The following is a 110,249-nucleotide window of genomic DNA, read 5'->3' as shown; positions in this document are numbered from 1 at the left end:
GATCATGGTATATATTTTGTAAAAGAAAAACGCAATAACGCCTTGTAAAAGAAAAATGCCATAACGCTTTGTAAAAGAAGAACGCAACTTTCATTAAGAACGCAATAAAGGTTACTATTTATACAAGTTGTCCATTAATTATGCACCGGATAAGAAACATTAAATGAAACTTAATTTTACGAAGTATGAAGAAATTATTTATATTAATATAATCTTTACTTAATACCTTGTTTTAAGAGATATTTTGGAAAAGGTATTCTTCATTTTGAAACGTGTAAGATGACGTCATCCAACACCTTCATCTCCAAACTCCCTTAGCACAACAGAGGAAAGATATTTGACCAATATGGATTGGCCGTACATTGAGCCTGTGAAATTTGGTGGAATCTTGTTACAAAACCAGAAACTGATGTGGAGACTGTGATACCAGGACACCAAGATAAAACGTTTGGAATGATCAAAATTTGATTAACAAAATATCTTTTAAATTCAGATACATGATTTCATGCTTGAGTTAAAACAAAATTGTAAAAGATTATTGATAATTTACTTTGCATCGTTCCAAATACAGAATAAAACGAAAAATACCAGTTTTGCCGGTTCTTTAGTTTACCATCTCATTTACTCTGAAATGGTTTTAACAAAATGTAATAAAAGATAACACCTGAATAATGGATATCACATTTGATTAATTAGACGGGGAAAATTATTATATAAAAGAAAATTTCTCCAAAAATATAGCCTGATCTAGCATTGTGCAAAAATTTGACCTTGAAAAGCAATTTTGGAAATTAGCACCAAAAAATTTATACGACTTATTTTCAAAAGAATTACAATTTCTCCATAAGTTAAGTGACCATTGATTTAGCATTTTCGAATCAATTCGCTAACGTCAATATTATTAAAGACTTATTTTATAATTCAGAGACAACATGCTGTTTTGTGTCATTTCATATGTATTCTACCTTTTATTATTTCAGTTAGTACAGAGTATGATGAAACAAGAATAATTTTTTATGAACAGAATTTTTGAAGTTTGAGAATCTGAATGGATATTAAAATCTCTGAAAAAATTAATTAATGCATAAATATTCATTCTAAATTTGAATATTTGCTACAAACACTTTGAAAAAATAATTTACGGTCTAATAAATATCGAAAGTTAATCATATATTTTAAATCTTTATAAATTAGGCAAATTCACACAACCCAATGTTTATTCTTCTTGCCCAAAAGTCGTCAGAATTTTCAGAAGACAAAAAAAGAACAATTAGAACTATAAAAATTTCTCGTAACAATTTAAAAATTATTCGAGGACTATAAAATTATTTTAAATCATGAGAAAAAATTAAAATATTATAATTACTGCAGATGATGGTATTCATTATATGTTTATAAAAACATGAAAAACTTCTTAAAAACTGAAAAATGTGCAATGTAATTTTAATATAATTTTTTTCACATTTCTTTATACCAGAAATAAAAATAATCTGTTTAGTTTAATTAATATCCAGTTTTTGAGACTATTCAGAAGCTATTAAGCTATCTAAGGACCATTTCAGAACATATTTTGTAGTTTTAAGCTATAGAAAGATGGCGAGGACGATACTTCAGCCTCGAAACTTCCTCGCCACACAGCGCATGAACGACAGTTTTAAGAGCATTACACAATGACAGTTCATTTTTTATTAAATATAAAACAAATGCAACATCCTACATTTATAAAAAATACTTTATCCTAGGAATTAAAGTAAATTTTTCATGTTATTATACCGACTTCAATTTTTAAAAGAAATTAATAAAACTTTCTACGTAGATAAATTGAATTAAAGATTACACATTAATTTATATTCTGTTAAACCAAGCAAGTTCTTTTACATCGTTCAGTAATTTATTGTTTTGTAGTACTTTCACTTTAAATTTCTACTATAATTTGTTATTTTACATTGTTTTGTTACTTTAAAAAGCCTTATTTAAATAAGTTGGTATTTTCAAATTGTCAAAAATTGTATATTTAAATATTCATTATTACATCTGAAGGAATAAATTAATTGGCATAAAGCATTTATTTTCAGGGATATTTAGTCTTTAAACAAAGTTAAAATAATTTAACTGTATTTCCTATTCCTTTCTACGAACTCTAATTTATTGCGCGGCATTCTTGCTGAAACAGGCTGCTCAATTAACCTCTTCTAATCTCATCTAATCTAATTATTCGCTCCTAAGCAACCATAATAATAAATAAACCATCATTGGAAAGACTTCATTCGCTTCTACATCAAGCTTTCATTTCGTCAGTCTCTTGGTAATTCGCTAATGCAATGCATTCGTTTATTTGTTAAGGCATATAAATCCCGGAAGCTATTTGTAACAGAAATTGAGTAGAACTCAAAGTGTGTTTCATATAAAGGAGATGTGTTCCGTTGAAAGCAAATTACAGATGACTGCAGCCAGATTGAACTTTGTTAATCAAATGGAAGTATATAATTCAATGTGATCATTTGAAAATCTGAATTTAATTAGATTGTATAAAGCTCTGTGGAATCAAAATTTTTGGTTCTATTTTCAACACTTTGAATTCAGACAAATAAATTGACACACAGTTTTGAATACTTATTTCAAAATTTGATCTTCAAAAAAGTTTAATTATTTATCCTCATTGGCTCTGCCTATTCTAAAGGGTATAAGATGTATGATGGTCGATATGGATGATAATTATCAGAAAAAGACAGCAGTCTCACGTTTATCAGAATATAGTTGGATTCGTTTAAACTCTACCTATCTCTAACGTTAGGGACTGGAATTCTGAAAGAACAAGTATAGAGATTAATGAACTGAATTTTGATTAATGCCATTTACGTTTTATTTTCAGAAATAAATTGAAATATAATTTCTATTTAAAGTTTATATTGTTTTGATAAATGCATTATCTTTTTCTAATTTCTTTGAAATCGAATTATGTGTTTAAAAAATAATTCATTTGCCTGCATTCAAATGCAATCCTTTAATTTTTTTTTCTTTTAAAAAACGCATAATAAAGAACATTTTTTCTACTTAGAGATATATTAGTTAAAATTAAGTATTACGGCCACATTTATGTAACTGTATTTTTTCTTTAAAAAAACTGCATAATTATTAATTTTTAACTGCAGAAAAGTTTTAAAAGCGTGATAAATTTTCAGGGGTTTTTTTTCTCGTAGTTTTTTTACGGTTGAGTTGAAGTTAATGCAGTTTAATGCGCATTTTAGTTTTATTATTACTACTAAATGTGGCTATAAAAGTTATTACTGTCAGTAGTGTAATTTAGGCTAATGTCATGCAATTTGAATCTTCTTTCTATGGAAAAATGTTGTAGGAAACGAGCATATTCTGATTTCCCCCCTTTTGTACAGCCTACTTAATCTTACAAAGCAGCGCTTTAAAATCTTTACAACGGCTAGCTTACTTGGTTTATTTTTCATTCCTTCACCACCCGGATGCATCCAAGCAATGTTTTTTTTTTTTTTATAATAACATTTCTTTTATGTAAATGTATTATATCTTCAACTTCAAGAAATAAAATTTTTTAAATGTTCCGAAATAATTATAATTGCCTATTTGATCCATGTTCATTTAGATACGAATAAAACATGACTCCACATTCCATTTCTGTTCAAATATAAATTATGTTTTTTCATTTGGCTTTAAAATTTCGAAAAATTTAAAAATACTAGACATTTCAACTTCCAAATGCCGTTTGATACCTACATAATCAATTATTTAGTTATTTGTTTTACATATAACGAAATACGGTTGTTTTAATGGGTTTTTTTGGAGGAGACTTTCAATCAAAAACATGAACTCTACTTAAATATACGAAATTAATCTTTATTTACTAATAATGAAATAAAAGATTTTGCAATTCTATGAATATTAAGTTCTATCAAGAAGAATAAAACGGGATTAAATTCACCTGAAAATAAAACATCAACAATTACTGAAATTATGATGTTTAGTCAATTTCTGTTGAAATAAAGTTTGAGAGTGATGAGCAATATACTGTTACGAAATTTCCGGGGTTCGTATATGGTGTGAAGAACGCTCAATCACCAAGCGGCAGTAGAAAATAAAACAGCGACGCTTATTTAAACGAAGACACACAGGACAGCACAAAGACGAAAACTATATACAGCACAAAAGACGATTATCTTCAGCCGAGACGTGCAGAATACAACAGACTCTACTGCAGACAGTAGCACACACCTTAGTTCAGCACTAGCTTCACTCCGTCGCTGCTCCGCTTATTTCTGGAAGGCCAGTTCTTTAACGTCGATTCCGACTACAACGACTCCACTGGTCCACGACTACTGTCTCCGATCTGGTTCACGGCCACTCAATTCACCCCCACTCCCCGGCAGCTGCATCTCCTTTTATAGGTCTTAGGAGGCGGGGCTAGAAGCCTTTCAACCAATCAGGAACGTTCGAGGCGTATCTCCGTTCCTACTGGACGGATCGGGAAAATTCTCGATGTTTCGGGTATAATCCATTTTGGCGCCAAAGTCGCCAAATTCATCGCCAAGTCGCCAAATGGTCGCCAAGTTTGGCGCCAAGCTCTGGGACCTCCTATGGAACCAACTATGCTAGGAAGCAGCATCACAGGCTCGTAACAATACATTCATTCTAAAGCCGTTTCACCAAAGTGCTAGATTCTTGACTGTATAGAGCAAATCGAAGCTCATTTTTATTTTCACTCGTAGAAGTCTCAAGCCATCAAACTGGGGATAAATAATTTTTTAATAATGAGAATCGAACACGAAATCAACAGGAAGTCGGCATTCATAAACACTTTGGAAATTTGTCATATTTTGCATTAAGCTTCCTTACAAAGTGAAAAGAATTGACTCAGTATTTTGGGCATCTTCCTGTGGCTATAATATGATATATTTCTACAATTTTGATATCAAGAACATATATTAATTTTCATTTATCTAAGTATGAGTTACAAATAAGTATAGATTATCACGAATAAACAACCTAGCAGAGAGTCAAATCTTGGAGAATTCTGTCTACGAGTTGAAACAGATGAACAATTTAGGCGATTAAACTATAAGCCAACATTCATCCACTTAACTGTTTGAGCTATCACGCTCTCTCTCTCTCAAAGACGGACCGACAGGTTCCCCGTGAACAGATATCGTCTGAAATTTGGGAGATCCAAAGTGTTAATGTAAAGATTATCACATACCAAATTTAATTTATCTAGGTTCCATTTTTCAGTTATTGTGTCAGAGACAGCCAGACTACAGTTTTTACAAAAGGAATTTTCGAACTTAGGGAAATCTAAAATATGGAAAAACGTCGAGCTCACGAAGTTGATTCTTTTGGTGATTATTACAATATATATATATTTTTTTTCGTATTCACTGTATACAAGAAGTGAAAATTTCCTTCACACTCAAGACTATTATATGACTCAGTTAGATTTTAAAGATGCTCAATTTTTAATTTATCCTTGTTTTGTATGATCGCAAGTATGTTCTTTAGGTATGCCATCATTTGCTAAGAATGCGCTTTTATTTTGTATTTATTTATATTCCTGAGAACAGTTTCTCTGGTGGCTTTATTAAATTCACTCTTCTCGCCGTCGTACTATATATCTTTTGACTAGTTTATATGTATCTCATACAATTTGAATGGCGTGTAGACGATTTAAATGATTCCTTATCAAACTGCCTACTTGAATGATTAATATCTCAAGATATCATGAATCAAACCACCGATAATTGTAACGAGCGAACTCGTGATTAACTCATTTCCCTTTCACATTTATTTCAATTGCACCCAGATATGATTAATACATGTATATTTCAGCAAATTAATGGCAGCGCACTCAACTGGTGAACTCTAATGAACTTAAAGACATTGGCAGCAATGTGATTCTGAAAAGGAAACTGAAAGCTGATTAAGTTGTTTATTGTGATGCTTTATGACATTTATCAAGATGAAATCATACTTCCATCATATTTAAAATCTGCGTCAATGGTAATACATCGTTGCAGTTACAGTATTAACGAATATTTATCAAAAAACAAGTGTATGCCAGTTCTGCATCATGCAGTAATATTTAAAAAGAAAATACTATTTTAATCTCGCTACTCATTTTCATCTGCGTAAGCCACAAAATAAAAAAACGACTGAAATCTGAATTTCTTTTTTGGTTCGTAGAGGAATTTTTTAAAATTTATGCTATGTCAGACTGATTAAAAATAATTGAAACGAATTTGGCAGAATAAATATAAGTTTTTCGTTAAAAATCGTATTAAATTTTTTTAGCTGAAAACATGTGTAGTAGTGTATAACGTTCTTGTGACCCCCCAAAATGCAAATGAAATCGCAGAATGAAGGAATAAAAATCTCTTCACGTTTTCATTTATAATACTTTTTCTTAATTTAAAGACATATCAAAATTAAAAAGGTGGCTGAAATTAGAGATAATCTTCAACTGAGCAATCTTATTTTTTAAATTCACTTTTAAGTCTGCTGGTTTTTTTTTTTTTTTTTACCTCTAATGTAAATTTCACTACTCTATTGCCTTTAATATAATGTGAAAATAAGACATAATAATAATTATAAAAATGTACTTTATTTATAGAAAAACTGTTATGAAGTAGAAAAATCTGCAAGCTCATTTTTCCTTTCTTTTACGGAATCAGTATAATTTTAGTGGATCTATATGCTGCTCTATTCCGTCCGTTAGATTAATTTCTTTCTGTAAGTATTTAACTAAATGGATGGAAGTTGAAATTTAATAAAATTCTATATTAGCTTACAAGCATAGCATTTGAAGGTTTTCCATAAAATCCTCAAGCCATTTGTGAAAATGTCTTTAACGAAGTTTTTTTTTATTGTATTTCAAAATCTTAATAATTAACCGTTTGACCCAAAGGCATAAAAATTAGACACGAATTCCAGATCGATCTCTGATTTTATTAGGCGAGTTCCGGCCCTTACAGGTCTGCAGATCAGGCAAATCCACGAACTCAATCCGGGTTTAATGATCAGATTTTTAATATGAACCTACATCTACCCTAAATTCATATTCGATTATTATGAGCAAAATAGAAGACTTAAAACATCTTCGACATAAAACAGCCTCTTATTAACCTCGTTTTGTTAGTGATACTGTGGTGAAAGCTTATAAGCCAGCTAACAGCTACGTTACACGAGCGATTGCTTTTGTATTGTGGTCATGTTACTGGGCTGAGAACCATAAGGCCCCAGGCTCTATCCGCGCTCATCCCATACCGCCACAATGGTGACCCGGACATGATGTGAACACGCAACCTTCTGATCCCAGGTTCTATCCTCGCTCATCCCAAACCGCCACAATACTTTCCAGTGTAGATTCTAATTATGAAACAGAATATTTATGACCTCCCAAACTTCATTACCAACCAAACAGACGGTCAAACTTTGGTATGGAATTCGTTTTCATCATTCATCAGAACAGCTGTTTGCTTTATTGAATAAATTATAAATGGTATCACGACATGCTTCTATTAAGTACGTATCCTTCCCATAGCTAACAGCTTATCGAATGTTTTCGATTCATTTATTAGACAAAATGCAATGGTTATTAATATTTCGTTTTCCTACATTTATTTATTTCTGATCCAAATAACCATGTTTTAATGATATGATTAATAGTGCATCAGAAGTTACATTACATTAGCACTGGTATTAAAAACCGTACAATGAGTTTATACTTTTCTAAATGTTAGTGATAAAGTTTTGTCTTTAAGTTATTAAGGTTAGAATCAATAAAAAAGTCTGTTTTACTTATAAATCTATCCTTTCCTTCTGTTTTAATCTATGAAAAATCGAAACTATCCAAGGCTGTAAATGTATTTCATAAAATAAAAGATCACAACTCTTGTACAGAGATTAATTTGCTAAATTGATTTTCAATAAGTACTTCAAATTGTGTGAAATTCTTGCCAGAAAATAAGGCACTCATATTCAGAGGAAAATAAAAAATGACTTTTAGAGATCTGTGGAATCAATCTATTACACTGAAAAAATGTTTAACTTAAAATATCTTATAGAGAGTCTAACATTGTGCTGAGTGAATTATTATCCAATAGATAACTGGCAGGGATAATTCTTTAAATTCATTCAAAACAGATATATAAACTTGAAACTGAAAACCACAGGCAATTTTGGACAAGATTTATGTGTTAATATTAGTTTGGTAAACAGGAAAAAATTATTGAAATGGTACTATTTGTAACTTTAGCCATTTTCCGTGCACTTAGGCCATCTACGCTTATGCTTTCATGCTTCCGTTTTAATTTTAATAAATTTACGCAATTCTCCCGAATAAACGTGCCTTGCAAAGCTAAATAAAAAACTTTTTTTTTGTAGAACACCATTAATGCTTTAAACGTAAGCAGTTGTAGAAGGTAACAAAACCCTGTGCGTGACTGGACCGTTGCACTATTACTGCTAATAGTAGTAGTTTCTCTTTGCGCTTCGTATATGCTTCATTTGCATTTTTTGAACACAATACTCTGTTGTGCGGTTGAGAACAATTTCTGCAATAACTCCCCCTTCCCTAACATTTTGAGATAGAATGGGTTTTATAGCTTTTCAAGCAATTAGCCTTCCTTTTGATAAAATCCCATTTTGCGTTTATAGGGAATTCTAAAAACCCATCGCATTTGAATAATCCAAAATAAGCATTACCTTTCCAATGCACGCAGGCACTTGGAACGATTTGTGATGAAAAAACTAATTTATTTGGTTTTTGATTTCGTATTGGAACAGATTCGCTTTTCTCTTTTTGCTGATGTACCCAAACACAAACGTGCTACAGCTCTGTTCTTTCAGATTGTTTTAATTTCTTCGAAAGAAATCATCTTTTTGTTTTTGTTTTTGCTTCAAAGTCTAGACGAAAAGTGTTTTAGGGTCCAATTATTTTTTTCAAGATTTATGATGGTATCTTAATATCTTAATGCTGTGCTAGACATATCAGAATTCTCAATGTATCAAAGCATGTCTTTTAGAATTTGTGTGTATGAATTTGCGCTATCTTGAGGCATACTCAAACCTTTGAACAAAACGGGAGATTAATATATGTAATGATGCATTTATGATTTTCTATCAATTTTCAAAACGTTTATTGAGTATAGTTCATGCTCTTTTGCAAATCTCGTCTCAAATTTGAATTGATTGTAATAATGTAACTATTTCACTTTAATGAATAGTTTAAGATAATTTTTGACAAGTACTTCAGTAATTATTACCCACATTCGATAGAAATAACTAACGAAATGAAATCTAATCAAGATAATTAAATGTAAATACCATAACTCTATTCCAGAGAGCTGTAAGCTGCTATACTTTGAGAAGCATTACTAATACTACAGTAATTTTTAATGCATTTCTTTAATTCATTTTTCAAAATAATTTTTAATGCTCCTCATTTAGAAAACCGTTTATACAATTCATTTTCATACTTGCAAATATTATCCTCCGGAAAGGTAGTTCAAATTTCTTTATTTAAATTACTTACTTTTCAGCTTAACGAATTAGATTTTCTTTCATATACTTTAATAATAAATATTGAACTTTCTGATACACTTTGTTGTTTTAGATTATTCATTTGAGCGATTTATATAATTTGCCTATCTTTTACAATCTGTTTTTGTTTTAGGAGGGATTCCATGTTTTGATTCGTGACCTTCCAAAGTAACAAGTACGATGTATTATTCTGTTTGGTGATAGGGGCACTGAGTTTGATGATTTTTTCTTACTGTTCCAAAAAATTATCGTTAACTACTATAGCTAATCCTTTGGTATCTCAGAGGATAAAGATGCAGCATGAACGGGAAAAATAGGAAGCATTAAGACATTCCAGTCAAACCAATAATTTATTAAATTGATGCTACCTCACTTAAAACCAGTACTTAAAACAAAACAGGAATGTTATACATGAGCTCCTACTTACGGAGAGAGCACAAAAATTGAATTGACATCTGAACTGAAATCTTCACAAAAATATCTGATAGGAACACTGAATCGAGCTTTATAACTAATGAAAATAAGTACCTATCATATATAGTAGTTTTAAGTTTTATTTTGATTCCATAAACAATTATCTGGCACAATTCAATCAATTATTAAATAACAAGCAACAAAGAAAATCATTGTATTTAAAATTTTCCCTGCATAATTTAACGAGTGAACTATCATAGATTAAATAAAGCTGTTTTTATTTTTAAATAATTTAGCATTCACTAAATGAATTCAATATTAAATATTTTATTTTAATCTCCAGGTTAGCAATATTTATAGAACATAAGAAAAAAATGTTTATCAAACTTTGCTTTATAGTTTTGAAGTGAATCATCAGAAATACCCCCGAGATTATCTGAGAAGTATATTTCAGAAATTTAAAAGAACATATTGGCATAAAATAATTTCTAAGACAATTCGATTGACTTTTTTTTGTTATTTTTTTAATATTTTTCTCCAAAAATTTCCGTTATTTGACAGCTTCAAAGATTTGTTGTGAAGAAAAGGTTAAATCAATTTGTCAAATCAGTTTCTAAAGGAAAAAAAAATCTGAATAAAACCAATTATTTTTGTCCTCATGGCATGTGCGCAGAAAAAAATAGCTTAAATTTTTTTTAAATATGATCTTTCATTCTTTTATTAAATTTACTAACCTTCAGAATCTCAGCTGTTTTAGTCTCTTTAAAAGATCCGAGAATAATATGACTGCCAGTTTTTATTCTTATTTCTTCAAATAATTAGAAATTATAAAAGAAAAAAGAAAACATTTAACACTTTACGAATAAGTGCAATTCTAATTAAATGCATTACAAATTTATCGGAAGTTGATATACACATGAAATAAAACAATTTTTAAGAGCTCTGCTAAAAATATAATCTTTCCTCAAGAACCAAATATATTGTCTTTTAAGTTATTATTTTTGTTCCAATTATTCACTTAATTTCAGTTTAAAGGCCATGTAACCGAAACACTTAAAAAACTCACAGAAAAATAAGTGACTCTCAATTTGTGGATTTCATTCTATTCGTAATCCAGAACCTAATTTTTAAACAGCTAAGCATAAAAACTTCTATTAGGGAAATGAATCTGAAATTAAGTTAAGAATTTTTTGTTTATGTTATTTCTGTCAATTAATGCAATGGTAAAAATTTATGAAATCTAAAACTTTATGTAATACACTAATCTTGTTAGTCACATTTTCTAAAATAATGTTGATACAATAATATTTTTTATATTTTTAAAATATTCAACTCTTTCGTAGTCAAAATTAACCGAGTTATGAGGGTTTTAATTTCATCATTTCAGGCTAACAACAACCTGTAGGAAACGGCCGGAATCCGTTGATCCTCTAGACGAACGTTGAAATCATGTTTATTAAATATGACTAATAAAACCTGTAACTATATAAAAATTCAGATTTCGTAATTTTTCATTTCTTATCCACTCTTTCATCTTTATTGACTCAAACAACTACAAAAATCATTCTTTACTTCTTTAGAGCAAATCTAAATCAAAATAGACATATTTTTCCAGTTCCTATTTTTTATTTTCAGAGTACGTTCTCCAAATAATAAAAATCAAGACCCTTAAAAATGAATTATTTGCAATCGGAAACAATATCATTTATTTCAGAAGTCAATTAGTTTAATTCCACACTTACATAAACCACCAAAGTACACCACAATAGCATTGCATCCCAATTTGTGTGTTTGTGCATAGATATAAGGGCTGAGTCAATAGAAATGAAAACTTTGGTAAGTGGCCATAATTATATAAGAATTCGAAAAACATTTTCTCACCAAATGATTGGCATGATATAATCAAAACTTTTGAACATATATAATGCTGTTCAAATGAATCATCGTGATTTTTTCTCAACAAATATTTTATAAAAATCTGTCATTAACACAAAAGTAACAGTTACAGAGGTAGCAAATAAACTGGATGAAAATATCCTAGATAAAATTAGGAGGGTCGAAACCCTACAGCATACAGTTCAAATATGATTTTAAAACAGTTTCATAATTTCATGTCATTAATATTAGAAAATCTGCAATAGGTAAACCACTGGTCTGAAAAATGTATCATTATATCAAGAGCAAAATCGAAAGATATGATAGATCTGTTGAAATACATTCCTTCTATTAAACGAGATTATTATTAAAATTTAAGATTAAATCAGTATGATGGGACTTCAAAATATGATGAAAAACATGTTTGATGAATAATAAATTTAAGCAAACTAATTATAATAATCATTTTGAAATTTTTAATAAAAAAACACACGATAATTAAAATTTTTCATCAATAAAAATATCATTTTAAGATTGAATTTATGTTATTACTTTCATCATGTATGTTAATTATATGTCATGCATTTTATAAGCAGTTAAATAAAAACTATATCTGAAATAATACATTAAACAATGTTTATTTTAATTTATATTTTAAATGGAATTCTTAAAAAAAGTTATATCATGTTATATCTTTTTTCTCACTTTCATGGAGTTAGTCTATTAGTCTGTCTTCGACGCATAATTTTTTTTTTTTTTTGCTTAAACATTATATAAAGATGTGCATAAAATATTATATTTCATCTAGTACTATTAATCATGTTGTCTTTCTGGCAGCCAGTTTTCTTCCAATCTCTTCAGATAATTAGTATAATTACAAAGGCAAGCAAAAACACTTTGTAATTATGCATATTTATAACAGATGCTTCGCAAATGCGTAGAAATCTAACTTGAAAGCAAGTATACAATACGCGAGGTTTTAGTGTATTTCATAACAATGCTCTTACGTATTTCGTCCTAATTAATTGTTTAAGATAACGGAAAGAATCTTTTCTACTTTTGCTCAGCTTCATGTTATATTTAAGTAAAACAGAAGAGCTCCGAGAATTCTCCCTGAAATAGTAAAAGCATTATAAGGGTAAGTACTCGGAACGAAGTAAAACAAAATGTAGAAAGAAAAAAGCGAATCAAGAGAAAAGAAACTTTTGTAAGGAGAACCCGAAGATAATAAAAGCTTTTTGCAAATTACTTCTAACATTCTTCGTCTCATAATGCCTTTATACCCCTTCTGAAAAACACTCTTTCCTAATTAGTTTTCCTTCTGTTGTTTTATTTTAGACTAAAAACGTTTCGTAGTACAAATTCTTATCACCCAGCAGATTAGCATTTCAATGAAGACTAAGTACTGAATAAAAACTTTTCCAGCACTTTTAAGATCGCAAATACAATTTTCTTAGCTTCAATGGAGAGATAATTTTTCGTATCTTCCTGTCTCATTTGGTTCTGTTTTCGGATGGCTGGAGTACATTTAGAAAAACATTGAATTTCCTTTTTCCGAGTAAAATGCACTTTCTTTCATTGTTGCAAAAATCATAACTTTATCACTTTAATTCTTATGGTAAAGTTGCCTAAAAGAGCGTTTGATGTTCGTTTTTAAAGGCGTCTAGAATAAGGATATTTCCAAATTCATTAAATGTACTTTATGGGTAACGGTGAATAATTTTTCAACATCAAATTCGTGATCTTTAAAGTGTACTTTATTTCATTTGGCATGCTCTTTCAAAAAACAAAAAAAAGGATAAACTACATGTGATGATCATGCTTACAGCAAGTTGCATTTTATTCAGCCATCAATATCAGGTTTTAAACAATCACATTTTAAAAGAAAAACTGAAATAAAATTAACAATACTTAGGATTGGCTACACGTAATTCACACGTAACTTCTGAAAACTGTCAATTTATTACAAGCAAACAGAAGGTCAGTTTAGGATTTCTTAGTAACCTACAGAAGATTAAAAATCATGTCATAACATTTTAAACATTTTTTTTCTTCAAAATTTGGCATCAAAAGAAATAGAAAATAACGATTCATCTTATAATCATGGCCTCTGCCTAAATCATTTAAATTTTTCTTTAAAAAAAGACATATTCTTTAAATCAATACTAATCCACGTAGTACTATTTGTAAAAAAAAAAAAAAGTATTCAACAAATTCGTTTCTCCTTCACCAATATGTATTCTATTTTTACTGGTTGCGTATGTCCCCGGGCAACTATATTTAAAGATCTAAGAAATCCTAGACTGACCTTATAAAATCCAGACTAGGGAATTTCTTTGTTCATATGCTTCCCTTCGGCGTTGTCTGTCAGTAGCATATTAAGCACTTCCCAGCTGGAATTTCTTTTCTTTACCCTAAAGGAAAATCTGAGCTGAGGCCCATCTAAAGGAATAACCGCTTTAGAAAATATTCCTCATAATGTTCTCACGTTCTTTTTTTCCCCTTCTGGCCAAATACAAGGAGAAGAAGTTTATATAGAAGAGTATGCGAGCTACTCATGTTACTAAAAACCACTCACGCATGGTAAACTTCTTGGAAAGAAATTTGTTCAGTAGAAGAGCCATCTTTGCACTGTTCCTTTGCCTGTTTACTCTGAAGCTGGACGGAATGCTAAATCCCACAATAAAGTACTCTGGGAATGTCTTTGTTTACTCCTTTTTTCTCTCTTGCCGCCTTAACTAGAACAAGTCATTTGCCATTTATTTGACAAATGTAAGACTTTCTCCCTATTCCATTATTTAAAGAAGCTATAAAAATGACAACCTGAAATTTTTATTAGCGTTTTATAAATTTAAACATTTTTGTCACTGGTATTTTTAATCCTGTATCAATAATTTCCCCCCTGCTTTGTGTATAGACTAGTAACAGTAAGTTAGTAGGATTTTTTTTCCTCCTTTTCAATTCTTTTTCCCTGGGAAATTTTAATTACATTAATTTTATTTTCTATTTTATTGTGTGACAGCGAGATTAATTACTTACGAGAACAAACAAGAATAAGTAACTGCAAGGAAGTTCGAAAGAACTTATAGATTTTATTTCAAAAAGGGAAAGCACTTTTCTATCTCTCCCGTAAAAATCTTTAAATTACTATGGTGCCCTTCAGACTAAGTGGTACATTAAGGCTTAAAAGCCCAGATATTGATATTATTATATCCCTCCAAATGTTATGGACACATTTAATGTTAAGGAGGGAAAGCAAGAATAAGTTACCTAATGAGTAATAGACAGATTTACCGATTTCTGGAGAGAAAAATACGTATAGGCGATCTCGTGAGGAGTCTAAAGATCTATCAAATGCTTGAGAGGAGAAAAAAGAATCGTTGCCTCATGAGTCACGTAAATACTACTTTTGTTGACTACAAAAGTACATTTCAAAATTCCAAAAAAGTACAAATCGAATTCCTAAAATTCTTGCCTAAAGAGAATATTTGAAACACTATTTCTTCATAACCTAGAGATTAATAAAATTCGGCCACAATGCCTTATTGTTTGATTTTATTAGAAAACAATAACAAAAAAATAACAAAATATTTTTCATGAAATATTTACTGTTTGGCTATTTCAAATGATGGGAAATAATTCCTTTTAGCTCAAAAGGTTTGAGGTTCAAAGCTCACATTTGCTAGGATTTATTCTTGAATTCGTGTCTCTGTCAATCAAACTCTTCCGGTTGCCGTTGAGAGCAGAAATTGATTTGAAATAATTAAAAATTAATTATTTTGCTATTAACGAAAGAAATTATTACCAATAATATTTATAAATGACTACCAATAATATTTGTATCACCTTGATCACAACTTATACATTTCATGTTTTGTTTTTGTATTTAATTTAGTAATTTAATTGTAACTAATTATATTTCTTATCGATTTATAAGACCAGAAATCGAATTTTATAATAATATTCACAAATAAAAGCAGTAGTTTGTCCTGTCTTTGCAGCTGCTATTTAAGAGCTGCGGCGGATTGGTCGAGTCTCTGTAATAAACGATATGAATTTCACACTTAATTCAATGAAAATATTCTATATATAAAGAATTATAGATAATTTTTAGAGATTAATAAATATTTTCTTTATAGATTAATGTATAATCGCCATAAAACTAATTATAGGTCTAATCTGAAAAATGGATAGCATTTTTCCATCTCTCTCCCCAAAATCCTTAAGCTACGGTGGTCTTTACACATTTCGGGACGACAGGGGTTTTGGTTCCAAATCTTGATCTTATCACTCCAAATGTTACTTGTATATTTAATAGATGTCAGTCAATTTTTCAAGATATTCAAGATTTTTCAAGGTGTGGAAATTTGGCGAGAAAAATATTGGATCATGTATCGTCTGACTACACTTCAAAATTATAAGATCCGCCTCAAAAGAACTTCTGTGCAGCTTCAAAAATTGACAAGATATTTGTTGCCAAAGATTTGTTTATTTCAAAATATTTCAAATTGTTCAAGAATAATTTAAAAAACTATTAATAAGTTTTGTAAGACTAATAAGTTTTATTACTATGTTATATTAATAAGTAATATTAATAAGTTTTGCATTGTCCCTTTTCGTAGCAACAGACAACCTACTAATTAATATGGAATGTAAAAATTTAATAATCCTGTATGGGCATACTGTTAAACAGTTTTTTTACAAATGTCTATACGAAAATATACAGAGAACAGAAATATAAAAAATTAAATTCTCAAACAAATAATATTTCTAAAGAAAACATCTTCCACATTGCAAAAATCTTAAATTAAAATTAAAAATGTCTGAATCGAGAAAAATTTAATAAAGTGCAATTTTACGCACTTTTCTTTAATTTTATTTGCTATACATTTCTAAATATGGAATTTTGTTCGACTTTTCATTTGCTTTCTGATGTGCTAGAGTTCTTAAATTTGCTAGAATTGTGTGTTCATTATGGCAATGCACAGTTGTAAAATTTTCAGAATTTAATTATCAGTAAGTCAATTGATTTATTTACAAATTAATTCCCTGACAGATGGTGAAACTAGGTTGTAAATTTAAGAAAATAAATTATGTCAAGCTTTTTCTATTTTTTTTTTTTTTTTTTATAATCTATACTTATAATAAAGCTCAATGTGTGTGTGTGTGTGTGTGTGTGTGTTGGCGCTCTACAGGCCAGGTCATTTGACATACAGCTATCAAATTTGGTACATGTATACCTTAGAGGTCGGGAATGTGCATCTAGGGTCCCTTTTTTTGAAATTTTAATTATTAATTAAAAACTAACTTTCCCGCCAAAAAAATCTTCCATTTTCCCCACCACCAACTTTTTCGCCAAAAAAATCTTTCATTTTTACCACCGCCAAATGAGTAAGGCTTCAGTTGTTTTTTTCTCCCAACAGTAATGAGGCTAGGGTTAATATTTTTCGGCGGATTATTTCAAACGATTCTGTTTATTTTCTTAATGTTTGATGCATTTAAAATTAAACATTGTTAATTAATCCATGTTTCAGATTCATTCTGAAGTACTTTTGAATTAAAATAACACAGAATAAAGGAAATTAAAAATGTATAATCTGCATAGCGTTACCCCAACTGGCGTAGAAAAATTCACGCATTTACGTTAACGTAACTGGCGAAGAAAATTCACGCATGCGCATTATGTTCTGACTGTTGGCATGACAACCAACGAATGATTTAAATTATTTTTAGGTTAGTTGCATGCTTTTGTAAGTAAATTGCATTTATGTTAGTTATATATTTTTTGTATATGCTTATAGTTTTAAGTACATCGTTTTTTAAGTACTTTTTTTAAACCTGTGTTCGACCGATTATTTTAAACGATTCGTTTTATTTTCTTAGTGTTTGACGTATTTAAAATGAAACATTGTTAATGAATCGATCTGTTCATGATGAATTTCAGAAAATTTTGTTGACAAAGTCTTGAGATATTACATAAATTAAAAAAGATATTCTTTAGTGCCCATAAAGTTTAAACGCTCAGTGACTCTGTTATCAGTAATCATATTATTAAAAAAAAATGTTTTGTTTCAGTAAAAAAATATTATTATATTAATTGCAGATTAATTCTTTCCACTTTAATTTAAAGCATAAATTCTACGGGAGCTAACAGAAAATTAGAGAGATAATATTACGTTATGACTGAAGGCATTTATAATATTATGAGTGAATTATATGGCTATCAAAATTAGAAGTTTTTAAATATTTTGATGAAGAATCTATTAAAGTAGCGTAAAATATTTAATTATTAAAATTTAAACGAACATTAAGATTGGCGAACCGGCTGGTCGCCAAAGGCGGCTAGTAAAACATAAATTGGAAATAAAACGATAATAAAAAATAATTAAAATTGAAAAAAAATCTAATTAATGAATGTATTTTTCAGTACATTAAAACATTTTGTTCAAAAAAAGTTTTTTTAACTAAGTTTGCTTGCCTCACTGCTCGAACAGAAATTAAATTAAATTACATACATAATAGATGTTAGAAAAGTTTAAATTTAATTAAAACTATCGTGTTTTTGCTATAAAGAATAATAAAAAATTATTAAATTCTAATGCACAGTAATTTATTATTCCATGTAAATTAGTATTTTCGGTCAACCAATACATATTTAGGCCTTTAGTGGCATCAGAAGTAGATCTACGTCATATTACGTGCAAGGTTGTGCGGCACACTAAAGCGCCGAGCTCTACGCTTTAAAAAAAAAAACTCCAAACAGAAAAAAAATTCCCTCCAGAAAATCAAATTTAACATTTCATTATATCGATGGCGATGATGAAATTTTATGCTCATTAAAACCAGCAGCCCGTCTCATTGCTTGTTTAAACAAGAAAATTTGTGTTTGCTCGGATATTTATATACGAAAGCACGAGATGCTGATGCGCACATGGGAGTAAACGCGGTTGACAAATTCCTTATTCCTCGTTTTGTATTTTCTGTTGTCTATTGCAAAAGTAAAAATTTGTATAGTGTTTGTCCTTTTATGATATTTTATTGTTGTTTGAAGGGTTGTTGTTAATGATATCCCTATATATAAAATACAAAATCCTTAATTGTTGAACTTTATACACTTCCACCCCGCCTGCCTTTTGGCCTAGGGGTAGCGCCCCTTCCCCGTGGTCTGATCGTCCTGGTTCAGGCATCGTTGCTGTCTCCCCTGTGTGCTTATCTGTGAGGTGTACGTAGGAGCCCTTCTATAAAAAGGGTTTGTGCAAGGGGGGTTCTGTGTGAGTGTCATCTTCATATGAACTAAAGTCAGACTTTTGTCCTCGGGCACTCAGGGGTCTTTACCCTCAGAAGCCACTGAACTCCTCTTTTCCCGATCTCTTGGACTTGGTTTAATTGGAGCTTATATTGCTGCTTATCCGCGGGGGATAAGCAGCAATAATTCCTCACCACTTGGCAAATTCAAACAAAATTCAGTACTCGTCTTTCTTAGCACTGTAACATTTTGCAACGGTATTAAAAAGTTTCTACGACCCTCTAATGAGGGTGAAATGAAGACAGACAGATTTTACGTTTTTCCACCATAAATTCTGCCCATATAATTACATAAGAATTCATTCTACACCATCTTAAAATTTAACTTTTCAATGACATAAATTATATATCTTAATGGTAATTTCTTTAATTTTAATCAATTTTTTAAAAAATTAATTTAGACAAATAAGAATGTCTTTTTTTCCGTTGAAATATTAAACATTTTTCCCTTGTTGAAGATGTCTTCTTTGGACATTTTTATTTTTGTTTTTGTTAAGCAGCTTGTTCAGTTGAGTATGAATGAATTTTTTACATAGTAGCTTTTGATACGTCTTTTAAAAAACCGTCTGTAAAAGTTGCAATTTTTTTAACTGTGTGATTTAAAAGTTTCATATTATAGTAATTTTAAAATTTTACCACCAGCTAGCACACTAAAAGTTTTTTATCTTAGCTTTTATTGAATGAATAGAATTCTATTTAAAAATAAATAAATTAGAAATATTTTCAAAATATATGTATATTTATATGTGCTCTGCCACTTCCAACATTCACGTTGCATTTCATTTCATGATAATTATTTACTTATGAATCATCAAAATTTTTTAAATGTCTAGATTCCATATATATATATATATATATATATATATATATATATATATATACTATTGCTGATTATTACCAATTCTATGCAGCCAGATTCTACAGGTAAATTTATATTTATATATACGCCAAACGCTGACTCTAAATGTGTATTTTATCCGAATTCTTTAGAGTAGGAATGAATTATGTTAAAGCCTTCTATGGGTTGAATACAAAAGATCTATTTTATGAATTGAATGCAAAAGACTACGAATCAGAAGAATATATATTTCGGTTATTCTTACGAAGAGGAACTGTTGATACAGTGGCTAGTCCTTCATAAAAGAAATAAAGCAAATAAATTTACATATTATTTTAAACTTGGGCTAGTTTTTTAGTTCAGAAAAGTAATAAACTGAGCATAATTACTCTAAAAATATTTTTTTTCCTTTCTTAACATTAACTATTCGTTTATTGAAATAAAAATGACCGATGAAGAATGTATTCAAGATATAAACATATTTTCTATTATGTAATCTATATTTCTAAAATCACTTTTAATTCGGCAGACAAGGATCTCAATTTTAAATTTTAAAGAGGAATTTCTTGTACATTATTGTAAGTCAAATTAAGAGCCTAACCAATACACCATTGTCATGTCTTAACAGACATGAATATTTGATTAATTATTATTTCTTAAATCAGAGTGGTATGCACATTGGTAGACCCAATTTTTTTTTTTTTTTTTTTTTTTTTTTAGAAAAGACTGACATATTACGGAGTACTAGTGCACTTAAAATATTTTTGGTATTTGAAGTAAAATTTGTAAGATATCTTAAAATTAAAAATTTGTGTTTTCCGACTATTGGCTGTACGTAAACCAAAAAAAAAAAAAGTTTGGTTGATTCATTATATCTAAAATATAACCTTTAAATTTTATTTATTCATTTTACTAAAAAAGAAGAGTGATAATCACGTCCTTTTTTAAATATTTGGTGTAGGTCAAATAGCACACATTTTTTCTCAGTAGTGGTTTGAAATATACTAAATGTTTCAGAAATAAGGTAAAATATTTCAAACAGTGACTTTCATATAGTTTTTAAGAAAAAAGTATTTCATGCAATAGTTCTTATAATAGTTATTTTATTTTTATCAGCACTTTTTCTGTTTTCAGTTTTTCAGATGTCAAAAGAAAAATAGAGAAGAAAAAAAACTACGACTATCAGAATTTACTAGAAAAAAGCGAGATGAAGACTTAATAAACCATAACTTTAAAATGACTCTGTTTTTTCCAAAACCCCAGAATACCTAAGTTAACGCTGCCGGTACTAATTGCCCATCAATGCCTCAATTACCATTGGAATTACCAAAGGCACCTAGCAATCAGAAAGATTTAGAAACTATTTTGATCTGGGAATTACCTCCAACTTCAATCGAACGGGCGAAATATTAGCAGAAATGATGGTAAAAATCTACAATTGCTGCAGCAGGTGCGTATTTGCTAGTTTATGGCCAAGTCCATTATTATCATCCCAAGTACAAAGCTTAAAAAGAAAATGGTTCCGGATATTATCAAAACCTGTTCCCCAATTTTAAATTACCCAAAAGGCACAAATGGACGTAAATTTTCTAATATATACTTCCGTCGGATTATGTTAAACAAATAAACAGATTGGTTGCTATATTCTGTAGAAAAAATTCAATTTACTATTTTTGCTGCAAATTTTTTTTTACGATTTAATAAACTTAATACGAATAATTCTGCGTTTAATGATAGGAGCCACTTAAATGAGTACCTAAAACTTTGATCTGATGTTATCAAAAGAATATTATCGACTAAAGCACTACGAAAAAAGCAAAAGGCTTTTACGAAATCTTTGGTCCAATTTCTTAGAACGATTACGAAAGAGTAAATCTGTGGTTTAGGAATTTCAAGCTTTATTAATAACAGAAATTAAGTATCGTAATTTAGAAAATACAGAAATGAGTACTGAAGAAAGATTTTTAATATTTTGCCGTGCCAAACATGCTCTTGAAAAGTTAATAACAATCTTAGTAAGGAATTTGAAGGAAAATTACATTAGTGATTTGTGTGGATACCACAATTGTTCTTATAAGAGAGATAAACATAGCGGCATGCGAAAAAGAATTATGGATATCAATCCTAGAGCATTTTTTCTGACAGTTATAATCATAATTTGAACTTTGTCGTAAATGAATTTGCAGGCAATAATTATACGATACAAAAAAAAAAAAAAAAAATCCGACTGTTCAAGACTATTATTACTTTTCTTCCGCTGCAACTAATCGCTTATTAGTTTAGAAAAAGCATATTTCAAATTTAAATTTAAAACTTTTTTCAGAGATGAGATAATAGAACCTGATAGATGCAATAATCCCCTTATAATTTCAGTCAAGAGAGGTTTTTGATGCCCCCAATGAAATAAACGAAAAAAATTGATAACTAATAACACCTCAAATGATCAAACCATGTTTTTAGGGGAATTTTTTTTTTTAATTTAATGCTTTATGTGGTAGTTTTATGGTATAAGATACCAAATAAAGCTAATATTGTTAGAAATATTCTTTAGGCTATAAATTTTAATATTTCTCAGGATTCTGAAAATTCAAATAAATTAAACTACTTTCTGAAGGAATGTAGATCCGATAAAGGTTTCAATGTTGCACTCACAAACTGTAAAGAATTAGCATCTTAATATTTTGCAAATACAAATACATACAAAAGAGAATACCAGCTTATAAAGACGAAGTAATGAATTTTAAATCTAGGGGGTGGGGTGGGGGAGGGTAATGTTAGATGTTGCTGTATCATCTTTATGTGAAAAATTTGATCTCCTTTCTTATCGGAAATTTTGAATTTTTCTTCGGTATTTCTGATTTCAATAAAAATCCTGAACAAGATTAGTTTAATTTACATAAAAACTATAAGAAACATTAACTGATAAAAATTAAAGAGGCGTACATTGTACAGAACAAGTGCATAAATTGAAATATTTGCAAAATTTTTAGAAAAAATGTAACATTGCCAGTTGATTCTCAAAGTTGTATCGTTGTCAACAATTTAATTCAAATCTTTCCTAACATTTATACTACTTTGCACATTTTATTAACAATTCCAGTCTTGGTAGCTAAAGTATACAGATTATTTTCAAAACTGGAAATAATTAAATATTATCTGAGATCTACTATGGGCCGAGAGAGATTCGCAAATTTTACAATTATTTTTATGGAAAGTGATTTTTTACAAAAATCATATACATATATATTTGTATATCAATTTGCTAAAAACAAAGGCCAAAAAGTTCAATTTCTATTCTTAACTTCTACTAAATGTTGAAATTATTTCGTTTATAATTGTTTCAATCTATCTGTTCATTATAAGTATATTATATATGCTTTGTTAACATGATTGAATAGAGTTTATGTGAAAACAGATTTAATGCGTTAATAAAATTTAATGTTAATAAATAATTAAAATAAAACTTAGCTGCAATTCTTTACATATTTCTTCAGCTATATATTTTTCAAATATTTAACATGTTATATTTGTAAGTCAATTTGCTTATAATAATAATATGATGGTGTTAAGCAATATATTTAGTATCAGATATGTATTTGATTATTTCGCTTCGCTTGCAATGTAGGTTTTAACAAAGCATAACCTTTCTACACATTTAAAATAATTGCAGTTAAAATGTATTTTTTTTTTATTTTCCATATTTTTATATTAATAAAAGTTTATTTCAAATAATAATCATAAACCTCATTCGCCAATATTGCCACACCATAACAGTGCTCATTAGTCAATTAATTGTACTACAGTGCCGTTTAGGCTTGACAAGCAGTATACATTATGAGACCTCTGTTAATAACTGATTAATATATCACGAAAAATAGAATTCATCTGGTAATATCATGGCCATAACAATTAACTAATATTTTCTTTACAAACAAAAGTGTTTAATTAATATGATAAATTATAATGAAATATTAAACCAAAGAAACATCCAAAATTATTATCTTATTGATCAAGTGGATTAAAATCTAAACAGTTAAATGAATAATATAATATATTATGAATATGTAAATATTAATATTTAATTGATTGACTATAGATTACAATTATTCAACTTAAACACACGCTGTAGTACTGATATTTTAAAATTCGATGATTTCGTATATATTAAAATTATTTATATCGCATCAAAGCTAATATTTTTAATCGACCTTCCCTACGGCTCTCTGAGCCCAGTGGCTCTAGGTAACTGTTTAGTTTGCTTAGAGGGAAATACGCCATTGCGAAAATATAAGGAAAATCTTTAAACAAATCAATGACATTTAATTTTTTATCAAGATAGTTTTTATAAATTTTATTGATATTTTTCATGTGATTTTTTGCCTATTTTATTTTTTTAATCTGATAAATTACTCTATAGTTATTTCTTGGTTTACTTTAACTCAATGTTTTGAGAGCATTTCTAAGATGCGAATTTCAAAACCCACCATCCTTCAGGTCTGTGTTTATTTTGAACTCGAACATTTGAATAAGTAATAAAGTAACTGATGGCAACTCCATATTCGAATTATCTATTTTAATGGCAAAATTCGCCTCCTATAATCCAAATGTTATTTTTAAATGACAGTTTAAAAAGGATTAATTAAGAAACTCACCTCTTTCAAACTCTCATCATCGATTTCGGGTTCAAGATCAACATAATGTATTGTTGCGACCTTATTAAAAAGCTCAACAAATGGAGTCAACAATTTCGAGGAGTCTTCAAGGAATATGCAAAACAAAAAACTTTCAATGTACTTTATGAGGTTTCTACAATTATCTATCGGCACAATCATATTCAAAAAGCAGATGATTTTCCTTCAGATCTGGCGAGAATTGACTAACAGCTTAAAGTTTTGACTTAACATCTGCTCTTTAGATTTCGAAATTAAAGCGATGAATAAATAAATAAAACAGATCGTTAGATGCATGTATAATCAACGTGTAATCCGAAACCGATTTCATAATGTATTTTGTTTCCCCTTCTTTGACGAGGTGAAAAAGCATACTCTATCATTCATATACATCCCAATCTAGATACACATTTTTTTTTCTAGTTTTGTTGTTATTCTTTCTAAGCCGAATAGTATCGAACTATTAGCAAAGATTTTAATAAAGAAATTGGTATTTTTTAAGTTTGGATTGATGCTCGATTTTGCTATACTGCTTGACCCTGATACTCAATTGTGACTGTAATTTTTGTATCTGATACAATCATCAATCTGTTTATTCCTTCCCCTTCCGAATCTGTTTAATAATATCTATTAATGGATATTACCTTTAAAAACTTTTATCTCTGTCCAAATTATTCGTTACTTTCAGTTTTGATTGTAATTTAAGTTTTGTTCTTTGTATTTTAAAGCAGTATTAAAAAGAGAGGAACTCTATAACCCTTAAAAGACTCACGGCAATAGTTTAAATTTTATATTCTTTTCCAACATATATTTATTGCTATATTTTAAAATATTACTGTTTTCCGTTTAAGCATAATTTTTTAATCAATCTGTTCCGAAAATTCTATTTAGATTCAAAGTTTTATTTTTTTTCTCGGTATGTTCAGTTTGTTTTACTAATAATAATAGTATTTCTGAGTTTCCAATTTGTTTCTAATGAAACATATTTAAATCAAAATACATTTATTTATTCGTAGTAAATTCCATCAATTTTTTAAAAATAATTATTTAATTAATATTGCTTAGAAAAGTAAAAAAATGGTTATAAATATTTTTATTCCGGGTAATAGTAAGAAATTATGTATACAGGTTAGCAAGAGATAAGTTTCCCATTTTAGAAGGTCTAGAATGCATTTTATTAGTTATAAAGAGATAAAATTTGAACTAAAGATAATGCAAATGATGCGCTTGATATTTAATAAATGAAAACTTTCAGTATAAAAATTCACCAATAGATAGCTCAATAATACAAATGATATTTATTTTCATGTATTGAAAATGAAAACCATCGTTAGCGTTACACGGTATGTCTATTAGGATTATTCTTTGGATAAAAAGAAGGCGGATTCTGCATGCCCATTAACTACTTCTCTGCACATCATGCCTATGTCGCAAGAAAACGCTCTACTGGTAAAATTGTTCTACCAGAACCAGCAAAATTGCTGCTGTGAAAGAATTCAGTCGTATGAAAAGGATACGAAGAGCACCGATGTCCTCATGTACCCTACGCAAGATGATGCGAATTTGAAACAACTGGACTGCTTGATATTCTTCCAGGAAGAGGACGAAAGTGTATGAAGTGGATACGCTGAGATTTGATGTCTCCATGTATCCTACACAAAATCATATAGAAATTTGAAATAACTAGACTACTTGGCACTCTTCCAGGTAGAGGACGAAAACAAATCATGTAAATTAGAGTCAAAAATATGGCTACTGCTGTCGTTGAAGTCAGTCGTTGCACGGTAGTTTGAACATACCAGCTGTTTTCAGTATATTGGGAATGCCGTATATTGGGATAACTGGTATTTGGGATAACTGGTTCAGTATATTGGGATAACTGGATGAAACGTAAACCTATTCCGTCATTAGACAATGATACAGAGTATGTTGAAGGATTTTGTAATTCCATAGCATGGATGCCTTCAGAATATCATTTTCATGCAACATAGCATACTTTCTCTTATTAATAGTCGTATAAAGCAATTGCTTAGCTAGCATTTCACATATGTACAGGTGATCAATTGTCATGTTCCTATGGCATGATCTCCTCATTAGCCGGTCGCATATGCCGATTATCACTACTCTCTAGCGACTTTTGGTTGTGGGGTTTCCTGAAGGACAATATTTACTATCAAAGGCCAACATACGTGTCAGATCTGAAGGACAACATTCGGCGCCATGTTTTTAATAATCAGGAAGACATACTCCGGTCAGCTGTGGGAAATATGAATCTGCGATTAGAGCACATTATTGAACATAAAGGGGGACATAGTGAACAATTTTAATCCTACTTTTTATATTAATTAAAATTTATAAATCATATTAAATGCTTTTATGATTATTACAACACCGCTTATTGAAGGAAATTTGTACTAAAATGTTTTATTTAATAAATGTCAAGCGCATCATTTAAATTATCTGTAATTTGTAATTTATATATATATATATATATATATATATATATATATATATATATATTGGCTGTGCTGTTGAAAATACATAAAAACATATTACATTGTAATATTGTCTACCAAGCGGAAACGGCAAACTAGGGTTGAATGATATTATATCGACCTGGATATGGTTTCACCCGATTGAAAACGGACGCAGTCGAGGAGAATACTTAATGGTATCAATCGAATCCGAGAACTGATAAAGAGAACTTGATACTTTTGTCTGTATTAGTTTTTGTGCACCTGATATTTTTGCGTAACCCGATACAAAATATCGTACTGATATAGTATCATACAACTCTGGTATTTTGGAAAATAACGATCTAAACGAGTGATGTTTGTAGTATTTTTTCCATCAGAATATTGAAACTTCCTGCGTTGACGGAGGATTATTATAGAAGGCTTATTTAATTCGGATTACTAACATCTAAAAAAAGTTAACAAAATTATGAAGAAGCCATGAGAATTATATAGTTCTGGTGGTCCAACAGATACTCCCCGTTTTTGATTATTTTTGTCTTGTTTTTGTAATTAAATAATTACAAAAGTTTAAATAAGTATTCATTGTAACAAAAAATTAGATTAATTTTGATAGGTTTTCTTTCTCAATTTTTACTATACAGAGAATATCATTACCTTAATTTACAAAATATTTCCCAATTCATATCATAATTCTTTTTAATTAGCTAACATAGCATGCGTGAATTCACAACATCATTGTTTCAAATGAATTGTAAGGAGAATATCGGTTTCTTCTTGTTCCTCCAGTTTTAAATTCTTTCTCAGAATCTCATTTATCCCTGGTTGAAGTTCAAATAAATCTGTTCACTTTTTATTAGAAGAAAATTTTAAAAGAATAGGATACATTTCTGAGGAAGCAGACTCCGAAAATCATATTAAAATGTATATAATAACTGTTATGTGTAAAAAGATTACAACTGTAATTATCAAAAATGTTTCGCTACAAACTCCTTTCTTCATGTACAGATTTTAACTGCATTCTTCGATCTTGAAATATATTTTATAAATGGCGCAGCTTTATGTTACAGAAACTGGGTTATTTTTATTATATTACACTAGATAAAATCGCTAGCGTAATCACTTTGATAACGCTTGAGGGTTATTTTAAGACGGAGCATATAATTTTGAACCATGATCAGATGTCTAAACAATCTTTTTCCAAATGACACGCTACAACTAAGTGCGTTTGACCTTTTAAAGATTGTGCATGAGGCCAGAAGTGGATTTGAGCATCTGGAGGTGCCGTACAATGTACTTTATGAAGCAATTCTTTTAGCAACTGTGAATTTCGTTTCACATTTCTACACACTTTTAATTTAATTAGCATTTTATTATTTATTTTATTTTTTTATTTTAGTAATTTTGTGAAAATTTATAAGTTTTTATTTATTTGTCCTTTTAGTGGGTATATCATAAAAAATTACTAAGGTAATAAAATATTTTTAAAATTAAGTATATTTTTTGTTCACATTTACTTGCAAATGTAAGTATTTAATTTTTATTAAAGCTCATACAAAATAACAAACTTCAAATAAATATAATATTAAAAATTATTATTTTACAAGACCTGCCATGTGGAATATAATATAACTAATTAATATATCATTAATATCCAATGTAATATAAAAATTGTAATTACTTATAATTTATTTAGTGATTTTAGAAATTTAATTGAGTCTCACACTTTCTGAATTCAAAATTTCATATAATTTTGTAGAAAAATTAAAATTATTTCATTAAATTAAAAAATTAAATAATATGAAATAATAAAAAATGTAATTATTTAATGTGTTCGCATTTAGATTTTATAAGTTTTAAAAGTCTGTATTACTCATGAATTTTATTTATTTAACTACTAGGCTAAAAGCTATTTTACTAGATCATCCTGCATCCCCCCCCCTTCTTTAGTCTAGCAGCCTATTCACCTCTGAGGTCAGCAAAAGTATGATATTGCTAATGGGTTGAAGTTGTTATTTGTTTCAGAAAACTTAATAATGAAACCTTTTTAGGATCCTTCTGGAATATTCGGTTATTTTTTTAACTGATATGATTGAAATGATATGCTTATATCATCCTCTTTGCTTTTCCTACGAACGAGCTAAATTAATTTAATTCCTTTTCACGAGTATAGGTGAAACAATGAAAATTACGTTTGAAAAATAAATTTATCTCTAAAAATGATACAAATAAATTATAAGAAGAACTAGATATCTTATAGCAATTGATTTCATTCTTATTTGTCTGATGCCTTGCTATAGATGTAATATTTAAACTATATTTTTACTTATTATTCTTGAAGTTTTTATCATTATCTGAGAGGAGTAAATACTTTAAAAGATTGAACTAAACTATATTTCTTGAAATATTCGAAAAGAAATCAGCAAGAAATTTATTTCCTGCTGATTTATTATAAAAAAAATCGAGTGTGTTACATCATTTAGAGAAAAATTTTGTTGTGATATTGAATATTGACCATTGTGCTATTAAAGAAAGCAATCCCAAAATAGCTGGTGGGGAAACAGAAAAGTGCTTTTATCCCTTTTCAGTCCTGTGAAGGCAACATCTGTGGGATTATCCATTCTCATCTTCCCCTATAAGGAAATTCAACTATCGCACTTGGAGTGATAGAATCGGACAGATAAACAAATTCGTCGATAAGTTTAATTAGAAAATAGACAAATTTTTTTCTCGAGGAGGAGTTAAATCCTGTTAATTTAGAGGAGCTTCATACATATTTTACATCTTTCATGCAAAAGGGGAAAAAACGCAGGTGCAGCATTCGCATCATCCATTAAGGAAAAAATACGCATTTATGTGGAAAATGAATAAAATTGTGCGCTCCCAAAATTGGCAAAAGGAAATGAATGATGAAATGTTCTATTATTGTTTATTTGTGGAATGGATACAACTTCATTTTATCATCAGTATTTGAAAATACACTGCCGACTCTAAATCACCGCTTTCATGCTTCACAACGCCATCAATAAAAGAGCAGTTGATTCCCCCTCATTGCATTTTATCTCGTTTATATGTGCGAACTTGATTTCCTTTCTCCGACTTCGGGTAATATTGTGCAAATCACCATTGGCTACAGATAAAATTTCTAAAAAGAATAGGTTTACCTTTTCTTGCGACATTGATTTTGTATTTGTGATTCTGGAACTGCGTGATAAGATGCGAGTTCATATGTATTTCAAATGTAAGAAATGGATGAATGATTTTCTGCGAAACTTCCATTATTTTAAATCTACAAATAAAATACCATTTATTTATTTCTGCTGACGAAGCATAAAGAAGAGATGAACGAGAATGTTTTTGTTTTTCGAAAAGTTTTATATCCTTATTTATATTATATCCTTATCGTTTTATATGCTTATTTTTTTTATTTTTTAAAAGCAATGTAAATCTATATATATGAGTATAAGATATGCAAGTTAAATAATTAAAAAGCTTAATTTTGATTAATTAACTTCAATTGAATTTTATTAATTAAAATTTTAATTATTTAATTGAAATTTCTTTTCTATAAATTATTTTTCTTAAAATCAGAAATGTAGTAAGTAAATAATTCTACCGATTAATATTTAAATTATTCCTAATTAACTGAAAAATTATCGAAATGTTTAGTGACATAGATTTGGATCATTGGCATAGGAACGTTTAAAATGCTGGAGAAAAATTACTTCAAAATTATGCTGGAGAAAATTACTTCAAAACTATGTATTTCTTCATTTTTTTCGAAAAATATAACATTGATTATATTTTTCACTTGCACCAACATAGAGAAAAACTTAAAATGCTGGAAAAAAACAATCTTTTAAATTACTTCAAAACTATTTCTTAATTTTTTAAACTTTTTTTAGGAATTTATGCCTAATTTAAAATTGGCTACATTCATAAACTATAGAAATAATTTATAGTTACCATGTTTTTTTTATCCTATATTTACGGATCATTAGTTTCATTATAAATTTAAATCACTTTTAAAATACTTTTTCTCACATAACAATACTAAATAATATTAAATAGACGGTAATTTTTACTGTAAAGATAATAAAATTTTATTTTTTATCTTCTCCATTCTTCCAGATAATCAAATTATCTAATTGAATGATAAGGATTCACAATATTTTCAAAGTTTTATATAAATTGTATCGCTGGTTACCAAATATAACAAAAAGACACAACTTTTGATAATTTTTCAAAATAATATTTACACTTATCTTACAGATTTTACAGATTTTATTACTAAAATATACAATTCACATCTACAAATAAACATTCAAACCTCTTTAAAAGTTAAATAAAATTTATTATTGCGGAACTATTGCGTTCCTGATGGATTCATCTTATAGCAACTTGCCTTTAAGCACCACGTCCAAACTGTAGAAGACTGAAATACTTTATAATATTTTAAGGAAAGGAATTTCTAGGCAACGGAAATATGCGTGAAAAATAGTTTCCTTCCCCAATCCTTTCTACATTTTCTCGTTTCTGCAGAGTAGATCTTTCTAAGGGATTGCCCATTACGAGGAAAGCAGCCTTTCTTCGCCGTCAAAACTCAGGATTGGTTGATGACTCCAGCCGGTGACCGGTGCTGGGTCAATAATCTGGTTCTGTTGCTGAGAGATATATGATCCGGGGGAATAAGGAGGTGGTTGAGAATCCTCACGTAGGAGTGATGAATCAGTCCTGGAAGTCTAGAATAAATTTATACAGATTTAATAGAATATTAACTATTCAAACCATTAGCCTCTATATATGGGAAGATATTAAGCATCAAAAATATATTGTTTAACTGTTATCTGAGTAGAATTAATACATCGATCAGTTGATTGTATTTGGGAATCTTAATTCTATTACAGGGCTTTTTGAGCTGTGGGCTTTTGCCCTATTTACTATCAAATAAATGACTTTTGCAAAGTGCAAAGGCTGTGAAAGAGTGTGTTTCTGTTTGATTCCAGAACACTTGTGTGCCAGCATGTAACAGTACAGAAGAAAACTTTCAGAAGAATGGTAATATCAAAGGGGAAATTAAAAGGAATCACATATTGATGTAAGAATTCAAGAGGCACAATTAAATCTAAAAGATCAATAAGAATCATAAAAAAGGCGATAGGAGCAAATCATAATAAATACAAAAACTGAAGCATTCGTACAATATACAACGTGAAGAAATATGAGCAAAATATAAAATTTTATAAATCAAATACTTAAAATCGCCCCAAATTTTGTACAATAAACAAAGCAAAAGGGTAAAATACAAATATATAAAATATAAATTAGGATGAAATATTTATAAAAAAAGATAGATAAAAATCAAAAATATAAAGACAAATTTATATAGAATTAATTATCTAAAAATTACAGCAATAAGAAAATACTTACAATAAATGCATCAAAATGCACTAATGTTGATTTAAATTGAAGGAAGGTAAAGAAAATGTGAGTGTATTATTTGTAATTATTAAAGAGAAAATTTCCTACTCAAGATGAATTTGGTACGCGACAATACCAAATGCTTGACATCTTAAACCTCTCCTCTAGGGCAGTAACACAGATCAATAAGCAGTGTATTAAAGAATCTCGGACAGACATTAGGCCCTCAATGGTCTGGTGCTAAGGTCTTGCTTTAGGAACTACAGAATTTCATCTCGATTCCACTGTGTATTTGGGCCCTTTAAATCTGTCAAACATCCTCTCGATAATTTGGCTTTCGAGTTTCGGAAGAAAGTGCAACCTCAGGTTGCGTTTGCGTTCTTGTCATTTGCGTTCTTGTCAATATTACGGGATCATGGCTAAATAGCCCTTGTTTTGCTTCAAAATGGGAAGTTTATAAAACTAATCAAATAGACTTAGAGAGCAAATATAATTAAGAAAGATATCTTTATTTTAAATATTAAATTGAAATTTATGAAATAACTACACTAATTAATTTTTGAATTTATTGAAATATTTTTATACATGAATGGAATTCCTAAACTTTTTAAGAGTCCAAAATAGTTGAAATCAGAAAAAGTTCTTAATAAAAAAAAAACTCTGACTTAGAAAGTTGTTAAAAGGTACGATGAAAGCCATTTACCATACAGTGTACGGGTTTTTGTTTTGAAATGGTATTCGCACAAATGTTGTTAAATAAATGTAAGAATGATCGGAAAGTAATAAAAGTAAGACAGAAAAGTGCAAAAGACGAAGAAAAACAACATTTCTTACAAACCAGAGAAAAAAAGTTTAAAAGTGGCAGAAATTTTTTGAAATATTTAAAATGCGTATCCTTAAAGAAAATAAATTCAAGTGTTATGATATTTTTTAAAAATGAGTTTACACAAACTGAACTACTTCTAAAAGATATGTAATTTTTTCAGTTCTCTTATGTTAAATTCAAGAATATGTATCTTTTTTCCTCACACATTAATTATCAAAATTTCAAAATTATAAGATATCAGAGGAAAGGGTAATTACATATAACAATGATTGTATTATTAAAGGAACTAAAAAATCGAAAATAAAATGTTTGAATCTTACTGTCAGTCGAGAACTCGTTATGTCACGATATCTTTTGCAAACCATAATGAAAAGACAAATCTGAAAATGTAGGTAAATATCAATAAATACTGGAAAGGCTAAAATGGTACATACATCATAGTTAAAATTCGGAAAATGTCTTTATTCAGAGCACTGTAGAGAGGAAAAATCTCTTAATCATAATAAGACCTAACCTCTGTGGTATGCGTTTCAGATCATTGAAAAGACGAATGATGTAAAAAAAGGGAGAAAAGTAACAGCTTGCAAAATGATAGTATTTTATCTTAACACTTTCTTCACATTTTGTTTTAATTAAATTTGTATTTGGATGTTTTATTAATATCTTATAATTTTTAGTGTCATACAGCACTCACGATAAATGATTAATATGTATATGAATTTATACATATTAAATATTTAAAGAAAGGGAAAATAATTTATTATTGAATATACATATACTAGGTTAGGAATGGAATATATATATATATATATATATATATATAAGGTTGTGTTCCCAATCGAAAGAAGACTACACATTTGCCTTTTCTATATTTTAATAGACGAACACAGGACACAGGATTACACGAACATTAAGCAAAAGAACAAAAGTATAGGGTTGGTTGCAGTTTAGGCGGACATAAAATGGCTGTTATCCTTCAACTTCAGCGCTCACACTCTCCCGCTCCAAGCGTCTCCTTTCTCCCTTTTTCCTCTCTTTTCTGCTTCTTCGTCTAGGTGGAACCCTACTGCCATCTACAGGCGGCAAGGGACAGAGAGTACCATAGGTGCTCATACTACACACACACACACACACACACACACACACACACACACACACACATATATATATATATATATATATATATATATATATATATATATATATATATATATGTGTGTGTGTGTGTGTGGGAAGCGCTGACAGATCCCGTATCCTGTATGGCGCCATGCTGGCCATGTTGCGTCACGTCATTAATCACGTGATGAAATATAAGCATATATAAGCATATTCTGGCGATCATCGATTCCTTTACGAAGTTTGTGTGGCTTTACCCGACCAAGTCCACCGACACCGCTGAAGTTCTCAATAAGCTCGAATGCCAAAGATCAGTTTTCGGTAATCCTTCAAGGATTATTACGGACAGAGGTACCGCTTTCACATCTACGTCATTCAAAGAATATTGTGAACATCATCATATCACCCACATTGCTATTACAGCTGGACTTCCTAGATCAAACGGTCAGGTAGAAAGACTTAATTCTACTATCATATCTGTACTCTCCAAGCTATCCATAGAAAACCCTGAGAAATGGTATAGCCATGTTGCTTCCGTTCAGCAAATTATTAATTCTACATTTCAACGAAGTATCAATTCTACTCCATTCGAAATTCTGTTTGGAACTAAAATGAAATCTGAGCATGATATAAAAATCCTCGAAATCGTCAACGAAGAGATCCAGTTTGCATTTCTCCAACAGCGTGATGAGCTCCGTAAAGATGCAAAACAACAAATCCTCAAAATCCAAGAAGAAAATCGCCGTACCTACAATCTGCGTAGGAAACATGCTCAAAAATTTCAATTGAATGATCTCGTCGCAATCAAGCGCACTCAATTTGGCCCTGGTCTGAAATTGAAACAAAAATTTCTCGGACCATATAAAGTGATCAAAATTAAAGCAAACGACACATACGATGTTGAAAAGTATGATTTCTTCGATGGACCATCAAAAACTTCAACTTGTGCAAAATATATGAAACCATGGTCCAGCAATATAGAATATATCACTTGAATTGTGTTAAAAGTAAACACTGAACACTACTTAAAGAGAAGGAGAACTACTTTCCTTCTTTTTGTGTGTGTATATTTGGACGATATAGACTTTGATTTTTTTTCTCTGTTTATTTTGTGTTATTATATTTTTATATGTTCAACACTAATATTATTTTTATTTTTAGTTAGTTATTCGATATTTCCAGTGCACGCTATTGTATTGCTATATACTTATGCTGTCACGGATGGTATGACTATTTTATTTGTTTTTTCTTGTGAATATTTCAATTTTACATATTATTATTTTCCTGTATTTGCTGTTTGTTTTATATATTTACTTCAATGTACTGTATACCATAAGGCGAGGTCGCCTATCCTGTCATGATGGCCGATGTGGGAAGCGCTGACAGATCCCGTATCCTGTATGGCGCCATGCTGGCCATGTTGCGTCACGTCATTAATCACGTGATGCTTTCCCGCCATTATTGGCAGACGAGAGTTAGGCAGTGTGACTGCAAGACGTGTAGCTCACGCTCATGTATCTTTTATGTTCTATGTAGTAATGTTTTGTCCTTTGTACTTTAATCTTAATAAATATATTTCAAATATTAATGCTGGTCGTTGCCTTTTCCCACATTTGGGGGCTCGGCCTTTCTCGTGAATACCCCTAGCAAATCCCGCCAAATTGTTGAAAAGCTGTGGACGTTAGTACAATTTAAGACGTTAAATTGATGCTAAGAATTTTGATAAGAGTGGATTTTTGCCGTGGATATTTTAATGGACGTTAGTGCACATTTTGGATGGATATGATTCAAGTGAAAACGTTAAGGTTCAATTACTTCGTGTTCTTGTGCAACTGTGCTGACATATACTGGCTGCTTTAAAAAAAAGGAACTTTTAAGAGTGAATAATTCGACTGCTCCCAACCATGTAGGCGCAATTTTTTCCCAAGTTTGTAATTTATAGTATAGTACGTTACTTTATTCCATTCTCCCTTTAAATTTTAATCCCGAGTGAATGTGCATTAGTTCTGTTTTAATTCATTACAATGTCTTTAAAACTAGGCGATATTGAATTAATCGCTAACTCCCTTAAATATGCAAAAACTAATTCCGTAAAATTGCTTAACTCTGTGTTAGGTTACAGTAATTTTGACCATTCTTCTCGAAAAAGAATGAGAAATTTTGAAAGATTTGAAAATTTAGATGTAGAAAAACATAAACAAGAATTGCTGAAGATTTTTTCTTTATCTGATTTTATCTCCGTTTCTAATTTATTACACTTAGAAGTAACTGAGACCGACAAAGATGCTATGTGTGAAAATATTTTTAAAGCCCTAACAAATTTAAATGAATTTCAGAACTCGCTAGATATTAGTTTTTTATCGGAAACAGAAGAAAAACCTTTGTCTCCTCAAAAGGTTTCTCAAACCGAAACTTCATCTATTAATAACAGCTCTATGAGTAATACGGGTAATAATTCTTCCTTCCCCATCCCCGTAACTTCAGACGAAACATTAATAAATAACAGTCAGGCATTAATTACTGGCGCCAAAAGGGAATCACTCGAAAATGATCCCTCGAATAAACAAACGATGAATGAAATAAACCTTCTGTTTTGTTTTTTATTACGCGATCTCTGTGGTAGTAGTAGAAACTTCACAGGAAATGATTCCTATTCGATTAAATGTTTTTTTTTTTGTGATGTTGAAGAGAATTTTTCGCTTTTTCCTTCTTTAAGCGAACAACAAAAATTAATCTTTGCAAAGAGGTTAGTTTCCGGTACTGCTAAATCTTTTTTATTTTCCCAAAGAAATCTAAATTCCTATCAAGCTTTTAAAAGTGCATTAATTAATGAATTTTCCGATAAAGTAACTTCTATTGAAATACATAAACAACTAGAAAGACGTAAAATGCGCTCGAATGAAACTTTTATGCAATATTTTATTGCCATGCGTGAAATTGCGAATCAGTCTGAAACCCTTATTGATGAATATTCTGTTATTCAATACACAATAAATGGGATACAGGGTTCTCCTTCTGATAAAATTATTCTTTATGGTGCAAAATGTTATTCTGAGTTTAAAGAAAAATTACGAATTTTCGAAACTATCGTAAGTGCAATGAACGCAAATAATTCAAAGATGTCATATTCTAGATATGCTAATGACGGCCAAAGACGTGATACAATACATAAAATCCCTGTCCAACAAAGAGAATCAAAATTGAATCTTAGTAATCCGACTAACAGTAAGACGCGTTGTTTTAACTGTAACGATTTTGGACATATCGCAAAGTCTTGCCCTAATCGTAATCGTGATCCTAAATGTCTTTCTTGTAATTTTTTCGGACATAAATCTTCCGATTGTCATCGTACTACTCGGAATGACAGTTCTACCCCACGTGATAATGTCAACACTTTACATTTATTGCATTCTCCGTCGAATATGCATAAAGAGGTTGTTATTCTTAATAATACACTTTTCGGATTAGTCGATACTGGTAGTTTTTCGACACTTCTCAAACATTCTGCATGGATTAAACTGGGATCGCCGCCGTTGACGAATAACAAGATGACACTAACTGGATTCAGTTTTTCCCAAACTAAAACAATAGGTTCCTTTGAATCTGAAATTATTATTGACAAACAAAGTTTTCCTGTTTTTATTTCTGTGGTACCTAATAATTGTACTACTTATGACCTAATAATAGGTTGCGACGTAATAAATCAGGCAAATTTGACAATTAAACCTGACGGTGTTGTATTTTCCAAAATTTCTAAATCTGATGATCCTGTTGAAACTGACAGTTTTATAATGGCTATTTCTGCCGAAACTCCCACGTTTGATATAGGTACGAATATTTCTAAACAAACTCGCAATGAGGTTGAACAGATTTTGTTAGCCTATAAACCTAACAAAACTAAAACCACGAACATCGCACTTGATATAACGCTTACTGACGATGAGCCAATTTTCCACACTCCTCGACGTTTACCCTTTGCCGAACGTGATATAGTAAATGCGCAGATAGACGAGTGGTTAAAAAATGGAATTATAGAACCATGTTCTTCACCCTATGCTAGTCAAGTTGTCGTAGTTCGTAAGAAAGATGGAAAACATAGAGTCTGTATAGATTATAGAAAATTAAATCGTAAATTAGTTAAAGACCATTATCCACTACCATTAATTGATGACATTTTAGATCGTCTTCAAAATGCTAAAATTTTCAGTACTCTCGATTTGCTTAACGGATTTTTTCATGTGCCGGTAAAAGAAAAAAGTCGTTGTTACACCAGTTTCGTCACAAATACAGGTCAATTTCAATTCCGTTATATGCCATTCGGTTTAAGTTCATGTCCTCCTGTCTTTATGCGATACATAAATGCCGTTTTTCGTGATCTTATTGCAAAAGGCATTGTCCTCCCGTATATGGATGACATCGTCATTCCCGCAAATAATGAATCTGAGGCTCTCGAACGCCTTAACACTGTTTTAAAAGTAGCTCGCGATTATGGACTAGATATAAACTTTAAAAAATGTCAATTTTTGTATAGTCAGATTGAATTTTTGGGTCACGTAGTAGAACACGGCAAATTGCTCCCTTCACCCTCCAAAACTAAAGCCGTTCTTAATTATCCTGAGTTAAAAAATGCAAAAGACGTACAACGTTTTCTAGGTCTTACGGGATACTTTAGAAAATTTATTCCCTCATACTCTACTATAGCAAAACCACTTAGTGATCTTCTTCGTAAGGACAGCCCCTTTCTATTTCAAGCTCAGCAAAAAACTGCGTTTTTACGCTTAAAACAGTTACTTTCTGATAAACCCGTTTTAACTATTTTTAATCAAGGCAGTCCCATTGAAATTCATACAGACGTGTCAATTGATGGCTTGGGGGCAGTCCTACTACAAAAATCCAAAGATGATAACAAATTCCATCCAGTGTATTATATGTCCAAGAAAACGTCTGACAGCGAAAGAAAATACACCAGCTATGAACTGGAGGTACTCGCCATTGTAGAAGCTCTTAAAAAATTCCGAATTTACATCCTCGGATCACACTTTAAAATTATCACTGACTGTAATGCATTCGTCAAAACGTTAAATAAAAAAGAAATGAATTCCCGCATTTCGCGATGGGCATTATACCTTCAGGATTTTGACTACGAAATAGAGCATCGAACCGGTTCAAAGATGACTCATGTCGACGCTCTTAGCCGAAGCCCATGCTGCATGATCATTCAAGACTGTGTCAATCTTCAAATTTTCAAAGCTCAACAGACAGATGAGCATATTACAGCTATAAAAGCATTACTTCAAAATGCACCTTACGAGAACTACATAGTCAAAAACAACATTTTATATAAGAACTTAGACGGAATCGATTTATTTGTCGTACCTGATGATATGCAGGCCAACATTATTAAATCCTGTCATGAACGAGGCCATTTTGCAGTAAAACGCACGCAGGAAAAGTTAAACAAAGAATTCTTTATTCCGAACTTGAAAGAGAAAATTGAACGATGCATACGCAACTGTGTAACATGCATTCTAAATAACAGAAAACGTGGCAAATTAGATGGCACTTTGCATCCACTTGACAAAGACGATACTCCCTTTCATATATATCATATTGATCATTTGGGTCCTCTTCCCAGCACTTCTAAGAAATATAAGCATATTCTGGCGATCATCGATTCCTTTACGAAGTTTGTGTGGCTTTACCCGACCAAGTCCACCGACACCGCTGAAGTTCTCAATAAGCTCGAATGCCAAAGATCAGTTTTCGGTAATCCTTCAAGGATTATTACGGACAGAGGTACCGCTTTCACATCTACGTCATTCAAAGAATATTGTGAACATCATCATATCACCCACATTGCTATTACAGCTGGACTTCCTAGATCAAACGGTCAGGTAGAAAGACTTAATTCTACTATCATATCTGTACTCTCCAAGCTATCCATAGAAAACCCTGAGAAATGGTATAGCCATGTTGCTTCCGTTCAGCAAATTATTAATTCTACATTTCAACGAAGTATCAATTCTACTCCATTCGAAATTCTGTTTGGAACTAAAATGAAATCTGAGCATGATATAAAAATCCTCGAAATCGTCAACGAAGAGATCCAGTTTGCATTTCTCCAACAGCGTGATGAGCTCCGTAAAGATGCAAAACAACAAATCCTCAAAATCCAAGAAGAAAATCGCCGTACCTACAATCTGCGTAGGAAACATGCTCAAAAATTTCAATTGAATGATCTCGTCGCAATCAAGCGCACTCAATTTGGCCCTGGTCTGAAATTGAAACAAAAATTTCTCGGACCATATAAAGTGATCAAAATTAAAGCAAACGACACATACGATGTTGAAAAGTATGATTTCTTCGATGGACCATCAAAAACTTCAACTTGTGCAAAATATATGAAACCATGGTCCAGCAATATAGAATATATCACTTGAATTGTGTTAAAAGTAAACACTGAACACTACTTAAAGAGAAAGAGAACTACTTTCCTTCTTTTTGTGTGTGTATATTTGGACGATATAGACTTTGATTTTTTTTCTCTGTTTATTTTGTGTTATTATATTTTTATATGTTCAACACTAATATTATTTTTATTTTTAGTTAGTTATTCGATATTTCCAGTGCACGCTATTGTATTGCTATATACTTATGCTGTCACGGATGGTATGACTATTTTATTTGTTTTTTCTTGTGAATATTTCAATTTTACATATTATTATTTTCCTGTATTTGCTGTTTGTTTTATATATTTACTTCAATGTACTGTATACCATAAGGCGAGGTCGCCTATCCTGTCATGATGGCCGATGTGGGAAGCGCTGACAGATCCCGTATCCTGTATGGCGCCATGCTGGCCATGTTGCGTCACGTCATTAATCACGTGATGCTTTCCCGCCATTATTGGCAGACGAGAGTTAGGCAGTGTGACTGCAAGACGTGTAGCTCACGCTCATGTATCTTTTATGTTCTATGTAGTAATGTTTTGTCCTTTGTACTTTAATCTTAATAAATATATTTCAAATATTAATGCTGGTCGTTGCCTTTTCCCATATATATATATATATATATATATATATATATATATATATATATATATATATATATATATATATATATATATATATATATATATATATCTTTGCATAGTATATTTCGATGTTTTCGATGTTCAGGTATATGTCGAACTGTTTTATTTATACTCATACCATCTGCATAAAATAAAAAATATATTTTTATAATTTTAGCATTAATTTCATTAGTACTGTTTGAGATAAAAATGTAACAAGCAAAATTAAATACAATAAGCTTTGAAGTTCTCATAAATAATGATAGTTAGGGATTTATTCAGTGAATGGAAAAATCATTGCACCTATGTGATAATCTAATCAACCATTGCCGGGCGTGTTATTTGGCATCACTGGATTAACCAGAATTTAATAAAATTTACCCTTTTAATTAGAGTCAAAAACATTAATAGCATTAAATAGAATCAAAAACAAATATTAAATAAATTGAATACAGGAATCCTTTTAAATCATCACTTACATTGACTGTAGGCCAAAAGAAAAAAATTCCAGATAATAAAATTCCTAATCGGAAATTTGCAATCTTTTTTTCAGGATCATGCTGCCAAAAAAAAAAAATAGGAATGAAATTACAGGACTGTACAGAATTTATTTTCAATACTGTTACTTGATATGAACAATTCTGTTCTTTTCAAACCAGGCATTAATAATGTTGCATGAGAAGCGATAACAATAGCAAAAAATAATCATAAAATGCTTTAAAAAACATAAAAATCCAACATATTATATACTTTATGTATAAGTCCATTACATAATTTATTATAGTTTAGATAATTCCACACTCTTTTCACGAATTTAAAAAATCGGATCACTTTTTTTTGAAAAGATAGTATGGTCAAATCTTAATACTCTACACTTTTGAATTAAATATATATATATACATATATATATATATTTAAACAATATTTGCACAGTTTAGCAACAGTAATTTAAAATTAAATAATGTTATGCTTGAAATTTTCTTAATTATTTGCTTCGTCTAAAAACTGCAAGGCTTTATATCAAATATAATATTGACGTTTGAAAGAGCAATATAATGACGAGATTTTCGATGGCAATCCATGAAAGCATCAGATAGTATAAAAAGTTATTATAGTTTCCTTTAAATATCATCGCCATCATTGCATACCCTCGGCATAGGATGTCATCAAAATACTATCATAAATTATTCTCTATAATGCCATAATATTATTATATACAATATCATCAAAATAAAAAAAAATGTTGGGAATGTAATGTTTCCCCTTAATGTTCCCTATTTTTATTTCACAAATTTTAGTAAACTCATAAATTATAAGTTATCAGTTGCTAAAAATTTTAAATAAATTTCTTGAGATGCCAAAATACTAAAAACATCGGGGACTGCTTTTAAGAATATGAATTTTTTTCATTGTTTTTAGTATCAATATTACAGTTACAATTTTTGCTACTTCTTGGAAAGTGTATAAATATAACATCGTACACTTACGAATAATATCTATACGCAGGTATTATATATAAGCCGAAACGTACAGATGTGAATTACAATTAAAATGAGTAATGGAACCTATTTATGCGACATTCCAGTCTCATGACAAAGGTAACAGTGTAAATCATCTAAAATCCAGCCACATGTTGTGACGTCATATCCTTTTCCTCCTGTCCACGGATTCAAATGACTGACGACTTATATGTAGAATAATGCAACAACACTGTCGATTTCTAATAGAAAAAACTTACATGATTTAGTGAGAAATAAAATATCCTTCAATTGATCATTCAAGAAGAAACACTTACTGCGTATTCCCAAATGAAATAGATTCCTAAAATGATATTAAGAAATGATTTTATCAGAACTAATGTACACCATGTCACAATCCAATCCGTCTTCAAAGTCTAAAACAAAGATTAAAAAAATGTATTTTATCACTGAAAATTGAATAAATCACGTGAAAATATTTAAAAGAATCAAGTAAATAAGTTGAAACTGAATATTAAAGTACTTACATGATTTGCTTTTATTAATAAGCAAGAAAATATGAGGAGTTGTAGATTTGCTATCGCTAAAAGGATCGTGACTCCATAGATCGCTAAAAAAACAAAAGCAAGAGGAATGATTTTTGGTTTATCGAAGAATTTAAGTAATAATCATACAAACCCACCTGTATTGTAACCGTAAAATTATAAAAAAAAAATTAAAAATTAAGTATTGCATTAACTTAAAAATTGCTTCTGTACAAGATGTCCCAAAAATGGATATAACTTTTGAATGATAATTATATAAATAATAAATAATGTAAATAAAAAAAAATTCATGCCTCATAAGAATTCATACAAATATAGAATCTTGTAGTGTCTTGGAAGATCAACAAGTCGCCAAAAATATTCGAATTTCTTTTTATTCCGTATGAACACGTAAGGACAAGACTTATAAATACAAGTACAAAAAACATAGACAAGAATGATATAACTATAAAGTAAACATCGAAAAATAATACGAGCGAAATATGCTGTGGAAAACCATTATGGCGGATGTCACCGCCACGAAAAATGTTGGCCACGTTCTTTTCTCATTCCCCCAATTCATATTGCCACTCTATCACAGCAATCTAGTTTTTTAACGTCATATTTCGTAGTTGTTACAATTTTATCAGTTGTCGAAAATTATTGTCCTAGCACTGATGCTTATACGAAATTTTGTAACTATAAACTTCGCTAAGCATATCTTTTAGTAGCAAGGAGGAGTTTCTTAAATAACTGCTCTGAAATGAATCGATTGTAATTGGTCTTAATTTAGAAAATACTATCTGCCTTTGGCGACCAGCTTCTTCACCCAGATTTTTGTCTCTTTAAGCCATTTAATGATTCATATAGAATGCATATATATTCTTTAAAAAATATTCACCTTAATTTTTGGTAAAACAAAATAAACATGAATTCAAAGAAATCATTTTACTGTAAATTAAAAAGGGTATATATTACGAAATAAAAGGGAAGTGAAACGCCTATTGCGATGTTAGTAATTAGCAAAACCACGTAATTGAATCTTTGGATGGGTGAGTTTTTATTCCATCTTAACAATTAAAATCCTTGTACCAAGTCAATTGTGTATCAAACTGAATCTAAAAGATATATTAGTGAAGAAAAAATTGTACGGAAATGAAATTGAAGTCATTCAAAAGGTAAGATAACACCATTTTTGAAAATAATTTTTGGAAGATATGAACTTTAATTTCCATAGATAAGTCATAAAGATTATCCATCTGGCAATGGTTAAGCCTATTTTTGCGCTCTATTAAACTTTCTATTTGATACTTACTTCTTGATTTCTCTTATATCCTCTTCCCTTTAACTGAATGGGCATTTTACTGACAAGGAAAATAATCTTCAGAACATTTCTAGTAATATTTTCCACTTCCATTAATTACCTAAGTGAAGGATTGAATGCAGATGTAGAAACGTTCAACGAAGCAGTCTACAATTCGTAAGATGGTTTGTTTACTTTAGACTGCTACCATCCATCAATCTATACTTATAATAAAGCTGAATGTGCGTGTGTATGTGTGTGTGTTGGCACTCTACACGCCTTTGCTTTTTCAAATTTATGTTACATTATAAAAATGACTTACTTGCGTATTCTTGGTTTATTCTTTAAAACTGTTCCATGATTTTATAGTCACCTTCTAAAAAGATACCCATTGAGAGTTCCAGAGTTGGAGATGAAAAGTATCCAGTATGGTGGTTGGTTTTCGCTACTCGGATTGGCATAGTAACGGTATTGAGCCAAATGACCTCTCACTGATGACGGGAAATACCTCTTAAAGGAATGGTTTTATTAAGACCAGTGATGGTCCTTAGAATCAACCTTTTTTCATTTCACTGCTGTCGTGTCTGTAGATTATTCGACGAATCCATATACCTTCAAGCGGAACGGGTGTAATTCCAATGAGGTACATATGAGAAGATCTGAAGATTAAACTTAATTCTCTTTCATGTGATGAAGTAGAAATCTCGCCTTCAGTTATTCTCTTCAATTTGGGGAGCAACGAAATTAAATCACGGAATAACTAGCAGTTCGCTTCATTGCAAAAATATTTGTATAACATATATAGATAGAGAGAAAAAGAGAGTTTTTATATATATTACTTTAATCTTATTCTAACTATTAGCTATTATCTTATAGCTAATTCTAGTGGTTTAAAAATAGATATTGGATCACGGTTAAAATGGACCATTAAATGTGTAAAGAAGCTATTAGTAGCGCAATGTCCTGAAAAATACTTTGTATTTATTTGTTTCATGTTATAACCATCCTGAATAATTAATTCTCTGTTTGAAATTTGTGTTCTAGTCAACTGATACGTTTTTTGAAACGAAATGTTGTTTGTAAATCAATTGTAAGCAAAACACTTGTAAAAGCAATTTTTTTTTTTATTTTGGGTTTTTGTAAGCAGCAAAAATTTTAATTAATCCAGCCTGCTATCAACTGGTCAATTCCACATCGTTTCGTCTTTAAATTTTGGTTTTATTTTGTGATAACATTTCACGTAAATCACGGCATAAAATTAGCTACTGTTTGCATTTAAGTTTAAACTGATTACTTCAAAATTATTCTATCAATGAGAAATAAGTACGCCATTAATGAATTAGAGTCTCCAACTAGGGACATGAAGCAATTCTAACTCTTACAAGCAAATAAAGCGGCATAGTTTTGTAACTTATTCCTCTTAATTGTATAATTTCATTAAGTTTTTTCCATCGAAATTCCTTAATTAAATCAAGATAAATTTTCGCCTCAGTTTCAATTAAATAAAACAGAATTTAATGCGAGGAATCTGCGAAAGTATTTCTTTTCCACAATCCATTATTCTCCTTTCATTCAACATTTAACCATTCTTTATTGAATGGATAATCGATACCAAATCCTTACAAAATTGATTGATAGAAAAATCGATAAACTTTCTTTCTCAAAAAAAAAGAGCCTACTTTTTTACGTGAAAAATTTACAGTTGAGAAATATTTCGTCTATACAATATATTTCAATCGATGGGTTTGAGTTATATACCCATTTCCTTTTGAGGTGATATACACCCATATTTCATGGGAGCGTTTTTTTTTTTTATTTCCCTTCTCTAAAATTGAAAAATCGATTTGCTAGTGCTTGCGTAAATATTTCGTTCCAGGTTATTTATTTCAGTTCGGTAAATTTACTGCTTTTTTTACCCAAAATATCTCACGAAACTTTTGTTGCATTAAATTTTCCTGATTTTCTTAAAAATAAACTTTAAAATTTTTAAGGGTATGCTGGAATCAAAATCTAATGAATCAAAATCACGGATGAATAGATAAAACTCCCTAATATCTAGGGGGATTCACTACCGCATGCATAAACTTCCGGGAGGGGAAGATTATTCGAAGATAAACTGGAATTGGATAATAATGCAGAGGATTAGAAGATCGCTTTTTCAGTTTCAGTTTCTAATGTACATGTTTGTAATGTACAAGATCGCTTTTTCAGTTTCTAATGTACATGGCAGTGCAATGCATAAATAAGTCATATCACTGACTCTCCTACCGCATCGAAAGCACACGGATAAAAAAACTGAATGACCGGACTGCCGCTACAGCAACACTGGCGGGAAGTCTGGTTGAGTTCTAAGGGACATCACCGGCCACGGTACAACCCTTCCCTAAAGAAGTACCATCGATAGGAGGAGCCAGACATCCACCTTTTCGTGTACCCACCAGGGTGTCGAGAACCAACCTCCATACCGGGTGCTTCTCATTCTCAGATACGAGGTGCTAGCCCCGTGGGACGAGTTAGTCTTAAGAAGAACGAGGGCTCTATCACCGTGCTTATTTAATGCATTAAGGAACTTCGTGCAAATCTCCTAAATAAAATCGCATGTTTAATTACTAAATATTTTCTTCTTATCCTCGTTTCAAGGTGTCTCCCTTTGTGATGCAATCCATAAGTAAGAAAAATGATTTTATTTGTCAAAATATAGCGTTTGCATTTTTCTGAGAAGCCACAGAAGATAATTTATCTTAAACGCCACCAACTGCAATACAAAACGTAAGTTAGCTCCACATGGAATGACGGAAGTTTTTGAAATATACTGAGAAATTTTCGATCGGAGGCAGCATCTCTATAGGTGAATGCAGCAACATACTAGCTGTCCTCGTGTATTGTACACTAGATTTTTAATGCGACCCTTAAAAAAATTTAGGTGGAACTGATATTATTGTTTGACCCTTTAACACAGAAATATCAACAAACCTTTGTAGTAAACCAAGGAATAGTATGTAGTAAACCAACAAACCTTTGTAGTAAACCAAGGAATAGTATGTAGTAAACCAACAAACCTTTGTAGTAAACCAAGGAATAGTACGTAGTAAACCAACAAACCTTTGTAGTAAACCAACAGCATTCAAACCATTTGAATGCTGTTTATTCTACTCCTTAGGTATACTCATTACATAAAGTGATTTTTTTAAAGCATTTTTGTATTGCAATTTTATGGATCTAAATAATTTATTTCGTCATTCGGAATAATATTCGCTGTTTCAAGCAGCAGTTTTCAAATTAATGGGAAAAACTTTAATTTTAAACATGACGTCATTATTTTTTCACGTGCATCTATTCTTACAATCCCCTTTTATTTCAGAAAAAAGGTAACTGTATTTATCAAAGGGGTTCTAAGAATAATAAAATAATTAAGCTCTGGGCAATTTCACCACTTACAGCACCACCTAGTGGTCAACATCGGTGTTAGCATTCGTACCTCGAAAACAGTACAAAATGTAGGGGAAAAGTCAATGCAAAGCTGTTGAGCTTTAAATAGTTAGAACAAGAAGACATCTTACGCGCTTTAATGCTAATAGCAAAATCTCCAAAATGTAAATTTGTTTTCTCGCGATTTCTGAAATTGACATAAAACTATCAAAAAGACAAATAGTTATCACAAGCCATCTTTATTTTCGATGTTCAATTCGTCTTCTACAATGCTGATTTGGACCTCTGTACTGATTTCGCCTCTCACATTTTTTACCCTATCAAATGGTGCGCAAGTACAATTAACCGTAATACATTATAGAAACTGCTGCGATGTTGGTGGAAACTTAACGTTTAAGTTATTCCCATAATAAAGTCGCTTTTTGTCTGAAAAATAGCGTTTTGTCTGAAAATAACATTTTACTTTTCGTTAATGTCTTCGGAAAATGCAAAGAAACAGATGTACTTCTTAAACATTTTGTTCTTAATATTAATGCGCACCAAGTATCTTACTATATTAAATCGATAGAACTCTACATCTTTGTAATGCACATTTTTTTATCTCTTATACCGTTTTTGAGATAGTAACACTAACACTGGAATTCGCCAGTATGTCGCAGTGTTAATAGTCAAATGACGTAGAGCACATCTATTTTACTATACCTGAATATAGTTGCCATCGTTTTGAGGTTAAGGGGAGGGGAAAAGGTAAGATTTAAGTGGGTCCCCTATTGATAAAGAAATATTCAAAATGAATGCCTTGATTTCACCGCTTTAAAGTTCAACAGAAGTTTGCGGTATTTATTTGAAAAAATCCATATTTCAAATAGAAATATATTCAAATTTTGAATACAAGTATTATAGATGGTCTATATAGCATATATTGGGAAGCAATTGTGACAGGATTTAAGTACCTCGTTGAAATCCTTTTATGAATTCTTCCCCAGCTATAACAATAAAACATCCACATTATATAATACATGACTGTAAACAAGTTTGTGTTTACAGTCAAGCATTATAAAAGACTGTAAACATCCGCATTTTGCATTCAAAACAGTTGAAATGCCTCAATAACATGCTACCATATCAATAAATTAGTCTTTTGGTTGTCAATGATAAAGACCTTTAACTAGGGCCACCACAATATATAATTTCTCTTTCGCTGCAGGTGAATGCCTCTGCTAGTCCGAGAAATATCGTTGATTTGAAAGATCGTATCCCAACTGCTATTGTCAGCATCGACAAAGACATTTCACAGAAAATTTAGCAAATACTACATTGTAGATTTGATGTGAGCCGTATTACAAAACGAGCTTATACTGAATATATATGGTGCTTCAATTGAAAACATTAACTACCTGTGGTACAATAAACATGGAAATCAAAGCATTCATTTTGGTTCTCCCTTTCTCTTTAATTATAGAGCGTACTAACTCCAGGACTGAAGAGTTATCTCAAAATTAATTCGCAATCATATAGTACAGGAAGGGAAAGGGTAAGATTATGAGTAATCACGAATGAACATGTAAATGAATATTCGTCAGAGAAGAATATACATTTCATTAATAACAGTAGACGCATTTGTGAAAGACTCAAGGTTTATAGGCACTCAAAATTATACTCACGCACTGTAACGTATGTATGACATGTTGCTGGATCATGGAAATACAAACATTCCGAAAAGTTCAAACGGTAAATCTTTCAGGTGAACTCATGCGAAATAATTAAGATAAGATAGATAAAACGCCCTTCTTTAAGGCTTTTGGATTTTTCACGGGCATTTAATACTTTTTACTTTGTCCACTGTTTTTATTTTTTTACATTGTAGCACCCGATTTCTGTTTCAAAATCATTGCTCTTATTTTACTCCTAAAATTTTAGAATTTTATGCACTCATTGTTACACAGACGCTCTCGGTGTTTCATTATTTTATATTTTTGTTAATTTATATATTTTAATCTGGTCAGATAACAAATCATATGCTTGGCGCAGAATGGCTAAGAATGGCTCTTGGCCAGAAACCCCAACCAACCAACTTATCCAGATTTTGTATGTTCATAATGCCTTATAGAATTAATACTTCTGGATGCAGTTATTGAAATTAATTTAAAGAATATATTTATTTATATACTTAATTATATAAGTATATACTTAATTTAAAGTATATATTTACTCGAACAAATGACTCCTTTTCTTTTAAACAACAACTAAAAAAATATGAGAATTATTTCTTTCCAGATTATTTTCTCCTTCTTCTTTTCTTATAACTAGTTGTTCCGGTAAGCAAAAAAAAAAAAAAAAAAAATGGTTATTTTCTTATCTTTTATATTTATAAGCATAGAATATTTTCAACATTTTTTTAATACTCATATAAAAAAATGTAAAACAATTCTTAATAAAGTTAATGATAATTATTTTCAAATAATTACTTTATATCTTTAATTTAAAAAAATAAAGATTTCTTCTTCTACAAATATTAGACAAACAATTGAAACAAGCTAAAAAATAATCTTATTCGGAAAACGTTTTTAATTTACTAATATGAAAAAATTAAATCATTCTGAAATCTAGTTAAATCTTGACATTAGTAGTATCTTAAAAAATAATGTAATCAAGTAAGAAATATTCAGTAAATTGCAGTAATTAAACATGCGATCTTATTTTGGTGATTTGCACGAAGTTTCTTAATGCATTAAATAAGCATGGTGATACAATCTTCGTTCTTCTTAAGACTAACTCATCTCACAGGGCTAGCACCTCGTACCTGAGAATGAGAAACTCCCGGTATGAAGTTGGTTCTTGTCACCCTGGTGGTTACACAAAAATGTTGAGGTTTGGTTCCTCCCATCAATGACAGTACGTGCTTCCCAAGTGGAGAGTTGTACCGTGGCCCTTAGGACTCAACCACAGTTCCCGCCAGTGTTGCTGTTGCGGCGGTCCCGTTATAAAGATTTTTCCGTGTGCCGTCTGGCGGGTCGGAGTAGCCAGTTTGTGGTTCTAAAGACTATATCTGTATGTGGGCATTAAAAGTATCATGAAACAAATGTCATTATGTTGATTCGATGTGCAAGCACGGAAAGTCCATATGTCATCCTCGATTTCTATGTAGGATTTAAAATGTCGTGTCCTCATTAGACTTTAAGGAACTTCAAAATGAGAATTCAATTGAGCAATAAAACAATCGAGCAATATTGGGAAAATTCGAAATTCATGTGCCATAATTTCTGTTGTTTGATTTTATATTGGTAAGTAGTTTATCTTCAAAATTTTTCAATGACAGAAGATTTTATCTATGCAGACAAATGCATAGATAAGATCTTATCTTTGTAGGGTATCATAAAAATACATGCCGTATATGAGGTGAAAATCTGATACAAACTATTTACTATTTCCAGGCGGCTATGAAGTAAAGAAATAATTTCTGGAATGAATTTTCATTATTTGGAAAAGTCAGTGTCGTTGTGAAACTGCACTTAGCATTGTTTCAGCCAGGGTCATTGATAGATTAATTAATAAAATGTGTTTTTAATCTCTGGATTTAAAGATGATCTGGGTGTGAATTTTCGTTGTTCAAAACGCTCAGTGAGGACATTTTATATTAGAATCGGTACAGATCCTCTGTTGCCGGTGGTAAATCATTCTCTCAAAATACCATTTCAGAAATTAATTTAATGTGGAAGTAAATCTTTATTTGTGAATATATGCTTTCTTTATTTAAAAATAAAAAGACCATGTTGTATACTTGAAAACTCTGTTTTAATCCACATCTAATGCCTTAAAATTGTTTAAAAATTATGCTTTTTTATATTGAATATATCGTATTGATGTAAATTACTCAACTCTTCGAGTAAATGAAAAGCCTTAAAATTATTCACTGACCTCACACAGGACACTAAGCACAGTGCAATTAAGTAACGATAACACATCAGAAATTAAAAAAAGCATTTTATAGTTTTGTCGTTTTGACTTCGAGTTAACCAAAACAAGTTCGAATTATAAACAATATTTTAACATTATGTAAAAATAAAAAAAAAGTAATCCAAGAAACCAGTAAAATTAGAATTATCGACGAATTCGAATTAAAGAAGTGTACTTGAAAATACTTTTTTTAATGTTCTGTGGAACCTGCGGAAGCTTTATAAATCATTAATCATGAGTTATTTATAACAAAGAATAACGAAACGCACGAATTTGAAAACGTCATCAGAAATACAAATTTTTTCACTGCAACAAGAAACTAACATAAAACGAAATTTCAATATCTAGAATGTGTGATGGTGCTTAAAATCAGTGTGAATATACATGCAATTCAAGTATGAACCGAAATTGTTCAATTTCCTAAGAAATGAATTTGCTACATTTGCTTGGCGCAAAGATAGCCATATTCGTTGATGTGCTCGCACTTTTTTGATTTCCACTTCTCTCGTTTCACAATATAACGAGATTTCCCGAAGTCGTTTAGCCACACGTTGATTGCATGAATAGAAAACACTAATGTGCAAGATTAAAATGGGCTCTTATGCACGAAATAAAAGTAACTATCATTGTTCTTGTAAATAACTTTCGCAACAAATGTACGGCATTCATTAATCCACGGTTTCATCGTTACTTCTCGTGACTAAAAGGTTAGTAGAATAATAAGCTTGGATAAAGGTAATGCTTTGTCTCCCAGATGATACTACTCTCCTTTTGGTCTTTTTGCTATTTCTAGTGTGGCAAAATCATTCGTTTTCTTGCCGCAGCCCATAAACTGTAAGAGGGTCATTTCCTTAAAAGCAAATAGACTAGTCTAAATCTTTAAATCATGGTCTAAGTGCCCATAATGATTATTTTCGTAATGGGCTTCATGCATACAAATCTAAATGTTAATGAAAAGGATTTTCAAAACTTCCTTTCATTTATCACATACAGTGAAATCTGTAGAATATATCTTAAATGTTAAATAACTGTTAGTTTTGCAATTAATGCGATGACAACATTTAAAAGAAAAATAATTATAAAATAAAAAATAGCACATTATTATCCACGTAATATATTTTTTCAATCATTCATAATAATATGAAGAAATATAGAATAGAAAATATTAGAAAATGGGAATGAAATTATAAAAGCAGCTGAAAAATAGCAACTGCATTCTGTCAGTTCTAAAACTGCAAGGAAATTAAAGGAAACGCACTTAAAATAAAAATGCTGAATTTCCATTTATGATAGAACATCTTTTCAAATCATTTGCTGTTGATATCGGCAAAAATTTTGTGACTGGGATAACCTGGTTGGTAGGGCGTTGGATTGGGATGTGAGTTCGAACCCCGCCGTCCGAAGACTCACCGTGTATATGATGCCTGGTGCACGCATGAATCTGTCGTAGCCACAAAGTCCTCCAAGTCCAGACAATACCACTGCAGGTACTAGATCAGAGGTGATCGTTCTCTGATTCAGGACTAAATTACGATCTGTGGATGAGTGAATGAAATGTATGAATGAAGGTCGCCCCTGGGACGCATGAGTAGTTAAAACGTACACTTGACCTTAGATGGCGCTACTGAAACAAGAGACGCTAAAACTCTGCTAAAATCGCTGACTTTTCGATGACAGTGGGCTTGTCTATGACAAGTGCGAAAAGTAACAACAATTAAAAAAAAATTCCAAAATACAAGAAATACTTTGCAAGCACTGAAAAAGAAATATTCAAAATTGTAACTTTTTCTAAAGCCATTTTGATTTAGTTTCCTTCAACTGAAAAAATTATAATATTCTACATTTTTTTAGCTGTTTAAAGTTAAAGTACAATTGGTCGTGGCTAATTCGAAGTTGACGGAATTACAATAAAATATTTACCCGAAAATTCGATTAAAGCAAAATGAGTATTAAAGAATTCTAGAGAAAACTACAATTTTACTGCTAAAAATGGAACTAAAGAGTTATTTTTAACATCTAAAAGCTGTGATAAGTAATATATAATTAATTTATTAACAGTAAGTAATTTTTTAAAATAAAAAATAGTGCAATTGAAAAGCCTTAAATATTTTTTTAAATACAAATTTCAATAAACAAGCTAGCAATTTTAATAAAGAAACAGTATATAGCACATACCACTTTCAATCCAACAACTGAAAGAAAAATTCAAAATGGACGATGCAATTTGACACTTCAAAATTTTTTTAAAGTGAGAAAATGTTTATTGCTTTTTTGGTTGAATAAATCGAAAGCACTAAATTTATAGAATCAGTGAAGGCTTCAAAATAATCATTCCTTATAGATGCACAATTAGGGGATAGAGCACAAGATATAGATATATTTAACAAACGAAAATAAATCAGAAATAAAACAAGATTTTTATGATATCTATTTTCGACTTTGTGTTAACCAAATTAAGCTCACATTATAAACGATATTTTAAAATTTTTTTAAAAGTAAGTTCAAGGGATCAAAGAAAATTTTGAATTAATGATGCAATAGGAAATTTCTCTGTATTAAAATTCCGCATGTTGTTCAAAAAATTTTATAGACTTACTTCTTTTATATAAAAATTACATCATATATAACATACGGGGGATGATCCAAAAAAAAAGTTTACAAGGCAAAGGAAAAATACTTTATCAATAATAGACACAGGATACAAATGGTACTTAAGAGACATATGTGGTGGTCATTTCTCTACATAATCACCAAACCTGTAGAGGCATTTATTACTCCGCTGGACCAATTTGTTTAACCCGTCTTGGTAATAATCAGGTCCGTGGCTAATCAGTCAGTTCACGGCACGTTTTTGAACATCACCATCTGATATGAACCTTGTTTCGGATAATTGTTTCTTCAATGTCGGAAAATAGTCACTGGGAGCCAAATCGGGGCTGTATGGGGTGGTGGCTTCAGACCTCCCACGTAAACGTTTTTCCAGCAATCTCTCTGCCCTCTTCAAAAGAATGACACCATTTCGCCACCTGTTGTCTATTCATTGCTTCGCCCCCGTACACTTCAGCGATTTGTCGGTGAATGTCCGATGGGGACACATTCTTGGCCGATAGAAATCGTATCACGGCTCACACCTCTGAGCTATATAACTTCTCTAGGCGTCTTGCCATTACTGTCGCTGTTTCAGGTCTCAGTACTAATACTATCTGCTCGAACGACCGGTCTCTGTCTCCATTCTGGGTAACAATATTCCCATCCACAATTTCCAAATGCTGATGCTTGTAAACTTTTTTTTTTGGATCACCCCTCGTATATGTATACATTAAGTTTATAAGTTTAAAACAAGAAAATCATTATCATATTTATCTGTCATAAAACCTTTTCATTTGATGAACTATGTGAGAGTACTTTCTCTTAAAGCTCGTAAATACAAATATTTTGGACCAGTGCTTTAAATCCATCAAAAACTGTAAACCAAAAGCATAAATATCTTCCTCTGCAGCTGTCAAAATTGATTTGCTATATTCTGCAATTTTAGAATAGCCTTTTATACATAAAATAACTTCTTCATAATAAAAAAGGCGCTTCTTGAGATTTTTGTGCCTCTAAATTGTAACAAATCTTTAAATTCAAACTATAAAGAATAAGTTTCAAAGCAAAACATTTTATTATTTTTACACGAAGAAGGAGAGACATTTCATAGGTGAAAAGTATTATTCTCCACATAACTTGAGACATATTTTAAAAAGTAACTTATAATTTTATATGACTCAGTTTTGCTGTTTGACAGAACCAAATAAATTATTGAAAACGACCTTCTAGAAAACAGAATAGAAACTTAAAACGCCTTCGAGATAAAATTATTGAAAATTTATTACCTAGAATATAACTAATTTGAAAGAGAAGGAATTTAGTTTCTGCCGTATGCCAGTATTTTGTTTTCATTTCTAAATCCTATTTTGAAAGTCCACTTGGCGAATTTCCAAAGCTACTGAATTAAATATAATGGAACTCTTCCTGGGCCTTATGGTTCATAAGATCGGTGAAAATACGGAAGGATGTAGTTCATTATAAATAATGAAAATTCTAGCCGGATAAATTACAAAATAATTTGTCTTATAATCCTCTGATTATTTTTAAACAGTTACTGAATTTTATATCAGTAAGATATCAATCTTCGGACATTATTTTCGAGTTTCACTGCATTACATAAATAAATAGCAATATATATTCTATTTTAAATATAAAACAATAATTTATATTCTATTATAAATGCTATTATAATTATCATCTCTCAGTAACTGACAAAAGGTATCAGTTACTGAGCGATGAAATGTCTTCCAATTGTTTCTTTTAGGAATTGATAGCACGCTAAGTATTAAAATTTTAGCTTCAAATATTTCAATGAAAAATTCCTCATAAATGAAGAAATACAAATCCATTGTCAAAAACAATTGACGAATTTTTTTTCTTCATATCATATAATGGCAAAGGAAAAGGCAGAATGGCGTACATTTAATCCATTTGATTGAGCTAATAACTGTCTGTTAAAGTAATTATCAGAAATAATATATATGCCACTACATTTGACATTTTCATATTTTTTTAAAGATGTGCGTGGTGTCCACTCTAATCATGACCCAGCAGCTAATTTATAGATCGTTAAAATTAGGGCATACACTTCTAGTTAGGAAAATGCTTTAAATGACATAACGAATTATATTTTATGTTGTTTGATTCAATAAATGGTTTGCTGGAAATGTAAAGGCTTAATTGTTACATAAACCCCAGGACTTATTAGCCCTTTTTAGTAAAATATTCTAATATTTAAAACAAAAAAAAAACAAGATTCCTCTTTTCCATACCTGTCCAAGTATGACTTTTTGAATTTCATTATTTTAGCCTATCAAGGAGGCATATTTAGCTTGAAGGAAGATCCACCCATTGATTGGTGGTTCTTCTTAATGGTCAGTGAAACGTCTAAAATCGTCTAAAAGTGATATTCAGAGTTCATAACTCAATCAGTTTGAATCAGCTATGCACAACAGTTTATAAATTAATTATTGAGTCATTATTAGAACGGCTATCCTGTATAGACCTAAGATGTAACTATCTGGTTTATGAATTGAGCTGAGATTCTTTAAAGAAGAAAAAAAAAATGTGAAATTGGGTCCATTGTGTTTGGAGACCCCACGGCTCGATTTTATTCCCCTTCAGCCTGTTTTAACACTTCAACCTTCTTCTTCCAAACCATATACATTTTTTTTACATATGATGTCGGCCCCACCTGGGGCACCTCAGAAATAAGGAAGAGAAACTTCCGGTAAGGTGGTTGGTTCTCGCCACCCTGGTGGGTACAGAATTGATGGGGGTCGGCTACTTCCTATCGATGACGGGACGTGCTTCCCACGAGATGGGTTGCACTGTGACCGATGATGCCCTTTAGGATTCAACCTTAGTTCCAGTCAGAGTTGCTGTCGCAGCGGTCCGATCAATCAGATTTAATCCGAAAGCCTTAATTTGGCAGTGCGGAGTAACCAGTGTGGTTATTTAGAAGATCGGAATAACTGAGAAAACTGTAGAAGGAATACGATTTCTAGTAAAAATATACAGAGTATGACGCTACCATCAAAAACCTTCTGACTCGCATATTTCTCACATGATCAGTCAGATTCAGATTTTATGTTCTTCATGTGCTCTGGAGTTTCATTTTCCGTATTTTGATTAACCAGCTGAATTCTATGTGATTATAATTTGATGTTATATACGTAAACAGTCTGTAAAACTACACTGACAAATAGATGAAGATAAAAAAATAATTGAGAAATTTTTGATGGAACATTATTACCAGAAAAAGCGGTAAAAGATAGGGTACTGCAATCTGAAACTGTTACATCATATATTACTTGCATGATCATTAATATTCAGATTTCATGTTCCTCATGTGTACTCATTTGTTTTACTTTCCAAGCAGTCAATTCATATTATGGTCTTGAGTCAGATTTTGTAAATGTACACTGAATATACAACTGCGCCCAGGAATAAAGAATGTACAGTATAAAAATTCCGTTGCGATATTTTACATTAAAATCGGAAACATTTTTTAAAAATTACATGTCAAAGTCTGTGATTCTTGTCTTTACAAACAAATCACTTCTTCTGTTGAAGTGTAATTTATTTTGTTATTCGTTACTCTATGACGAAATATAAGATTAATACCGACAAGTTTTCGTTTTGAAGAGCGATGAGCCCTAACACTCAGAGACAAAGACAAAAGACCTTATATTAGAGTTGAAAAGCATTATATTAAAAGCATGAAAGACCCTTCTTTTTTACTGATGTTTCAATGACAAATAATTGAAAACTAGACGGCGCATTATCTTGTTAACAGTTTCTCGGATATGATTATCACAGATTAATTAACGAACGTTGTAATAGAAGATCTCACACATATTGGCCGAATACTCAAGGAATATAAAAAATTATCCTTTGTAATATGCTTTAGATATTAATATAATATATAATAGCATTAAAAGTTTTGTTCTTACTGTGGGATCTTCCCGATCCACAATGTTCACGAATATTCAAATAAGAAATAAGCATTAAAATCGGTTTGAAACAAATGGTCATCTATTAATAAAAAAAATAAGCAATTCCAAATACGATACAAATATAATGCTGACAGAAAATGTTAGCAATAATCTCCAAATGAAGTGAGAATATTATGTATCAGCACATCTCAATTCAGTTACCTTTAATTCAATTCAGTACGTAAAAAAATATAAATAAAATGTGAAGTTTATGATCTCATAACTAATTTTAATCGTGCTTTATTCACACACCAAAACATCAGTTAATTTAGGCATAAAAAAACTAATTTTGCAGGCCAAATGGGCTGTAATATTTTTAATTCCATCCAGCGTTACAGACGTCGATGGACGTTTATATATATATATATATATATATATATATATATATACATATATATATATCTTCAAAATTGGAGTAACAATGACACAGTACTTAGGTAAGATCATGCTTGACGCAAAAAAAGCGTTTTTGGCTAAAAGAGACTTCGGGAAATATTATATATACTGAATCAATAAAAAGGATTCTAAATCTGAATGAACCATTAAGAGCATGGTATATACATAGAAAACAGATTAAAGACCACTATGCCCTACTCTGCATTCTATAAGAGTTTCTGCTGGCAGTTTTCATAGAAGATTTATTACTGCAATAAAATGAAGCACCGATGCGCATGAAGTATCAGTAAAGGTAACACATACTTTATTAGATACACATTAATATTAAGATTTTAGATAGAAGTATTTCTAAAAGTTACCCATTTTCATTTGTATTACTAATATATAGTAATTTTTTTTATTGTAAAAATACACCCTATATGTTTTATTCAATCCGTTCTTAGTGAATTTATAATGGTATCAAAGAATGTTACGAGATAGTACCAGCTGGAATGAGATTGTGCCAACATATTTTCCCTTTTTTAATAATTTTATTAATTCGCTTTCTTGTTTGTTTGTTAGGTACAAATTTTGCAATCAATTTTAAATGACTTTTCCGATGAGCTAAAGATTCGAAATTTTAAGTGAAGACTAGAATTAGGTAAAAATGCAATATTAATTCGCTTTCTTGTCTGTCTGTTTGTTTGATTGTTCGTTACAAATTTTGCAATCGATTTTAAATTAATATAAGATTGGGATCAAAAAACTTTCATTACCTACAGATGGCGTTTTAGTGTTTTGCTTTTTTTTTTTATCAATCTGAACATGCTTTTATTAACTTGCTTTCTCTTCTGTCTGTTTGTTTGTTCGATACAAATGTTACAATACATTTTAAACTAACTTCCTAATGAAACAGGGGTTTGAAACTTTAAACGCAGCTCAGAACTAGATGGCAATGAAATATTAACTCGCTTTTTTGCCTGTTTGGCACAAATTTTATCATCACTTGTTGCTCATTGGGCAGTAAGTTTAAAATCTATTCCAAAATTTCACATACATAAGATCAAAAAACAGAAAATATTATTTAAATAAAAACAATTTTTATCACATTCAAACAATTTTTATAACACAATTTGTATCATATTTTTATCACAACAATTATATCACATTTTTAAAACTTATTAAAAAGTATAAAATAATTTCTTCCAGTCTCGCACAGTTTTATAACCAGATACAGATTGTCCTGAAATTTTGTGATTGTAAATATTCCAAAGTTTAAAATTCACAGTCAGAAATTTTCAGGAACAATCTGCTTAGGGTTAGGAATGCGTATGGGAGGAAGAGAAATTATTTTATGCTTTTTATTCTTAAAAATATGGTATGTTAATGGTTTAAATACCTAGTAAAGATACACTTTTCTGTTGCAAGCAAAAGCTGCAATTTATTGGCTTGTCAACAATAAGCATTCGTAGTTATAATGTGCTGTATGTAATGAGCCGGTAAAATAATTTGACTTTAATTCGTAAAAATGTGTCTGCGTTTTGCAAGTCTATGCGAATTTTTAACTCTTTTCTCATTTTCCCATCTCGTTCTGAAATGGTGAACTGTTCTCCTTAGGAGCTAGTGTATCAGAATGCGCATTTTCCTCTCATTCCCGCTACTTTCTAATTTTAAAAAATGTTAATATTTCTAAGAGTTAAGAGTTGGTATTTAGGTATTTTCTGAAAGGGAAAAACTTCGGAACTCTTTAAACACACAAACGTCCCGTTATAATACAAATATTTAACAGATTTAAAAGTCCATAACCGTAATATCTCTTGTACATGAAAAATGACTCATGCAAAGAACGTAAAATTCATGCAAGAAAGACAAATGAGTCATCGTGCAAAGCATAAATAATGCTCATCTTTAAACTATGCTTCATGACATATTATAGAGGAAAAAAAATAAAGAGACGTGCATCAAAAACCTTCTTTAAATTCTAAGATTTAACAGTGTATGTAAAGGAAGAAAGAAAATGTAATGACAACGTACAAAATAAAAAAGATTTAAAATTCTTATATCAAGTGTAATTTCCAAAGTTAAAAATTTAATTCATCTAATCTTACCGAATGGTCTTTCAATTTCTGTAATATCAATAGGTGTTAAAGTAAAAATTTCTGTCTTGTTCACACTCAGTCCAATGATTAATGGAATATTCCAACAAAGATTAGCGAAACATTGAAACTAGAAAAAATTAAAAAGGCAGAAAATCAATAATGCATAAAAATCATGATACTTCTAAAGCATAAACTTTTCTAGAATTTACAACACTTTTCTTAAACTGATTTTCATTTTTCATTTCAACGTCTTTTAATTAAGAAATGAGAGTATTAAGAGGAAAGGAGAAAGAGAGACCACGTAGAATTTTCAATGAAAAAGATTGTAAATTTGTTGAATATTTTTGTCAGATGTGTTAACATTCAATTTGTAAAGATTTTAATCCAGTGGGATATGAATATAATTAAAGTAAAAAAGAAAACTGAAAGTCGCTTTATTTAAAAGTGTTATTACATTCCTTTGAGGAAATTGTATCTGCTACTGAATTTATGACAAGATGTTAATTTTAGTTTTCTATGATGTTACTACTCTCATTTTATGATTAACTAAACTCTTGGCTCTTGATAAAGGGCAAATGTGACAGCTTCTAAATGATAAAGAGACCTTGGGATACCTTGGCATAGCTTCAGGAAGAAATTTGATTTTAACTCTAATATGTGGAAGTAAGTTACTTCTTAGAGATTTTAGGGAGAGCTGGACAACATTTCTGTTTCATTTGGAATCAAAATTCTAACCATATGGCGATTTCAACGATAAATACTTTGCGCATCGGCCTACCAATTTTTAATTAATGCTGTTTGAGAACAGATTCTTTGAATAACATTCACATAATGGAGCTATGTTGCTCAGTCATGGAATGCCTCGACTCGCTGAGTCATGGGTCGAGTACAATGAATTTAGCTAAATTAGATGAAAGCTCTGCTTTGAATCTACCGTTAGGTTTGCTTTGGAGAGCGAATCTCATTATTTTGAACTGTAACCTAATGATGAAGTAGATACCATCCCCGACATTCCCTTCGTAAACATCCACACATCAGGAAGTTTGACCCTGACTGATTAAATGCATTTCAGGCCCACATAAACGTCCAATCTTAGGGCAAACTGGTTTACGATTTTCAAAAATAAACATTATTAAGGCAAATATCTACCACCATGTCTTCACAATCTTGAGGATAAATTATATAATCAGATATACAGCTTCTGTAAATAATATAAGTACAATGCGAGATTCGTCTGATTACAAACAAACAGCGCAAGGAAAAGAACTTTGATTTTAGCCCCTTTTTTCCTTTTCTTTTTCCTTATTAATTCTAATTATTATGAATTGATTTTTCAAATACGAAACCGATTTCTGTAATATGTGTGTTATCGGGTCATATGTCCAAATATATTTCTGCATCCTCTTGTCAAGAAGAATTAATCCTTACGAACTTATCAACTGCATGATGATGTTCATGCATAAATCAGGTAAAATACTAGCCAAGTCATTAATTACTGAAAGACAAAATTACTGAAAGAGTTGTGTCGGCCATTTTTTGTTACAGCTTTTATATCCTTGTAGTTATTAGTAAACATATTTTATATACATTCAGTTATAGACTGCATACTCGAATCTATTCTAAACAAATCTAAACACTTTTTCTAAGATAATTCGCTCTTAACTAATCAAAACGAAGACAGGGCTCTCAATTTTAGAGAAGAAACAATTTTAATTATTATTGACTTTTTTTTTCATTTTACGTCATATGATATAATCATAATATTATACGAATAAATGGAATGTGTTAGTTGATTCATTGATTAGACAAATATTCTGATATTTTTCATCACTATGTGAGTAGCTATGCTGATGTTGTCGGTAAAATATTCATTCTTGTGGATTCGTTTGCTAATCCTCCTTGAATTAGTCTAGCCAATGAATACTTTTTGTTTATGGAAATGAGCGAATTAAACAGAAATTTTGTTCATCTGATTTAAATCTTACAGATCAGTTTTGGCCCTATTTTCTTAAAAACACTTCACCTGCGGTCTTTAAATAAACTGGAAGAATGAGTGCTCCACGTATAGTTTTGCGTGCATATTTACTTACGGGATAGTTTGATTTTCTATAAATAAATATGATGTCAACTATGCATTTACTTCTCAGAAAAAAACATATTTACAAATAGGCTAAAGCAACGCAATACGCGGTAACAGATTTTTAAAGAGAATATGATTCAAATTTTATGAACTTTCCAAAATTAAAGAACTAGGAAATTTAGAAAGGAAGAACGTAGCATCTTCTCAGGCTGTTTCATGGAAATATGCACTTTATCATAGGATTGAATCAAAGAACTGACCTAAGGACTGACATTTGCATTATGTTTTGAAAAATTCAATTTTTTCGAAATGGAAAAGGCCCATTGAAAAATGTATCGTAACTACAAATCTTTAACAGGTGCACAGTATATAGCTCACTTGGATGTTTGGAAGGGGAGGGAACAAAATGCTGTTTACGAAGAATTGCATATATTATATATTTATAATTTATATATGTTATATACATATTGCAATATATATTTATTATTGTATGTATTTATGAAATCTTCTGGAAGTCTTTCTATCATGGAAATCTCGATGCAGATTTTGAAAAAAAAGAGACTATCAGGTAGAGCATTTAAAAATACAGTCTTTATATAGTAAATATTGATTAAATAGTCCCTAAATCGTTTTAAAAATATGGAAATACCCTCCGTATATGAGAATTTCATTGACACTTTCGTTGTTAAATTTCTGTGAATAGTCAGGTTTGTAACGGCATTTGTTCAAAATAGAATTATAAACTAACAAGATAAAAAACACTATGAGTAGAAGCGAAACAGAAGTAGATAAAGCCTATTCAACAGGATTATCAGGAAAAAATTGTTACTTCATTGAATGCAAGACTAATAAAAAAACGCAGATAAAACATTCTAATACGAACAAATGTAACTAACGCAAATTCTCTTACGGTGTAACTCTTTATTATTTGCCATTTTTTTCATTACTAAATGAAAGAAAAATTTGAAGTCATTTTTTCTTCTTTTTCATCCTTTTGTTCAATGTAACTAAAAGCAAAATCTTTAAAAATTATATTATAGTCTCTAAGAAAAAAAAATAATTTGATTTGAAATTAACTCTAAATTCTTTCAACATTGGAGTATTCTGTAAGCTCTTCAATAGGTGCATTTTTTTTTTTTTTTTTTTTTTTGGAAATCTGAAAAAAATAGTTTTAGAATGAAATCTGAATAAATAATTTTATGAAAATATTTTACATCATCTTATAATCGTTATTGTGAAATTCATGAAAATGTTCCGAATTTAGAATGTTCCGTATTAACGATCATTTGCTGCGCTGCATGCTTATATTTAGCCTTCCCTCAAATTTTGATTTCACAGAAATAAAATAACGCAAAAATAGACAAGAGGGATAAGAGGGAAATAAAATATTGGTTATATTTTTATCCTTAGAAAACATTCTTTCCTTTCTCAAAAATTTGAGCATAGGTCTTGTTGTCCCCTTTCAGGATTCATTATCTCAATTATCATAAAGCAGCATTATTTATTCATTTAGCTATAGTCGGATTTATAAATCTGATTTCATTTTATTCTCTTAACTTTAAATCACTTGCTTAATATGCTAACAATAAATTACCAATCACAATAATGGTAATGCTTAATAGCGTTAAAATAACTCCAGCGGTCCGCTTATCACAATCCTCCTTCCTCCCCAAAGGCAACCCGATAGTTGGTAGTACCCCTGAATGTCCTCTGGTAAGAAGACATACATAAGAGCTAAAGTCAGGCCAGAATCAGAAGGAGACTCGGTACCCAAAAACTTTTTTTCCACAATTTTTAATAAAATATTAAAATTTTGTGATAGATAGATGTAAATTGTGCAGAAATTTAAATTTCTAAAATATTTTTCAGATTCAAAAGTTACAAATTTAAATATTTTAATTTTTTTTAAAAAAATTAAGCTTTTTTAAAAAATGCTTCTTGTACAATTTTCAAAATATTTTCCCCAAATTTTTTTAAAGAGGCCTCACAATGTATGTAACAAAATTAGGAAGCGGATTTTTGATATCTATATTAGTTTGTGAGAAAAAAAATTCCACAAAATTTCATGAAATTTTTTAGAAAATATGAGGTTTCTTCACTTTGAACATTTTTAGAAATAAATCTAATCAAAATTTTAACAAATCCATCCCTAATTCTATTAAACATACATTTAAGAGTGAGCAGAAAAAATTCCATACAATTACAATAAAATGTGATTGACTTTTAACATTTTGTAGCAGAAAGAATTTTGAAAAAAAGCAAATTGAGAAAAACAGCTTCCCTCGAAGTAAATTTATAATAAAAAAACTCATATCAAGTTAGTTTTTTCTCAGAGAAATAATATGGCATTTGTAAGTGCTAAGATACCAATTTTATTAATATACCTTATTATTATATTTATTAATGACCATTATTATAAATAGAGATTATTAGAAAAATTGGGGGGGGGATTACAAAATGTTCCCTTTTTTTACTCAGTAATATTTTTTTGTAAAAATATTTATTAAATGATCTGTTTTTCTGTTTATCAAATAACTGATAATACACAGCAAAAATTCTAGATCATTTGATTGAAATTCAAATGAAATTAGCCATTTTGAAGTAGGTACATTTTCTAGACAATGCATACGACGAAAAACAGTTTCAAAAACATAATTACGAAACATTTTCAATATGAAATAGCTTATATAAATACAAAATATTTTAAATAATATATTATCCTTCAAACATAATTCTGTAAAAGTTTTGTGTTAATCCGAAGTATATAGATAAAGCAATCAAAGTATTTATTGAAATACGCATTAGCGACATATTTGAAAATGACCAAAAAAAGGAGTGTACAAATATTTGTATAGCAAGGTGTACAAATATTTGTATAGTGTATTATTATTCAATGCAATATATAATATAATGTACTTTTCTGTGTAAAATACTTATAAGATTTACTGATAAGATTCAATTTATCATCAGCATAATTTTGAAGAGGGGGTCGAGTTAATTTTTTTCACAACAGTAGTTGCATATAATTTTCAGTTCGTATGAAAAACCAGATTTAGCACCCAGCTTGAAATTCACAGTTTTTTTAAGGCAATCTGGACAAACTACATTACAAACAATTTTAAAATTTGTTCTGTTGAAACAAAAATGTATTTATTTTCTTCCAAACAAATGTCAGTTTTATCATCTAGTTTCGATTTCACTGACGAATCTGACAATCGCGATTTTGAATTACGTTTCATTTAGTAAATTTGATTCAATCACAGCTACATTGAGCGGTTTTCCACCTCTTGTTATTCATAGCAAGTGAATGGTATTTCCTTTTATTGCGAAGCATTTACGAAACCAATTAAAAAGTATGTAAGCAATAAATAAATTATCTAGTCTTGAAAAAGACAGTTTTGTTTAAAAAATGATTATAATAACCAGTGAGAAATTCAATCAAAAAGAGCAACGAAAGCAGTAAAACAATAAATAAACAAGGATTTAACCGTTACAGTTTCAAACAAATTTCCTACTTTTTATTTCATGGAAAAAATAAACGGCTTGGATACTCGCACATGAAATATGTTTGATGTAAACACAGGAAGTGGGCGTGGCATCTGATATCGCGTTAGACAAAATAACTCCATTTCTCGCTAAATACTTGCCGGAATGTTTTGAAATTTTCAAATTAATAAGTCAAAGGCTCAAGGATCATTATTCACTAAAAATTAGAAAATCGATATTTTCATCGATTTTCCGAAATTTTTAAGATACCGAGTGTTGCAAGTCACTTTGACTTGCAGAATGTGCCATGCTTCCGCTTTTTTATTAATCCTTGCCTAATGGATTTTGTTAGTTATAAGTTAAATTAAGTGATATTAGATCCAGCCAATAAAATTATGCATCAGTTTTCATTAATAGGAAATGTTATCATTCGTGTAGCTGATATGTGGATAAATGTTAATCTTATCTTGCTCGTGCTTCCAATACTATGTTAATGATAAGTGAATATCTTTCAAGTCTAGCCTATAGCAGGTTTCTTACTTCCTGTAGGTTATGTACGAGAAATTTGGGGTCAGAGTGAAATCAAATAATTCTACTAAATTTTTAATGTGTTAGTTAAAAATAAGAAAGATAATAATAGTAATTTAAAACATTTCAGCTAAATTTTTGATCTAGTCGTTTCCATTTTTTTTTTTTTTTCGATTATTGATGTCTTTCATATTACTTGGAATCGCGATAATTTTTTTGCTCAAAATTAAGGGAGCGTTAATTTTTTTAATGCGAAAATAATTCATGACTAAAAAATGTCCAAGGAACTTTGCTCTAAAATGAAATAAATTACGTTTGTTGGCAGCATAATAAAGTAGATTTCCTGTTTGCAATGTTTTCTTTAGGTCCATGCATTCAAATCGGTCATAATTGTATCAATTTTGGGGATATATAAACGACTAAATGTTTGCAACGCCAATTGAAGAAATTGATGCTTTCAAAATTAGGTTCACAGATGCTGCGTCTAGTGTGACAAGCCAAATATTTGACAAAACTTGAAGAGAGTTAGAATACCATCTTGAAATTTTTCAAGCGTTTAAGGGCGCGCATGTTGAAATTTACTGACGTATGGGGTTTTATTAAAAACGTCGTCATTGTCCTTACAGTATATCGAAACAACTATGTGACAAATTATAATAGTTTTTTAAAAATTATATTCTGTAATCAAGTAAAGACTTTTGTCCACCCTCTACTTTTCTATTTTGGGTTTTAGGAAAATTTAATCATACGGAAATATTTATAGTAGATTTAAAATTAACGCTTTCTTATGTACCACAATTGCACAAAAATAGTTTTAGAAAATATTGAATATTTTAAACAATAGTTAGTCTTCTTTATTATCTTTATAAAAATGTGCATAAAAATATCAAAGAAACGGAACTGATATTGTTAATATTATCATGTTGGTAGTAGCGGAAAATATACGATAATCTATATAATGAATGAATTATTATTATATTTTGAAAGACAAGAGACAGACCTGGATATAATACACCTTATATATATTTTAAAGTCTCAAAGTGAAAAACAAACACAAATATAAGCATACAAGCAACAAATACTCATAAATTTGTATAAAATAAATACTTAGAACTTCTATTACAATGAAGGTAAAATAAGGAATTGTAATAATACTAAACTCTAGAAAATATGTTCTATCTAATGAAGCAAAAATCGATATTTCGGAAGAAATATACCAAGTTTTGGTGTTCGTATAGTTTAAAATGTATGCAATTAATATAAATTTCATTTCATAGAGTGCTTCGAAATTTACGAGCACGTTTTCCAATCGTCTTGTATGTCCATGTTATTTAAACAGTATATTTTTGATTTATTATTTGAAACAATAATCGATAACGAATCAGTTTATAATTCAAAAATAAATACCAATTCCTACTTACAAGGCAAAGTACTCCTGCCACAATCGTGGCCACGTATGGTGAACAACACATTTTTGAGTTTTTATATATTTCCACCTAAATTTAACCATTAAGACTATTTGCAAAACAAGAAACAGAACAAACTGAAAGCGACTATGCTATCAACTAAAATAAATGAACTTTGCATCCAAAATATCTATTTCCAATTTCTTTCTTTCTTTTATCAAACGTCTTTTCAACTGAATTTTATCATTCGATTCTTATCTTAGAAAAGATACATGAATTCTAAATAGACATTTTCGGTATTTTATGCTTTTCTAGTTTTTAAAGGGACGCGTTAAAATGATCTTAGACTGAACTCAAAATAATATTCAATTTTGTTAAATTAAATTTTTGTTGTCACTTTTAACATGTTTTAGCATCTTTAATTGTACGGAAATTTTGACATTTTGGGTTTATTACTTATTTGATAATAAATTTGGCAATTTATTTTAAAGGTAATTATTTTAAAATGTATCAATTATTTGCATTCATTTTAATAGTTATGTTTATCATTTATTTCCTTTATTCTAATAATTGTCATTTTATTATTTATGTTCTGCGCTTCTTCCTCCTTAAAAATATTTTGAAACGAAAGCTAATAAAATTCCCATTTGGATGATATTTATTCATGTTTAGCTAAAATCAATTTTTAATTTTAGATATTTTTAGTAATTACGTTATTATTTCTTGAACTTTGTTAATAATTCTGATGCTGGCTGTTTGAGGTCTGTCTAATTGTAATTTATTTTGTAATTTATTATTTTAATCATAATATTGCTTGGATTTCTAAAATACTCTGAATTCAGAAATAATTAAATTATTTTAAAATTTGACTATTTATCTAAAGTAATAGAACATACACTTCAGTTCCTAACTGGAGTCATATCTTGAGATTTCAGCATTCTGTTCTTTCAGTTTCTATATTTTAAGTACTAAGCATAAATCAGGTATTAATGTTCAGGTATAAATCAGGTAATTAATGAGATAGAAGAGAAGTATGCTTTTAGAGTAGTCCATTGTTTTAAGTTGTAAGTAAATAATTATTCCCTTGTCTTGAATGAAGAAAATGATGCGATGCAATACATAATTTGAAAATGCGAGTTAAATGGTGAGTAGGACACATAAATTGTTTCCAAATACTCCAAATTTCTATATCACACTAGTTTAAAAATTGTTGACCTACAATTGAAAAAGATCAGCTCCACAATCACAGCTAATATTCGATATCCCTCATTTTGTAGATATTTTGAGAGAAGGATATTTATTGGTAGCGGTGATGGAGATTCTTACGATGAGGTCAGTAAGCCCAGCATCTTAGCATTCATAAACTCATTTAATGCTCCATTTGGAGCGTTAAATGATTTGCGCTAAAATCCAACAGCAGGTCTAACGAATAGCAACCTTTAGTTTATCCGATTGACATTTCCATCATGCTTTCCTATAACTTTTTTTTCTGCTCTTAACAATTTGTACATCGAATTCTGGATGATGCTCATAATATTATCATTTAGAAATAAACAGGTTTATGGACTGGTAGTAAATGATTTATATTTTAGTTAACCAAGCTAAGAAAAGCAACACAAATAGGAGAGTAAAACTAAGGAGTAATGAAAAATAAATAAATCTAAAGTCTTTTAAAATACTAAGGAATTCTGGAATGACAGGAGACTTTTCTACCATCCAATTAGTTTCTTTTAAACTGAAGTTGATTATTTGCAAGTTTACTTCCCGCGCATGGTAATATAGTTAAATATGTAAAATTCTTTTTAAACAACATTATCTAGGTTAAATATGCGTAAGATTATGCAAATGCATTCTAATAATACCATTGCTTGAAAATTGCTTTTTTTTTTCGTTCTTTTGTAATTGTTGAGATAAAGGTGATCGAGCTATTTTTCTGGTGTATCATTATGACTACGCTTTCCGCTCATTCAAGTCCCATGGCGGGGGGGGGGAGGCACCTCGTTATTGAGGACGAAAAGCTTTCGGCATGGTGGTTGGTTCTCGGCACCCTTGTTGGTATACGAAAAGGTGGGGTTGGCTATCTCCCATCGATGACGGGACGTACTTCCTTAGGGAAGGGTTGTACAGTGGCCGGTGATGGCCCTTAGGACTCAACTACAGTTCCCACCAGTATTGCTGTTCCGGCGGTCAGGTCATTCAAGTTTTTCCATGTTCCTTAGTGCGGGTCATAGTAGTCATTCTATAATTTCCGCTCATTCCAGCCTTCCACAAGTTCTCGACTTAATTTCTATGTGCTACAAAGAAATATTTAACATGCTGTGAGAAATTTTACTCTTATTATTTAAAAACCATGCCTGAGATTTTACTGAAAATTAGCACCAAATGGTTGCAGAGCCTAGTTCTCTTTTGTTAGAAACTTGAGTGATAGAACTATGTGAATCAAAACCGAAACACTCAGAATAAAAGTGCTAAAATTGATAAGATAAATGTCTTAGAGCTAAACAAATTAAGCTATATTATTTTAGCATTAAAAATCCAAACTGCCCTCGGTTCATTGAAGCTTCTTCTCATATAGTCAAAGACGATGTGCGGTTTGATCAAATAATACCCGAAATAAAATATATATATCTCGGAGATAAAATACCCAAATGAAGAACAGCAGATGAAATATAAAGACTTTAAAATTGTATATGGAGGAGTTGGAAAGGTTAAAGAAAAAAACTGTATGTACAAAATGTGGTAATCCTTTCAATTTAACTATTAATAATGCTAGTTACGCTTTTCATATAATGTATAATTTACTGTCTGTAACATATAAAATAGACTCATTAAACAAAGTTTGAGAAGTAGGAGACATTCCAGAAAACCAATTTATAAAAATCAATCGATACATTTGTTTAAAGCAAGATAATGCTAAAGAAACAAAATATAAAACGAACCTTGCAGCAGTTAATTTCAATCAAACAAAAAAATGAAAATAATTCAGAGTGTATTTCTCAGTCGACAATATAGAATGTTTCCAGTTATTAATTCAAGTATTCTAAATTAAATTTGATTATTAAGTTATTTGACGTTAAAACTGCACACAGGTTCGGGATAGCCTAGTTGGTAGGGCGATTCGCATCCCTTGGGTTGTGAGTTCGAACCACCCCGACCGAAGACTCCCCGTGTATGTTGTGGCTGGCCACGTGTAAATTTATCGTGGTCACAAAATCCTCCATGTCGCGACAATACCACTGGGTGTACTGGTTCAGAGGTGCTCGTTAGCTTATTCATGTCTAAATGACGATGAATGAATGAAATGCATAAGTGAATGTAACCCGTAAAAAGGGTTGGGACGCGTGAATAGCTAAGACGTACTCTTGGCCCTAGATGGCGCTACAGAAACAAGAAACGCTCTCACGACCTAAAATCTATGAGAAGAGCCATTAGAAACAAGAAATCTGCATATTTATGTAGTGATGTAGAAGAAATTGTGCATGAATTGCTGCCCCTCAGTTTTGAGAAATTAATTAGCGATAGGAATAGTTTATAAATTGAAAATGAATATTTATAACTTACCATCTGATAAAAATTGACATTTGACAGTAAAATGTCAATTAGAAAAATCTGGATTAATACAACTGGAATGTAACAAATGTGTATTAATTAAGAAAGATAGTCAAAATATTCGTGAATTATCCATGTACAGGGTTAGCAAGAAATAAGTGACCTACTTCAGAGGGCTCTAAAATGCGTTCTATTGAATCAAATGAGATAAAATTTGAACTACAGATTATTGAGATGATGCTCTTTACATTTATTAAATAAAAAAACTAATACCAAAATTCACCGTTAGGTAGCATTGTAATACACATAAAACCATTAAATATGGTTTATAATTGTTAAATAAAGTAAAACTTAAATTTCTTAATATGTCTTCCTTCATTTTCAACAATATGCTCCAATTGGAGAACCATATTTTCCATAGATGACCGGAGTGAGTCTGCTGGGATATTAAGAATATGGCGCCGAATGTTGTCTTTCAGATCTGGTGGAGATGATGGCCTTTGACAGTAGATATTGTCTTTCAAATAACAAATAATATGGATGTCTTCAAATAATAAATGAAAGTCGCAAGGGGTGCTTTCTGGTGAGCGAGGAGGCCATGTTATTGGGAAATGACGGATGATAACTCGTGCTTCTGTGAAATGCTGCATTAACAACCACTTTACACGACGATCAATATGATGTGGTGCACCATCCTGCATGAAAATATGTCTTGGGCATCTACACTGTAGAAGAGATGGGATTACAAAATCCCTCATAATATCATGGTACCGTTGTCCTGTGACGGAACAGATTTTATTCAATTTGAAGTTATCTGTTTAAAAAAATACGGTCCAATGATAAAGGTAGCTTTAAAACCACACCATACTGTCACTTTTTCAGGATGCAAGGGTTATTTCTGGATAACGTGAGGGTTTTTCTCTTCCCAAATTCGACAGTTGTGGGTGTTTACTTACCCATTGAGGCAAAAGTGGGCCTCATCACTCCACAGAATGTTCCATGGCCAAGTTGTGTCAACCACCATTCGAGCAAGGAATTGAAGAGCAAAAGTTTTACGGGCCTGTAAGTCCCCGTCCTACAACAGGTGCACAGACTTGATTTTGTATGGATAAAAATGAAAAATCTATCGTACGATTTTTCGTACAGTTGAATAGGCATATCCAGAACACGGGAAACAACTGGCAAACTCACACTATTATGCGGCGACTGACTGTTGGCTTCAACGAGCGCTGTCGCAACATTTTGAATGCTGGAAGATGGGATTTTTTTTCCCATCCTATACCTGGAAGAATGTCAAACTGCCCAGTTTTTTTTTTTTTTTTTTCAAATTTCTGCTTCATCTTGCATAGGGAACCTGGAGATATTGGGCCTTTTCGTATCTGCTTCATACGATGAAATTCCTTTAGAGCTGCAACGGAGTTTTGTTGGTTCTGGTAGAACAATTTCACCAGTAGCGCTTTTTCTTGCAACGTAGGCATGACAAACAGAGAAGAAACTAATGTTAGTGCAGAATCCGCCTTCTTTTTATCCAAAGAAAAATGGTAATAGACATGCTCTGTAAAGCAAAAGGTTTCACCTTTTCAATATAGGCAAATAAATGTCATTTGTGTTACAGCGCCATTTATTGGCGAATTTTTGTTCTATTTTTTAATTAATAAATGTAAAGTGCATCATCTGAATAACCCGTAGTTCGAATTTTATCTTATTTGGACCAATAAAACGCATTTTAAAGCCCTCTGAAGTGGGTAACTTATTTCTTGCTAACCCTGTACTTAGACTGTAGATAATTTAGACATAGATAATATATTATAACGATATATATTTTTAGATAAACGTAGTAGATATTATAAGAGTTATCAGGATTAACTGATTAACTTCTTGAAAACAGATTGACATGCCTAAGTATAGGAATTATATGGTGAATTTTCATGTTTAGCTTATAGAACGAGTTCTGGTATATCATTCATAACAACTTATTAGCTGAAATTTAAATATAAACCAGGTAAAAAGAGTAATTTGGCTAAAAGAGTAAAAAGATATTTGAAGAGTACGAAATATTGAAAAAATGCTTTATGACATTAAATTTATTTTCTGAATTCTTGTTGGGGAAATAGGGAAAAGGATCCATCATTTTCTGGTTGTGAAATTTTATTACGTAATTCAATAATACCATAGAAATGTCATAAATAAAAATAATTGTAGTTCAACTTGTGAAGCAATGCTTTTGATATTTCTGAAGACATTATTTATATAATAAATTTATTAATGTGAACTGAAATACAAACATTTATAAATGATGCTGTAACCTTAAGTTTATTCGGATAGTCAAGGAGGAAGTTCAGGGGTTGAAATGCTCCATATTCTTCGAATATATCAAGGTAAATGAACTTGCGTTCTCATTTTGAAAGATTTGCTGGACAAAGTAATTTGGTTAGAATATATGCAAACAGAATTATAAATGCAAGTTTTCTTCTAAAAGTTATGAATGACCAAATGTTAAAATGTCATTTAAAAAATATTTCATTAATTTATTCATTTTATAGATTTATGTGCTTTTTGTGTTTTGTATGTATATTATTAGAATAGTTTGATAAATATATCATTATTAAGAGGCAGATAGGATAAATCAAGTGAATTATTTTAATTGCGGATGAAGATCTGAAAGGCTATATTTCCCGCTTAGTCCCATGAGCCTTTGCTCAAGTTATAGTGTGCGATAACTTAAATACTTAAAATGCTATGCTTTTTTTGTTATTCATTTTTTCTATATTTTTATGTACTGAATGTGTACTCCCTTCAAAAACCGTGCCTAAAATTTATTGAAAATTATCAACGCTAATACAATATTTACTTAAGGTGATTTTAATCAATTCTTTTAATATTAAACTAAAGAAATTTGTACAATACACAATATTCATGCTTTTTGGCTCCAGGTGAATTTTTTTTTTCTAATATCAGAAATATAAAACTAAAACAAAGCTTAAATGCTATTTAATTTTTTAAAAAAATTCGAGGTTTTATGTGTACACCTATCGCTAGAAAGATAAAAATAATATCCTGCAAAACAAATACAGAACCGAGTTCAAACTAAAATTAAAAAGAATGAATTTAGTTGCATTTTTCCTCACGCTCTTTTAACTAAAATATTTCTTGGTAGTTCTAGCGGAATGATTACATTTTTCATTTGTTTCGTTAAATGATTGATTCAATAGATTTGTTTAGTTTGTCGTGGAATGAGCCCTTATAATACACTTTAATGAAATGAACTAGAATTTCTTTTTCTTTTATACAGCCGCCCACCCCGCCACCACTGAGTGTAGCAGTATTGACAGGATTTGTTACGGCCGACAAATGAACCAGACTGAACTGTAGTTGAACTATAAAAATTGCATAAAGGAAATATTTGAGTGTTTTACTCTGAAAATCTGTCGCTCTTATGCTACAGAGTGTGTAACTAATTATCCATCAATCGTGTAGAAGTGAAATATTCATTGATGAAGTTTACCCCCTTTACTACCATGACTCATGTCTGATTCATAGTTTCTATCCCTTTTCTGTAAACATCAGCAACAGCCAATGTGTTTCAAAACTTTGCTCTATTGTCTTTGGTATGTTTGAATTCAAGTCCCGTTTTGAAGTTGCATTGAAGTTACTTGGATATATCAAGATTCACAGTTGCTTATGATTTCAACTCGACTTGCAGTGTTTTTATAAATTTTTACAAAAAATCACTTGAGGTAATACTTGCTTAAAGCACGAAAAAATGCACCACATTGATAATTTATTTGGAAAAAATAATTTTAAGTTTTTGGTGTTATAAAACTGATGTTTTAAATTTGAAATGAATAAAAATATTATATTCTAAGTGCTGCTGTTTTTCCGATATTATGACCAATTAAATTTGATAAACCTATAACTTTATATAACAATACCAGAATAAATAGAGTGTTTTGTTTATTTCTTTGGTGAAAAAAATTCTTGGCAAAATAAAATAACTGTATCGAATTTATTTTAAAATATTAATAATGTAAATATCTTCAAATGGAAAAGAGATTCCATTAAAGGAATAATAAATAATTTCAAATGGATTTTCGTGTAGTTCTTTTAAAATAGAAATTCTTTAAATTCTTTCTATTTTTAAAAGTAAAAAAAATCATGCCCATGATCGTAAAACATGGTCGTTTAATACATTCAATGCTTTTCTGTATGACATGAAAAACAGCATCTTTAGTTACATTTTTTAATTATTCTGAAAAGGAATCCCAAAGGTTTTATCCTTTTTATTTTTGTGTTTTTATTTCTTTTTGAAAAGGAAAAAGAAAATAATGTTTCAACAACAAAAATATGATGCTTATGACATTTTAAACGAATGAAAGTATCATTCTTATAAATTTTCTCCTATTTAAATTTATTATGCATTTATTTCATAATTTTTTACAAAAAAATTATTTATCTTTATCGAAGTGACAGTATAATATTTATTTCATTGATGTTCTGGAATTTAACTTCATTTAATTTGAATCAAATACCGTTTGTATAAAAAAAAATGACGAAACATAACTTTTAAAAATGTAATATCTGTTCCAAAATAGATGTACAATACAATATACAATACAATGCATGTACAATATATGAACATAAAATAAACATTTTTTTTCAAGTCGGGTAAAATAAATATTTCATTTTTGAACATAAATAAAATATTTTTCTTGGTGTCTAACATAGCTTACAATATTGTAAACAATGGCTTAGAATAATATCAATAATAAACTGCCACCGGTTTGCTTTTATTTTCGCAGTTACACTGAAATAAATTCTTTCTTAAAACTTAAGGTGTGTGTGGGTGGGGGGTAATCTGCACATTTAAGATAAACAAAAAAAAAAATCCTTTATAATTAATAAGGCAGAATTGGAGAAGTGGCTGTATCCACAGTAACAGGCTCGCAGCTTCTGGTAGGATCTCTACTCAAAGATCTAGCCAATTCCAGTGCGCTAGAATACTTCCCCCTCCCTTGAGGAGGTACGTACTTGGGAGGTTCGTGGCTCATACCTTGGATAGCATCATAACTGAGAGACCATTGAGACCCTTCACTATCACTTCTAGCGTCTGGTCTAGAAGGAGGTAAAGGCGCATAATAAGGAGCACTGCTAGCATAAGGAGGTGGTGGTGGAGGCATTTGAAGAATTTCCTCATTTGCGGATCTGCATCGAGCTAAATGGGAAATAATGTACATGGCCAACTGCAAAATTAAAATAAGTCTATATTAGTGAACAGAAGCCAGAACCGTATAGTTTAGTATTCTATAAGAAACAAATTATAAGCGAAATTTTTCAGTGAAGTGGAAGAATTCTGGGCAATGCAGGTAAAATTTTTACTATATCTATAAATTGTTCCTTTGTTTTCCCATATGCTGCATCATTAAACCGTTAAAAGTTGGCATTCCTTGCGAAGTTAATTTATCTGAAATCAAATCACCTTTCAGATAATTTATTCCCATGTCTTCTTGTATGACACTATATGCGAGTAATAATTCTATAGCTAACAAAAGACATAAATAGGCAACTGCATAAGCGATTGAAAGGGACCGTAAATACTGTTTTTCTATTAATGCAGACCAAGATACCATCTACAAAAAGAGCGATATCGGCTGAATCTGAAGTACAGAAACACACACAAAAAATGTAATTATATTAACCCAAAAAATACAGCACTATACAAGAGGTTTATTCTAAACGTGGGACAACAGCTAAATTCTAAACTATTGGAAATAGGCATATACTTCCAGTTGGAAAAGATGTCTTAAATGAAGAAAAGAATTATATTTCATATTTGAGTCGATAAATGTGATGCCGAAAAAAAAATTGAAATATATAAATTTTTATACAGTTTCCTGCTTTCCTATTAGTCATATATAGGGAATTTCTTTCCTTAACAAATAAAATAAAACCTTTTCATTATTTTATGAATAAAACTGATGAGTAATAACTGTTTAAAGAAATTCATAAAATGTGAAGTAATGAAGAAAAGAATTATTCCATGAAACAATCATCAGCCTTTGAAAAAAAGTTAAACGTTTGAAAGAAATTATAAATGTCATTGATATTTGTATGGATTTAAATATTTAACGTTAAAGCTCAAAACAGATATTCAACGTGCAAACAAAAAATAATCGAAAATTAACTCAACTTTTTCATCAAAAAAGCATGATGAAACGAATAAATCCCTTCATTACAAAATAAAATATTTAAAATACAATTATAATAAATAATTTTAAAGCTTAAAATAAAAGCCAATATTTAGTAATTTTTATTTCTTATGTAACTTTAAAGGAAGTATAAAATGGCCTCCACGTTTTACGAACGTCATTCAATTGAACTTCTTGCAAGGTTATTTCAAAAAGAAGCTGGTGGCCGTATTATTAATGTTCGGGGAATACCTGCCACTGCAATTTTCTATGAGAAACAGGTTAATTTCCCCCTTTGACAGTGAGGCACTGTTTGTTTCAATGTTCATTTCATCAAATAGAACATATTTCATTCTTGTATATTTATGTCACAGTCCAATATTACTCCTTCACAGTCAATATACGAGGTACAGACAAGTTGATTATCCATGTTTTACATTTAATTTTAAAATAAAGTCTCAATCAAGATTTAAGATTTTTTTTTTTTTTTTTTGCCATCAATCCATCGTTTGATCTTTTGCAAACAGTACTGAATCTACATAATAGAAGATATGCTATTCAAAAGCTTTTTCTGAATACAACTACTTCGAGCCTAATTTGAGATTGGTTTTGCATTACTGCAGTACAAAATAATCAGGAATTAGTGATTTTTTCAAAATATAAGAGTTATACTATAAACATGTTTCATACTTACTACAGAATGATCACGATCGATTTCCTTTCCTCTTTTGTGAACAATATGAGCCATATATACCTAAATAAAAATAAACTTCGTTACTTCATTAAAAAATATTTTATTTTTAACTATACATTGGAACAAATATTAGGTTGATAAATACGTACTCATTAAATGAAAGTATTTTTTTTTTTTGGTGCTTAACAGATGAGGAAAAAAAACTATTAATACCTTATACACATTAACTTCGCCAGTTAGCTTTTTCAAAATATTACATTCTTTTTCATTTTTGAATGAAAATAATACTTTTGCCGACGTCTCTGGCATAGGGGTAGCTCGTTTTCCCCGTGATCTGGCCGTCCCGGGTTCGAGTCCTGATGCGGGCATGGTTGTTCTTCACCCTAGGTTCCATCTATGAAATGTGTGAAAGTGCCCCCCTGTAAAAGGGATTGTGCAAACGAATGTGCGAGTGTCATCTTCATATGATCTAGAAGTCAGACTTCTGCCCTCTGGGCGCTCGGGGGTCTTTACCCTCAGAAGCTACTGCACCCCCTTTCCGTAGTAACGCGGACATAGCATCATCATCAGTAATATTTTTTTCTTTACGATATGGAAGGCATGTAGCATAAAGATTCTTTAAGGATATTTATTACGTCTGAATCACTTTGGCACATAAACAACACACTATGGCACCTCTAGATAAACAATATCATATGCAAAGAATATGTTTTTGAGTTTAACTCATTAGGAATAAGATGAATTCCCTTGAGATTAAGACCTTTGTTGATATTGACCTAAATCTGTTTGAAATATTTATTGCTATGCTTCGCAAAATATCGTTGTTGCTTACTTTTATTAATGTTGCTTAAGACTTACTGCTTGCGACTTTACCTGGTAGCGTTTTCGATTTTTTCGTATGCGAAGTATAGAGGAAGTATTGCAATTCAATCGCGAGATTTTGAAGAATCTCCATGTTTTTGACCTTCTTGAGATCGAAAAACGCATTTCTGGAATATTTCTGTCTGGCTGGATGAAGTTAGACGGATGAAATTAGATATACGACCTTTACACCATATATGTGGATTTCTATCATATTTTAAGCAAAATCTATTAAGAGTTAGTCTGTCTGTCCGACTATTCGAATATAAATTATTGCAATAATTACAAAAAGAATTAAGCAAGATAGATGAAATTTTGTCTTTTATATCTATTTATATTATTATATATATTTAATATCCATATTTTAGACACATATCAAATTTTGAGCCAAATCTAATAAGGGGTAGAACGTCTGAAGATCAGTATTTTCAGAAGCATTTAAACTTAATTATCTCAAAAACGCAATGACTTAAATATCTCAAATTTGATACGCGATTTTGTGACTGAAATTGTAGTTCTGAGTCGAATTTCGGATTCAATCACAATCATAAATCCATCTTTATTAGAGAGTATGCGAGAGTTTTTGGAAGATCTCTCCCACTAGTTTTAGATCCAATATTCCTTATTACCTAAGGGTGCGATACAGGTCAAACTAAAGGGATTAAAAAAAACCAGTTTTCTTTTTATGAAAACTTATCCTACAAATAAAATCACAATATGGCATCTACATCATTCATTGCTTTAAAGTTTGAATCGAACTTATGGAGCATTGGCGTTATAATTTTATTGAGCGTTATAATTTCAACCAACTTATGAAGTAGAAATGACAAGAAAATTTTAACATTTTACTAATGTTTCAAAAAATTCAAATTTTCTGAGGTCTAAAATAGGAAAATACTGAAATAATTGGGACAAAAAAGTTTTATGCGGCAATTCGAGATGGCAGCACTCATATCTACCATCAGAAACGACGATTTGTTTGTTTGTATAAGTCCCATTTAATAACTACATTGGATTTGGAAATTGTGAACCGTGGTTAGATAAATAGATGATGATGGCACCTGAACCAGAACCATTCTTTAGATATAATCGTTGACGAACGTGAAGATATTTAACCTAAATCAGCAGATTCATTGTGCACCATATTCACATACAATGATTTCGAATGGAATCTCGCATCCAGCCCGCAATTCTCTAATCACATAGCTACCAGAAACAGAGAACTCACTAAGAGAAAAATGATGCTTGAGTATTCTGGATTAGTACACTCAACACTTTTATATTTACAGTTATTGGAGGAAGCATTGAGAGATGGTGTATCGTGTGAACCTTACAAGTGTGAGATTTTTCAGCCCCATGCATGAGATTAAATTTTCCATTCTAGACTAATATAATTAAATGAACACATCCTTGAAAATATTATGTTTTGTTTGTTGATTCTAAAATAAATTCATCAGTTTTTCATTGGCTATATTCTAGGAAAGAATATTCTTCATTTATTGATACAAGTAAAAATTTGTAAATTATATGTTAGATAGCTATTTTTTTTTTTTTTTTTTGCAAGATTTAGCATAAACATTTTTGTGAAGCTATGAACTTAGGTCAAGGCTTCAGATATTCAAGTGAGGAAATTTTTATGAACAAAATTCGGATGTTATAAGATAACTAAAATGTTTCGATTTCATGAAAGTGCTTCGTAACCGTAATTTTTTTAGCAATATTTTTAAGATTTCGATTAATCCTTTATCAGTTCAATCGCATCTCATCTAGCGTTCTTCATTATGTATTATGAAAGCTTTTTGAGGATGTGTACTATATTATTGTTCACAATACATTTAAAATAATGACGTGTGAATATAAATTCCAATAAATCTCGTAAATTATTGGCTGTTGATGGAAAGCAATCAATCAGAACTCCTAAAATCGTAAACATGCTGTTGCATTTGTCGTTCCTCACTCTGATCATGATTCAACTGAATGGTTATAACTATAATATTCCTATTCAGAACACTATAGAAGCCGTAAGACTCCCAAATTTTGATGATACACATTTTAGAGGAGAAAAGGAAGCGTATAAAGGAAAAGAGTTAAAAACATGAAAAAAAAAAGAAAGATTTCTAATGGAAATTTAATTCAATCGATGTCATAAAATAATTAAATTACAATCGTGATGCATATTAATTATATATTTAAGTCATAAGGGAAGGTAGAGCAAGTAGGTGTTAATCCATTTTTAAATCAGAAAAGGTATTCTTAGTTTGAACATTTCTATAGCTACAATTTTCCTCTTGCATACTATTGTAAAGTATCAAAGAGAACTTTTTCACCTGATATTAGCATATAAAATTTCGTAAAGATAATTTATTTTTCTAACATAAAAACTAATTTATAGTACTCAGTTTCTCATCTCACCGGGGTAAGTGGGCATCCAATTTAAAAAATTTAGAAAAAATAAAGAAAAAAAAAAAACTTCTCTACTATCGGGGGTGACCTTTTCCTACTTACTGATATTTAAATTTTGGTTTCATGATTTTAAAAAAATTTAAAAAATCATATTTTTTGTGTAGTTGTAAATGACAGGGATATTAACCTTTTCTTTATATGTAAACTCAAAATGATTTCAAATAGTCTCAGTAGACTTTCAATTAATTATTCGGCTTGATATATTTCACTCAATTACCTCGTGTTTGCTCATAAAGGTATTTACATAGAAGCACAAGATAATTTGGCATGAATATATTTCCACGAATCACACTCCTGTTTGTTATTGTTGTCATCTGTATGCTTGCTTTTACTCTCAAAAATTTGAATTAATTTTAATCTACTGACAATTTTGCAATTGGTAATGCGACAAGATTTTATTGAACCGTTCGACAGGTCACTTTTCAGTATTTCTTCTCTTTTGTTGTTGTTGTCACTTTGCAGGTCTTTTGTCTCAGTCGACCGTTGCACCTCTTAACATGTTGACTTTAAGTGGTAATTGGGCAAGCTATAAGCGAGAGGAGGAGTTTTATATTAGGTAAAACAATAAAAAAATTAACACCCCCCCCCCTTTCTGCATAGACATCCTGAGGGGGATTGAATGACCCTATCTCCGAGAAAAGTATAACACGAGCCACATAATATGTGCCTTCATTCCCAGAAGAAAACGCGAAGACTCCCCAGACAGAGGTACGCTCCGTTATCGGCGATGAACCGGTTAAGAAGGCAACACCTTTTTAGGTACCGCCCAGGGAAGAGAAAACCTGCTAACTTACACAGTAATTTCTCATTCTCATATTTGCAGTGTCTTCCTGAAGGAATTAAACATAAATTACAAGAAAAAAATTGGACTTGCATATGACACAAAAATTAATAATAAGGACCATTTTAATTGAACTTTAGGTATGGAAAGCTTTACAAACTTTTCAACAAAAACATATCAGATGATCCACTCTTATTTTGATGCATTGCATTGAATTTTTTTCATTAGATATCATGTGTTAGATCTAGTTTCCCAAGAGTGTTAATATATGGGGTGTAATTTCCTTGATTTGTTTGTTGATTTCATGCTCCACTCTACATATTATTTATATTCTAATTTTAAGAATTCTAATGGTTTTATAGTTTTTGAAGAATTATTTACGCATATGTTCTGGTCATCTTTGTATGTGTTGTATTAAAACTGCATTAAATTTCTTCTCCTTTTGAAACACATTTTCTTGGTTGTTAATAATATTATTTTAAATGGTTTGATTTTGCGGATTTTTAAGGTTTGATATTTTTTAGGTGTTTGTAGAAATTTTGTTATACAAAGTGCTTTCATTCTTCTGTTTTGTGTTACTCTGTGTTTGTTTGTTGTGTTGTTCTGTAAATTGCGTTCTGGTAATTGGTAATTTGGCAATTGGTTGCGTTCTGGTAAATTTTTCGATGTAAAAATAAGGACTTTCTGGCTGTGAATCTTTGAAAACTGTAAAATTTTGGAGGAACTAATAAATAGGATTTTGAAAACTGGAAAATACTTTACGGCCTTCTTTACAGATAAGGAATCCTTTTCTATTGACCGTTTAAAACAGTAAATAAATGTACTTTTAATCAATATTACTCAAAAACAGGTAAAACGATGTGACATTAGTACATTGTTCACTGAGGGAGGCTGACTGCTAATGTCCCAATTTTCCTCCAAAACGAGAGCCAGTTATTCCTGAAAATTCTCCAGAAAGGCAACCTATCCCCCCCCAAAAAAAAAGATAGTGAGTTAAAAGGAAATTTATACCTCAAGTAATCCATGCTCTCCCTCACCAAATGAAGTTAATGCATTTCCTCTTTGTCATGAGTTCTTGTCTAATACAACTTCGCTAAATAATTCCAAATAGGATTAGTCGACAAAATTTTTTTATTAATCCCGGTGAAATTACCTTTAGTATTTAAATATTTCAGTGACTATTAATATCTTATTATAAATTCTTTGACTCAGAAATCTATAATTATAAAATTTTTCACTCAATATTATCTAAAGTATACTCACGTTGAAGAGAATCAAAACACCTCCTCTTGAGAAAGCAATTAGAAGAACTAGATAAGTTAAAGTTTTAGTTGGTTTCATGCTTTCAGTATAAAATGATGATGTCTCAACAAAAGCCGGCTGAAAAAAACATTTTAATAAATGGATTGTAATAGTCTTTTACAAATTTAAATTAAATGATACAAAAATAATCATCTAAATTTTAAAAAGTAGCTACTTTTCTCTGTGAGTTAAACTTTTGACAAATTGTAAGGTTAGAATTTACTTTCCTACCTTGGCTTATCTTTACTTTCTTATCCTAAGTCAAGTAAATGTTGGCTAAAACACAAATCTACTGAATAATTTAAAATATTGAAAGTTACATGAACAAGAAATTTTGGAAAATGTTGTTGAACTTGGACCACCTAAACATTTTTTTGATGTATAGTGATTAAGAAGTAATTTTAATAAAAAAAAGATTTTGATTAAAGTTTCGAGTTTATTCATCTACAATACTATACAATTTATTTATATTTTTAAGAAAATTTTTTTTTTAAAAAAAAGAGCAGAAAAACTATGTCATTGGTCAAATTAAAGAAACTGGTTGAATTGAATTATCAATTTCTATCAGCCCAGTTAAAGAAAAAGTATTTGATAATCTCGAATTCACATCAGCCCATAGTGTGTGATTCCAAGTTCGACATTTTATGCATTGCATCAACTCTTTCGTTGTTTATTTCCTCACATAATGTGCAAATTCAAATAGACTTTTTTCTTTGGATTGTTCCACTTGCCATTCACGATAACTAACAGCAATTACAATTTCCTTTTGGACTCTTCTTCTAGTCCAAGAAAATAATTCCATCGATTTAAGTAGTTCAATTTAGGCAGTTGATCCCCGTCTAGCCTCAGCAACTTTGGGAAATAACAAAAGAAATTCACTTAATCCTATCTTTAAACTATTTTATAAAAACAATTATAACAAATTTCCTGTCTGACATTATAATAACACACTTTGCTATTTGCTCCAAAATAACATAAGGACGATTAGTCTTTTATTTGAATTTTTAAGTGATATGTAAATATAAATGTGTTTTTTTAACAAAAAACACGCAGTGCTGTCTCTAAAAAATGTTTCCACAAACCATATTTACGTCTTTGTATAAAATGCGTACATTACGATTCAAATATTTTATGAAATTGAAACCACGATACCCTGTCAAAAATCATTTATATCAGTGAACAATTTTTTGTTCATCGTAGGAAAAATGACATGTAAAAAGCCCATAATTAAACGTGACATCTTACATGATTGGCTTAAACGAAACTTTTTGCAATGTCGTCGCTTCGGGTTATCTCTTTGGAAATGGAAATGAGATTTATATTTCACGCATCGCAGAAAGAAATAGAAGACAGAATTTTTCATGTAACAAATTTTTTACCACCTTGGTCATGAGAAAATAAAAAATTCTAATACTTTCCCTTTTCAAACCATGCATGGCATCATGGATTAGATTATGAAAAACAGTAAAGGCAAGGACTCATTTTTAAATCATGAATAAGAATAAAATTTTAAGTTTAATTAAAGTGTAATTTGGAAGGTAAAAATTTATATGAAATAAATGTATGAAACGCTTTTCAGAAATTACTCTTTTTATTCATATGAAACTACAATATTAAAAATTATTCATGAAAGCTGAAAATTCTTTAAAGGATATTTTATCTTCAAAAAACCATTGTCTAAGAGATTGAAACTTCATTGGAATGGATGGATATTTAATTCAGACATTAACAGTCAGAAGACATTCAGATATTAACTTTGCTCTTGCCATTTTAAAGCATTATTCTCTTTTTAATACCTATTATTACCGATATTAGCTTTCAGGGCATTATTTAAACTGAAAACTTATGATTATAGAATTTAGTCCTAAGGTTAGGACTTAAGTATACCGATTTTGATACGTTTTTACATTTTAGAGATTTCGTATTTGAGCTATTAACTTTATCAGATCAATGAAAATTTACATAAATATACTCGAAATATAATTTGCAACAAAACTAAATTGCAAATTTTCCAAGCTCTAATTTTTTAAAACTATTTTTCATTCCTACGTATAAATAAGTACCAGAATCATAGTACCATAAGTACCAGAAATTATTTCCTTTAATTTATGGTTTCGTTCGAACAAGAAAATGATGATTAGAACTTCTAAGATTATCAAATCTTATAAATTGGAATTACAGTGCCAACTTCACCTGTAATATAAAATTTCTTCTTATTTAAAATAAATTAATATTTTCTATCTCTAAAGTAATACTGAAAGTAAAAAAGAAGAAGGTTTTAATACCGCCAGTTTGACTGAAAAATAGATGGAGGCTCCCAAATCAAAAAAAGTGATCAAGTAAGTCAACATGTCCCAAAACGCCATGCGTCCATGCTTCAATGTCTAGAAATAAAAAAAAAAGATTTCATTTTAAAGTAATTTTAAATCTGTAATAATTTGGGATCACATGTCGTAATTTCGTATCATGATAAGTAGGAATGTCCGAGTTCCACTCTCCAAATTTATCAGACCAGTGCAAAGAAGTTTGATCCACGAAGACAAATTTAACATGTGCCATGTCTGAAAATACAGTGACATTTCCACTAAAATAGAACTGAAGTTGAAATTTTATGACCACTGTGGTCTGAAATATGTACCATGATATGCAGGAAAATCTGGAGACATATAATTAAAAAAAACTAAACTAAACTTAAAAGTTGTTTTCTTAAAGTGGACAATTTATAAGTCTCTCGATTTAATGTTGCTTCTTTAAAAAAAACTACTTCAACTGAAAATTTTTGAAAAGTTTCTTAATGCTCAAACTGTTTTATTACTCCTTGTTTTGAGATTGAAAAAAGCACACAGTTTCCGTTTTGCACAGAATGTATAAATTAGCGGTATAAAAGGGGTTTCAGGTGAAAATTAATTTTTTCCGCAGTGCAAGATATTTCCTTTTATAGAAATTTAATAGTTTTTCCACGACAAGCATAATTTAATTAAATATTCATTTTAATTATTGCATTACAAAGTGCATTCCTTTCCTATATTAGATAAGTTTTAAGGGATGCGTTTGTTTTTGCCATTCTCAAAATTTCTGCATTCAGCAAAGTTGAAAATATTTTAATAAATTCCAAAGAAAAGTTTTCAATATCTCATTCAAAAAACTATTTCATAAATATATTTAATAAGAGAAATTTAAACATTTTTGATTAAATAATGAAGAGAAAAATTTGTGCACATGTTCTAAAATGCGCCGAATTCTAACGAAATGTTAGAGTTTTAGATTTAGGTTAAACTGGCATCCCATTCAGTATTTCCAAAACAAATCGCCATCTTGAAAAAACATCGGAAATAAATTCTAAAATGTATCAATTCTCAGCATATTTTGTCATCTCGTGTTGAATATATGCTACTTTATTTTTCTATGTTATGTTATATAAAAATTAAAGACTATGTGTAATATGACTTTTGTCCTTAGTATGACCTTTTTGAAATTAACTGATTAATTAAATTAGTTTTGCCTCATCTCTTAATAAAAACATTATTGAGAGTATATCATAATTACATATATTATTTTGTGAATACTTTTGAGTATTATATTGGGTATACTGAATGATATTTCAAAAAAATTACTATAACATAATGAATAAAAATTTTGTTTTTAAATTAATTAAAAATATTTTTATACTATTTCTACTTTTAAAATTTAAGAATCAAATCTTATTTAACCCTTTCAAGAGCAGTGTTACCATATGGAATTAATCTACATTTAATAATCAACACATGTCTCATATGTTCTTAACTTTAAACATGATGCGTATAAAAATTAGTAGTGAATGACTAATATTTAAGGGAAGAGATTTAAAATCTTATAACAGCAAGTCACACATTTTAACACTCTTTATAAACAATCTTTTAATACCATGTATATTTATTATATTCGTCAACCAAACAAAATTTCGCAGGCTACACACTATATTTGACACACAACAACATTAGTTCGCAATATGTTACGATTTAAATGGCATTTTGCATTACATATTAAAAATTATATTTGAAAATCTTGCTTAATTGTACAGAAACGTGAAATATAATTATTTTGTTAAATACCTGGAGATCAAAATAAAAGTCGTAAAAACATAAAACATGGACAAATACTCTTTGTATATTAGAAGTTTACTCTCATACACGATATTTTAATTTTTAATGGGTGTTTAAGAATTTTATTTTGTTTGATTTCCAGTGTGGCTTAACTTTCATCGTACCATGCATTAAGGATTTTTTCTTTGACCTCCAGATTTGTGAGAAAAAATGACTGCCTATATTTAGTAACGTAAATTAATATATTAATTTATTAATAAGAAAGTTCTAATTCATATTTTTTCTATTTTCTAATTTTTATCTTTAGTATTTTCCTCAAATGCATTATTATAATTATTACGAAAATCTGTGAACTTTTTTTTTTTTCTAAAATTTTCCACCAGATACCACCTCTCGCATTTAGTCAAAGCTAGATAAAATTCGGCAATCAATTGATAATCAAACTGGGAAATATAAAAACTTCTTTTATCATCGGGAACAAAAAACTGTAGAGTTTCAAAATACTAGAACATCAGAGAATGATATAAAAATTGATTACAAAATTTTCTCTTTGCAAATATGAAACAAGTCAAATTAAAAAAAAAACAGATTTTTTTTTTTTTTTACAAAATCTAATGCATTAAAAGATAAAACTCGTTGTGTACAAAAAAAATATATATATAATACGAACAAGTTCTAATACGTACAAAAGTGCTAATGCCATCTTTTCGTCAGTTTTAATCACGTGCATTAAATGACAGCCAATCATCGTGACACTAATCTGCGGCTTCAAAACAATGCATAAGCTCACGCGTTTGATTCTGACGTTTCCCGATTAGGATATATTCAATTGTTTTCCTCGCAGGCCTGTTCTTCGAAAAGATTTTGAGCAGACATTATTAATGTTTTTATGTTCACCGATAGGGAAATCGAATGATTAGAAGTAAAATAATAAAAGCGAAGAGTGTATAAATATGACGTATTTCAGTGATAAGCTGACACAAGTGTAAACTTAAATTATCAAATAGTAGAGATTTTCTATCATATAATAGTATTAGACTTGCAATGATACTAAATTAAAAATTATTGCTTATTTTTAAAAAAGAACTCGTATTTACTTCTCTAAATACAAGTCTTTAGCATCTTTCTGCATTTTTTTTTCCACATTTTGATTTAAAACAGGTTTTTTTTCTCTCGCAGCAACATTTCGCCTTAAAAATATTCTAAACCCACAGCTACGAACAAAAAAAAATTTTATTGTTGAAACAAGAAGTAAAGTATTGTGCGTATGAGTAGGAAGCTGAAATGTATATAAAAAAGTTTATAAATGATAAATAAAAAAAAATTGAATAAACCTTTGCTAATACTGATGCATTTGGCAGCAAAGCTTGCTTTCAGTGCTTTCACAAGTCCTTTACAAGATCACGTTCTAATTTTAAAAAGCCTTCCTTAAATGCAATTTTTTTTAAAAAAAATAAATGTTTTTTTTTTTAATTTTTATCAAAAAACAAAATTAGTATTGTTAGTACTTTGCTATGTCGAATGCTATTTGCTTTGTCTTACGAACCGAGCTTTTTACGTTGCGAGTCCTTTTGATCGAATCAATTCTTGTGATTTAACAATCAATTAACAAACGCAATATTCATATCAACTAACTACACGTTGTCCTATGCTTTTTTGTGACATCTTAATTTAACTTCGAAGATGTGCAGTAGATTCTTAAATTAATTCGCAGAGATGTGTTAGAAATTATGTCAAAATGTGTATATAAAACCCGTATTTTAAAAATTAAACTATTTCTCATTTAACAGTGACTAAAAAAATCATCCTGTTGATGATTAAGAACAAATACATTTCTAGCATGACTGCATTAAAGTATCTCATGACAGGCATTTCATACACTCGAGTAATCTAAAGCGATAATTGATTGCTAATTTACAGAATCATAATACATTATAATACGCGGTTGTTTGTCATTAAACTGACGTTATTCCTCATCACATTAAGAAAGTGATAATGGAATCCATGGAAGTATTTGTAGTTTCAAACTTCGCCAATAGGGAAATATGAAGTGCATGCGTTTTATACTTTATACAAAACATAAAACGCAGATATAGCTGTAACAATTTACTTGTCCAAGAAAAAGTGATAAATATCCTTTCTGAGCTGCCTAGGCAACAATAGACCCAATAAAATAGGGGGAAAAGCGTGAAGGAACATTCGAGAGACATTCCATAGGTCAACTCAATTCAAAATGCATCTGGCATTATCAAAACGGTTTTTTTAAGATACTTAAACTTTACCGATCCAACGGTCTATCTTGTTGGTGGTATACCGAAATTGACTACATGAAGGACTAATATTATGAACAATGATGAACAATTTTTGTGATAATACGTACATATTTGTAAAGAACGTTTCTAGTACCGAGATCCACAAGAACGACAAATACAATCAGAGGGGTCATTGCCCTCGATCATTGTATACTGAATGCACTGATTAAAACAATATGCCTCAAGTCATTTTTGATTTTATCATTCTTTAATCTATTTTTGTAATATTTTTATAATGCAGAGTGCCATATTTTCCTCTACAGGCAATGCGTGAAACTTTTTCTCGCGTTCCTTATTCTCAAGTCGTCGTTAGCTCCCCTACAAATTTTGATGTTATTCCAGTTATTTTATAGAGAAACAGATGACTGAGTAAAATCGATTTAATATTATTCAGTCAACTTTATCTTGATCATATTTATTTAATACAGGCAACTGGATTTCCCCATCTGTGTAACTTGTAATAGTAGTTATTATTGCAATACATCACATTCATTTTATAATTTCACAACGTAAAGCAATAATATACGTTTAAAAGAGATAATTTAATTCAAGATTAAAGCTGATGAAATTCTAAAATTGTCATGATGTAAAGTCATTATGAGAAAACAACTAAAAATGCTCACTTTTTTTTTCTTTTCATTTTCTAAATATTGAAAGCAGAAAATTTACTTACAACGTTACCTCTGGCAGCAACAATTGCAAATATCACCCAAAAACAGTTCAGCCCAATCGCAGCCAGCACCAAGCCATGAACAACTGTAAGCGAAATCAAAATAAAAGTTAAATAGTAATTTTTAAAAGAAAATCGTCTTTTCATCAACTTAAAAGTCTACTGAATCCATTCCAAAACCAATGTCGCAAAATAGTAAAAATTGTTACCATAACTAATTCACAACGTCCTTAAAATGGATATCCTTAATTAACTTATTAATATCAAGAAGAGAAACATTAAAAAAATAAGATCTCGAAATAAATACATAATTAGATTATACGTTGAAGGACATAAATGTATTTTTGGTGACTAAGGTTTTGTACTGCGTTGTTAACATTAGTGCCTTATCAGAATACTAAGACTTGAAATGATTGTGGCTTATGTTCCAAATTAAATGTTAAAAAACAATGTCCAGTTCTTTCAAGTCTAATGAAAATTCTAAGAAAAATATTTCAACATTCAAATAAAGCCAGTTTTGAACAATACAAGGATATAAGAGTGGAGTAATGGACTTTAAAACCAGGGGGAGTGGTCTGTCCCGAAATGCTGTCCCATACAAGGGGTCATATACCCCTTCCTCCTCATAAAATTGGGAACCTTGGATAACACCGCGAATGCCTTGCATGGCATTAGTGAACAATAATTATAAAATATAGTTTTATGGCATGAATTCGGCATTTTAACGGAATCTATCGTGAGAATATATATTCTCAGCACTTTTTTGTAGCCGATTGGAACAAAATTTGGTACAAAACTACAATTGTAATCACAAGATGACATACTAAATTTCACCGATTTAAATGTTTGCCTTTATGAGTTATTGCTTTTACATGCGAAAATACAGCCTATGCGAGTGACAGACAGCTAATTTTTTGACAAATTCAGTTTAAAATTTATTAAGTATCTACATTTTGGATAATAAATCTATGTACCTAAATCTATGTATGTATGTGTATGTAATCTTGTACAAAATCTATGTATGTAAATCTATATATTTATGTACTTATCGACCTAGCTCTTTGCGTTTTGTGGTTATCGAATTCACTTCGAACAGAATGGATTTCGTACAAAATTTGATAGAAATCTAAATTTGGTCATAATACCAAATTTTAGCTGCCTAACTCAAAGCGTTTCAGAGTTATCGAGCTCAGAGACTGACTCGCAGATAGACATAAAACAAAAAATGGGTTTCATGGTCTCAGAAAGGTCTGAAACGTGGAGATTCGTCAAAATCTCGAATTTGAATTTTTTGACGATTGTAAAACTTCGTCCATATTTCATATATGAAAATATAAAAAACTAAAATCGATTTCTGAAGTTCGAATTAGAATCGAGTTTCTCTTTTTATAAGTCAAATATTTATTTTACTTCACGTGATCTTCATATGAAATTTTTTTATTTGCCACTTATTCGGTAAAGTGCCCTAATATTTCTAAGCGTGATTTTTCATAAATTTGGATATACGTGATTTAAATATCCTTTCTGCTACAGGAAAATTCCATTTTTCATGTGGAAAAAAAAGCTAAATAAATTAATCACACCAGTGATGCTCTTACTGGTTGCCTTAACTTGAAATAAATTTTGAAAATAGCACAACTCAAATAAAGCTTGTAAGGAAATTTAAAAATTTGAGAGAGTGTTTCGCCATTTCAGATATTTCAAAAAGTCAACGAATCCTTGGGAAACAAATATATGAATCTTAAGCGATTAAATTGTTTATAAATGAAATGTAATTAGAAATAGAATTCCATAAATGAATTTAACAAAAATACTCTTTTTCGGACCTGATAAAATTAGGGTTTACTTCACCCATTATAAGACAAAGAAATAATATTTACCAACAAATTAATTTGTGAACGTCCATTGTAAACTATTTTACCTCCCCTCGTTAGACCTGTCATCTCTTCATAAGTTTTAAAAAAACCTTCCAAAATTATTAATAAACTCTTTTACCACAAAATATGTTCTTCGTAATCAAATTAATTACTTTTATTATTTAGAGATAGTTATGTTTTAATATCTTAAGCTGAAAAGAAAGGTCTTATAAACTCCTGAAAAATTTCTGATGAAACACAAATCTAGATATTTCCATTTCTTAATCTCAAATTATAACGAAGAATTATGATTTGTTAATTAAATGTTAACTAATATAAAATTGACAGGTCATAAATTTTATCTAATAAGCTATTTTCCTAAATTAATCTCATTACCAACCATTTGTTAATACGCCTTTTCAAAATTAATATTAGTTATTTTTTAGACAGAAATTGGAGAAAGAATGGTAACGCAATTACCAAAATAAGAAACTCGTATCATTTGTGCTAGATTAAATTAACTTTTACTCAATATAGTGTCTTATTAAGATGGCCGATAATGATGTGTTTCATGCTATTAAATTGAAAACCTCGTTCCTTATTTTGGATGAAAGTTAAAACTGTGCTTTTGATGAAATAAAGATCGGTTTATATTGTTACTTTATGATCTCATTTATTTTAAGGGTTTCTTATAAAATACTTTGTATCATTATAATGATACAAACTACTTTATAATATAATTTCTATCATTATAATGATACAAACTAACTTATAATATACTCTATCATTATTTTATACAAAGTTTCTCATTATAAAGATGCTTTGTCTCATTTATTGCTTTCCAATTAAAATGGTATTTCTCTTTTGGATTTTTCGTCAATTTTCAGTGTCCTAATTGCATTTATCCAATGTCCGGATAGACAACGAATTCAAATATCTGAAGAAAGAGGAAAGATTTCGTTAAGTTGCATAGGCTTGGTATACCACATAGGTTTAAGATTATGTTGTATGAAAGAATGTACTTAAGATTATTTATTTATTTATTATTATTATCTTGTTTTGTTTTGTTTCGAAGTGAGGCTGGTCCCGGTCTATGTTGCATGAATTTAAATTCCCCGTACATCCAACTTTAACAACAACGCGAATTTTTCTTTTTTTCTTAGTTCTTTTGTTTCTAAATGACAATAAAAAAAAATGGAGGTCCTGTACTCTAGTCGCTAACAATCTTCTCAAATCCGTGGTCTGCCGAGACAGCTCGATAGTAACTTGATGGATGAGACTTACGAGGGGAGGGCACGAGGTTGAAAATTCAGTTCGGGATAAGATTTAGTATAATGGTAGTATACGTTTAGAATGTCCATTCATGAAAATATTAAAGTGCAATGGCCAGTCAATTTCGAGAAAATGGCCCTCAAACTTTCTGCATAGCTTATGTATTAATAATGAGACACCGCTGCCGAGGCTCGAAAAGCATAGTGTTAAAGACACCGGCTTTGTAATCTGGAGACCTGAGTTCGATCCTGAGCTAGCAATTTTTTTTTTTTTTAATTTCTAGTTTATTTCAAATTAATTTAACAATTTGCAAACAGTTTTAATTACTCTCTTCATTTTTATACAAAAATAAATATTAATTCACCTAATTCTTGGATTATAATTTAATTTATAGAAGAAAAATAATTATAAGTACGAATGCATTTTTTTAAATATTCAGAATTACCTAAATTAAAAATGGTTTAAATTAATATGATACTCATTTTTATAATTGAAAAATATATGTATTTTCTCTTAATACATAACATTTTTTAAAAGAAAAATAATTACGTTCATGTATATTGCTCTTGAATTATAACTATAATTTTTAAGTGTTAAAATAATTATAAATATAATTTTAACTAAAATATAGTTATTTTGAAATATTTTTTTATATCTTAAAATCATTAAAAGTTTTACATTTTTGGATTTTAATAAAGATAAATTATTCATAAAAACTCAATGAAGCTGTATTTGTATCGGGAAATAAAGAAAGCAGCTGAAATAAATAAAATTATACCCGCAAACATTCAAAATGTTAATAATCGAAAAGAAAAAGTAGAAAGCAGGTGTTAAGTTATGGAATGCATAGGCAGATATTTCAAATTTTTTTTAATAACATACGATATGCTTTGTGCGCTGCCTGATTTTCTGAAGAAAAACAAATAGTTTTTGAAGGTAAATGAAATTTTTTTTATCCATTCTTTTAAGGTTTCTGTTGGGGATAATCATTATTTATGAATTTTACAAGTTGTTAAAATATATCGATCTTGCTTGAAATATTTTTATAATTACCATTCTGTCTCTTGTATGTAATAAAAAATTAACGAGATATTTTATGATGTCAGTAGTTTAATTAGCATTTATCATCATTTAAGTTATGCATGAAATTATTTTTCCCGTTTAAAAATAAGATTATTATTCAAGTATTATGTAAATGAATATTTATTTTTGTAGGAGATTTATTTTTTATTGATTAAAGAGTTGCATATTAATTAAAACCGTCTGTAATTTCATTTAAATAATTTTTTAAAAAGAAAAACGCGTTCATATATTAATTTTATTTTAAAAAATTATAATTCAGGCATTAAGAAAAATTCATATTACAATAATTGAAATTGTATTTAAAAAGTTAACTTAAGTAATTTTGAATATTTAAAAAATGCATTCATACACATAATTATTTTTCTTCTAAAAATTAAATTATAACCCAAGAATTAGGAGAATAAATATTTATTTTCGTATAAAAAATGAAAATAGATTAATTAAAACTATTTTTAAATTGTAAAATTAATTTAAAATGAATTAGAAGAAAAATTTTAAAAAGCAAAAAAATGCTAGCTCAGGATCGAACTCAGGTCTCCAATTTACTGCTCCAGTGTCTTAACCACTATGCTAGTCGAAACTCGGCAGTGGTTACTCATTATTAGTATATAAGCTATGCAGAAAGTTTGAGGGCCATTTTCTCGAAATTGACTGGCCATTGCGTTTTAACATTTTCATGAATGAACATTCTAAATGTATACTACCATTATATTAAATCTCATCCCGAACAGAATTTTCAACCTCCTACCCTCCTCTTGTTAGTCATTTAGCAACAGCCGAAAGTCATAGGTTCGAAACCCGGTTTCCCCAAAGTGGTACCATTTACAAAAGCCTGGAGCATGATAAATTCTTTGGGAATCAAACAGTCTCCTGTTGGTGTAAAAAATCAAATTCGTAAGGGATTTCTGTGTCAGATGTAATCCATTTAATCTCAATCCAGACGGTTTAAAGGGACATAAGTGGGCTTCCTAAAGGGCTTCCAACAGGGATGTATATTTACAGCATTTATAACTATCTGTGCAGTTCTTTTAAGCAAAATTCGTAGTTTTTGATATGCATGCTGTTAGAATGACATGTAGACATTGTGACTCGTGTAAAAAATATATCGAGGATTGAAGATAATAATACGCTGCCTTCAATATTTTAGCTATTTACTTCTTTGTGTCACATTATATCGCACTGCAATGAAATATTCATAATTATTGAATCTTATCTGAATTTATTTCGCAGCGAAATCTGAAATATAAATCAATTTAGATATAAATTTGATTACCGATATTATAAAATTTACAATATTGGTTTTCATTATTATGATACCAGCGGCAGTGGTTTCCCCAAACTTTCTCTAATACTTTCCAATAAAGAAGTTGTCCAAGAGAATGTCTTACATGGCACTGGTGTACAATAGTTACGAAATACTAACCTTTGACGTGAATTTAGCATTTTTACTAAATCTATCTTGTGATCTTTGGCGTGATTGATGACGATTAATCCCTGACATGCGGTTAATAGTATCCAAAAATCAAATCTGTATTTTAGATGCGTTTTTATCAAATGATTGCAACAAAAAAAATGACACCGATTACACTTGCAGTCACAAAATTACAAACCAAATTTGATATATTTAAGTCACTTCCTTTTTTTGTTTTTGTTTTTTTTAATTATCGCATTTACATGTTTCTGAAAATACAGACCGTCATATGATCATCTCCTTCATAGATTTGGCTCAAAAATTGATAAGTTTCTACACTATATATGTTAAATCGGTATCAAATTTTGTCCATCTTGCTCTCTTCGTTTTGTAATTATCGTGTTAACAACCTGATAGACTTTCTCTGAACGGATATTGTTCAAAATTTGATAGATATATACAAATTTAGTGTAAAGGTTGTATACCATATTTAATCGATTTAATACAAAGTGTATGAATTATCTTTGTCACAGACAGACAGAGACGCACGGACAGACATAATGCCAAAAATGTGTTTTTCGAACTCAGAAAGGTCTAAAATGAGGAGATTCGACAAAATTTCGAATTTTTTGATGATTAGAATATTTTTTCTATACTTTGTATATAAGAAAGTTAAAAGATCCGAATACATTCGAGTCCTATTTCAATAGTCTTTGAAAACATTCAAGGTATAATATATACAATTATCGTGATTAAAAATACAAAGTGAACTTATTTGACAAATTAATCTTACTTTTTAAAAAAATAATTCAAAGACTATGCATATTGTGCTTTAGAGATAAGTAAAGTGTACCATTACGTCTATTATTTGAATTGTCATTTTAAAAATAATTTTATGACTGATTTCTTTTATCTATTTTTTTAATCATTATCCAAATACAAGAAATGCTTATTTTTAATTTTAGTTTCTTTTCCAATTTATCAACCTTTTAATTAAATAAACTGCACACGAAAATGAAATTATTTTGCGTTATTCCAAAACCATTTAAATCACAAGACCGCTTATTATCAAAGAAAGATTGTATCATTTTGATAATGAGAATTTAGAATTCGATCGAAAAATACTTGTCTGCCCAGAACTAAAAATATTAAAATCTTATGTCATTCATATTTTTAAATTTCCGAGTACAATTATTATTCCCATGATATAATACATTGATGTATCAAAAATTTCGAAAACACATTCTGAATAATTCCAACAATTCATAGCACAGGGTTGTACCAGTCTTGATAAGGCAGTGGTAATAGTAACCAAGTAATAGTTATTATCCTAGAGGGGATTTGTCATCACTTTGAGGTAATTTGCGGTTACATAAGGCTTGCTCTCGTAACGAACCTGATAATAATCGAGCAACTACTGATATTAGCACAGAGATATCACATGCTACATTGCATTATCAATACTGCAAATCACTACCTCAGCAAATACAATTATGTATTGCGACTTTTCAAAACAAAAATAACTTATCAGAGATTGAAACATAATTGTAGCACAATTTTGTTCATCAAAGATTATATTAGTAAAACTTCTTTATATATCTTTGTATAAAATATTAAAATTATCTCATAAAGCTGCTTTTAAATTTTCATAACCATTATCTGTTTGAACTCTTTATTAGTTGACTATCATCTTTCTGATAACATGTTTTCGATTTCAAATGGATGCAATATTGATTAGTTTAGAAAGAATTCAAAATAAACTCGATAAAACCGAAAAAAATCATGCTACCGATGTACTGATTTTAAAATTCCTCTTAAATATATGATAAATGCTATTTTAAGCATTTATTTTTATTTAGATTCATATTAAAGCAAAAAAAACATTCGAGATGCTTTAGGGTGTGAATGCGATTTGATTGTTTAATCAATTTTTGATAATTTCATGTTAGTTTTCATTTTCAAAAATCTTATTAACAATTACGCAAGTGACTATTAGTGAATGCTCTAAATCCTTAATGTATTCATTGAGCTTAAAAGTTTCATCATAAATAGGTGTAATTATTGTTGTTGTATATTATCTTTTAAACTTTTTATGATTTTATCAAACGTTTTTTCCTTGCTAACAGAAAAAGTGCGCAATTTAAAATGCCTTTGGTAGATGCCTGCCTTTCTTAACATTTAGTATTCTTTTTCAGAAACGCTCTGTTTTTTTTTTTTTTTTTTTTTTTTTTTTTTTTTTGTCCCGATGGATTTTAAACTTTTTTATAGCGCAACAGTCATTTTTGGCCACATACATTGCGCCAAATATATGATTTAAAAAGTCGATGAGTGTTAGCAACACACAATTCAAAATTGCGCAACCATGCAAGAAATTAAGAAACAATCAAATAAATATCAAAAATTCAATGAACGAAGAATAATCCCTCGAAGAATATTGTTGATTCCAAAGTGTGTAAGACGAAATGTGGAGCCTAAGAATAATTTAGAAAGACGAAAGGAAACGTCTATGTGTCCAAAATAGTTACTGTTAACTTTACGGTGAAGTACACCTGGAAGTGGAAATTTCTGTAATTTTCTCAAACTTCTTTTAATTACAACTTTCTTTACCTGAATTACCTCACATCCTGTTCCATTGTTAGATAATGAATTAAATTACGCATCTGCAACTTTGTCGGATTCCCGGCAAGCATTTCTCGGGAATGCATGCGCTACTGAACTTGTTTTGAGGTAGCTTAACCAAAACTAAATTTTAGTATAATCTTTCACATAAAAACTAATCTACCCATTTCACCTTAACTGAAAAAGTGCCATACATTTTTCCGTTTTCCTTAATGAAAAGGTCAAATTTTTGCCACAGAATAATATATACAGAGCGGGAGATCATGTCTTTCCACACTTTTTAACGAATAAAGAACAGAAAGTAAAATATTTTAAAAGATTTCGTCAGCGGAACTTTCTCGTTGATGGAGTTTCCAAAGTTCTTTACATGTATTTTAATTTCAGTTTCAAGTAATCATTTATATTATATATATATGATAAATAAATAATAAAATACATTTCCCTATTTGCATTTGCAGCTATAACTAATGAACTGAATAAAGCTAAACTTTGGAAAGCATGGGGAGATGAGTGAATTCTGAAGACTATTTAGTAATAAAAGTCACCAATAGGAGAGACATTTTGAAGCTATTGGAATGAAAACGAGTCAATAATTACAATGAAAGCACTGAAAATGGACAATGGACAATAATGCTAGCGTTCAAGTGATAAAAAATATACATTGAGAAATGGCTGGTGTTATGAAGCATAAAATTAACCGTTAATTAAAATTAATGTTATGAAGCAGAAACTTTTATTAACCTGCATTTTGGTCCTCTGTCCCACATGCAATATTTTTAGTGCGTTAAACTTCCTTATTACATTACATTGCCTAGATTACTTGATTACTTTTGGTACGCATTTGTATTTGTGTGGAATTCATATCTTATGCTTTCCGCAGTTTGGATATGGCATATGATTTCATTCTTTTCATTAGTTTTAGCTGCAGTTGTCGAGCAGGGCAATTTTAACACTCCATATGTTTTGAAACTGAAACAAAACGTTCGTTTCCAAAAATATTTCTATTAAAGTAACATCATGAAAACACTTTAAAACTATTTTCAGAAAATTGTATAGATGTTAAAAATTATATTACCATCAAAATCTTCAATTGCATCTACATTAATAAGTAGATCAAGAGGGCTAAATGTATCATATTTATTGAGAAGATTGAGCAAATCACAATGCCATACGAGTCCAATACAGGCTTGGATCTAAATTGAAAGAAAAAAAAAAGACATGTTTGTGTTTTTATAAAAACCAAATACATACATTACATCTGTTTGTACAATTGAAATTCATACATTATTAGGGTTCTTCATAATCATAAGTTTGGTAAGCTTCTTTATTTTAAGCTTAAAATATTGCAATAAATTCGCTACAAAATAAGTATTCAAAAATATTTTTTGATTTGTATCCAAGGCCTTCACGAATTCCAGAAAAAGAAATAGGCATACAAGAAATCAGGGCCCTGGTTCCCCTAGAGGCATATTCAGTAACGTGGACTGTTTAATGCGTTGACTATCACAGGATTCGCCTGCTATTCACACTTACTATCTAACATGTTCATAGTTACTAAGTAGATGATCGCTTCTCTACAACAAGCAAAGAAGGGTTCATGTAATGACCCGAATCACTAAGGTAATCCATAGCAGGAAACGTGTTAACATCTTCATTCCCTATATAGGACGTACCAGATTAGAATGAGTCTTCTGCATCAGCCACACTAAGACGGGCCTTATTTCACACGGTTCTATTCTTGGTAGGTCAGCCATTCTTATTTATCACCATGAACTAGTGACTGACCGGAAAATCCTCGTGGAAAACCGACTACAGGCCTTATTAATTGAAATTTTGACTAGTTTAGACTTCCCAATGGATGTACTTATGTGAAATCGCTATCGAATATTTTTAATACTTTCGCCTCATTTTTTTTTATCTTTAAACATATGCGTTATCTTACAAAGTCTTTCTTAAGGAAAAACTATTATTAAGAAACTTATTCGCTGTAACAATATAACCACTGAGGACCACTTTGGAAAATTTCCTCTAGGAAATTTTCCAAAAGTAAAATATTCAAATTTTAATCTTCACATTACAGTAAATAGCTATAGTTTAGCTATAGTTATATTAGCTCTGAAGTAATTTTAGTACGACTATCATTGTACAAAAATTTTTATAAATAATTTATTTTTTAAATGTCATTAATTAACTGTTTGCATTTAATTTTATTCCATGGATAAATAGTTTAAAATAATGAGTTTTCAACACAAAATTTCACATTTTTGACATTAATTAGGAATTTAATAAAGAAAAATTACATATTAATCTAACAATAGCAACATTAATCATTTTACATTTATCTTATTCTAATGCCGGATTCGAGAAATTTCCCTCTTATCGATATAATGCGTTTCCATCAAAATTTAAGATCACAGTATATATCATCCGCTTATACAAACATTTGTCCGTTAATATTAGATTTATTGCTTAGTTTTGCTTTAGAATTGCTGAATTCGCTAACACGGAAATAATGCAGCATAAAACATTCAAGGGTACGATAATAAATATCGGGATGGCGTCCTGGCATAGGGGTAGCGCGTCTTTCCCGTGATCTGGGCGTCCTGGGTTGGAGTCCCGGTTCGGGCATGGTTGTTCTTCATCTGTTCCATCTGTGAGATGTGTGAATGTGCCCCTTGTAAAAAGGGGCTGTGCAAGCGAATGTGATGCGTGAGCAGCTAAGACGTACTCTTGGCCCTAGTTGGCGCTACTAAAAAACAAAAGACGCACCCTCGACTTAAAATCACCGATTTCATCAGCCAGCTTGTCCATGGCAAGTGCCATTAGAAACAACAACAAATATTGTATTATTAGGATGCCAGTCATACATATAGAAAGTCTGAACTTTTGAATAATTTAATCCTATAAAAACAAATTGGTGCCAAAACATCGGCTTTAGTGCCAAACATTTAGCTGAAGATCCACCGAACATATAAGTGTTCGAATCTCTCATTGGGGGTCAAACATCTGTATATTGGTGGGGTGTCGAAGTTCGGTAGAAATTGTTTTAATTTTAATGTTGCCTTCGTCATATAACCATGGCTTAATATTCATGGCATCTTTCAATATCCTTATATCTTCAAACAAGAAATAACTGTAATTAAAAAACTAAATTTTTGCAAGTTGTCTGCAAATATCGGTGAAAAGAAACATTTCCTGCACTTGCCTTTACATTTTCATCAACTGAAGTTTGATAAATAAAATAAAAATTTTAATACAATTAAAATATCGTGACGTCATATGCAGGACTCTCCTATATCAGTATGTGTTGAGCGCTTGTTTGCAGAGTACCCTTATATCTCCACGAAGCAAGTTTTGGCAGGATAGTGTTGTCGGACGCGACTCCGAAGGATTTGAGCAAATGCCTGTGGAAACTTAGTCGATGAGATTGTGTCTGTGACCAAGATTATGGGGTTAGAAGTGTATAGCAATGACATCGATGAGCCAGTGGGAGAACATAGACAGATAGATATACCTAAGAATTTATAAAGCTGCATTCTGTGTCACAGCAAAAAGCTGGGGAAATTTTATCAAGAGAGGGGGAAATAATATATTCATCAGAACAACAATCATCCAGTGAAGTAAGAGATGCGGAATGTGTGGCGAATTATTGCATCATACGTTGAGACGTATCGTCCTAAAGAGGCAGTAATGCATTTAATGATAATGCTGAATCTAATTTTCGGCCAATTTTGGGGTGTAGCCAAAGTGAAATGTCTTTAGATAGCATTTTTGTATTAAAAATATGCATTATAAATAATAAATTACATTATTATAAATGTAAACAGTTTTTTTCGGAATGGAATGTATTGCCCTATTTTACATGCGTTCCTATGGAAAAAATGTTGTTGTTTCTAATGGCACTTGTCATAGACAAGCCCACGGACTTTAGAAGTCAGTGATTTTAAGCCAAGGGTGCGTCTCTTGTTTTTACAGTAGCTCCATTTAGGTCCAAGAGTACGACTTAGCTACACACACGTCACACCCCTTTTTACGGGGGGGGGGGATTCATTCATGCATTTCATTCACTCATCCACAGATCGTAATTTAGACCTGAATAAGAGAACGATCACCTCTGATCCAGTACCCACAGTGGCATTACTCTCAACATGGCGGACTTTGTGATCACAATAGATTTATACGTGCGCCAGCCACCGCAAACACGGACAGCTTTCAGCCGGGGAGGTTCGAACTCGCACCCCAAGGGAAACGAATCCAACGCCCTACCAATCAGGCTATCCCGGCCCACAAGGAAAAAAATTGCTTCGCTTAACGAATGTGTGGCATTACGAATAAGATTCGGAACGAATTAAACTCGTTAAGGGAAGTTACACTGTAGCATTCATTGGTTTATATATAAAAAATTTCTCAAATGTTTCACAATAAAGAATAATCATATCTATATTTTATCTCATATGTCATAATGATAATTGCAGATGTATTTGCAATTTCTTTTATCACTTTTTTTTTTTCAGTTAACAACAAAATGGGCTGTTAATATTAGAAAATAAATCAAATCTAATTTTAAAAAAAACTTTTTTTTGCTTTGATTATATGATCACACTCAGTAATGTAGTAACCTTGTTCTACCACAAACAAATGTAGCAAACCTTATCCTACCCACAGTTTCTACAGGTGTAATAATTTTCCGTTAAGTAGCATTTATTCATAGAGGAGCGATTCGCGTCACGTCGTAATTTAATTAGGATAGCCAACATGACCAATTGGATGGATCTTGGTTAGTCACCATTTTTTACAGCATAAAACGGACTTAAAAATATTCTTTCACAAGACATGTATAGAATTTTCTTCTTTCAATACAAAATGCAATATCTTGTGTAAGTTTCTCAGGATATTTACTTGTTTTTGAATGTTGAAATATCAAAATGTAAGAAAGCACATTCAAATAATTTATGAAAAATAACGCATAAAAGATTAACAAGTTACATATAACGAAAAAAATTTAAAATTATTTTTCTTTATATTGTGCTTTTTCTGAAATCCAACTCAATTTAACAAATAAATAAACTAACTTCACCGGAAATTAAATTTAGTTCACTTTATTTATATTTATGTTCCGTTTTGAAGGGATATGAGTGCTACTTTGGGACGGATGTCGTTGTCTTCGAATCTTTGAACCGCGGTCAAATGGCGAGAACGGCACCTTCCCTCTCCAAACTTAAGCACCACACCAACGAGAGGAGTTTCGTTTGGGATCAGATTCAACATGGCCCAGATCCATATACGGGATGAATCACAGGAAAGTAAAAATTATTGCATGACTTAACATTTATCTTACATTATAATTCTTATAAATTTTAAACATAGAGCTGAACTTTTATTTGCTTAGAACATTTGGAGTATAAAAAATATTTCTTTTTTTTAATGAGCTACAAGGGCGTGTCACAATATCAGAAGTGTTCCAGTGAAAAAAAATAAGCTGAAATGACTACTTACCATTCATACTGACTTAATAAAAGATTTTGTTCTTAAAAACCACTTTAAATCAAAGTACTCAAGCACAAAACAGTCTTTTATTCGCATCATCTTACTGACACAAAAAGGCTGTACTTCAAAATGAAAAAGAAATGCCTTTTAGGGGTATAGAAAGGTCTTAATTTTTTAAATTTTTACTCTGTAAGTATATTTACCCTTTTACATAATACTATTAAATTATTCTTCAGTTTAAAAAGCCACTTTATTAAAAATCAAGCGTAAAATCCTTTTTTTTCCTTCGTGCTTATTCAAAATCATTTTTTCCTTCATACTTACTCAATTTAGAATTCTAAAAAAAAAAAACACCTATTTTTGAAATATCTTTTTTCTTATAGCATTTGGACGTATACACTGTTTTCAAAATAATCTTCTTACGTGATATTGCTTTATACGTTGCATACAGATCTAAATTTTATGCATAAATAATATTTGTATGTACAGCAACACTCTTGATATTTTTATTTCTGATACTGAAACTTATCTTCGGGGTGTTTTTTTATTTTAAATGTTTGTAAGGATGAAATTTTGTAACTGAATGACACTCAGTTCCTCATATAATAGAGTTCTGCAGTTTTATACAGTTTTTGTTCCCTGATTGCAAGAGAATTTAATAATTTTAAACCTCTTACTTTTCAATTAATATATTAATTTAGCTGAAAATTTATTTTACAGAGTACCGTCGTTTCCAAATCAATTTGAGAAATATTGATTTTTAGATTCCATAAAATTTGTAAATTATATGAAAGACTAAAATATAAATAATGATTAATATATTAGTAAGGTTTTAAGCACCTTTTCATACTTTTTTACAACACTAAAAGGTTTAAGAGTTATCAAAAGCAGGAAATATTTTATACTAGATAAATAAGCAATATTATAAAGAAATTAAAACACAATGAAATCATAAGGAATAAAATCTTACCTATTAATTGAAAATTAAATTGTGCCATTAATGTGATTAAAATTTCTATTTTCTAGGAATATTTTTATCAGAATTTTACGCTTTTAGGTTTTGTTTTGACAATATTCATGATTAAAAATTAATTAAGAAATTAATGATATTGTAAAAAGATAAGAATTTTAAGAAATGTAATCTTTTTCTTATTTTTAACTTATTATTTATTCAATATTCATTAGAATATTATATTCTAATAGAATATTTAACATATCGATTATGGGTGAGTATTTCTCAAAATGAAATGGGTGAATATTTCTCAAATCAAAAATGTTAATAGAAAGTAATTTTCTTCATAGTTAAATTTTGAGTGATTGTTTATAATACGGATATAAACTTAAAGAAAGCCAGTTGATTTGGTATAATGGTTCGCATGTAACATAGTGGTGCGTCAGCCAGGCACATTTCATTACTGGATACGGCTTAGTTGTTTTGCATCTTTTTATTATTATTATTAAACCATAATCAATATTATATGAAATAAAGGTAAAAAACTAGAATATAAAAACATATATTTTTTAAAAACTCTTATCAATTAGTATATTGAAAAGTAAAAATAAATGTTTTATGAATTTTAGTTTGATTCTAGATTTTCTATAAAAGGTAAGGTGCAGAAAACAACAACATAAATTTAAAACCACTAGAAATATCATTATAAACAAGGAAAATCACAAACATTCAATATATCAAATTTAAAATGCATTATAAATATTCCAATTTCCGTAGAGATTTTCTATTTGTGCGTCATGCCTTTACGATTTTTCTTTTATCCTCCAAATTTTTCATAAAAAATATATTCCCTTTTTAATGCATTGATAAAAGCAAGTCTTTAAAGGCTTTTTGCATTTCTTATTTTATTTACTTTCTAAATACAAATCGAAAATTCTGAAAATTATTATAACGAAAAATTATTGACTACTTCTAACCACAATCGTAGCTACTGGCGAAAAAGTAAGCAGGGTTTATATTGTTGTTGTCATTCATTGGATTTAAACTATATTTTAGAGGCAATTCCAATTAAATTACTTTTTGCATAAAAAGTGCATCGATTTAAACGCATTGAAATTACTTTAAAGAAACGAAAGTTTTTAATATATCTGGATTAACTTAATCAGAGTAAAACTCATTGGATTTTGTCTGAATGGAAACTAAACACAAATTTTTTTCTCTAATTTTGGTCAGGATCAAAATCGGAATATTTCAAGAATTCAATCGGATTTTAACCTATAACTTTAATATTATTTTTTTTACAATTTTAGTAACTCGAAATGTGATTGCATTTAACTCTCCATATTCCAGTATTTATACCTTTTTTTCTGCTTAAAATCAAAGCATATTTTAATTCGCTTTTTATATGGAATATTTGCGAATAATTTACAAATTCTATTTCAACAAAGCGCTTCTTATATGCAACGATGTGCTAGTATGAATGGCTATATGGCACGAAATAATTTAGATGAAATTTCACTGCCAAGGTAGGATGCTTTAAAATTTAAATTTGAGCAAACAGTTTCACAATTATTATAAAAATCAATAATGCATCATAAAAACAAATTTTATCTAACTTACCGCACAAATAGCAAGCGCAATTTGTGCTCCTGTACTCAAGTAACAGCATCCGCAACAACATTTTTCTGGCATTCTATTCTGCTATACTTTGCACAAACTTAGAAGAAAAGACTGGATGTTTGACACAACGCGAGCACAGTCTATTGTTTCACGTTTATCTACGATTATGTTTTAGCAATCGACAGTGATTAGATTAATCAAACAATATCGGTATCAAAAATCATTTTGGCGATAGTTTTGCAATAGTTATCGTGTTTAATATTATCTTCTATAAACTAACATTACGTGATGCGTATAATTAATTAAAGAAAGAGAGTACTTATTAAAAAGTCTTTAATTAACTAAACATTTACGGGGAATTTATATTTTTATTGGAGCCTTCTTTTATTAAATTTCATTTGCAGAAAAATTTAATCCAAATTATAAATCAATTAATTTGATTTGCATACTAAAGACAAGCATCAAAGAAACATTCGCACCAATTGTGAAAACGCAATCATCAACTATTTTGATATTTTTGTGCTCAGTTTTATTCATTCTTTTAATGATGTATAACACACATTAACTTATTCAACATGACTGAGGAATAATCCAGAAAAAAAGACTTAAAAACCTTATAGAAGTATAATTTGTTTCTCATATGAAACTAGAGCCACGGTGGCATAATTTCAGTTGAACCGAATGGTTCCAGGTTCGAAACCCATTTCGCAAAAAATCCTACGTTTATGAAGACTGGTGAGAGAGAACATTTGATGCCGTGGGTCAAATGTTCTCTCGCTGCTGTAGAGTGAAATGGAGAAGGGGGCCGGGTTTGGTGACGTCTTCATTATCTGACCACTGTTCTAATTATGATGTCCACCCCAAAATGGACCTACTCTCTTTCAAAACGGAATTTAACATTCTCAATTGAGACTTTTTAAAAGTACAAGAGTGCTATTGTGAGATTAATATCGTAGTTTTGAATTATGATCACCCAGGTAGGATTAAACCTTAATGAGAACTCAACTCTACGGAATTTTACACCATATCAAAGAAAGGAAAATTGATCTATTTCAAAATTAACACCCACTAGGAACATGCGCATAATGTGCGATTCTAGTTTAGTTATATTAACATCCTTTTTTAAAAAAGAACACTGGGGCTATTTTGAGACGAACCTCGTAATTTTGAACCGCGGTCAGATGACGAGGGCGACATCTGAGCTGGCATCCCCTCTCCAAACTTCCCCACCACATCAGTGGATGGACGTTTGGCTCCGACGAATTTTACGCGTACCAGATTTGCTTACACGACGGTTCTTCAGTGGAATCGGGTCTCGTACCTGATACCCTCCGTTCCGAGGCCGAGACATTACCCCCAAGCCACCACGGCCTCATAAGGTATGAGGGATCGAGGTAACTATTACAAAACCACAGTATATAGATTTTCAAGCACAGAGATGTTAATGGGCTGTGCTCGTCTAGTGGTAAGTCTCATCTTCGCAGATGGAGACTTAAGTTCAAAAACGATTTCACCGAAGCATTCCGTGTAAGCGGGTCTAGTGAACATCAAATCCGTCAATCCGTTTGGGCAAATGAAATTTTTAAGAAAGTTGGCAAAATATTTCTTTTTCCACACAAAATGATCAGGAAATGAATATGACTAAAACTGCTACTCAATGACATACAGAATTTTTATATCCGTTACAAATTACCTATAAACAAAGCTTTTTCTAGTTGAAACAGAATGATCAAAAAATTAAACAAAATAAGAGATGTCGAATTCCTATCTGAAATACGTGCAATTTGAATATTTCTAATTTGAAAAACTTGCTTGTACAATGTATAAACGACTACGAATTGATCTGTGAATCATGCAGTAATGAAGGTTTTAGAATAACATTAAAAGAGCAGAATTAATGATAAAGACAATGTCGAAATAACAGCTTTACAAAATCAATTATAAAAAGCATCAATTGATTTTTATATTTTCCGGTTAACAATATATTCCAGACATTAAATATATACAAACAACAACTTAAACAACTTAAAATTTACAGAGAATAGTAGGTCCGAATATTTTGGAGACGCATGAAATTATTGCGTTTTGAGCAAATCATTTCTAAAATCGCAAACCTTAAAATATTATTAATTGTAAAAGTAAGTCATGCAGTTATTTTTCAGTTTAGTTCAGTTATATTAACACCTTTTTTTGAAACTACACTAGGGCTGTTTTAGAACATATTTA

General features: G+C 30.1%; 2 protein-coding genes across 3 annotated transcripts; both read right to left on the bottom strand.

Moving 5' to 3' along the window:
- Positions 1–31,409: 31,409 nt before the first annotated feature.
- LOC129959149 (uncharacterized) lies at positions 31,410–68,972 on the bottom strand. Of its 2 annotated transcripts, XM_056071972.1 has the most exons (7): positions 68,840–68,972; positions 61,334–61,451; positions 43,578–43,660; positions 43,368–43,466; positions 42,052–42,132; positions 33,705–33,764; positions 31,410–31,879 (listed from the first exon to the last, which is right to left on the bottom strand). In XM_056071972.1, the coding sequence occupies exons 1-7, from the start codon at positions 68,888–68,890 to the stop codon at positions 31,706–31,708; spliced, it is 666 nt and encodes a 221-aa protein (XP_055927947.1). In that variant the 5' UTR covers positions 68,891–68,972; the 3' UTR covers positions 31,410–31,705. The 2 variants fall into 2 exon arrangements, with proteins under 2 accessions (XP_055927947.1, XP_055927948.1); XM_056071973.1 differs by lacking the exon at positions 33,705–33,764.
- A 7,958-nt stretch (positions 68,973–76,930) lies between these two features.
- LOC129958893 (uncharacterized) lies at positions 76,931–108,206 on the bottom strand. The gene is made up of 7 exons (XM_056071617.1): positions 108,024–108,206; positions 101,040–101,157; positions 91,727–91,809; positions 86,945–87,043; positions 84,621–84,737; positions 79,253–79,312; positions 76,931–77,613 (listed from the first exon to the last, which is right to left on the bottom strand). Exons 1-7 carry the CDS (start codon positions 108,093–108,095, stop codon positions 77,269–77,271), a joined length of 894 nt encoding a protein of 297 aa, XP_055927592.1. The 5' UTR covers positions 108,096–108,206; the 3' UTR covers positions 76,931–77,268.
- Between the last annotated feature and the right edge of the window lie 2,043 nt (positions 108,207–110,249).

This window comes from Argiope bruennichi, chromosome X1, assembly GCF_947563725.1.
Source record: "Argiope bruennichi chromosome X1, qqArgBrue1.1, whole genome shotgun sequence".
Classification (NCBI taxonomy): domain Eukaryota; kingdom Metazoa; phylum Arthropoda; class Arachnida; order Araneae; family Araneidae; genus Argiope; species Argiope bruennichi.
The sequence above is the reverse complement of the archived record's forward strand: the minus strand, read 5'-3'. Positions and strand labels throughout refer to the sequence as shown.

Coding starts and splice junctions, on each gene's coding strand:
- LOC129959149 (XM_056071972.1), bottom strand. CDS start 68,890: ATGTGTTGTTCACCATACGTGGCCACGATTGTGGCAGGAGTACTTTGC. Junction 43,661..61,333: donor AGAAATTGAAAGACCATTCG/GTAAGATTAGAT, acceptor TTGTTTTTTTAG/CGATCTATGGAGTCACGATC. Junction 43,467..43,577: donor TATTAATAAAAGCAAATCAT/GTAAGTACTTTA, acceptor TCTTTGTTTTAG/ACTTTGAAGACGGATTGGAT.
- LOC129958893 (XM_056071617.1), bottom strand. CDS start 108,095: ATGCCAGAAAAATGTTGTTGCGGATGCTGTTACTTGAGTACAGGAGCA. Junction 91,810..101,039: donor TGCAATTGAAGATTTTGATG/GTAATATAATTT, acceptor TTTCGCTTACAG/TTGTTCATGGCTTGGTGCTG. Junction 84,738..86,944: donor ATTTTTCAGTCAAACTGGCG/GTATTAAAACCT, acceptor TGTTTTTTTCAG/CCGGCTTTTGTTGAGACATC.